Here is a 101,058-nt window from a genome sequence, read left to right as displayed (position 1 = left end):
CCACCACCACCCACCCAACCATGCCAGGCGACCTTGGTGTGAAGAGATGGAAGGAGGTGAAAAGTACATCTGAGTCCTGGAATTGTAGGTGGATGCGGAAAATTCGCCCTAGAAAATGTGAATGGCTATGTGCTAGGCACCGCTGTAGATGCTAGAGAAGAGCCGAAAAGGATGTGGTTCCCTCCTTAGGGCTCACTGTCCAGTGGGAGAATGTATAAATAGTAATTACAACCTAATGTTCTATAATAGAGATGCCCAGGAAGTCATCCACCAGATGGTACCCCCCTTTAGGCAGGGAAGATGGCTTTTTACAGAGGAGGAAACAAGGCTCAGAGGGACAAGCTGAACAGGTGGGACATTGAGCTACAGAGAGGTTAAGTGATTTGCCCAACATTACACAGCTATGCAATGAGGGGCAGTTCTAAAGCTCAATAAGTCTGTCCCTGCAGTGGCCTCATCCATTTATGAAACAGTTATGCTAGGCTGTAGGATAACCAGGCCCTCTCAAACTCTCAATAACTGGATCAAGAGAAAGGGACCAAGGCTAAAAAGAAAAAAGGATCTTTGAATAGTCAAGTTTGTTAAGCACTGAAACAATTCATTAAGAGAATATTATTGACACTTTCTCTCGAGAAAAGTTTTAAAATATAGAAGAAACACAGATTGATTGACCTTGGGAATGGGCTATCCATTCTGAGAAAACAGATGAAAGGAAGTGCCCCTTGGAAGATTCTGCCAGCCTGATGGATGGATTCCCTGCTTGTAATGAAAGCAAAAGAAAGGATCCCCTTGCCCAGAGCACCATGGGAAAGCTAGCAGCTATTCTCATGGGCAAGAGAGTTTAAGAGGAAACCTCTAACAACCAACACCTTGAAACACCCTCAGGAAGTTCCATGAGCCTCTGGAAGAAGTTGACCACTCAGAAGTCACTTTGTAGTGCTTATTTGGCCAGACAGGCGAACCTGGCATCTTGAAAATCAGTTCAGTTCAGTTCAGTTCAGTTGCTCAGTCGTGTCCGACTCTGCAACCCCATGAATCGCAGCACACCAGACCTCCCTGTCCATCACCAACTCCCGGAGTTTACTCAAACTCATGTCCATCGAGTCGGTGATGCCATCCAGCCATCTCATCCTCTGTCGTCCCCTTCTCTTCCTGCCCCCAATCCCTCCCAGCATCAGGGTCTTTTCCAATGAATGAGTCAACTCTTCGTATGAGGTGGCCAAAGTACTGGAGTTTCAGCTTCAGCATCAGTCCTTCCACTGAACACCCAGGACTGATCTCCTTTAGGATGGACTGGTTGGATCTCTTTGCAGTCCAAGGGACTCTCAAGAGTCTTCTCCAACACCACAGTTCAAAAGCATCAATTTCTCGGTGCTCAGCTTTCTTCACAGTCCAACTCTCACATCCATACATGACCACTGGAAAAACCATAGCCTTGACCAGATGGACCTTTATTGGCAAAGTAATATCTCTGCTTTTTAATATGCTGTCTAGGTTGGTCATAACTTTCCTTCCAAGGAGTAAGTGTCTTTTAATTTCATGGCTGCAGTCACCATCTGCAGTGATTTTGGAGCCGAAAAAAACGAAGTCTGACACTGTTTCCACTGTCTCCCCATCTATTTCCCATGAGGTGATGGGACCAGATGCCATGATCTTAGTTTTCTGAATGTTAAGCTTTAAGCCAACTTTTTCACTCTCGTCTTTCACTTTCATCAAGAGGCTTTTTAGTTCTTCTTCACTTTCTGCCATAAGGGTGGTGTCATCTGCATATCTGAGGTTACTGATATTTCTCCTGGCAATCTTGATTCCAGCTTGTGCTTCCTCCAGTCCAGCATTTCTCATGATGTACTCTGCATATAAATTAAATAAGCAGGGTGACAATATACAGCCTTGACATACTCCTTTTCCTATTTGGAACCAGTCTGTTGTTCCATGTCCAGTCCTAACTGTTGCTTCCTGACCTGCATACAGGTTTCTCAAGAGGCATGTCAGGTGGTCTGGTATTCCCATCTCTTTCAGAAAAATCTTATCAAAAAGTGGTAGAAGATGAGTACTAAGGGTTCCATAGTAATTGATAGTGTCTTTTCACAGCTCTTCATTTGATCTTCATCATGACGTTCTGAGTCCGGCTGGCTGGAAAATACTCTCCATGGTACCACTGATGTGCCGAGTCATACGAGCTCTTAGAGCTAAGGAGCGACAGAGCCACTTGAACGCAAATCTCTCTGTACATTCCATGGTTCCATGCTGCCTCTCAAAAAAAAAATAAAAAATAAAAAAGGTCTATAGGCTTTTCATCTATTGGACCACAAACTAGATAACCCAGCCTTGGAGAACTCAGAGGTTCTGGGTTTGGCAGAATTAGCCATGTGATCACACTCCCCAGCACATGTACTCATTAGTCTGTGTGTATGCACACTTGTGTTAGACTCTTTGTGACCCTATCAACTGTAGCCCACCAGGCTTATCTGTCCATGGAATTGTCCAGGCAAGAATACTGGAATGGGTTACCATTTCCTACCCCAGAGGATCTTCCCAACCCAGGGGTTGAACCCATATCTCTTGCGTCTCCTTCACTGGCAGGCAGAGTCTTTACCACTGCACCACCTGGTGCACTCGTTAGCCCCATCCCTAACCAATTTCTTTTTATTGTCCCCCAATACTGGAACTGCTTCCTCTCATCTGTCCCTCCAGGCCCTACCCTCTTCCAGGCTGCTCTCCAGGTAAAAATGTGCCCTTTGAGCCCTCTCTGGAGCACTCCAGGCTAGCTGTTTGCTTTTCCCTTTTTTAGGGCCCTTTTCTCTTCTTAATTTTTTTTAAGCTTATGGGTATGGTGGGAATGAAAGAAAGACACTCACTCAGAAAACTCTGGGGCTTCTCTGGTGGCTCAGATGGTAAAGAATCTGCCTGCAATGCAGAAGACCCGGGTTCTATCCCTGGGTCGGGAAGATCCTCTGGAGAAGGGGATGGCTGCCTACTGCAATATTCTTGCCTGGAGAATTCCAAGGACAGGAGCCTGGCGATCTACAGTCCATGGGGTTGCAAAGTGTCGGACACGACTGAGCGACTAACACTTTTCACTTTCAGCAAACTCCGTAACATCAGAGAGACACAGAGTAATGGATTCATAAAAACAAAAGCTACCGGGTCATCCCAGTTAGTTCTCTTGTTTTATAGATTAAAAAAAAAATAAGTCCAGAAAGGTGAACTTATTTATCTTTGCTAAGCTATGTTAGGGTTGTTCTCTCTGTTTATGTTCCAAATGGTGGAAATGGAATGAATAAATGGAAGAAACTGTAAGCAGTAAAGGTAACCCAAACAAAAGGGTCTTCCCAGGATAGTTTTATTGAATTTTTAACTGCAACTCATAGTAAGAAATAATTTTTGTCATGGCTCAGTATACCCATGCAGACACACATTTTATAAAACAAGAGATGCCCTGCAATGTTTTTAATTATTTTTCCCTTCCATCCTTCCTTCCTCCGTCCCTTTCTTCCTTTTGTCTTTATTTTTGGGATCCACCAAACTGATTTCACAATCCACAGTGGGTTGTGACCTAAAGTTTGAAAAATTCATTTTATTGTGAGATCCCTTTATTTAGAACCCTCAACATGAGATTACCAGAAAGAGCTTTGAGAGCCCAGCCTGGCTTGCACAGGGCACTCTCAGAATCCCATGATGGGTCTAAGGCTTTGGAGAATTCTACATTCAAGGCCACACTGCCAGGGTTGTCAGTGAGGAAGCGTGTATCCACCCAATGTTTGCCTTTGTGGCCTTAACTCAGCTGTTATCCTACCAAGATCCTACATTTTCCAGCTTTGGGGGGGTTCTTTCAGCCTCATGAAGTTTTATGGCATGTCAGGAATCCTGACTTGCCTAGAACAGGATAGTGGTGGAGGTGTTACATTCAAGGCCACACAAAGTGAGTGTCCACAGACTTGGCTTGCCCTAGACAGAGTAGCTCATCACCGTTGATTCAGTCCAAATCCGTCTGGCCCCAGGGCTCCATTCCCAGTAGCCCAGCTCATGTCTCCATCCTTGGGGCTTTTGGCACTTGTCTTTCCCACCTGCCCCCGTATCCTTGAGCCTTAGGCTGCCAGCCTGCTGGCCCACACATGGTGTCTGCTGGCACAGTGAAGTGGAGCCTGGGGGCTGGACGGAGGAAGGTGGAGACTCCCACTCGCATCTCCCAGTGGAGGCAGCTCCAGAGCTCTCCTAGGCTCCCAGGTATTTGCTGGGCTCCCATCCAAACCCCAGCAGACAGCGATGACTCCTCAAGCCCCCATCCCAACTGTGGAGACCAGTGGAATAAACAAGAGGCTCGAGTCCTTTCCCACCTACAAGGGCCTGTGGCTGTCAGTTTTGCAGCAACTACGTTCACTCTAGCAGGAAATGAAGTGACCCTATCCCTTAGCCCTTGGGGAAATTCTTATTTCGCTCCTCCAGGGAGGTGTATTTTGGAGAGCCTGGTGAGGCCAGTGGGTGAAAAGGCTCTACAGTATGGGAGTAGATGTCCCGGGAGCAGGTAAGGATGCCCTTAGCGTCACATCACTGCTGACGAGGTCAGTAGGGAAAGGCTGACTGTTTTCAAAAGAAGCCCCCTCTACCCAGAGGAATGTCTCCACAGAAAGTGATTATGCAATGATCTCCTTTTCTTCATACCAGTGAGCAGAAGCCTCACAAGGCCCATCCTAGGCATGCCTGCTTCTTTTTCCAGAAGAACAGGAAGGACATTCCGTAAGTCACCCAGGAATGCATTAAACAACTCTTCCCTGGGGCCTCGACTCCAGAAAGATGTGGCTGTTGACAGCTCTTTTCCTTTTCCTTTGGCCCCTGGCCTGGGACAAACACCACAGAGCATGGACACCCCTCTTTGTATTCGCCTCATTGCCCTATGTCTTTAAAGATGTTGACGTTAAGACATTGTTAAGACTGGTGTTTCTGATGTTCACCTCCACTTCCACCAGGGATCACTTTACATATCCTACAGCCAAGAAGTGGTCTCTAAACATTTCTGATTGTAAAACCTTCTTGAGAGTCCCTTGGACAGCAAGGAGATCAAACCAGTCAATCCTAAAGGAAATCAAACCTGAATATTCATTGGAAGGACTGATGCTGAAGCTGAAGCTCCATTACTTTAGCCGCCTGATTCAAAGAGCTGACTCACTAGAAAAGACCCTGATGCTGGGAAAGACTGAGGGCGAGAGGAGAAAGGGAGCGGCAGAAGATGAGATGGTTGGATAATATCACTGACTCGGTGGACATGAGTTTGAGCAAACCCTGGGAGATAGTGAAGGACAGGGAGGCCTGGGGTGCTGCAGCTCATGAGGTCAACTGAACAGCAACAATGATTGGCAACAAATATGAATATATGAATATGACTTTAAAAGTTCAATCATTAGCTCATATTTCAAATCAAACTATACAGTTGGGGTGAGATTCATCATCAACATTAATGAATGTAAATTCATGTTGCAAATAATGATCTTGATACTTTTTGTTGACTTTCCTAACACTCCTTTGCACTCAGATACCTCACCCAACATACCTGACATGGGACCATTTGATAAGAGGACCAACTGAGGGTGCAGTGTCAATCTGTATGTTAAACATACTAACAGTTTTTTTTTTTCTTCTTTTTTTGGGCCACACAGCATATGGGATTTTAGTTCCCAGATCAGGGACTGAATCCATGCCCTCTGCAGTGGAACCTGGAGTCTTAACCATTGGACTACCAGGGTAGTCCCACTAATGCTTAGTTTTTAAAAAATAAAAAAAGCAAATGAGAGGCTTCCCTGGTGGCTCAGTGGTAAAGAATCTGCCTGCCAATGCAGGAGACATAAGTTTGATCCCTGATCTGGAAAGATCCCACATGCTGCAGAACAAATAAGTCTGTGCACCCCAACTCTTGAGCCTGTGCTCTGGAGCCCAGCTACGGAAGCCTGAGTGCCCTAGGGCCTGTGCTCCGCAACAAGAGAAGCCACTGCAAAGAGAAGCCCACACACCACAACTAGAGAGTAGCCCCCACGAGCCGTAACTAGAGAAAGCCCTTGCAGGAATGAAGACCCAGCACAGCCAAAAATAAATAAGTAAATAAAGTTGAAAAGAAAAACATGAAAAAGGAAAGCTTTGATATCATCCGCCTGTACCCAGTGGATCATGTAACATACCTTCCCTTGGAGACTTGTGCTCTAGAGGACACAGAGGCTGGATTTAGATCCAGAGAGTTCAGCAAGTTAGGTGACCCATTCAAGTTTACGACTGGTGAATTGCAAAGCAGGGACTAGAGGCCAAGTCTACTTCCTCGAAATCCAGGTCTTGCTCTTTCCACCACCATTTACCTCCTCTTCTCTCTGCTTTGTGGAGAAATGGAAGCACCTTTTGTGTGTGAGAATCTCTTGAAGGTTGGAAACTAAATACTTTGATCTGATTGGCTTATTTAAGCAGAGCCTGAGGCAGGATCCAGGTGGAATTCACTGTGGTGTGTTTGGGACCACAGCTGTTAATATTCTGATGCCACAGGTCTTCAACGAGATTAAACCAGAGAGACAAACAGGACAGGTTCTCCCGGCAGTGGCTACCAGCAGGAAAGGGTGTGGTGGCCACTTGTGGGTAACAAGGAGTAGGAGGGTAGCCCTTAAATTCCTAGCTTGGCCACCACCAACGGCCTTCCTTCAACCCACATTCTCTAGAAGTGTCCCTCAGTTGGGGTTTCTGGGAGGGAGGAGTTGCCTGACCTCTGAGTGCTAGCTGCCAAGCCCAGAAAGAATGTGGTGAAGAGAATCAAACCATCAGGGATTTCTATCTCTTTACCCTTTAAACCTCCTCCTCCCCACTCATCTTCTCTGTCCAGACAAGTCAGTTACTCCTGTCTAGGTCTTTCTTTTCTGCCCTCCCTCTGCTCCCCAGTTCACTTCACATACTTCGCATACCTCTGTAGCATATTCATCACCAGGCTCCTCATCTGTCAAGTGATGGAGAATTTGAGGGCCATCAAGGGTTGATGGTCAATGAATCTATGACTTAGACCTGCCTAGAAAGGAGAATAACATCCCAGTTGCCAACACTCCCCCACATTCTCCCTGCCTTTCCTTCCAGTGAAACCTATGGGTGAGCATAGGTCAAGAGAGAACATTTAGGCAAGCAGTCCAGGTGCCCAGGCATGAAAACACCAGCTGTTGCCTCCTCACAAGGCTGGGATGGAGATGCTAAGCAGGATGCTGGACACAGAAAAATAAATTACAGCAACTGAGTCTTTGTTCTATGTCCTTGAAGTAATCTTAGTACCCCTGTTCCCTGTTCTCTTCTCTTCCCAAGAAACTTATGTTTGATCTTGACAAGAATTAGAAATGAATTCCAAAAGCAAATGTCAAAATCTCCACCGTTACTTCCTAGAATTACTTCAATAATGATTGAAGTAATTCAACCATTTCCTCCATGTTGGAGCTGGAACTCTAGAGAAACACATATTTCTACATCATTTTCACCCCCTCATCTTCTCCCCTACTTCATGAGGCTTAAACTTTGGACTGATACCATATACCCTGTCAGTTGTAACAGTGCAATCTAGCCGATTAGAGAGGCTGATTTGGTGCCTACAGCTGGGTTATTTCCTTGAAATAAACCCTGAATGTGAGGAATAAAGCCCTGAATGTGAGGAGATACAATTCCTGCTTTGTGATTAATAATAGTCTCCCCTCTAATCACTTGTTATCTTACTGCATTAGACTACACGTTAACATTTGATCTGCAGCAATTAAAGATTTATTGCCGTGTTTCTCTCTGCCACCCTTTAAGTAGAGGGCGTTTGGGGACAAGTAGTGTTGGAACCAGAACAATTGACAAAGAATTGTGTGTGTCAAGGTTGCATTACTTTTGTCTCAACCTTAGTCTAAAAAAGATGTTCGTTTCTAACAGTACAACAGATTAGATGCTTTGAATGACCCTTTCAGATGAAATAACAATTTTAATTAAGCAACATTTAATCTTAAATATATCACCAAGCTGGCACAAAATAAAGAAACCTACAGAATTCAAGATGAATTGAAAATAGGAACACAGGTTGTAAAGCAAGGACCGAAACTGGTCTTCATCCTGAGAAAGTGCCTTTAGAACCTTGGGAAACTTGACCTTTCCCTTGGATGGCTTTCACTCTTGCATGGGACAAGAGGTATGGCCAAGGGGTTATCCTGATAAAGTTGGGTTCTCAAAGGTATACCCTAGAAATCTCTGTGTGAGGAGAATGAGAAATAAACCTCCATATAGAAAGGAGCAGCAAGGAATCTGACCTGTGTCATTCTGGATGGTAGGAAAAATAATAAATAACTCCTCAGAATTCATAACCACAGCCAGTGCTCAGCTGGGTCTGCATTCCACCCCCACACCCTCTCCTCCGCCAACCACTCAAACAGAAAATTTAAAGTGATCTCAAGTTGGTACTACTCAGATAACCGGTTGAATCAATTGTGATCCTCTCTCACATCCTAGTAAGCAAAGGGAGAGGGCAGTGGCACCCCACTGCAGTACTCTTGCCTGGAAAATCCCGTGGACGGAGGAGCCTGATAGGCTGCAGTCCATGGGGTCGCTAGGAGTCAGACACGACTGAGCAACTTCACTTGCGCTTTTCACTTTCACGCATTGGAGAAGGAAATGGCAACTCACTCCAGTGTTCTTGCCTGGAGAATCCCAGGGACAGGGGAGCCTGGTGGGCTGCCGTCTATGGGGTCTCATAGAGTCGGACACGACTGAAATGACTTAGCAGCAGCAACAGTAAGCAAAGACTTACCACAGGTGAAATCTCAGGTAAAATTACAGCTTATAGTCCAAGTCACAAAACACATATGGAAATAAAGCACATTGAGTGAGGAATCAGCTGAAATAGACCCACAAAGGCATTACATATTTAAAGTTTTAGACACGGGATATAAGGTTTTTGCTTGTTCTAAAAAGAAAAAAGAGAAACTCAAAAAAGTACAGGAAATAAGTTATTTATTAATTATAAATAACTAATTACACTTGGGAAATAATTAAAAAGAATTTCTGTAAGTAAAAAGTAAAGGTGTTGAATCTTAAAACTCGGTGGATAGATTTAGTAGCTGATTTAGATATGGCTGAGGAAAAAATTAGTAAGCTGGAAGCTAGAGCTGAAAAAATGATCTACAATGTAATCCAGAAAGACAAGACAAGGACAGTATGAGATTAAAAGATATAAATGAGAGAAAAATTGAATTGTGCCAAACTGAAGCTCTGGAATGATACAGTTAGATAGGAAAGAGGTAATATTCAAAGAGACAATAGCTGAGATGTTTCTAGAACTGTAGAGAACTTCTGGAAACCCAATGAATTCCAAGAAGATAAATAAGAAGAAACTCACATCTAGGAACATTGTTGTTGTTGTTCAGTTACTCAGTTGTATCTGACTGTTTACGACCCCAAGGACTGCAGCAGGCCAGGCTTCTCTGTCCTTCACTATTTCCCAGAGTTTGCTCAAACTCACGTCCATTGAGTTGATGATGTCATCCAACCATCTCATCCTCTGTCGTCCCCTTCTCCTCCTGCCCTCAATCTTTCCCAGCATCAGGGTCTTTACTAATGAGTCGGCTCTTCACATCAGGTGGCCAATGTATTGGAGAGGAAACTAAACACCAAAAAAAAGAGAAAAGATTGTGAACATTGGCAAGGAGAATGATTACCTACAAAGGAATGGTGATTAGACTTAAGGCTGACTTTTCAACAGCAAAAAATGGAGGCCAGAAGATAGGGATATAGCAGTATCTTCAAGGTGCTGAGGGGCTTCTCTGATAGCTCAGTTGGTAAAGAATTTGCCTGCAATGCAGGAGACCCCGGTTCAACTCCTGGGTCAGGAGAAGGGATAGGTTACCCACTGTAGTATTCTTGGGCTTCCCTTGTGGCTCAGCTGGTAAAGAATCCACCTGCAATGTGGGAGACCTGGGTTCAATCCCTGGGTTAGGAAGATCCCCTGGAGAAGGGAAAGGCTACCCACTCGAGTATTCTGATCTGGAGAACTCCATGGACTGTACAGCCCATGGACTCACAAAAAGTCAGACATGACTGAGCAACTTTCATTTTTCAAGGTGCTGAAAGACAATTACTGTCGACCTAGAAAAGTCCTAAAGAAACACCTAAAGTGTTTTTGTATTGTTCAATACAAAACAATGCAAGATTTTTGTATTGTTCAAGAGGGAGACACAGAAATTGATTCATTGTACACTTTATTAAGGTAAGAATGGATATGAAAAATAGCTAGGCTAACAATTAAAAAACAGATATGAGGAGATAGTTTCAAGGAGCAGATGAACAGATGAAGTCAAGAAAAAATAGGAAGAAATGAATACAAAAATCAAGACAAAGCGCTTAATAAGATGGTAGCAATAAATCAAAATGTCAATAACCCCCAGATTGTAATTAAATAAATGTTCCAGTGAAAAACAAAGTTAGATCAGATTTTTAAAATTCCAGATGTAAGCTGTTAAGAGTCAATTAATCAAGAAGATAAAATAATACTAAATTTGTGTATGTTAATAACATAGCCTCAAAAATATAGGAAAAAAAGATGATGAGAAAATGATAAATACACTATCATAATGGGATATTTTAACATATCTCTGTCAGGAACTGATAGACTATGGAAACAAAAAATCAGTGAGGATGGAGAAGATGGTTAACAAGCTTGCTCTAATATTCCTTGAAGGAACATTGCACACACAATTAGAGAATAAATATTCTTTTCAAATACTACATGGAATGTTTATGGAAACTGGACATATGGTATGCCATAAAGCTAGCCACAACACCTTTAAAGGATGTTTTAAAATTTCAAACAGATTGTATTCTTGGACCATAATTCAATTAAAATACAAATAATATCAAATAGGATAGTTTAGATTATAGTGTGGGCTTCCCTGGTGGCTCAGATGGTAAAGAATCTGCCTGCAATACAAGAGACCTGGATTCCATCCCTGGGCTGGGAAGATCCCCTGGGAAAGGGAATGGCAACCCACTGCAGTATTCTTGCTTGGAGAATTCCATGGACAGAGGAGCCTGGTGGGCTACAGTCCATGGGGTCGCAGAGAGTCAGACACGACTGAGTGACTAACACCATCAATTTCACTTGTCAACAATATCAAAACTAGCGTAGCTTGACACCATGATGCATGTATTTTGCTCAAGGTGTTGAGAGCCCTCAAGGCTGCTGCCCACCATGTATGGCTCTGTGTTCCAGACTGCTCTCACCTGGTGACACCTATGTCTCAACATGTATTTCCCCAATCCCTGCAGAAAAAAGTATGAGCATGGGAAATCGCATATTGCTTTCTTAAACTCTTCTACTCACATTTCATTGACTAAAGCAAGTCCCTTATCTGTGACAAACTCCAGGGAGTCTATGAAGGATAATCTTCTCATAGGTCCAGGAAAGGACAAAAACTGGAAATACTGATGATTAGAGTTTTAAAAAGATACTTCTGAAGAAAAAATTATAATGGATCTTCTCATAAGTTCAGGAAGGGAAGACAATTGGAAATATTGACTAGAATTTTAAAAATTAGAAGTTTAAAAGTTTATTCTGAAGAATAAATTATGATGTAAAAGAGAAAATACTAAGAATTTCATATTAACAATACTATATATTCAAACTTATGGAAATAGTTAACATAGTATGTTTGTGTATGGATGCATGTGTGTGCTCATGCGCAATCATATTCGGCTCTGTGATCCCATGCATTGTAGTCCACCAGGCGCCTCTGTCCATGGAATTTTCCAGGTAAGAATACTGGAGTGGGTTGCCATTTCCTACTCCAGGGAATCTTCCTGACCCAGGGATTGAACCTCCATCTCTTGTGTCTCCTGAATTGGCAGGCAGATTCTTTACCATTGAGCCACATGGGAAGCCCCAGCTAAAATAGTACTTCAAGGAAAATATATAATTTACTTAGGATTTACTATGTGGCAGGCATTGGTTTATGAGTTCTGCATATTTTACTCACTTAATTTTCATAACAACCCTTGAGGCAAGTGTAAATGAGGAAACAAAAGCACAGAAAAGTGAACTGAAGCTACACAGTTAGCAAGTGGCAGAGCCAGGATTTGGACTTAGCCAGCATGGCTTCCAAGTCCACATGTTATATTTGAAAATGTTTACATTAGAAAAATTTCGAAGCTGAGAATTAATGTGCTAAGAATTTTGTTTAGGAAGTTAGAGAGGACCAAATGCAAAATGGCCCCAGAAGAGCCTAAGAAAGAAAAAGATTGTTAGAGCTTAAAGTAAGTTGAAAAAGATTTAGGGAACATCAACAAAGTTAAACGTTGGTTCTTTGAAACAACTCATAATATAGACAAACCCATCACAAGATTAATAAGACAAAAAGAAAGAAGATGAAAAGAAATGATATTAGCAATTGAAAGGGGACTTTAACTAGAGATGCTGTTGAAATTAAATAGTTGAGAAAATATTATAACAACTTTATGCCAATACAGTTGAAATTTCAAGGAACTGGATAAATTCCTAGAAAACTACAATTTGCTAAAACTGACTAAAGAAGAAATGGAAACCTGAATAGCTTATAAGACTTAGAGAAAAAGAATTGAATTGTCAGTTAAAATTGTTTCCTTAGAGAAAACACCAGACCACACAACTTAATTATAGGTGGCTGTTGTAGCCTGGGTTCCTCAAGAAAGCAAAGTCAAAGTCAAGGGTTTGGGCATAGATGGCTTATTTCGGAAAGTGAAGTGTTTTATTTTGGAAGTGGAGAACCAGGAAAAATGAAACAGGGAAGAAGGAACAGCCAATACAAGGGAGTCACTACTATGGGCTAAGTCTCAATCTTGCTGGATGGAATGTACTTTAGAAGTGTTTGCCCGAGGGATGAAAGAGGAAAGCCACCAATTTCCATCCTCCATTGGTCAAGAGTTGCCCCATGTGGATATTAACTTTCTTGAACTTCCAGATTTGTTAACCCTCAGGCGTTAAGGGTTTTTCCAGGCTCCCCTCACATCCATAGTGGAGAAGCCCCAGGACAAAAAGTGTGAGGTTGGTGGGGCAGCTGATGTAAGATGTTGTCAGGTTACACCTGTGTCAAGCTGTTTGTCTCTGCCATAGCTGGAATGCCAAAGGGGTGTGTTGTGGGCACAAGAGGTGATACATATAGGAAGTTCTGGCAAGCATTCATAAAAGGACAATCCTCAGACTTCCCTGGTGGTCCAGTGGTTAAGACTGTGCTTCCAGGGCAGGGGGCACAGGTTCAATCTCTGGTCAGAGAGCTAAGATCCCTCATGTTGCAAGGTTTGGGCAAACAAAGAAAAGACACTTCTTAACTCATTTTAAGAGACTAGAATAACTTTGATTTGAGAACAAGATAAGAACAGTATAAGGAAAATTACAAGCTGATCTCACCCATAAACACAGACATAAAAATCTTAGACAAAATATTAGCAAACCAAAATCCAGCAATATGTGAACTACTAACCTATTAAAAAGGGGAAAGAGCCACATGCATGTGTGTGTGCTGAGTTGCTTCAGTGGTATCTGATTCTTTGTGACCCTGTGAACTGTGGCCCTCCAGGCTCTTCTGTCCTATGGAGTCTCCAGGCAGGAACACTGGAGTGGGCTGCTGTGCCCTCCTCCAGGGGATCTTCCCAACCCAGGGATTGAATCTATGTCTCTTTATGACTTTTTCATTGTCAGGCAGGTTCTTTACCACTAGTACCACCTAGAAAGCCCAAAAGAGCTGCACAACTATCTAAATAGATACCCATCCCCACAAAGTGTTCAATAAGATATAATATTCATTCTTGATTTTTTTCAAAAAAATTTGCAAACTAGGTATAGTTTGGAACTTCCTAAACCTGAGAAAACATACATAAAACAGCATACTTAACAATGACACTTTGAAATATTTCTATTAAGATCTAAAACAAGATGAAAATGCCCATTATTGTTAGACTGAACGACAAGGAAACATACATTCTTCTTGAGATCACATGAAACGTTCACCAACCTATACCATAGCCAGGCCTTAAAACATATCTTAAGACATTAAAAAGAATATAAATAATGCAAGGAATACCTTCAGACCTCAATGGAATTAAACCAGAAAACAGCAGAAACATAGTTGTAAAATTCCCTATTCAACATTATGATGGAAGTCCTAGACAGTTGATATAAGTCAAGAAATAGAAATGAAAGCTATGAAGATTAGAAAGGCAGAAATTAACTGTCTGATCCGATGGGAAAATTAAAAGAATGAAAAGAAGCAACTTACAATAATAGCAAAAATATAAAGTTTCTAGGACTAAATCTAACAAAAGGTGTTCGAGTTCTTCAAGGAGAAAAATATAAAATTCTATGGAAATATATTAGAGAAGATCAAATAAATGGATAAATACACCATGTTCTTGGCTAGGGTGACTCAATTCAATAAAGATGTCAATTATTTACAAATTGAATTATGAATTCAAAGCAATTCCAATAAAAACCCCAACAGAGTTTTTCTTGGAACTGGGTAAGCTAGTTCTAAAATTTATTTGAAAAATCAAGTGCCAAATGCAGACAAAATAGTCCTGATAAAAAAAAACACAAGGTGGGATACTCACTCTACACAACATTATCATAATATAAAACTCTAATAATTAATATTATGGATATCAGAGCAGAGAAAGATAGATAGATCAGTGACTCAGAAATTAAACATACATATACAGAGGCCTATTTGTAACAGAATGAGTATTGCATATTAGTGAGGAAAAGACAGACTGTTGAATAAGCTGGAACAAATGATTATCCATTTAGAAAAAGATTAAATTGGATCGCTACCTCAAACAGTACACTCAAACCCATTACAAGTTGATTTAAGCCTTAAATGGAAAAGCAAACCTAGACAACTCTTAGTAGATGATATAGACGACTACTAATAGGACTTTGACATTAAAAATGGATTTATTTTATACTTTGGGTAATAATCTAATACTACATCATTTATTTTGTTGCTAAAATTATTCCAGTTTTAGCATGGGGAGCTCTGAAGGCTGCTCTGTCCCTCAGGAAAACTACCATCATTGTGGGGGTTTTGAGGACTTCCTTACTTTCTGGCACTATAAGATGTTCCAGGCTCATCTGGTATATTTCCTGCCTCATCCTAGAATCAGCTATTTCTCTAAAAATTCATGGTTCTTCAGACTTTTGGACTATGTGGGATAAAGCGAGGGAGGGATGATTTGAGAGAATAGCATTGAAACATGTATATTACCATATGTAAAATAGATCACTGGTGTAGGTCTGATGCATGAAGCACGGCACTCAAAGCCCATGCTCTGGGACAACCCAGAGGGATGGGGTGAGGAGGGAGGTAGGAGGAGGACTCAGGATGGGGGGACACATGTGCACCCATGGCTGATTCATGTCGATGTATGGCAAAAACCACCATGATATTGTAAAGTAATTAGCCTCCAATCAAAATAAATAAATTAATTAAAAAAATTCCTGGTTCTTTTAATTAATTAATTTATTTTGAGAGTTATGTTTTATTCTGTGGAAATTTTTAAGGCTTCAAGCCCAAGAGATAGCATCTCAAGTAACCCTGAGAGAACTGCACCAAGGAAGTGAGGGGAGGAACCAGGTAATGTAGGTTTTGCAACAAAGGGCATGTAGTGTGAACATCAAAAGACTACTGCTAATTGAAGGAAGCCAGATATCTCAAGTTAAGGAATTTAGTGTTTTTCTTATATGGAAAGATGCAAAGAATCTGGGCTCGCTGAAATCATTCCTTTCATCATATACATCTCAGCTATGTGGGGCCAGTATCTTGTGTTTTTCACATCCTGAGCTTCCTTGAGGCTCACCGTAGGGAGTGCCTGAATCTGAGGCTGCCAGATGACAGGTATTCTTCTCCTTCCTAAGTGCCCCTAGGGCTCAGAAACTCACATTGGGTTGCAATGGTTGATGACTGTGATATTTTTGTTAACTGATATGGCAGGAAAGATTCCATTTCTCAGTCCCTCCCCATGGTATGAAATTCAACCAATATTTGGGAGATGTTTTATGAAAAATTTTTGTCCCATGGTGCTGGGAGGCTCCTCCCAGATTGGGCAAAAGTTCTTGTTAATATGCCACTCAAGGTGTTAATTTTCAGATTAGGCCCATTAGTAGATAATTAAAGATTCTCTGGATCCTCTATCTTCTAAAATATTATGATCCAGAAGATATTTTCCTTGTTGTTTCTTCCCATACATAGAATCACACTATTACAATTATTTTCACATATAAAACTATATATCTGATCAATCGTTCTAAGTCACCTGGTCATCATTGCATTCATTGGGGGCCTGGCTACACACTGTAAGAAACAACAATCTTATAAAATAGACAAGATATAAATAATGTAGCTAGTAACATGGACAAAGTCATAGTGTAGCAGATAGACAAGGCATAAACACCTGATTCTTTTTATTAGAGAATGGTATTAGAAATTAAAATCTTGGCACTAGGTCTGCTCATAGTTACTGGGGTACTGTAGACCCTCTCTGCAGATATAATTAGGAAAATGTGTATGTGTACTATACATGTGTATACATATTGATACATCTATAATTATTTCTATTATCTCTATTAAGTAAAACATGAGTTCATATTAATAGCTCCAACTCTCATCCAGAATTCCATGGTTTATTCCAGCCTTGTCCCCTTGCTTATCTGTAACCTTCTCTCCAATAGTGGGAAACTAGGCTTCTACTATTCATGTTCCATAAATAAATATCCATGATAAATAAACAAATATCAATTAGTGATTGAATAAGTAAATAGAAGAAGATAAACAACTTCCATACAGAAGAATTCTAAATACTTTAGATACTCCCCCCAAAGAAAATGAAACATAACTTCCTACTTATTAAATGTGGTATGTACATTATGACTTTCTTCTAAAGAACACAGAATGGAAAGGGATGCCAAATATAACTTTACAGTGGAGAAACCTAACAAACACGACCTCAGTGAGGGGATCAAAGTCATCAGTGGGAGATAATAGTACATACTTTTCATACAATATGATGAAATGGCACTTTATCCCTGTGGTCTTCTTCCTGAAAATCCATAATTCTGTCTAACCATTCTTTTCTATGTGAAAAGAAATCAAACCCAAATTGAAGGGCATTCTGCAAATAGTTGATCAGTCCTCAAAATGGTGAAGGCCCTCAAAAACAAGGAAAGTTTGAGAAACTGTCATAGTCTAGAGGAGTCTAAGGAGACATGATGACTAAATGTGATGTAGTATCCTAAATGGAATCCCAGACAGAACAATTAAGAAAATCTGAGTAAGATATGGACTTCACTTCTTTCCATTTTATTTGCTTATTTTTGGCTGTGCTGGGTCTTCATTGCTGCATGTGGGCTTTCTCGCGTGGCGAGCAGGGGCGACTCTCTAGCTGCAGAGCACGGGCTTCTCATTGCTATGGCTTCCCTTGTTGCCGAGCATGGACTCCAAGGCATGAAGGCTTCAGTAGTTTTAGCTCACAGGCTTAGTTGCCCTGTGACATGTGGAATCTTCCTAGATCAGGAATGGAACCCATATCCCCTGCATTGGCAGGCAGATTCTTAACCACTAGACCATCAGGGGAGTTCAAATAAAGACTTTGGATAACGATGGTGTATCAATATTGGTTTATTAGTTGTGACAAATGCACTGCAGTAATAAAGGTGTTAACAATAGAGAAAACTGGGTGTGAGGTATGTGAGAACTGTCTATAGACTCTTGCAACTTTTCTCTAAGTCTAAGACTGTTCTAAAATTAAAAGTTCATTGGATGTTTAAAAGAAGGATTCCTTAACCAAAAAAGGAAAGGAGCAAATGAAAAGAAAAAGACTCTCTACTCAATATTCTGCAATGACCCATATGGGAAAAGAATCTTAAAAAAGAGTGTATATATGTATATGTATAACTGATTCACTGTCATACAGCAGAAACTAACACAACATTGTAAATCAACTACACTCCAATAAAATTTTTTTAATAAATAAAAGAAAAAGACTAACAAATCTGACTGTATTAGAGTGGAGAACTTCAGTTTATGAAAAGACCCCACCAAAGAACAGAAAGACAAGCCAAAGAGTGGAACAAGATATTTGCAACATTGATAACCAACAAGGGGTCAGCATCAAGGATACGTAAAGAACAACTTTGAGTCCATAAGAAAAATACAAATTTTCCATAAAATGAAGAGCAGAAGACATGAATAGGCATTTCACGGTAGAAGAAACACAGATAAACTTATGGTGGGGGGGGGGTGCGAGCAAGGTGTCCAACTTCATCATTAATCTGGGAAAGACAAATTTGTGATACTGGTTATATGTGGAACCTAAAAAAATGGTACAAATGAACTTATTTACAAAACAGATAGAGTCACAGATGTAGAAAACAAATTTATGGCTACCAAGGGAGAAAGGGCGTGGGGATAAACTGGGAGATCGGGATTGATATATATACACTACTATTATATATAAAATAGATAACTAATAAGGACCTACTGTATAGTGGGCTTCCCTGGTGGAACAGCAGTAAAGAATCTGCTTGCACTGTGGGAGACCGAGGTTCTATCCCTGTGCCAGGAAGACCCCCTAGAGGAGGAAATGGCAACCCACTCCAGTATTCTTGCTTGGGAAATCCCATGGACAGAGGAGCCAGGCGGGCTACAATCCATGGGGTTGCAAAGAGTTGGACACGACTTAGCAACTGAACAGCAGCAACAATAGCTAGGGGTACTTACACAGGTGACAAAACTATAAAGACAAGGAAATGATTAACACAAAGTTTAGGATAATAGTAAAATACATGAGGAGAAACATATGGGAGCTTCCGATGTGCAGATATTCTTCTCTTTCCAAATCTAGATACATGAGTATTCATTGTAATATTAACATTAGTACTTAACTATGTGTGTAATAGTATGTTCTTTTGTGTATTATATGTGTGTCCATTAGTCAGTAATAACTATCTCAAGGAAAGATATGCTGATGACAAAACCACGATGACATATTTATTTTATTTATTATTTCTTTTTATGTAGCATGTGTGTACATATTTTTGATGATATGAGTGAGCTGGAAGCAATTAGTAGGTAGAATCCGTTCCTCACTTCTCCTCTCTAAGGTTGACTCCATTATCCAGTCCATCCCATTTCTCACTTTAAATATGTGTTTAGAAGTCTTCCTTTTCTTTCCAGTCATTGCAGGTAATCGTCACCGTGGTCTTCTTCCGGAGTGCCTTCTGACTGAGGGCATTATCATTCCTGGGCACATGCTTCCTCCTGACGTGGCACAGTCAGATCTGCTGGACTCCATTCCCACTGGGACTGGATCTGTTAACGCCTGGATCTCAGTCCAAGTTCCCTGGCCCCCTGCTCTACTTACCCAAGCGGTCCTTTTAACCAAGGCTGACGATCACCACCTTTCATGAGAATGTCTTGTCGTCATCTTTGGGGAAATCTTGCCCACTCATAGCATCCCAGTCTTCCCCTTACTGTTCTGCTGTTTATGTTCTGCCCATTTCAAAGCAAGAAAAATATTCTGCTTAGGAATCTGCACCCAGACCTAGGATAAAAAGGTTCTTTTTCCCACCTTACCTTCAAATTCAACAAGATCATGATCAATGTTTGCCTCCATGTTCTGTCAGTATAGAGCAGTGATTAAGTATTGTGGTTCTGGACTCAGGCTGATCTAAGTTTAAATCTTAGTCCTGCAATTTAACAACTGCATGACCTTAAGCTAGTTATTTAACTACTCAGATCACCATCTTCTTTATGTATATAATAGGAATTTTTTTTATTCCAGGTACTTTTGTTGCAAGCGTCTTTGCTATAGACATCTTTGCCATTAGCATTTTGGACGCAAACATTTTCACAGCATAACTAATAGGCCGTAACCCAAGTAAAAGATAAAATAACCTGCTGGCAGTTTGGTTTTAAATCTGTGGCATTGGCACAGTACCCTCATTTTTACATTATATAAATCTTAGCATTCATAATGGTCTGTACAGTGAGGAGAAGATCTGGCAGTCTTAAAGTAGTGGATGATAACAACTGTGGATGTATATGGATTTGGTGGAAAATACAGTGATAAGACTCACTGAACGTGTGAATTAAGAGAAGTTGCACATTATACTAGAAAATGATAACATATCACTGTGCAAATCCTTCAGTGATTTGAAGTTGCAGAGCTGAATCCACATTTCCCATAGACCTTTGGAACGTCTATCAACAGACATTGTAACAACATGCCAAGAACAACCAACAGTAGAGAGGCTCTCACAAGGCAATATAAAGCTCAGTTACAGATACACATTCTACGATTTGGAAATGGATCTCTCTTTCAATGAAGGAAGAAATTTTATGGAAAAAGAAAAAGTGCAATGCTGAATGAGGAAACAAATCAGCAAGCCCCCAACATGCATAAAATAAAATACTGTAAACAAATGACCTGGAAGTCATGTGCTATGCACACCATGACTATGCACACATTTTAAATGTATTCAAATATTTTGTATTTCACAACAGTTTTTGTGATTTTGTTATTTAATTTTTCATGTTTTATTCCATTCAGTTCAGTTCAGTCGCTCAGTCATGTCCAACTCTTTGAGACCCCATGCCAGGCTTCCCTGTCCATCAACAACTCCCGGAGCTTACTCAGACTCATGCCCATTGACTCAGACTCATGTTTTATTATGTTCTTTTTAATGTCTCTCTTATTTTTTTTTTTTATGGCAAAACTGCTTTACAGTCAATTAGTTATGCAGTGAAAATGTTTGTGGTGAAAATCCTTGTGGCAAACATACTTACTGGGAAAATACCAGACATGATATTTCTTCCTACTTCACCGAGGTGTCACAAGCATTGAATTAAATAAAGCACTCACTAGGTTGTCTGAAGTGTAGTGAGCACTCAATAAATGTCAGACATTATTCCCTTGTTTTTTGTCTTAGTATTATTGACTTGTTTTGGAAGCTGAGTTCTTCCTTGGGGTGAAATTATTTCTTATTAACTTTCTTAGTGTGGTGGCATGTAGTCGCTCAGTTGTGTCTGACTCTTTGTGACCACATGACTATAGCCCACCAGGCTCCTCTGTCCATGGGATTTCCCAGACAAGAATATTGGAGTGGGTTGCCATTTCCTTCTCCAGGGGATCTTCTCAACCCAGGGATCGAACCCGTGTCTCTTGCTTTGGCATGTGGGTTCTTTACCCCTGAGCCACCAGGGAAGTCCTAACTCTGAAATAGTCCTTTCTTGAACTTACTTAGCCCCCTGCTGTCACTTTCCCTGCTGTGGCATCGAAATAGGATTCCAGGAAATTAACCTAAAATCTCACCAGGCAGATGGGAAGCCTGTCCACTCCTTCTAGGCTCTTGCGCAACCAGAACATTCTATACAATTTCTCAGTAATTCCTTATACTACCACATTCTTCTGCTGTCTTGAGTCTTTTCCTGATTTCAGTTCCTTTTACTGGGCTCATGACCATTCACTCATTCGTTCTTCAATGAGGCTTTTATCTTTAACTCTGTGATAATAGCTGAAAACTCTCCATCCCTCTTCTTATTCACACAGAAGAATCTTAATTGGTTTGCCCCTCCCTTCTCTCTGTCATTCATACTCATTTCAAAACTTCTTAGGCTGTAATAAAAAAATCCAAAGTTCAAGAAGCATCAATATTAAAATATTTAAAACTTACAAAAAGCAATATATTACATAAATAACATTTTATAAGCCTTTAAAATAACTTCTGACAACCAGGGCATGTTTTATTGTTCAAAACAAAAATCAAAAGAAAAGAAAAAAGAAAATACTCTGCTAGTTGAAGTCTGCAACTCTACTTTAGAGCTTTATTTTGTCAGAATAAACCCCTGTTAGAATGCGATTCCTCCAGGAAGATGCATTCTGAGAGGGATTGTACCTTTAGATCAGGGATTTACAAACTATGATCCACAGCAGACTAGTTACATGGGATGCTAACAGATTTCTTTAAACATTTATTTATTTGGTTGCACTGGACCTTAGCTGCAGCATGTGGGATCTTTAGTTGTGACATGCAAACCCTTAGTTGTATATGGGATCTAGTTCCCTGACCAGGGATCAGACCCAAGCCCCTCCCTGCATTAGGAACATGGAGTCTTAGCCACTGGACCACCAGGGAAGTTCCAACAGATATTTTTATACCAGTTACAAAAATGTTCTGTGATCAAAAACGGTTAGGAAATGCTGGGTGAATAGCTCACTGTAGATGGCAAGAGGGTGAATGTTCTGGACCCTTCTTGCCTCTCAGATCTCACCTGGTACCACTTGTCTTCTCTCTGGTCTAGGGTACTTGGCTTCATCTTTCAGAGCCAAACATGCAAAAGCTCACCCTAGCCTCAGCACCTCTGAATTTGCTAGTCCCTCTGCCAGGGATGCAGAGAAGGCAATGGCACCCCACTCCAGTACTCTTGCCTGGAAAATCCCATGGATGGAGGAGCCTGGTAAGCTGAAGTCCATGGGGTCACTAGAAGTTAGACACGACTGAGTGACTTCACTTTCACTTTTCACTTTCATGCATTGGAGAAGGAAATGGCAACTCACTCCAGTGTTCTTGCCTGGAGAATCCCAGGGATGGGGGAGCCTGCTGGGCTGCCATCTATGGGGTCGCACAGAGTCGGACACGGCTGAAGCGACTTAGCAGCAGCAGCTGCCAGGGATGCTCTTCCCAGATCCTCACATAGCTGGCTTCTTCTGATTACTCATTCAAGTCTTGGTTCAAATGTCACAGCTGACCACACCCTTTAACACTCTGTAATAATCTGTAATAACACTTTTTCTACTTATGTATCTGTTCCACCAAAATTAAAATGAAAAACCATCTATCTTATTCATGGCCATGGCTCTGGTGGCTAGAAAAACATGTGGGACACTGTAGAAACTCAATAAATACTGAATGAGTGAATGAATCAACATTAAACAGGTTTCTTCCACATAAGACTTCTCAGGGCCTTTCCTGCATGAATCTGTACTAGAACTCTCAAAGCAGGAAAGGTAGTATTCAGGCTTTTCCAAACCTAAATGCTCCCTGGAGCACGGAGTGGAAACTTTTTTTATTGCTTATACTTTTGTAAATACTGCTTCAGGTTGTATAAATGAGTTTATACTTAATGAATTTTTGGTTGTCTGAAGGCTGGTTTAGAGGGTTGGAGAGTCAAGATGACACATTAAGCTATAAGTAGGAAAAAGATGTATAGAAAATGGGAGTGGGGATGGAAAAGATCTCAGAAGTGGTAGATGCAAACCTTTCCTCAAAGTTGAATCCCAGTGTTTAGATCATTAGATCTTAGGATATGTCTTTAAATTAAGAACTTGCTCAGCCCAATTGTACCCAGGGTTGGCCGTACTTGCTTCTGCTGCAGCTTTACTTATAAACAGAAAGGTTACCATCCTGAAAAAAAAGAAAGTTACACACACGCAAACGCACATCTTCAATAAATGCTCCAAATTACATCCTAACAGGTAAATTAGAATGTAACTAGCAAGGCTGTTATTTTGAAACTAGCAAGCATCCTCATCCCTCCACTATTAGGACATTCCTTATCTAAATGTCTCAGTCATTGCCTTCTGCTGCATCCGCGGAGGGCCGAAGTCAAGGCAGATGGGAAAGTAGCAGGGAGATGGTTTTGTCCACTTTCTATCTTCTGGAGAAAAAAATATTGAAATATCCTTGAAAATGTCTTTCTGAACCTCTTAACTGCTTTCATCTGGGTAGCAGACAGATGAACTGGGAGATGAGGACGGCACAGTGGTGGGAAGGAGGAGAGGAAGCTGTTATCCTGGGGATTAAAATAACACCTCATCTTCATCTTGGAATGAACTGTAAACAGGTTCAATAATTTGCTTGAAAAGTGGTTTTGTTAACAGCTTCTAAATTGACTTAATAGTTCAGAGAAGAGAAAGTGGTCTTTACGGCAATCAGGTCCCAATTAAACTGTGTGCTAGCAACAGAATATCATTGTATCATTACTGAGCTTAAAATACAAGTACCATGAAATGTTTTCTCTGGAAGGAGTTTTAAAAAACCGTTAACATTAACAACTTTGGAGAGAGATTCTTCTTTGAACTTAGGGTCTGGAACTTAGGGTGGGTAAAAGAAGTGTAGAGGAGATTTTTACTTTTTGTCTAATCTTTCTGTTCAGCTTGGGTACTTACTATATGTATATGTTACATTTATTAGTTTTCTCTTTAAGGTCAATGTATCAAAAGAATGCATTTCCTTGATTGAGTAGCCTCTTTCCCTTTTGGTACCTGAGGCCAGGGTAGGAAGAGGAGGAAACAAAACATGTGAAAAGAATCAGAAAAGGCCAACTGAGAACTCACAAAGGAAGAGCTGGGACCCTTCACCACTTTGTCCTCTGTGGTCTGTCTTCTTGATCCTGGCTTTTCGAGAGAGGGTATAACCACTGGGCTTACACAGTGTAGGACAGATTGCTTTCTTTCTTTTTTTTAAAAAAAATTATTTATTTATTTATTTGGCTGCACCAAGTTTTAGTTGTGGCATGTGAGAGCTTTAATTGAGGAATGTAGGATGTAGTTCCCTGACCAGGGATTAAAACCAGCCTCCTTGCCTTGGGAGCACAGAGTCTTAGCCACTGGACCACCAGGGAAATCCCAGGACAAATTTCTTGAATTGGTTCTTTTGATGAACATACTATGCACTTTGCTAGGAAACAAAGATACGAAACATTAGTTCTTGCCCCCTTCGTGTAGCAAATGAGTGCTGAGTCTGAAACTTACCCAAATCAAGTTTGAGGAAGAAGGAGAAACAGAAGGAGAAACAGGAATGGGGGAGGAGGAGGGGAAATTTAAAAAAAAAAAGTGAAGTGGTCCTGTTATCCTCAATATCTTTCTAGAGATATAACTCTTCAGATTCAGGTCTTCCCAAGTGGCGAGAGTGGTAAAGAACCTGCCTGCCAATGCAGAAGATGTAAGAGTCAGGGGTTCGATCCCTGGGTTGGGAAGATTCCCCTGGAGGAGGCCATGGAAACCCACTCCAGTATTCTTGCCTGCAGAATCCCATGGACAGAGGAGCCTGGCGGGCTACAGTCCAGTGTTGCAAAGAGCCAGACATGACCGAAGTCACTTAGCACAACACAGCACACCCCTTCAGATGAGGTGAGCTTTCAGATGCTTGTCATTTTGTCCTTATAGTCTCTACCTCTTCCTTCCTTTCTTCCTATCTCCCCCCTTCTTTCCCTGCTCCCCTCCTTTCAGTAAATGTTTACTGAGCACCCCCTAAGTGGGAGACATTGGTGCAACAGAAGATGCAAAGATGAGTAAGACATGGTTCCTATTCTCAAATTGCTCATTAACACAATGAGGTAAGAGGTAGAATCAAGAGCCAGTGACGTGGTAGGAGAGCAGTTAATTCTGAGTAAATTGACCAGGAAGGCTCTACAGTGGTGGTAGCATTTGAACTAAGGATAGAAGGTGTGAGAAGAACTTTCAGATGGATGATGTTACTCCTATAATAATATGGCAAAAGGGAAATTGCCGATATAGGCCTAATCTAATCACGCGAGCCCTTTAAAAGTAAAGGATTTTATCTAGCTGGTGTCAGGTACCGAGAGAAATCTGAAGCAGGAGGGCCCAACATGCCATTGCTGCTTTGCAGAAGGAAGGACAGGAGAAGAGATGAGGGTGGATTAAAGGAGCTGAAAGAGACCCCGGGCTGACAGCCAGCCAGGACACCAGGACCTCAGCCCTGCAGCCCCGAGCTAATATATTCCACCAAAAGCCTGAATGAGCCTGAAGGTTGATTCTTCCCAAGAAGAGCACTTTGACTTTGGCCTTGTGAGAACCTAAGTAGAGACCTCAGTGGAGCCCGCCTGGACTTCTGACCTATAAAACCGTGAGATCATAAACAGGTGTTGTTTTAAGCCATTACCTATGTGATACTCATAACAAAGCAATCAAGAGCTTAACAAGAAGCATTTTCTACTCAGAGGGGAAAACCTGAGTGCTCAGGGACTTCAGGGGAGAACAAGTAGCTGGGAAACATGAGGTCCACATGTGCATAGGCACTAGCCCAGACGTCTACCAAGCTGAGTTTGAGCCAGATCAGGAAAGTCATCGAGTGTCATGCATGTTGAGGAGTTTGGGCCTTATCTTGAGCACCACATTCTACCTCCCTTCTCCCTCCTAGAAGTGAAGTGAAGTGTTAGCCGCTCAGTCATGTCCGACTCTTTGCAACCCCATGGACTGTGGCCCACCAGGCTCCTCTGTCCATGGGATTCTCCAGGTAAGAATACTGGCGTGGGTTACCATTCCCTTCTCCAGGGGATTTTCCCAACCCAGGGACTGAACCCAGGTCTCCTGCATTGTAGGCAGATTTATTCCCTCCTAGAAGCTCTGTCATCTCCTGTCCAACGTGGAAATACTTCTCTTACTTGACTAATGTCTGAGATGTCCGTACAGTTTTTTATGCATCTGTCTTTCTTTTCTTCCCTGTTTAATATCCACCTGCATCGTTCCTGCTCTCTACTCTGGCACTGTTTCTCTTCAAGTGGGGTGATCTCCCAGGAGTCCTGCCTGGGGATGACCAGAAGAGGACATAGCTGTAGGGTCAGAACCTTGACAGTGTCCACCAACATCCACCACCAGGCCCCTGTGAAGGGACTGGCTGGCGGGGACCGGAAGTAGAATCGACTCCTCCAAATGGAAGGAATAGAGTGGATCCGAGCCCGGGTATCTCATATAAGAAGTAACGGAAGAAGTGTTGGCAGCAGAGCTCTGAAACTGATCCAAGGATCCTATCAGAGAAGTGCTGTCAGTTTAGGAAATGGACAAGGTGAGATGTGTCAGGGCCCCAGCAGGAAAAGCAGTTTTCCCCAGAGGGCTCAAATGAAGAGACTTTGAAGAAATGTTTTTGACATATGTGTGGGCAAGGTTAAGGGAATAAAATCAGAGTGTAGGAATGACTCTACATTACCACCTCAAGAAAGAAATCGTTACCACCTCAACCTCAATGATCTAAGGAATAAGGAATGTGATAGTAACCAGGGCCTGGTGAGAGCTGGAGCCGTGGAGAACAGGCCACCTGGATGAGACTCGTAGTCACGGAGGCAAGCAACTATTGCCAAAGAATGAGTTTTGAAGCAAGGAGGAGCAGAGTGAAATACCTGATCTCTCTTTCCTCCCTCATCCCCTAAAGTGCCTCCCCTAGCTGGACTCATCAGAAGACAGTCAGGAAGGGAGCCCAGGAAGATGTGGTTCAGACATGTCATCTTCCTGCAGCCCAGAACAGGGCAGAGAAAGGTGGATAGTGGATCTGGGGGAAAGTTGGGAAAGAAGAACAGAAAACAACATGTTAGGGAAGTAAGTGGCTCATGGGTCTTGCCATGATGTTGACTTTGCCATGACCAAGATCATCTATGGGCTCAACCATGATGGCCCTTAACCCTGGGACCCTCTTTATGGCTCTCCTGTTGCTGGTGGGATCCAGAAGAGGAGGGATCTGAAAGGAGAAAAGATCCCATGAGCGCCAAGCCCACGTGTTGGCCCCCCAGTTCAGGGATGCTCTATGAGTGCAGTCACCTCCCGTAAGAGGAGAGGGTTTGGGGGGAGTGAACACAGGGGTATCATATGCTCAATGTGGGAGCTTCTAGCCCAGGGACATTAGGGGCTTCCCAGAGATTGCAGCCTGAACTATTTGGGGTCTACATATTCAGCGTGGTGGGAAACCATGCTTAGAGTTGTGGGCTGGTCTGACCACTTGTGCCAGGGCTGTACGGTTGTGTTTTGGAGGGAGGGGGCAGCACAGAGATGGCCCAGGGGAAGGATGTGGTTGAGTCCTTCTTTAAGAGCACAGCTTGTTATCTTTTGGGTCAAGAAAATTATAGGGGATTGATAAATTTACTAGAACAGCAAGAATCACACTGGGTTTTTTTTTTTTTTTTCAGCTTTAAATAAGGACATTCTTTTCCCAAAATATCTTCCTTGGGCTGAGAATGATCCTAGGAAAGTTTCTGACCATCCAGAGACTTTAAAATTAATTCTGGTGAAGAGCCACAGTCAGTACTATTAGTTCAGATGAAGCCCTTAAGTGACCCAAATCCCACTACACTCACTCCAGGCTGCCTGGTCCAGTTTGGACAACACCCTGCTCCCTCTCAACATTTGGCTCAGAAAGGCTAAGTATTATCTCTCACTTCTAGTCTGATCCCATGGCTGAGCCAGCCCCAGACAAGCTTCAGGGCAAACTTCTCCAGCCCTGAGGAACTTTAAGGACCAGGTCAGCGATTGCAAACAAGGATAAGGCAGGCTGCCGCACCACGTGAAGGTCCAGGGAGGGTGGGAGGCTCCAGAGAGGACGCTCTCCCCTGGCTGAGTCCAGTCTCCCCACCGTCCAGATGATTCTGTGTGGCCTGGGCCCCTAGCTCTGGGTCTGGACACCGGGCCCTCTCCCTCAACCTCAAGCAGCTGGTCACGACAGTTCTTCCCAGGAACACGGCCTGTTTATTCTACCTCTTGGCCCAAGTTCCCTCTTGAGCCCAGAGAAAGCCCCCACAGCGGAGGTCTGGACCCAAACTTGCACAATCAGGCCCTCTTCCCTGGGTCCCCAGGCCAACGTGGGGGTGGGAGGCCTGGGTCAGCGTGGCCAGAGGGGAGGGTGGAAGCTGAGCCCAAGACCACGCAGCCCTGTGCTATCAGACGCCTGCCTGAGACCACAGGCGAGACGCCTTTGGAGGCGTCACAGCCCCTGCTGTCCAGGCCCTCTATGGCTCTCCAGGGACTCCTGGAGCCCATGAGCTTGGCATGAAGCCCTCAGCCAGACTTTGGACCCATTAAGTGCAGGCTGGAAAGATGGGTGAGGGGACCAGAGCTGGACGGAGCTGGCAGCCACCACCAGGTCCTCCCTGGTTTGATATTCAAAGATGAACTAAGGGTCAGATGTGACTGACCCTTATAAATGAAGCAGGAACAACCCATTGTAAGCAAGCAGCCCAAAGTTGGGGGTCTCTGGGTACCATCGGTACCGCCATCCTCACCCTGATTGCTGACTCCAGGACCCAAGGCCCCCCGGGGCAGAGCACCAGGCGTGCTCTCCTGGTTAACAAGCCAGCTTTCTGTATCCTAAACTTGCTTTGTTAGGTTCCGGTCCCCACCACACACACACACACACACACACACACCAGCCCAATTACACACCCCACCCACCATGTTGGTAATCAGTAATCTGGCCAATTACTCTAACTGCCGTTCGCCGGGGAGGAAGGGACCCACCCACACACCCGCCGCTGAGAAACTTTCTTCCAGAGCTGTTTTCCTCTGAGTGGGGCCGACACCTGGGTGCTCTCCGGGAACTGAGTGTCCCCTCTGCTCCTGATGACTCCCCCCACCACCCGCTCCACAGGAAATAGGACTCACGGCGGCAAGTTGAGGCGGGGGCAGGCAGGGAGCACTTTCAAGATGCTACAGAGGAACAGGCTCAAGGGGTGATGTCTGCACAGAGTCCATTAGAGTCCATACCCTGTGCTATGGACCACTGCCCTCACCCCTGTGTTCTTGGCCCAGGATGCCATCCTCATCTAGATCTGTCCGTCCAAGTCAGTCTCAACCAGCTGGTGCCAGATGGCTTGCTGATACCTGGGTGTGTTTGGGGACAACCCAAGCGAGAAGATGTCCCCATTGCTGGGGTGATGACAGGGCCAGTGAACTTGCTGGGGATCAGCACACAGTGAAGCTTTGATCTCAGCTTAATCAGCAGAATATGTTGTACAATGTGTCCACTCACATGGCTGCTCCCTTCTGTCCCACCCTTGAGCCCTGAAAACTCAGATGTTTGGCCATAGGACATTGCTTAGGATTTGTTATGATGTATCATCTTGGGTAATTGATTTGTGTATTTGTGTGAACATATATTTTTAATTGGGTTGCTTGGTCCCTAACCTGGGTTATAGTTTCTGAGAAACCTTTTGTTACCAAGGAAACATGGCTCCTTCCATTGTTTCCTCCCAGCAGGAAGGCTTGCAAGCAATGGAACTCAACTCCTGCCCCCACCCCCTGGTAGGATCTCTGATGAGCTGGTCTTCAGATCCTGCCACTTCAATGAAGGCTGGATGGTAGCCATGACCCTGATGATACTTACAAAGTCCCCCTCGATACTCACACCTTCAGGGTCTGCCACCTCTGTCTCCCTGGGTCCCTGCAAGTCACCTGGCCCCTGGTCAGCCCCAAGAGAGCCCCGCTTCTGGGCAGAAGGGAGCATAGGCTGTGAAAGACTAGGTGCTCTTCTGCTCACAATTCTCTTGGGGCCTCCTTCGACGTGCCCACGTGGGTCCTACAGACTCCCGCTGTGCTGCATGCACCTCAGGGCCCCTTGCCTCCTACGTTGCAGGGCTTTCCCCAGACCACAGACACTCATATAGCCTCCACAGTTTCCAGCCTCTAAACCACTGGGATGGGACTTTCAGAAACAACATCTCCACACACCTTCCTCCCCCCAACTCCAGCTCAGCTTGAGGTCTGACCTCAGCTTGGGTAGGGGGGACCCTGGACACTCCAAGCCCAACCCTGCTGTGGGAGCCACAACTGAGTGAATACGAGCGCTTCTTATGCCTCCCCCTCCACCAACAGCATTTGGTCACTGGGTCAGTGTCCCTACCTGCGCTTCCCCCTCCCCAAACAAAAATATCTGCTTTGCTGACTTCAAGGAAAAACAGAGACATTACTAACAGTGATACTCATTAGAGCAAAATCTCCCTCACCAGTCTCTGCTGGAACCAGAAGAGGAATCTGTGGGCAGATGTGCGTGTGCTCATGTGCACGCCCCTGTGCGTGCAAGGAAGGAGGTTTGCGAAGGGACCTATGAGATAGGAGAAACCACAGTGATGCATGCAGGGGAGGCCAGAGGAAGATCCAGATGGACAGAGCCTGGGAGAGCAATGCGCCTGGCTCAGACTTGTAGGTGCCTGTGGTTCACTGTGCACAGAACTGAGTCAGCCCATTCACACCGCCCTCACATGTGCTGAAGGAAATGGACCACCCGGAGAATGCCCTCCTGTGGACTGTGATAACCAAGCAGTAGGAGAAAGGGGTACAAAGGACAGGTCCAGGGCTCATAGATGCAGGCGGCCGTGAAGGTGACTGCACTTTAAATGGATGATAAAGGTAAAATAAGTACAGGATAAGGTAACTCCCGGGCCATGCTCAGGAGAATCGTGAGAGAATAATTCACATTCATCTTTCTGGGGATAACCATGTCATCCTCAGTTCCTCTGGACACCTCCTGTTTAAAGTCCAGGGATACAACAAAGTAAATGTGTATAATGCTAATTGATATACATACATCTCTAAAGGATAGAGAATCTCTCAGACTGGATTTTTAAAAGTCAGTCTATATTTTGTTCATAATTAATAGTAACACAAAAATATTGAAAGCAAAACATTAAAAAAATTAAGTTGGCATAGCAATATTAATGGCAGCAATAATGTTATTAATTAACAGTTATTTTCAAATAGACTTTTTGTTGTTGCTCAGTCGCCAAGTCATGTCCGACTCTTTCAGACCCCAGGGACTGCAATACATGTCTCCCCTACCCCTCACCATCTCCTGGAGTTTGCCGAAGTTCATGTCCACTGAATCAGTGATGCCATCCAACCATCTCATCCTCTGACTTTAAAGAGAAAAACAAACAAAAAAATGCAAACACTGTAGAGATAAAGAGAAATAACTGAATCTGAATCCCTTTAGCAACATAGTCTTGAAATCCATGATGCAAAATTGACAGAATTACAAGGAGAAATTAATAAAACTACCATTAGAATGGGAGATTTCCATTTACCTGTTACAGAAACTCAAAACTTAAAAAGTCAAAAATTGAATAAGAACATAAATCATAAATCGTTACAATAGAACTTATTATTAAGTCTTGATCAGAAGGTCATATATAAAATCTTGAACCCCAAACTGGAGAATACACATTCTTTTTAAGAACACATGACAAAATATTCACACAAGGAGACCATAAACCAAATCTCCAAAAAAGACCAACTATTTTTTTTTCATGTTCTCTGACCACAATGAAGTAAAACAAAACTTCTAACAAAAAGGTCCTAATATATCACACAGGGAACTATATTCAATATCCTGTGATAAACTGTAATGGAAAAGGATATTGAAAAAGAAGAGAGGTATATAATTGAATCAGTTTGCTGAACAGCAGAGATTGGCACAATATTGTAAATCAACTGTATCTCAATAAAAAAAAGAAATAAAACAAAACTTCAATTTCAAAAAGATAAACAAAATCTTTATTTGGCAACCTTCAAATGCTCTCTGAAATAATGTATAGGCCGAAGAAAAATAATTATGGTTATGAAAATAATATCTAACAATTAAAACAATACACATGAAAATGGATGCAGTGAAATCTCTCTGTTGGAAAATATATAATTTAAAATATACTGATAATAACATAAGACTGAATGTTAGTGAGATGCATATTCAATTTTAAAAATCAAGAGAACAGAGAAAGTAGAAGCATAAAAATAAAAGCAAAAATTAATAGTCTAGAGACTAACAATAATGGGAAAATTCCAAAGCTGGTTTCTAAGAAGATTACCGAACCTGACAAACTTTAAGGAAAGTAAAATAGCAAGATTCATTTAGGAAGGAAAAGTGGGGAAAAGGTGGCAGAAACACCCTTCATGGCAACTAGAGACAGTGTAGATACAACAAAAGCCTGAAGGAACAGCACGTCTTCAGGGGATCCAGCTCTCCCTCCCCTTTCCAGCTGGCTACAGGGCTCATGTCTTATTTATCTTTGTATCTTCAAAGGCTGGCAACCTGGTACAAAATAGATATTCAGTGGGTTTGTTATATATAACCAAGTCCTCTTCCTGAGTAGGCAGTCTGTGGCCCCAATATTGGAGCAAACAGTCCATGGACAGTTACCAACAACTGTGCAATGTCCCTATTTGTTCTTACTGTTACATAAAGCACCACAGTTTAGAAACTCCATAGTTAAAAATAACAATAATCAGAGTAAATTAAAGTTATCCTTATAATAATATTCATCTTCCTTACTTGGATGAGATTGGTCTGAATAACAGTGAGAAGGGGCAAGGATGCTACGGTGGTATTCATCACCCAGAACACCTGGAGGAGATCGTGTCCCATACGTGACCACTAGGCTCTCCCATACGTAACAACAAGGCTGTTAAGTGGGGAAGTGGGTTGGAAACCCATAGCTCATCATGACATCTGTGTCCAAGCTTCTATGTGGCCAAGAAAGCTGGACTGGCCAGGTGTTCATATCAGTCTCTGAAATCAAAGGAATTGGTCTCAGCTTTCACAAACACCATGCGGGCCGGGAGCAAGAACACTGCCAGGTTAGAATGTTTGTGGCTGAAAATGGAGCACTGCAAGGCTGACATATGCAGGACACCAAAGTTTAGGATCTCAGAAGTTGTAGAGAGGCCTCCTAAGCCCTTCCAAAAATGCCCTTTCCAGGCACTGAGGCCTGAACCGTTCCCTCATGGTGCTAAGGGGATCTTGGCTTTGTCCCCTAAGGAGTGTATGTGTGTGTGCTCAGTCACCAAGTTGTGTACGAATTTTTTGCGACCCCATGGACTTGTAGCCCACCAGGCTCCTCTGTCCATGGGATTTTCCAGGCAAGAATACTGGAGTACATTGCCCTTCCCTTCTCCAGGGGATCTTCTTGAGCCAGGGATCAAACTCCTTGTCTCCTGCATTGGCAGGCGGGTTCTTTATCATGGAGCCACCAGGAAGCCCCCCTAAGGAGAGGTCACCCTAAGGTTATCAGCCATTGCTAACCCTGAATTCAAGAATCAGAGTCTTTCCTGACAGGAAGATTACTAGGGGCGGGTTGGGTGGAGTGAGCTGAAGGCAGGAAGACAGGAGGGCACTGGCTGCCTGAGGCAAAGACAGGGAGTTCAAACTGCCTAGTGCCGAGTTCTGCCCGGGCCAGCCCTGGCGTAGGAGCTAAGGGAGAGTTCGCCAGGGGGATGGGGGTGGAGGAGGAGGAATGTGTTCCGGAAGCCCCAGCACAGCTGGAAGCCATGTGGCCTCTCTGGATTCTGGGCCAGGAGAAAAGTGGACCAGCAATCATGGGGTGGAGGGAGAAACACAGAGCATCTGGCTTTGCAAATTACAGCTTCCAGGGAAAGAGCTTCACGTGAGCGCGCTGTGGAACTGATACGAAGATGTAGGAATGCTCCCTACTATCACCCCATCAGTCCACCCACCATGTCAGCTCCACTCCAAAGTCTTTGAAGGTAAAGCCAGGCAACCCCGAAACAATAATAATCATTTGTAAGACACTTTACCATGTAGAGCAATCGCTCAGATATGTTATCTCCCATGAGCCTCACAACATCCTCTGGGAGAATGTATTTAAGACTGCTTTTATTTTGCAAAAGAGGAAACTGAGGCTCAGCAAAGATAAGAAACTAGGGACAGAGCTGGGACTTCTCACTCCAGACCCTGGAGGTTTAATGCCTTTGCTTCTCAAAGTGTGGTCCATGGACCAGCAGCATCAGCCCACTCTGGAAGCTTGTTAGAAATAAGAAATTTCAAACCCAGACTTGGTGAGTCAGAATCAGCATTTGAACAAGATCCTTAAGTGATTCACATTTTAACATTCACATTAAAATTTGAGGCATACTATGTTCACCAATGGGCTTCCTAGGTAGCATTAGCAGTAAAGAACAGCCTTGCCAATGCAGGAGATATGAGACGTGGGTTCAATCCCTGGGTGGGGAAGAGCCCCCAGAGTAGGAAATGGCAACCCATTCCAGTATTCTTGCTGGAGAATCCTGTGGACAGAGCAGCCTGGTGGGCTGCAGTCCATGGGGTTGGACAAGATTAAAGTGACTTAGCACACTTGTCCACCTTATCTGACCATTCTCGTAAACACCTGATGACCTACTTGAGTACTGAGGCTCCCACTCTGAGGGAGTTTCAGTATTTTAGAGCTGGAAGGACTTCTCTAAAGCACCTACACCTACTTCATCGTGGTACAGATGACGCTGACACATTCTGAAAGCAAGTCTCTAACAAAATAAGATAAAAATGCAAAAAATCTCTTTTGACTCAAAAGGCTTCCATTAAACCTGCCATCTTCCTATTTCTTTCTTTCTTTCTTTTTTTAATATTAATGTGGCTGCACCGGGTCTCAGTTGGAGCATGCAGTATGTCAGTATCCTGACGAGGGATTGAATCCAGACCCCCTGCATTGGGATTGCAGAATCTTAGCCACTGGACTACCAGGGAAGCCCCCTATTTCTTTACTTTAAATTCGTTTCCTATTTGGTGTTTATTACTCGGGGTTCTGTTATAAAAGCAGGTTTTCTTTGCCAATTTATGTGCAATTTAGGCTAATAGTAAACATCATCACAGTAACAATAACAGAAGCAATCATGGCCTTTTCTTTGTTTGGCATGTCCCATTTTTCCAGTGTTTTCTACCTATGGTTCAGTCACATGCTAGGCAGCTGTAGAAAACCAGCCTGCTATGAAAGTTCAGTTCTGGATAGTCTGGGACAATCACTGAGTTGGTTACAAATATAAATTAGATGTAATAACATGTGGAGAGATACACTTAATAATAATGTGTGGAGAGATATCTATATATCTACAAGGATGCAGGCCATGCTAAAAGAGTGTCTGTCAAGCACAAGTTCAGGGCTTTGGCAATTTTCTGGTTAATTTGCTAAGTCAGGAAGGCCAAACCAGATCCTTCAGGCCAGTGGCAGATTTTTGAACCTAAATATTCTGGTTTGGCTGTCTTCATTATAAAGTTAACCTGTTACTTGCCAAATCACTGCTTGATTCATGCTCTACTAAGGGGAAAGAAATTCTTACGTGAGTGTGAGCACACATGTTTTAACGTGTGATTTACATGGAACTTGGCTTGGGTCATTTGTTCTTTGAGATATCAATTCAAACATTCATCCCACAGGAGGTGGGAAATCCAAGGTCCCTCCCAGTACGTCTAGGAGTGGATATTGGCCTTAGGTCCCCCCACCCTGACCTCAGCCACTTTGCTCACTTCTGGCTCCAAGTTTGTGCTTCTGTGGGATTTTCTCTCTCATGTCTTGCCTCCTGTGGACATTTCCACTTTGTACTTGCATGGATTCGAGTATCAAATTCACTCCATTTTGCTTGATTTCTCCAAAACATCACTCACCAAGGTCAGTGGATGTAGCTAACTTGCCCTGTGAATGGAAAAGGAATAGAAGGCTGTTCTTTGCCACACAACAGAATAGCTCCTAATGCTGATTACTAGAATCTGTATCCTTAAAAAGTCTTCCAGTATTCTCTTTCCCTACATTCCTGCCAAGGGGAATTGTCTTCTACTTGGTGCTCCTACCATGCTGTGGCTCCTTCTTTATCCATCTGGCCTCTAAGCTAAACAGCCCTCACCCACAAACAAGCCTATCTCTCCCCAGTGTTCAATATGCTACAAAGGTCCGTATGGTCAAAGCTATGGTTTTTCTAGTAGTCATGTATGGATGTGAGAGTTGGACCATAAAGAAGGCTGAGCATTGAAGAAGTGATGCTTTTGAACTGTGATGTAGAAGTCTCTTGAGAGTCCCTTGGACTGCAAGAAGATCAAACCAGTCAATCCTAAAGGAAGTCAACCCTGAATATTCTTTGGAAGGACTGATGCTGAAGTTGAAGTGCCAATACTTTGGCCACTTGATGCGAAGAGCCAACTCACTGGAAAAGACCCTGATGCTGGGAAAGATTGAAGGCAAGAGGAGATGGGGGCGACAGAGGATGAGATGGTTGGATGGCATCGCTGGCTCAATGGACATGAGTTTGAGCAAACTGGGGGAGACAGTGAAGGACAGGGAAGCCTGGTGTGCTGCAAAGAGTCAGACACGGCTGAGTGACTGAACAACAACAATAAGCCATCTCATGCAAGGACTGCCTTCTAAGACTCAAACGGCACATCCTTAGTTGTGAGATTTGTTCAACAAAGGGCCAGAGGATGAATTCTGTGGATGTCAGCAACAGTGGGCTCCTTCCTGACACGCTCACCAACACCTTCCGTTACAGGATAGATAGATGGATGGCATCCAGGTGCTAGGGCATGTGTGTCAATGTATGTGCAAGCATGGCTGAGAGAATATATATGTGCAAGTGTGCATACATGTGACTATGTGTGTATTTGCACAGGTGGAGAGCAGCCCTATGAATTAGGTCAAATGTGACTAGGGAAATATGTAAAGCATGTGTCTAGACTCATTCCTTAGGTGTTGGAACCGATGCTGGGAAATCCCACATGTCAGTCCCATGAAGACTCAAGGAAGGGATTCCCCATACCCAAGCTACATCTCCTTGAAAATTATCAATTAATTGGGAAGCAATAGACAGACACAGGGCTTCCCTGGTAGCTCAGCTGGTAAAGAATCTGCCTGCAATGCGAGAGATCTTGGGTTCGATCCTTGGGTCAGGAAGATTCCCTGGAGGAGGGCATGGCAACCCACTCCAGTATTCTTGTATGGAGAATCCCCATGGACAGGGAAGCCTGGTGGGCTACAGTCCACAGGGTCACAAAGAGTCAGACATGACTGAGCAACTAAAGACAACACACACAGGGAGACACAAAGAAATAGATAGAGCCGTGCGGAGTTGGAAAGCCAGAAAAAGAGTTAGCTGAAACAAGGTCATCTTGGTTCTCAGAGACCTGGGCTCCATATACCACAAATGCCACTGGAAGAGACAAAGCTGGGAAGACGCTGCTAGTTCTTAGGCAGAGAAGACCCTGGGGAGGGTGAGCTGCACAGACCTCTGATGCCACAGGAGCCAAGTGGGGGACAGGCCTGGCCCTTCTGGAGGGAGGAGGAGGGCAAGGATACCTTCTTGGAGCCCAACCTGACTGGGGCTGAGACCTGGGGTTTCCAAGCAAAGCAATATGCTGCTGTTGCTGCTAAGTCGCTTCAGTCGTGTCCGACTCTGTGCGACCCCATAGACGGCAGCCCACCAGGCTCCCCCATCCCTGGGATTCTCCAGGCAAGAACACTGGAGTGGGTTGCCATTGCCTTCTCCAATGCGTGAAAGTGAAGTTGCTCAGTCGTGTCCGACTCTTCGCGACCCCATGGACTGCAGCCTACCAGGCTCCTCCGTTCACGGGATTTTCCAGGCAAGAGTAATGTGAGCCCACCTATAGCCCCAGACTAGGAAGGATCTGAGACTCTTGGGATGGGCGGGGGTCAGGGTAGGGCTAGCATTTCACCAGCCCCTTCTCCTATACTGCTCATATTCCCCAGACCTTGGAATCCTCTGAGGGACGGAGGACAAAATGTTTAATGTCACTGGGAGAGGCTGGTGAGGCCAGGACACCCCTGGACACGTGCTGGTGGCCGGTTCCATCCTGAGTCCAGGCAGATCCCCTAGGCTTGGGTGTAAAGAAACTGCTGGAAGTTTGTGCTCCACCACCTGTGGCAGGCAGCATTGTCCCAGGGAGTCCCCCCTTCACTCGTCTCCTCCAGCCCCACAGACTAACCTGGCTTTGCCAGCTGAGACCTAGAGGGCTAGTGTGAACGGGACAGTGTGGAAAGCCTCTCTGAGGAGGTGACACTCAGGCCAACGGACAGGATGAGAATGGGGTGGGCTGTTGGAGGGGGAGGGGCAGGCAGGGGGAGTGGAAGTTCTAGGCCCTGAGGCAGAAAAAGAACTTCAACCTTTAGGAACTGAAAGAGCCAAGTGCCTGGTCAGTAAGGAGGGCAGAAGATGAAGCTGGGGACATGGGGGAAGTCCAGAATTACTCAGGACCTGCGTTATAGTCTACAGTAACACACACACACACACTCTGAAAGGTTTGTGGGGAAAGGCTACTATGGTCTGAATGATGATTCTTAATGCTCATGGGGACTGAAATGGAGGAGTCCCAAGTTGGAAGCAGGGGACTAGTCATGAGGGTAGAGTCCAAGTAAGGAGAAGAGGGTAATTTAGAAGAAACTGCGGTGGTCATGGCAATTAAGAGAAATGGTGGAGTGCTCGCTTCGGCAGCACATATACTAAAATTGGAACGATACAAAGAAGATTAGCATGGCCCCTGCGCAAGGATGACACGCAGATTCGTGAAGCGTTCCATATTTAAAAAAAAAAAAAAGAGAAATGGTGGGATTAGCAGTACACTTTGGAGGCAGGGTTTGCTGGACCTGATGATAATATGGATGTGGAAGGTGAGGAGGAATCAAGGACCACAGTCCTTAGCAATGAGGAAGGCGGAGGTGACATAGGCAAGCCTGGGGGTGTACGTAGCAGGTGAGAATCCCGAGTTCTTGTCAAGACAGGTTAAGCTCAAAATGACCAGGCACCTCAGGCAGGAATGTCACGTGGGACCTGCCTCTGGAAATCGGGCCTCCAATGGGAGGACAGGGCCAGTCAGACATGTGGACTTGCCACCTTGTGGGTGGTAGGTACAGCCATGGAAACCTACAGAGAGGAGCCCCAGACCAAGTCCAAGGGCACTGACTTTAGAGTCACTTTGAAGCCACCACCGGGGCAGGAAGAAAACCAGGAGAGCACCGTGTGGGGAAGCCGGGAGAGGGAAGGGTTTCAGGGTGGGGTCAGCTGAGTTAAAGCAGCTGAGACAGAGGAAGCCTGTGAGGTGAGAGTCTGGTGAATTTATTATGAATGGTGGCAGGCAGAAGTCAGGCTGGAGGGTGTGGCGAAGAGGGGATGGCTGAGGAGGAAGCAGATGCAACTGTCATGTCCCGCCAACTTACGGCTCTGGGGAGGCGGTGTGGATCTGGCAGAGGGATTTTTAAAAGACCTGTTCTGCATTCTGGGTGGAAGCCAGAGAATGAAGGTGTGAATGAGACGGGGGTTAGCCTTCCTCAGGCACCCCTGCCTCTTCCAGTAAAGTTGAGGAAACCTCTACCCCCGAACGGGGCTTCCCTCATAGCTCAGTTGGTAAAGAATCTGCCTGTAATGCAGGAGACCCCAGTTCGAGGCCTGGGTTGGGAAGATCCCCTGGAGAAGGAAATGGCAACCCACTCCAGTCCAGAGGAGCCTGGCAGGCCCCAGTCAATGGGGTTGCAAGAGTCAGACACAACTTAGCGACTATCACCATCTACCCTCGAACCTGGACCTATGCCTCTCGGGCCCCCTCTTGGGCTGCATGGAGAGGAAGTGCCAGGACCCGGGTGAAGGAAGCTGGGAGGGGAGGGCCTGCCTTGCTCTGGAAATAGAAAACCAATGCTGGTAACTGAGTAACTCCTGGAGATGGGGCAAAGGCCCTGGCAGAGCCTGAAGGAGCAAAAATAATCTGTGCTGCTTGGGCGGTGAGGCAGATCGGATGTGGGGGACGGAGAGGCCCGGCCTGTGGTCCCTCAGCCCCCAGCACCCCTCCCTGGCCTGCAGGGGCGGGCTCAGCTCTTCAGTCTTGCTCTGGCCCAGCCAGAAGCAATGGGTCCTGGCAGGCAGGGCCTCCTCAGTTAATGGCCATGCACCAGGCCAGCGAGCTCGGTTCCCTCTGCCTCACAGCACTGCCTGTTCCAGACCCCAGATGAGAACATCACACAGACAGACAAGCAGGCCCAGCCCTGCTGAACCCCAGGCAGGCAGCCGTGGCCTGGGCAGCCCCTCCCACCCTAATTCAGGAGGCTGGCCTCGACCACCCCAGGCCTCCCTCAGGTCTCCTTGCCCAAGATCCAAAAGGTTATGCACTCACTGCCCCCAACACACCCTCGCACACACAGCAGATGACAGGGTCCTCAGAGAGAAGGTTGATCTAACAGCATCTATGACTTGCTGGGTGCAGCACCTGCTGAATAAGGATCTGGTCCTTCTCCCTCTTGTCCTCCCTCACCTTCGGGACAAGGACGCCTCCATCTCTCTGCTTCACCTCCTGCTTACTTCTTCACCTCCTGCTTTACCTCCAGGCTTACTTCTAAGATCGCAGGAAGCAAGAGACACAACTCATCGAGCAGATGGTGCCGGAAGATGGGGTGAGGCCCCCAGGCCTGCCGCTCCTCCCCCATAGCACACCGTCCCCGGGAAAGCAGGGCTTTGAGGAGAGGAAGGTGCCAGGCTCCAGAGCACAAGGGTTGGGCCCCTCTCTCCCAGGGAAGGAAAGGAAGGTGAGAATCACTGACCTGAGACGTTTCCATGAACTCTGGCCATGCCAGAAGAGGGGGAGAGGCCTGCACAAGCGGGCAAGTCACAGGGGAAGGCAGTAACTCTCGTAGTGGTTCCCTTACCATAAATTTCTAATTGGATTTGGATCCCGTGGTAGAAACAGACACACAGGTCCCACCTGAGGAATGAGCAGGGCTGGGAGCCATGTGCCACCAGGACTTTAGAGGAATTAGGGGTGCTGGTAGCAAGGGACTCAGGCCCTGGTCCCCCGGGGGATTGGTCTCAGCGAGGGGAGACGGTTTACCCAAGAAGGACCCCAAGGCCAGGCCCATCCCCGCTCCTGCCTCCCAGCACAGGAGTGCCCTCTGTTTACAGACAAACTGTGAGTGTAGGTGAAAGAGAGAAGGGGTCATGGCTGATCCTCAGAAGCAGCAGGCTCTGTACCCCCCGCTGCTGATTCAGCCACCGCCCCCTCCCCCCCACCTCCCTCCCAAGCTGATGGGAACAAAGAGGCTGCAAGTTTCCAGTTGTAAAAGTCGGGGAGGAGCGATCAAGAACAAAGATCAAGGCTTCGGATTTTCCATGACACCCGTGCAGGGGCGGGGGCACCGAGCCTGGCTGAACTGTCTGGCTCAGTTCCCATCACCGTGCCCTCTGGGAAGCAGGAAGCTGCCACCTGGGCCCAGGGCAGCGCCAGGCTCACCACCAGCATGGCGCCCTCTGCTGGGGCCGTCTGGGTAGGCGGCACTCTCACTCCCCGCAGGGTGGGGCAGAGCCTCCTGACTCCCGGGTCCTCAACCCCGTCCTCCCAGCTCTGTAAGATCAGACAGCCTGAGAGTCAGGAGCTCACCGCACCGAGCGGCGCCCCCAAACCTGCGCCCCTGTGCAGAGGTCAAGTGACAGAGCATAGGAGGTGTGGACTTTGGGTGGGTGGGGGTGAAGGGAATTCATTTGCAGGAGGCCAAAGGGCAGCTGGGCTTCCCTGGTAGCTCAGCTGGTAAACAATCCGCCCGCAATGCGGGAGACCTGGGTTCAATCCCTGGGTTGGGAAAATGCCCTGGAGGAGGGCATGGCAACGCACTCCAGAATTCTTGTCTGGAGGAGCCCGTGGACAGAGGGGCCTGGCAGGCTACAGTCCATGGGGTTGCGGAGAGTCGGACACGGCTGAACGGCTAAGCGCACAAAGTGTAGTTGGACTGGGCCGCCTCCCATGGGGGGCCCGTCTCCGTGGCCCCCGCCTCCACCTACACCCAACTCTCTCAGCTTCCAGGCAATCCGGGACTGGGAGAGGTCCACCCAGTTAAACACATGATGGTATGTCATGGAGCCCTCTTCAACTTTTTAAAAATGTCAAATAAACCCATGTATCCAGACAGAGAGGATGACCACAGTACAGTAAGTGGGAAAAAAATAAGTAGATTCTGAAACCATTTTACTAAAAATAATTACACTTCAAACCACTGCACTTGGATATCCGTATCTAAATAACTATAGTGACTCAGACGGTAAAGCGTCTGCCTGCAAGGAGGGAGACCCAGGTTCCATCCCTGGGTCGGGAAGATCCCCTGGAGAAGGAAATGGCAACCCACTCTAGTACTCTTGCCTGGAAAATCCCATGGATGGAGGAGCCTGGCGGGCTACAGTCCATGGGGTCGCAAAGAGTGGGACACGACTGAGTGACTTCACTTTCACTTTGAATGTGCTTAGAACGAAGTATAGAAAGATAAATGTCCAAATTTATGCCCAGGGTCATTTGGATTAGAATTAAAGGAAAGAATTTCATATTTGAATTTTTATACTAAGCATGTGCGTGCCTGCTTAGTTGCTCAGACGTGTCTGACACTTTCTGACCCTATGGACTGTAGCCTGACAGCCTCCTCTGTCCTTGGGATTCTCCAGGCAAGAATACTGGAGTGGGTTGCCATGCTCTCCTCCCGGGGATCTTCCCAACCCAGGGATCAAACCCAGGTCTCCTGCATTGCAGGCAGATACTTAACCCACCCGAGCCACCGGGGAAGCCCCCAAGCATATATAATTTTATAATTTAAAAAAAAGATGAGGGTGGGGGAGGTGGTTATGGCAGTCTAAGTGTGTAGAATTGGGCACATGCATAGACATGCCAGGTGTGTGCACGTGCTCACACGCACACACACACTCCTGTGCGCATGCTCACACCAAGCGCATCTGGCCCACCAAGGAGGACACACCTGGTAAATCTGGCAAAAACCTGGGTGCACACCAGGCTCAGGCACATCCCCACAGATCTGGACTCCCCTGGCTTGTGTCTGGCAGGGCCTGAAGCTCTCTCTAGGCACCGATCCCATCCTCTTGATTCCCCAGCCTCCATTTACTTCACCTCCCCTCCCCTCCCAACTCCCCCCAGGCCTCCATCATTTCCTGCCAGGTATTCACACAGCAGGACCCTGCCCAGTCAGGGGAGTCAACAAATCCAGGAGAGGAGCGCGTGGCCTGGCCATGAAGATGGCCTCCCCCTCTTCTGGGGCACTAGGACACCCATCTCCAAAACCGGGGTTGTCCCAGGGTTTCCTTTGGATCCCAGTTTGATTAAGAAACCACCTGGGCCTCAGCCAGTCCAAATGTGATCCCGATTCTGCTGCTTACATGTTGGGTGATCTCGGACTAAGGTTATTAAAACCTTCTGAGCCTCAGTTTCCTCATCTGTAAAATGGGAATAATAAGGTTATTGTGAAACTCAAAGATGATAATATCTATGAGACGAAATGCTTCGGAAGACAAACAAGGAAATGATGATTAGGTGTCAGGATCTGGCTCCCTCCAGGGCAGAGGATAAGGCTGTGATCAGGAAAGGACACAAGGACCTCTGAGGTGCTGGCAGTGTTCTAATTCTGGGCTATGGAAACAAGGATGTTTAATTTATAATTATTTATTAAACTGTTCATATATGTATATATTTAACAGATGTATGCTATGTTTCATAATAAGAAAAAATGTTTTGAAAAGTTTCATGTTCAGTATAAATGTAAAATAATATGAGCAAGTGTAAGTTCCCATTCTCATTCATACTCTCGGGGTCAGGGTTAGCTGTATGGCAAGGGTGACCTAACAAGTAGAGATTTCATTTATAAACCTAGACCAGTGTTGTTTTCTTTGCTGGTGGAGGCCTGGGAGGGCAGAGGTGTCTAAGAGGTGTGGGTTGCTGTAGGTCCACTCAAAACCAGCCTGCCCTTCCCCACAGCTCCTCCCCACCACAGAGGGCTGAGAGCTATGTGCACAGCGGCCCACCCAACTTCCTGGCTGGCATTATCCTCGCCCCTGCAAAGTTCCCTGAACCCCAGATAGCCTCCTTTCTGCACCCAGCTGCTACTCCGCATTCCTCAGCAGCATGGCCCCTTCCTTGGTCCCCAGGCCCACCACTTCCTGCTTCACTGGGGTCCTTCCTCATGCCTGGAAGGTCTGCCCCCCCTACTTCCCAGCCTTTCCTGGCCCTGCTCTTAGCTCTCCTAGACAGTGAGGCACTCTCTGCCACCCCACAGCACCCCAGGGCTCCAAGGCCCAGCCTGCACAACAGCGTGCCCCCTGTGCTGGCTCTGACTCCAGTGGAGGGCTCCCTCGGGAGAACTGGGCACGGAGGCAGGGCCCCCGCTGCCCTTCCAGGCCAGAGACACCATGCTGGGCCACAGCACCCCAATGGCCCTCAGGCCTGAGCCCACCCTGCCATCAGAGGCCACAGGAATTTCTGTGGGGCCTGGCCAGGGCTTCTGCCCGGTGACCGTCAGCTCCCTACCCCCCTCCGTCTGACTTGCTCCCCGTCTCTTCCTGACTCGGCTTCTGTTCGACTCTGTGATTTAGTTTGTCTCCCCTCCCTGATTTTCTGTGGGCCTCTGTCTCCTCCATCCTGCCCAGCCAGCACAGGGGCAGCAGGAACCTTCCATCTGCTTTGCAGGGGGGGCAGCCCCTGGGCTTCTGATCCTTGCCCCCAACCTCAGCCATTGCCAGCTCCTCTCGGAGGTCTCCCCACCTCACCACCACCCCCACCCCCCGAGGTGAAAAGAGCCCGACGACGGCCTCAGTGGCAGAGCTGAGCTGAAAGGGAAGAGGAAGCTGATGAAACGGGTGCAGGCAGATGGAACTTCTGCTGTTAGGAGAATGAAGATCAACGGGGTGGGGGGCTGTCTGAGGTCTTGTGTAATAAGAGCTAAGAAGGAAGTTGAGTTCTGCAGAAAAACAGAGCTGTGAGTGACGTAAGGGTGGGTTTCTGGGATAAATTCTGAGACTACGTTCTTCTCGGGGTCTAATCTCAAGGCTGCCTGCTGCAGAACTAGCTCTTCCCCCTCTGTTCCTTTCTTGCACCATCAGAACCTGTGCAGGGAGTAAAGTGAAAGCAGAAACAAGAGGTGCTTGCAAAGGGTAGAGAGAGCCTTTCTCGTCAGCCTGTAAAGCCACCAGGGTGTCCCCTCCCCACCCCCAATCACCTGAAGCTCCCCAGTCCTTGGCACAGCCCAGAGACCACGCTGGAGGCAGTGGCCACTCCAAGCCATGTAGACAATCTTCCTTTCATGACCTTATTTATTATTCTTTTCCCACCTCTCCACCCCTTCCCCACCAGCTGCTTAAAATATTTTTCAAACAGAAAAATCCAACCACAGCTGGAAACCAACCCTAAAGTTAGTCCAGAACGTGGGAGCTGCCAGGGAAAATTGCTGGAGCTCAGGCGGGGCTGTGGGAGGCAGGGCCTCAGCCACGGAGGCAGCCCGGCTCTCTGGGGGCCCCAGAGGGACAGGAGACCAAGCAAGAGGGCCCTCGGGTCCCATCACCATTCCACACAAGGTCAGTGAGGACCCACAGTGGCCAGGCCCTGGGCTGAGGCCCTGAGGAGACACACATCAGCTTAAGTAAAGAGACTTCTCCTCAAGGAGTGACAGGCTTCAGGAGGTAAGGCACAAGCCCTCCAGTGACAACAAGAGCATACACTTAGAGAGTGTTTCCTACGTTCGAGGTCCAGGTCTAAGTACTTTTACATATGTGGCTCAAAGCCCTGTCAGGGCTTCCCTGGTGGTCCAGTGGCTGAGAATCCACCTGCCAACGCAGGGGACATGGGTTCGATCCCTGGTCTCGGAAGATTCCACATGCCACAAGGCAACAAAGCCCGTGCCCCAGCTACTGAGCCTGAGAGCAGCAACTACCTAACCCTGCATGCCCTAGGGCCCAAGAGCCACAATTCCTGGGCCCGAGTGCTGCAACTACTGAAGGCCTGCTCCATAGCAAGAGAAGCCACCACAAGGAGAAGCCCGCTCACTGCAACTGGAGAAAACCCAAGTGTAGGTACCAAGATCCAACACAGCCAAATATTTAAGTAAAATTTTAAAATCCTATCTGCCCTGCCCAGAAAGTACTGTTGTTCTCCCCAATGTGTAGAGGAGAAAAACTGAGGCACACAGAAGTTAGGCACACAGAAGTTTCACCCCACCATACAACTACAAATGCTAGAGTCAGAATCTTGGCCCAGGGAGTCCAGAATCCATGCTCTCAGTGCTGTCCTCTGACATCTCTGTACGTGCAAAGGCAAGACAAGAGCCCCATGAGACAGTATAAACAAGTTAACATGCAAATTCAGAGATGGTCCCCGGCAGAGGGTCAGAATCAAGGAGGGCTTCGTGGAGGAAGTAGCATGAGCACTACTTCTGGAAGGAGAGTGGGAACTTTGAGTCTATGCTCAGTGGCGGGGGCAGAAGGTATAGAGCAGAGAAAGCTGTGGCAGGAGCAGACAAAAACAGGACCCAAGGGACCCAACTCCCGCCATATGACCCCCACCACTCAAGAGGCCACCCCCACCCCTGCCCAGTGCCCAGAGAGAAAGAATGCATAGCTGAACCCAGGCCCGGCCACAGCGACCATGGTCCAGATTCACCCTCCATCTCTCCAGCATCCCAGGCTGCTTTCTCACCTCCCTCTGACACCTCCCATCCAATCCTCTCACTCTTCCTGTTTGTACTGGTCCCCTTGCACACCTGTTCACAGGGGTGGGTGAGAGGCAAAAACTACAGCACTCTAAAAATTCTCTAGAATACAAATGTTTGGTGGCATTTAATTTAGACCAAAGTCACCAAGCTATCTTGGTTGGAATGAATGTCCCAGGAGGGCGGCCATGCAGCCACATGGCCTCAAGACCCCAAGAGATAGGGTGGCAGGTCACTGGGCTGGACCCTTCTTCTCTCTGCCTTGCCTCCACTTGTCTCTGTGGCCTCTTCCAGTCACGGGATCTGAGTCTCAGTTTTCTCTCTGGATCTGTTTGGTGTGTTCCATTTCAGGTCTGAAGTCCTTGTGAGCACAGAGTACTCATCTCTCTTCTCTATCCCTAAGGATTGCCATGGAAAGATCAGCTGGTTGGATGCTCAAGGCTAATTCAAAGCTGGTGGCAGTGGCCAGTCTACTGTGGGCCTTCCATGCGAGCTTCTAAGAGCTTGTTGATACTGAATCACCATCACGGTAATATCTGATAATGCTGCTGCTGCTAAGTTGCTTCAGCCGTGTCCGACTCTGTGAGACCCCATAGACGGCAGCCCACCAGGCTCCACCGTCTCTGGGATTCTCCAGGCAAGAACACTGGAGTGGGTTGCCATTTCCTTCTCCAATGCATGAAAGTGAAAAGTGAAAGTGAAGTTGCTCAGTCGTGTCCTCGAGACCCCATGGACTGCAGCCTATCAGGCTCCTCCATCCATGGGATTTTCCAGGCAAGACTACTGGAGTGGGTTGCTATTGCCTTCTCCAAATATCTGATAATAGCTGCCGTTTATTGTATGTTTATTGCCTGATGGACAGTATTCTAGAAATTTCTCACGGATTAGCTCATTTCATCATTTTAACAATGCTACATGTTGTTGGATGGCATCACTGACTCAGCGGACATGAGTCTGAGCAAACTCCAGAGGTGGTGAAGGACAGGGAAGCCTGGCGTGCTGCAGTTAGACACGACTTGGTAACTGAACAACAATATATGAGGAAACTGAGGCCCAGAAAGGGTTAAAGGTGGTGCCCAAGGTCACACTCCGGGCTTCCAAGGTGGGGGGGGGGGGAGGGGGCACCCAGAGCGCAATGACTGTGTTTTGTTCCCCATTGTCTCTCTGCCCCAAGTCCCTGCAAGGTTGGCCTTTACTAGCATAGGAGCTGTGTGAAGACAAAGCTGTGAATTCTAAACAATTGCCTCCTGTCCAGGAATCTGTGAAAACTACCTGCCCCAGGTCGATGACCTGAAGGACTCTGAGTTCTTTCTCAGCTCTGGGCCAGCTCGACTCCTGTTGCAAGTACCTACCTGTCCCAAGGTGGGCCTCGCCTGGGTGCATGGAGATGCCAGGACAGGTAGCTGGCTCCTTCTGGTCCCACCAGGCAGGACAGGCCAGGTCAGTGCCAGGTCTGCTGCTGTGGTACCTGGGCTTTGGGTGGGCTCCTTTCCTCGGATCCTGGCTCCTCCCGAATCCTTCTATGGAAGCAAACAACCCCAAACCTGGCTGGTGTTAAAGACTGAGCCTCAAGAACTGAGGACCAGGCTCCTGGGCCTCTTGCGCCCCCTGGTGGAAGGAACAAAGTAGTGCCCATGCCTGCAACTGCCTTGTGAATGCAACCTTCCCTTTTCTCTCCTCCCTCCATCCTCTCTCCTCTTCTCACCTTCATTCATTCACCCTTGACTGTACATCCACTGGGGGCGGAGCACCTCCATGAGATGGGGATGCAGACCGTGTCTTGTGCCTGTGACACTGTCCTTGTCTTGAGGTGCTCACCTTTTTTACTTACTTAACTCGTTCCCTCATTCTACAAATATCTGTGGAGCTTCCACTCTCCACCAGGCTCTTCTCTAGGCTCCAGAGACACCATCTCTGCCCACACAGAATTTACAGTCTAACAAGACATTCAGCCTAGTTAACAGAGGATTGTAATGGAGAAAGTGCAGGCGCTAGAGAAGAGACAGATAGATGTAAAGACGGCAGTGCTGACACCAAGCAGAGTGTGTGTGGGGGTGGCAGGAGAAGATTTCAGGGTGACATCTGGGCTGGGCTTGGGTGGTTGTGTAGGATCTCTCTGGGAGTAGAAAACAGGGTGTGGATTGGGTGGGGCAGGGAGGAAAGAATATCCTACACAAAGAGGACAGAACTAGCGGGCACAAGAAGTCCCAGCATGTTTAGGGAGCTACAAATAGTCTGCTGTGGTCAGAGCGTGCGGTTAGAGGGAAGAGGACAGCAGGACAGTGGAAGGGCCTTGCAAGCTGTGGAAGGAGTTTGGGTTGCTTCCTGCAGCCTGTGAGGAGCCACCGAAGGTTTTAAGAGACAAGATGATACCACCATGTTTGCATTTTATTTATTGTAATTAACTGATTAGGCTGTGCCGGGTCTTAGTTGCGGCAATGTAGGATCTTTGATCTTAGTGGCACCATGTGGGACCTTTAGTTGCAGCATGCAAATTCTTAGTTGCTCCATGTGGAATCTAGTTCCCTGACTAGGGATTAAACTCATACCCCTTGCATGGGAGTACAGAGTCTTTCTTAGTCACTGGACCACAGAGAAGTCCCTGCATTTTATTTAGAAAAGGACCACTAGACCAATGGAATGTGGAGGAAGGGCTATAAGAGCAAGCAACAGGGGCTTGAGTAGCCCTTGTACTCCAGCTGGGTGACATGGGTTCACTTCTCCAAGCTGCAGACTCCTCATCCATCAAAGGCGGTAATGATGCCCCATCTGCAGAGTTGTTGAGGGGACCAGATGAGACTGTGCAGGTAGTGCCTTCCCCAGTGCCTGGCACATAATAGACACTCAGTAAATGATCATTTTTTTTTTTTTGAAGTCAGAAAGCCTACTAGGCAGGCTATTAAAATTGCTTAGGCAACAGATGTGGAGGCCGGGATCCAACCACGGACTACAGAGGGATGAGGAGTGAGAGATGGAGCCCTTCCTGCCATGTCGGTAAACAAGGATGCCACAGTCATCAGCAATCGCAGCCCTCCAATGTGACTGGTGAGCCCTGAGTGCACTCAGGAAGGAGGAGAATACCTGTGATCCAGCAGCCATCAGGACTGCAGACACTCCCTACGGTGAGCCCCAAAGGAGCTCAGGATGTGAAAAAACAGAGGAAACTGGCCCAGGATAGCTGGGATGCATATGAAACGAATTTCAGTGAGTCCAGACTCTTGCATCTTCCCATACGTAGAAAAGCACTAATTTCCTTAACTTGGGATATCTGATTTTCTTCAATTGACAATAATCTTTTGAAGTCCAAACTACCTGTCCTTAGCAAAGTTTCTATATGATATGTCTCCTCCCCTTGCCTCCTTGGAGCAGTTCTCTCAGGATTACTTGGGATGCTGTCTTCTGGGTCTGAAGTCCTAAAAATTCCCACTGAATAAAGCATAACTCTCCACTTTTAGGTTGTGACTATTTTTTAAGTCGACAGGAGGGAAGACACCCAGAGCTACTTCAGACAGTTGGCTTTCAGGATGGGGTTGGTGTGGATTTTGTTTGTCTGAGAACCTCTTGGAGTTCATCTCTGCCTCCTGCCCTCAGGCTGTCTCTGGGGCTCTCTTATTCCTATCACCTTCTCAGGAGGGGGGCGTTGCTTAGGGGTGTCACCCAGAGGTGAGGGAGGGCTATGCAGTTTACATTACGTGTGGATAGCACACACGTCAATGTGACTTAGAGTGTGTTCATCTCAGGTCATCATCCGGGGAGGGACTTTGGCAGTTATAAGGATCAAGGCCCCCACAGCCATTACATAGACCCTGGGGACAGTTGTTAATAGGCTTCAGGGGTAGGCATTTGTCTCCTCCATCTGCAAGTCCCCCTACAAGAGAATCTAGTTTGGGGTTCCTTTTTTTTTTTTCAAAAATTTTATTGGGGCGGCGTGCGGGTTCCCAGAGCTCTCAGTGCGGGCTGGGGCGCCACCGAGCCCCGAGCCCACCTCCGGCCGGGCCCCCCGTACGTGGCTTTGTCTGCTCGGCGCTCGCCGCGGCCCGGGCTCCCTCCTCGGCTCCGAAACCAACTAATCCCCGGGCCTGGCCCCCGCCGAGCCGCGCCGGCTCCGCCCCCCGCTGGGGTTCCTTTTAAGATGTCAGTTTGTGTTTTGGTTTTCCCTGTATTTCTGTCCCCTGTTCCAGTTAGATATCAGCCCTCTGGGGCTCTTTGATTTCTGTGGGGTAGAAGCTTTCTTAAAAGACTGCTTTAAGACTATTCCTTAATCTGTCTGTCATCAATGGCTCAGCTATTGAGCTGACAGAGATAATACTAGGTGTCCCAGAGGTGCTGTTGAAGAGAGAAAGGAAAATGAGGGAAGGACAGGGAGAGTGGGGAAAGTGACAGGGACAGGATGAAGGGACAAAATAAGTAATTAGTCAATCCCACTGCCTGCCTGCGTGTGCGCTCAGTCATGTCTGACTCTGCGACCCCATGGACTGTGTAGCTCACCAGGCTCCTTTATCCGTGGGATTTCCCAGTCAAGAATATTGGCGTGGGTTGCCGTTTCCTTCTCCAGGGGATATTCCCGACTCAGGGATCAAACCCGCACTTCCTGCATCTCCCGCACTGGCAGGAGGATTTTTTACCACTGTGCCACCTGGGAAGTCCATTAATCCCATTAGGGAATTGTAAGTAAAAAAATATGGGAGACCCTGATAAGTTAATGATTACTCAAAAAAGCAGGTTTGCTTAACCACAAAATCAAGCAGGCTTGCTTAGCAACAAAACCATACAACAGAAGCATGGGACATGCCCCCAAACAATAAAACAAAGGTGGCATGAGACCCACATCCTGCCCAGTGAGCGCAATAAGTTAATGATCCCTAGGACAGGTTCTGTGCACACAAAAAGCAATCATTTATGGAAAGGTGACTTTTCAAAATTAGAAAACCCTCATCGTACTGAAAACTGAAAATATTTTTCCAAAGTGCTATATGACAGTCCTGGCCTGACCACACAGGGACAAGTAAACCTCCCTGCCTGACCTGGGGGAGGAACTGATGATAGAAACGTGACGTCTACTCAAGAAAGAGAAAGAAGGCCCTTTCCCCCCCCCACACACTTTTCCTTTGATTATAAAAATGTAGCCCAGTGAGTTCTTGGAGCACAGCATTTCTCGCCCGCCTGCTTGGAAGCCTCACAAACATCCTATTCTAATAAATCACTTCTTACCTACCACATTGCTCTCGCTGAATTCTTCTCTGCACCGAGGCGTAAAGGACGATGGTACCAGAGCTCTTAGAGCCCCCGAAGCGACATCAATAGGTTTTGAAAGGACTGCCTGCAGGCAAGCCCACTGGCGAGGGGTCCGCCCCGGGTCTGCCCTGTGCACTGGGCATGCTGAACCCTGGGCATCGGCTGTGCCAGCCAGAGCAGTGATTTCAGACCCTGAGAAAGCACTAGCAGCCCCCACATCAGAGGCCTGTGGAGTGCTGGATGAGGAGGACCTCAACCTGGTGGGCTGAGGGTGAGAGGCCCTTCCTGCCCCTGCTTCAGACTCTAAGAAGCAAGTCTGTGGGGCTCTTGAGGCATCTTGGGGAAGAGAAGAAGCCTTGATGACCAAGGAGATTAAATTCCCCACCAGTTTGGGACTCTGAGTTAGATTTAGGTTGGTCCCCCCCAACACACACATTTTTTTTTTTTAAATAGTGATCTTGGAGAAACAGCAGCGGTGAACAGTAGCTTGAAGTGAGATCTTAGTTCCCTGCCCAGGAATTGAACCTGGGCAGCCTGGATGAAAACCAGGAATCCTAGCCACTGGTATAGCAGGGGCTAGAGACTAGAAGCAAAATTCCCCTGGCTCTTGACTCCACTGAAAAGTGCATTCCTCAAGGAGGGAAAAACTGTAAAAATAGATAAAAAGTGTATTCTTAGAGACACAGCACAACAAATGGGAGAATACACAGAGAAACAGCTTGTTTAGTTAAGACAGAAGCAACACAGAGATACACACCCAGAGAGAGAGGTTGGGTGTCCCCGATATGAGAAGGAGCACAGTAAAGAGGTGGTTAAGTCATTTATATGGGGAGTCTGCTTATCTTTGGCCAATTACCTGGTTTCTTTTTCCTGACCTGACCTAGGATCCTCCCCAATATGCATGCACAATTTTTTTCCAAGATGGATTTCAGCCCAGAGGCCTTTAAGAGGGACCTTGGCATCACTTGTCCTGAGATGATACCCCTCCTTCTCGACCACCAAGGAGTCTCTCCACACAAGTGCAGTGTCTCCCCTGCCCCAAGGATGAGAAATATGTGACCTCTTGATCTTCTACTCAGGTAGGGCTTAGCCCCCCTCCATCCCTGCCATAGCTGTTATCTTCAAGTGTCCTCAGGAGACAAAGCCTGGCTATTCAATCTGTTTTTGTTGCTTATTTCTAAGTGCAAACAGGAGGCTGATTGTAAATGTCTAGCCCTGAGCCCACCTGCTCCTTCCTCAGGAAATGTAAACAGGAGACTCGTTGTAAATGCTTACCCTGAGCCCATTTATCTCCTGCCTCAATAGGATATCTTTTGTCCACCTGGGTTTCTGGAGGAAGGCTCATACCTCCCATGCAGACAGCACTCAGAACACTATTGGCTGTCCCAGAGTGCACCCCTGAGCCAGATGAGTGTGGGCCCCATAGTCAGCCTCCTCTGTGCCCTTGGGGACGGAGCTAAGACCCTGGCCTCGCTGACCTTCAGTGGTATATAGTAGATTATCAGTTCCTTAAACACACAAGCCCCTGCATCCCCACTATCTTCCCATCAAGGGGACCTCTCTAGGCAGAGCTCCCTGCCTCCGGCTGCTGTGGGCTCAGCACACACGGAAGCCCCCCACCCAGATCCCTTTTGCATATAAGCACCCTCTGGGTCACTGCTCTTCCTAGAACAGGCCTGTAAACCTACTTCCTGTGACCAGTCTTCATAAGATAAAGCACAGTAAAGTAAAAAGAGGTGGGGCTTGAGAGCAGAACACTCTTGATCCAGTTCTGACCTTACCACTATGGCTAGGGCAGTCAGCCTCCCGAATTCAGCCTAAAATGGAAATAACAGCTGCTTCCCATCTAAGGAAGTGCCAGGTAAGTGGCAAAATGCTCCACTGCTAGAACAGGTTCTTAAAGACAAGGGCCCAAATTCTCCCCCTTCTCCCTCTAGACCTTCCTAGCGTTCCCGAAAGGAATTTGTGTGGTGGGTCCCACTGCTCATCGCTCAAGAGCCAATAAACAGGCCAGGTTGGTGGAAAGGAAAGTTTGCTTTATTTCAGATGGGGGCAACTGGGGGTTGGTCAAGGGGAAGTTTGCAGACGTCTGTCCAAAGGCTGACTACCCCCCTGCCACTGTCCCCAATAAGCAGGGGGTGAGAGCTTTTAAAGATAGGGTGGGGTGGGGTCTATGTGTAGAAACAGCACAGTCATCTCTAACAGTCCTCTTTAAATTGGTCATCAGTGGTCTGACCAGCATCATCTTGATCATTTTAGGTACAGTTAATCTTCAGCTCCAGGGTCAGTTTGTTCCCATTTCTTTGCGGTCAGTTCTTAGAATTAAGGTAGCTCATGTCCTGGGTACGGTCTGGTCATAACGTAGTTATCTTCTCCACCTGGGGTTTTGGTATACATAAGACAGCCCACAGGATATGGCTCAGAATACTATCTATAGCCCTTCAGAAAGAACTAAAGGTCCTTGACTATGCTTAAGGGCTACATTATTAATATTTAGGTTCCTTTGACTGTTTTCCTTTGTTTCAGCATTTCTCACTTCTCTGATTAAACTTATTTTTTGACTAAAGTTTTTCACAGGCAATAGGCAGGCAGAGGATATGGGGGGCAGGGCAAAGACCATACTTTCCTGCTCCATTTCGCTAGAACTGGACCTGGAATCTTAGAGGGTGGGGCCTATTATTCCTCTTTGTCTGAACAACACATGCGCCAGTGCTCTGCGCACTGAAATCTCTGAGCTAGAATAAACACAGAATCCTTAAGTTAAAAGGGTTGTGTGCCCCTTAAATCTGCCCGTGGCCACAGGGTCTACAGCAGCCTCTCTACACTCTAGTGAGTCCCCAAATCTCTTTGGAAAGTATACAGAACAAGGTAATGGCATATTTGGTCCCGGTCTGTATTTTTAACATCAAGCAAGTTTTCTCTGGACTTTCCTGGTGGTTCAGTGGTAAAGAACCCACCTGCAATGCAGGAGACGCGTGTTCCATCCCTGGGTCAGGAAGATCCCCTGGAGAAGGAAATGGCAACCCACTCCAGTATTCTTGTCTGGGAAATCCCATGGACAGAGAAGCCTGGTGGGCTACAGTCTATGGGGTCACAGAGTCCAACAGGAGTTAGTGACTAAACAACAACAGTAAGTTGTCTCCACTGTGTGAATTGACAAAGGGCACAGGATGAAGACCATGAAGGACTCCGCCAACTGTAAGTGCTCACTTTCCTCGTGTGCAGGGCCTTTCAGGACCGCAGCCCCTCGATGCATGACTCCCCTCAGCCTGTGGGGCCAGGAGTACGTTAGGAATATGGAGAAACCAAGGGGCTGGGAGGGCAGGGAGCTCTGGTTGGTCCCACTCCGCTCCCCCCTGCCCCCACCACCAAGAGCCCTGGTGAGCTCACGTCTGCAGTAACCTCACTGCTCATAACCAGATGCTCAGATAACCTTGGATGCCAGGCACAGGTGAGAAGTGATGGGTGGCTCCTCAGGAATGTGCTGCCCAATTAAAACAGCCACCCGGATGGCCGTGGCGGATGCTGAAACTACTCCCCCAGGCAGTGCAGGCCAGGCTCCAGGTGAGGTCATTCCGCAGGCATTTATTGAGGGCCTACCACACACCAGGCTTGGGCTTCGAGCTGGGTGCTGGGGAGACAAGGAGGAATAGGAGGGTACAGTCTGTCCCAGACAACAGGCTGTCAGAAAGCCTCAGGGGTTCTGCTGGTTAAACCCCCAGACCCCCTTTATATTCCCCAGCAACCTGAGCACCGGTTTTCCTCACATGGGCTCAAGCCCTTAGCCTGGCTCCCTTCCTTTACGAAGCATCCACAGCCCTCAGTCTTCCCCTGGCCTTCTCTTCTGCTGCCTTCCTCACCCTCCCTGCTCCTGGGACAGCCTGGATTCCCTCTGCAGTGTCCATCCCTAGTGCGGACATTAGGCTCACTGCCCCTTGCCCTTGGCAGGCTTCCAGCAGAAGCCACGAAGTGAGGCTCCATGTGACCGAAGGATGGGCTCATTCCCCAGATGCCCCAGGTGAATTCCTTGTGAAAAGAGGATCTTCAGATGGGAACACCAAACTTGGAATATGGGCCTCGGACAGGCAAGGGGCCTCCCTCTCTCTAAAGGCCCGTGCCCTGAAGGCAGATGTTAGAAGATAATAGAAACCTGAGGATGGCCTACATGGTGTTTGGGTAAAGCAGTCAGACTGCCTTGTGAAAATCCAGGCTTTCCCTTCAACTAGCTCCATGTCTGTATCTTTTAAGACTGCACCTCACTATGGGAAAGACACGTGCGTGCACACGTGCACACACACCACAATTTGTAGAGGTGGGGGTGGTTATTTTTCTCATGTAATGAAAAGTCAGAAGGAAGGTAGTCCAGAGCCTGACTGTGGTTCCAAATGTCATCAGCCACCTGAGCTCTTTTAATCCCTCTACGCAGCCTTCCTTAGCACACACTTCTTGCCTCATGGGCAGAAGACGGCTGCCCCATCTCCAACATCAAGTCCAAACTCCAAACAGGAAGAATAAGGTCAAAGCACCAGTTGAATCTTCATCCCTTATAAGGAGCTTTCCTGGAAGTCCCACACATCTCATTGACTCAAACTGTGTCATATGGCAAGTAAGGTGGGGAAATGTATTTTTCACTGAATATACTGCTGCCTCCAACGAAATCAGAATTGTGTAAACAAGGAATGTAAATTGGTATAAAGGTTGGATGGAGAGAAGTGAAGAACAATTTCATGAAGGAGAAGGTGTGGGCCAGAAATGGAAAAAGAGGAGCAGTGGCTCCTTGTTGTTCCTGACAAATAATCTTTGCTTGACCAAACTTTAGTCAGGTTCCTGAACCTTTTCCCAGATCCATCTGTGCACTTATTATAAAATCCAGTTTTGGCATGAACCCTGATAAATCAAGGCTTCCCTCGTAGCTCAGTCGGTAAAGAATCTGCCTGAAATGCAGAAGACACGGGTTCAATTCCTGGGTCAGGAAGACCCTCTGGAGAAGGAAATGGCAACCCACTCCAGTATTCTTGCCTGGAGAATCCCATGGACAGAGGAGCCTGGCGGGCTACAGTTCATGGGGTTGCAAGAGTCAGACATGACTTGGCAACTCAACCAACACCACCTGATAAATCACCTTAGCAGGAATCCCAGGCCCTCAAAATCTGATCACCTTCCATATCTGATTGGATTCCTTGTCCTCCTCCAACCCCCAGGTGAAGTCTAATCACCATGGCCTGTCTGTAGCAAGAATCCTGTTAGGTCTGTTTAGCCAGGATTCCCCTAACCCATGATGCCGTCTCTTAGTAATTTTCCATCCACTGACCCTCACCTGCTCCTTGGCTCTAAGTTCCCACTTGCCCTGCTGTGTTCAGACTTGAGCCCAGTCTCTCTGCCCCATGGCAAGACCCCATCGGTAGCAGCCGTCCCACACCCATCACTGTATCCCCCCTTGAGTAAAGTCTGCCTTACTGTCTTCAGTGTATCACTCCGTTTTTTTCTATAACATTTGTTACTCTAAATGTTCTGTGGGCTGACTGTGGCCAGTAATTGGCAGGTGGCTAGAGGGCAGCAGGGACATCAGCCTTCCTCACAAGAGAAGGAGCAGAGAGGGATGGAGGTGGCACGGAGCGCACAGGTCGCTATTTTCACTCCCCATTGCAGGGCACGCCCCCAGTTCAGAATCTCTCCTCTCCCCAGCATCATCTTTATAATTTCATGTGGTTAATTTCATCTGCTTCGGAGAAGGAAATGGCAGCCCACTCCAGTATTCTTGCCTGGAGAATCCTGTGGCCAGAGGAGCCTGGTGGGCTGCTGTCCATGGGGTCGCACAGTCAGACACGACTGAAGCGACTTAGCAGCGGCAGCAGCAGCAATGTCTGCTTCTGCGGCAGGTGAAGCTCCACCAGGCAGTCTCTACAGAGAAACTCGCCCTTTAAAAAGTGTCCTCTAACCCCTCACGTGCATGGTGTGTGTGTGTGTCTGTCTGTCTCTAGGGCTGGGGACACCCTGAAGCAGGTTGAGGGCAGGTTCTGTGATGCATCTTTCTACCCTCAGCGTCTTCACAACTTCTGTGCTCAAAGATTAGCTGAGAATGGTTTTGGCTGCCAGCGCTTTCCGCCTCCCTCTTCATCTGGAGCCTTCACTCGACCCTTCACTGGAACCTTTCCCAGTGTTTCTGGGGGACCGCGGAGCATCTCCACTGGCCCACCAGCTTCAAGCCCCGAGAGGCGCCGCTCGCCACCCCGCCCCGCTCTCCTCTCTCTGCTGCCCTCTATCGGCGCCGCCGGCTGGGCTTCGAAGAGCGCACGCGCGCGCTCACGCCGGCGTCCCCGAGCCGGCTCGCGCGCCGAGTGCATGCGCGCCGGGTGCGTGCAGCTCTAAACACTCGGGAGGCAGGTAAACCCGCGGCATCCGGCGGGAGGCAGGAGGGTCCGGCCCGGAGAGGAGCTGCCAGTAGTTCGTGTCCTGCAGGTCTGGGGTCTTCGGCGTTCGCTCCCGCCTGGGCGACTCTGGTGGGCTCGGAGCGCGCTTTTTGACAAGGGGCGTGAACTGGGCCCGCCTCCTGGAGCTGGGGGCGGAAGAGTGGGGACTCTCTGAGGCCTGTTATTAATTTGGGGCTTGTTGTTTGTCCGGGAAGGTTTTTTTCTAGGAAGACACAGAGTTTGCAAGTAGCAGACAGAAGGGGTGAGCCTGGACCTCGTGGGAGCTGGGGTGCCCCGATTCCTGGGGCGATGAGGAGCTGGGCAGATTGGCGAACGTGGCCCCTGTTCCCCCAGGCTATGTGTTGAGAGTCGGTGGTGGGTTAGGGAGCCCTAGTAGAAAATGAGGGGCTTGGTAGAAATTATTCAGGTGTTTGGGATCACACTCGGGAGGGGAAATTGGTCATTTTTGTGTTACACTTTTCGCATAGAGATGCACAGCCAGTAACACGCACTCACTTGCCTCTTTGCATCCTAGGACATGACACAAGGCGCACATCCTGGCCATGGGGTCCCCTCATTCTATCTATGCTCACCGGCCTTTCAGCAAGCGAAGGAAAGCAGATGACACTGAGGATTCTCTGGCCGAACGGGAGCAGCAGGAGGCCATTGCTCAGTTCCCCTATGTGGAGTTCACCGGGCGAGATAGCATTACCTGTCTCACGTGTCAGGGGACAGGCTACATTCCAGGTGAGAGTCTTTGGTGATCATGGTAAAAGATGATTCCACAAGGAGAATGCCAGGATACCCACAAGACTTCTCCTCTCTCCCAGACTGAACTTTTTTCCTTGCAGCAGTTCCACGGTCACAGACCATGCCCTGAGTAGGAGTCAGCTCAGCTGGATTCATAAACTTGGGCAGGTTCCACAGCTTCTCTGGGTTTCCCGATATTTGAAAGGCTTACTTTTCTTCACTTTCACTCCTCTGTTTGTTGCTTCCTTGGTTTGGAACACGTGGTTTGCTCTACATTCTGCAGTTTGACAAGTACATTTCTCCATTGCTGGCACTCAGGGCCTGGCATGGCTTTGTGGGGGAGGAGGAGCAGACACCATCTTGGAAGCTTCTATTCAAGGAAGCAGATAGTGAATCATTAACAACCTAAGGTCTGAAAAAAAAAAAAAATCAAGTTGGGGGAGAAAAACATGCCCAGGACTGGAGCCTGGATTGGGTATAGAATTATCCATCACTAAGTTGGCTCTCAAAAAGTCTTAGCAGTGTAGATGGAGGGTCACAGAGGTTTAAAGTTGGTAAAAATCTTAGAAATCATTCAATCCAAAGCCTTCATATTATAGATGAGGACACAATGGCCTAGAGAGGTAATGACTTAGCAGTTCATAACCGTGTCTCAGCTCAAGGCCATGCAGTAAAGCCAGAACGAGATCCGAGATTTCTTCTTCTTCTTAATATTTATTTATTTGGTTGCTCTGGGTTTGTTGCGGCATGCAGCATCTTGAATTGCGGCATGTGGAATCTCGTTCCCTGACCAGGGATAGAACCCAGGCCCCCTGCATTGGGAGCACCCAGTCTCAGTCACTGAACCATCAGGGAAGTCCTGAGATCCTAGATTTCTCAGCTTCCATGTCAGCGCTCTGGCAGCGCTGATAGATGTTTTGTAATTTGTAGTACTCTCTGCAGATTTGTTTGTTTCTTGTTCATGAGACCCAATATGTGAAACGAGTATCTTAGAAACAAATAATCCCGGACGAGTATATGTTGTGACAGGCTACTGTGTATGTGAAGGAAAGTACTGTCACATGTGGGATTTATTTTATAAAAATTGTCAATTGTTTCTTTTCTAGAGCAAGTTAATGAGTTGGTGGCTTTGATCCCTCACAGCGATCAGCGGTTGCGTCCTCAGAGAACGTGAGTCATCTGAGTCTCGCCTGTTAATGCCTACAGCAGTCCCTAGTCCTTTTTTCTGTGCATGAATGCCAGTTCACTTTTGGAAAATGTTATCTATTCTTGTAAAACTCCCCACTTCCTTTAATACTTTTTGCTCAAGCAAGATGTCTCTGTCTTCATCGCAACCTGGGGAAGGAAACTTGAAGCTAGAAACATTCTGAGGGCCGAGGCTCAAGTGAAGGAGCTGAATTGGAAGGAATTGGAGAAGAGGGTGTCCTGGCAGAGGAAGAGATGTTTGTGTCCACACAGTTCCTCTCATCAGCTTCTTTTCCCAGATTGCAGACCGCATTCAGAGGGCTTTGAAAGCCTTCTCCCGCTCTACCCCTTCTTGCCTGGTTTGCGATTCCTGGCCCTGTGCAATTTCTTGTCCCTCCCCTCCTCATTCCTGGTTTTGCGTTTTATCTCGACTCGTTGGCCCTTGATATCTGACTTCCAGGGTTGGTTGTGTACTTTGTCATTTGCAGTAAGCAGTATGTCCTCCTGTCTGTCCTGCTCTGCCTCCTGGCGTCCGGTTTGGTGGTTTTCTTCCTGTTTCCACATTCAGTCCTCGTGGATGATGATGGCATCAAAGTGGTAAAAGTCACATTTAATGAGCAGAGGTCCCTTGTCATCCTCGCCATCACGGTAAGATTAGGGCTGCCCTTCCTGGGTTTTGCACCTGCAAGTCTTGTACCCAGGACACTTAACGTGTTTCCTCACTGGCACTGACGCAGGCCACCCTGAAAATTAGAAACTCCAACTTCTACTCCGTGGCGGTGACCAGCCTGTCCAGCGAGGTTCAGTACATGAACACTGTGGTTGGATCGTACATGACAACTAACATCTCCCACATTCCACCTCGGAGCGAGCACCTGGTATGCCTGCTTTTAGGAGCCTGGCCCTGCTGGGCTGTGGAATGCTGTTGCCTCGTTCCTTTCCTCTCCCTCTCCTCATTTCTACTGGTAGGAACTAGTTGATGAGGAAGATCTGACAAGCTCTATAATTATGAAAAATTAGGGAAAAAATCAGCTAAGAATTAAGTGTTACAGAAACAAGAATTTGTAGGAGAAAACAATTCACCAACAATCAAGAAGAGGCCTTATGATAATCTGGGGCCCACTGACCTCTCAAAAGGGAAGAGGTGGGATGTTTTGTTAGAGGCGTATGATCTTAGGATTAGTGACAATCTGGGGGAAATATTTTATATGTGATAGAAGAATGCTCTCAGGTTCTTGGGTTGCTAGTAATAGAATTGTTCTGTGTCAAGCTTGCCTGGCCACGGACTGACTCTGGTGTCTTGTTTTCAGGTGAATTTTACTGCAAAGGCCGAGATGGGAGGACCATATTCCTATGTGTAGTAAGGACAGTGTTCTCTATATGTGTGTGTTTTATGGGATGAAAGGGGTTCCGAGTTGAGCTCAATTGAGGGGAGCTGGTCCTGCCTAAATTTTCAGCCTTTTAGCCTCTAAGTTCGCTATCTTGAGATTTTTTTTGGAGGGTGTGGTATTTGATATGTGACTCAAGTGCTCAGATTTCTGAAAAGAGAACATTAGGCCACTAGAAACATTTCCAAACTCCAGCATTTGTGATGGGCATTAAAAAAAAAAAAAAAAAAACAAACCAAGAAGATAGTGATGGGGGAGGATGGAAGAACACTGTGGAGACCCAGAACCAGTAAGCCAGGACAGTGCTTAGGCCAGGAGGGCTGGTGTCGGGCAGGGGAAGCACCCAGATGGGGCTGACTGCTCCTCCGTTTGACAGGGTAACTCAGCATTCCTGCTGATTCTCCTTTTTTTTCCCCTCAAATTAAAACACTTAAACTGACCATTTCTTTGTTTGTTGTTTGACAGCTTCTTCTGCACGTTACCCTATATCGGAGTGCACAACATAGTGGTCTTCATTCGGTATGTTGCTCATTTCTTTGTGCCCAGGGCCTGGACTGTCAGGCCACGTGAGCGGGCCAGCTTTGCTTGAGAGCCTATGGGACCCACAGGCAAAGAGATTATGCTGGGAGCACCGTAGGCTCAGTCACGGCAGAGCCCTGCTGTCCTCTGGATGCAGTGTCCAAGTGTCACCAGACTCACAGGAAGCAGTTAGATAAAGAATTTTCTCCATAAAATGGGGTCAAGTTGTGTGATCGCTGTAGAATCCTCATGGGACAAGTAAAGGCTTTCTCAAGGCGTAAGCCCAGGGCATCCAGCCAGACTTACTCTCTAACCGCACAAATTACCACATGTCATGGACCTGTAGGGTTATTTTTAGAACCGTAACAATTAAATTTGCAAGTGACAAGGGCCTGCTGCAGACATTTGAAATATGAGGATTTAGAGTAGGGTTTTTTAGCCTTGGCACTGTTGACATTTTGGGCCAGACAGTTCTTTGTTGTGAGGGGCTGTTCCGTGTATTATAGGGGTGTTTTACAGCATCCCTGGCCCTTACCTGCTAGAGGCTTACCTCCTCCCCCGCTCAGCTGTAACAACCCCAAATGTCTAGACACTGCCAGAAGTTCCCTGTGGGGTAAAAATGTCCCCAGCTGAGAACCACTTATTTAGAAGGTCATCTCAGGGCAAAGAGTCTCTGGGGATATGAAAAGATCCTCTGACTTCCTGGTTGTGTAACCATGAAGACATGCATCTGAGACCTGTGTGTTATCGCCTGAGCTTGCAAGAATTTATTTAGGCAATCTCTCTTACTTAATTTATCTCAGAAACAGAATTAATTCTTCTCAGTTTTATTTTCCCTAGAACTTCGGTGAAGATTTCCTACATTGGCCACATGACCCAGAGCTCCTTGGAGACACATCACTATGTGGATTGTGGAGTAAATTCCACAACTGTTTAGAAACTGCTCTCGGTTCTTCCATGGCAGCACCTGTCAGAAGAGACACAGCTTCTCTTCCCAGGACCTGAACCCTGTACCTGCTCCAAGTGGTAGAACCAGAGGAGAAATTGGTTCTCTCAATCCCCAGCCACTTGGGAGGAAAAGTCCTCCCTGTAGCACCATTGACCTTTCTCAGAACCAGCAGGATCACTGCCTCGCACCTAGCCGATGCCAAGCAAATTAGTAGGCACTCAGAGAAGGTTTGAGGAGTTTGATTGAGATCTTTTCAGCTGTTTGGGGTGGGGGGTGGCGTTATAAATTGAAACCATACCACGGTTCTAGGTTATCAGACGATACAATGATACGGAACTAGGACTGTCAGTGCAGCTGCAGAAGGGGCCTCTGCACAGAAACAGCAGCAGGGAGGGAGCATTTGAATACATTGAAGAAGAAAGCACAGAACATTCAACATGTGAAAGTTTTTCATCTGTTTCCAAATGCCTAGGAACTTTATTTAAAAAAAACAAACAAACACTTTTTTTTTTTCTGTAGAAAGTTAAAATTGTTTTTACTAAGAGTCTATGTGGGCTGTAATTTACCCTTCATCCATTGGCTGGAACATGGATTGGGGAGTTTGGTAAAAAAAAAAAAAATAAACCCTGCTTTTGATTGATCTGTGTGTCCTCTGATTTTCTGGATGTCTCAGGTAGGCACCTCTGGGGGACCATAGAACAGTGGCCTGCTCAGAGGGTCAGCACAGGATAGGAAGGGAAGAGAAGCCCTGTCGCTGTGAGCGCCTGTCAGGGAAAGCAGCCCCCTGCCAGGGAAGCCTGGCTCCTGTCCATCTGCCTCTGGTGGTGACAGGCTGTCCTAGCGCTGTTCTAGTGCCCCCTGGAGGCTGGAAGAGGTAGCGCAGTGGTGCCTGAGAAGTGAGAAGCTGCTTCTCTGAGGAGGAATAGTAGCAGCAGTGTTAGTCACTCTGTCGTGTCTGACTCTTTGCGACCCCGTGGACCATAGCCCCCCAGGATCCTCTGTCCATGGGATTCTCCAGGCAAGAATACTGGAGTGCGTTGCCATTTTCTTCTCCAGTGGATCTTCCCAACCCAGGGATTGAACCTGGGTCTCCTGCACTGCAGGCAGATTCTTTACCGTCTGAGGAGGAGTAACTTGCTGATTAAGAGGGCCTGGTGTGAAGTTGCAAGTTTCTTGAACTCCACTCTCTTGGCCACTGCAGAGCAGGCTCCAGCCCCCGGGTGGCAGGGCATCTGGGGGAAGCTTGAGTAGTTTCGGTTTCAGAGCTCCGCTAAGATAGGCTCCAGCTCCTTCTCGTGCTCTGGTGCTTCGGGAAATACCTAATAGCAGTAGGTGGTGGCTGAGGGTCTGTTTTTTTTACCCCCATTTCCATAGCTTGATTTTCAGCATTAGTGATTTTTGCACTCTGAGTCTTCAGACTGAGGCTAAATTTCCTGGCTGTTTGGCTGATTCTGACCATGATTGTGTAACCCAAAAGCTGAGTTTCCCTGTTAGCCTGAATCCTTTAACGGTCTGTATGTACATGATGGTGATGACTGTTCTCTGTGTAAATGATGAAACATGACTTATATGGAGGCACATGTGCACCAGTTTTGAGAACATGCCCTAAATACTAGACAATGTTCATATTGCTTCATTTTTTCTTTTCCCATTTTCCAAACAGCCTCCAGCATATTTTTCATGTGATTCTCAAAAAGCTACTCCTGTTAGTACTTCAGTTTTGAGTTAACTTTTTGTGACCGTGTGCCTCAGTAGCATTTCTTGCATCACAACATTGTCTTTAAATACAGCTATAATATTCAAATGAGCACAGTTACATTTTTAAACATAAAAGAATAAGTGATCTAATGACACTATAAACTCTCATATCTGTTTATATCCTCAGTATCCCATCCTGCACTGTGGGATGCTCTGAGTAGTTGTGTCATGCTCTCTGTTAATACTTGAACAAATGCATATAGAATTTTCTCTCAGCAACGCCAAAATAGAGGAAGTGGTTGGCTCAGGTGTCATTGCCATCACCTTTGTATTTATACTGGATTGAGATTCGGAAGGAATGCATTTCTTCTTAAAATTTTTTTAAAGTATAGTTGATTTACTATTTGTGTTAATTTCTGCTGTGCAGCAAAGTGATTCAGTTATATATGTATATATTCTTTTTCATATTCTTTCCCTTTATGGTTTACTATTTGTGTTAATTTCTGCTGTGCAGCAAAGTGATTCAGTTATATATGTATATATTCTTTTTCATATTCTTTCCCTTTATGGTTTATCACAGGATATTGACTTTAGTTCCCTATGCTATGCCATAGAACCTTATTGTTTATCCAACCTATATAAAATTGTTTGCACCTTAATTCCAAACTCCCAACTGTTCCTTCCCCCTCCTTCCCTTCCCCTTGTCAGACACAAGTCTCTTCTCTATGTCTGTGAGTCTTTTTTCCTGTTTCATAAGTGTGTTCATTTGTGTTGTACTTTAGACTCCACATATAAGTGATATATGGTATTTGTCTTTCTGACTTACTTCATTTAATTTCTGGGTCCATCTGTGTTGCTGCAAATGGCATTATTTTGTTCTTTTTTTATGGCTGAGTGATATTACCATATATTCCATGTGAGATATATATATATACACACACACATACACATAGCACACCTTTATCCGTTGATCTGTTGATGGACATTTAGGTTGTTTCCATGTCTTGGCTACTGTAAATAGTGCTGCTATGAACTTAGGGGTGCATGTATCTTTTGGAGTTACAGTTTTGTCTGGCCATTGCCCAGGAGTGGGATTGCTGGATCATACGGCTACTCTATTTCCAGATTTTTTGAAGAACTTGCATAATGTCTTCCATAGTGGCTGTACCAATTTACATTCCCACCAACAGTGTAGGAGGGTTCCCTTTTCTCCATACCCTCTTCCACATTTATTATTTGTAGACTTGTTAATGATGGCCATTCTGACCAGTGTGAGGTGGTACCTCTTTGTAGTTTTATTTCTCTAATAATGATGTTGAGTATCTTTTCATGTGTCTATTGGCCACATGTATGTCTTCTTTGGAGAAATGTCTATTTAGGTCTTCTGCCTATTTTTCCAGTTGGGCTGTTTTTTGTTGTTGTTATTTATTTGTATGAGCTGTTTGTGTATTTTGGAACTTAAGCCCTTGTCAGTTTCATCATTTGCAAGTATTTTCTCTCAGTCCATAAGTTGTCTTTTTGTTTTGTTTATGGTTTCCTTTGCTGTGCAAAAGCTTATAGGTTTGATGAGGTCCCAAACCACAAGAACACTATTCACAATTATATGCCAACAATACCAGGTCCCTTAGAAGCTACAGTATACTTCCACTACCTGTTCTGCAACACTAGTTACCCCAAAGTAGGATCCCTGAGACCTCTAGGTCAACTTTCCTGCTAGGGTTTCTAGCCCCAGATGTGAAACAAATTATTGAAAGAATCAGTCTGTTTGTAAAAGTTCTACATGAATCTAGGGGTCCTAAATATTTCTCTGGGCAAAAATAATCCTTATTCTTTGCCTTTTAAAGTAAGACTCTTCACCACCTCAAGTTTCATTCTGTTTCTTCTCTTCTTTAGAAGAGGAAACTATTTTAGAAGTTTGTGATGTACCCAGGATCTTGAGTAAGTCTTCAGTGGAGTCAGACTCCTGGGTTCCACGCAGTGCCAGAAACTAAAGCCCTTTGAGGCTGGACACTTTCATAGCAATGAGGAAGCTCCACAAAGGGACAATAACCTGACTGAGGACTACAGCTAGTCAACCAGGTCTGTCCACCCAGTCCTGCTGGGGTCAAAATGTTATCTGAGAGGTTACTGTGCCTGGAGAGACCTGCCTTTCCTGGGGGCATCAGGGATCATGGGAATCAGCGGCAAGCTTCTGGCCCAGTTTAAGACAAGGGGGCAGTAATACTGCGTTGCAGCACTGCCACCCGGGGTGGTTTTGATCTGACCGCAGATGCAGGGCTTTCTGTCCTGCTGCTTCTTTTCCCTTGAGCTCCACCTTCTGGTCCATTCATCGTTACCTATACAGCAGTTGCTATTATTTCTAGGTTTTAACTGGGTGTCGGGGAAATGGGTGGGCTGCAAAGGATCAGCTTAATATCCTGGTGCACAGGGGACTCCTCTTACCAGGGTCTGAGCTGATGGTTGGGATCTACTGAGCGATTGTAGAGTGAGTGGCTCTGACTCCACCATGGCCAGTGAAGTGAGTCAAGGGGCAGGATGGGCTTTGAGTGTGGCTGACACATTGGAACCAAACTCAACTATCACCTCCACCTGTGGTCTGAGGAAGTTTTCATAAGCACCCCTGTACTGCTCCACACTGCCCCCATTAGCTCTTTTGGTATTTAGCAGTGTTGTTTAAATTATGAGAGAGCTCTTTTAATTATGTTTGCATAGTACTCTTTTGGTTTGTCATCCACCAGCCCCCTCTAGTGGAAAAGATGTCCACTTCCTCATGTTTTGCCCCACATACACAAGTCTTTGAAAAGCAAGAAGTGGAAGGCTGTCCATTCATAAGCCCACAGTTGAGAAGACATCCGTGGAAGCTTCAAGTGCCAGCCCAGGAAGTGAGGAATAGAGGCCAGGAAAAAGGAATAAGGGGTGAGTGTTTAGCCCTAATACTTCTCCTTGAACTAAAGTCTTAGGGAAAGACATAGATAAGTAGGTCAGCAAGATTGTCTGATTATGTGCACTTACCATGGGCCTCTGTGGATTCACTCCCCTCCCCACATCATGCACCACCCCCTCCCATGGAGCATCTCTGATCTCTCCCCAGTAGCAGGATGCAGCCCGACCCCCCCCACCCCACAATCCCCATCCGAGCTCAGAGCGCATCTCTCCTCTTGCACTAATCCACCCTGGAAGTGTGCCCGGGTTTACACTCAAGAACAAGCCCCCCCACCTCCGCCTTGCGCCTCCCTTCCCAAACCTTGGGTCTCTGTTTCTCGTCCACCGCTGGGCTCCACTCAGTGCCAAGGGTTACAAAAAAAAGGCAAGTTTGTGTGTGGTGGCTAAACCAGGCAGTGTGGCTTCAGTCAAGAGAAGGCCTGAGAATAGCCGTTTTGTCCTGCCCACAGAATCCAGGACTCGTGGAAAATAAATAAAGCATGAAGCACAAGCCAGTATGTACTTTCCAATAATTTTTTTGTTTTTAATATCAATTGACGTCTTAAAAAATACAGAGGTGTTTGACACAGAATAGCACCATTGTGTAGGACACACACAGTTCCCGCGCCCGGCACCTGCAGGGGGGCCTCTTGCCTGGGCTGGGGGGCAGTCACTCAGGGGGCATTTGACTCACACCAGTTAGTTTCCTGTCTCTGCCTTGACCCAAAGGTCTTACAGGAAGACAATAAATAAATAGAACACCGAGATTTTATTTTGCAGTCTGCCCAGTTCAGGTCTCTTAGAGAGGGGAGCAAAGTCCAGACTGTGAGCGGGTGGGATGAATGGGCGTCAGGTCAGATCAGCCATTCAGTGCAGAGTCCTAGAGTGACTGGGATTGGAAAGTACTTGGGTCCTTTGGGTTTGCAATGGATTGTGTTGGTTCTGGGTTCGGGTTTTTACAAGAAGCAGACAGGCCCTATGTCCACACCGAATTCCTGCTCGGGCCCTCCTATGTCCATGGGTGCAATGTCAATGATGGGGAGACGTGAGGTCTTCTGTGACCGGTACTCGATCATAGTCTGGCCCCACTTACCGGTGTGTTTCTAGGGGAGAACAAGAGGAGAGTCAGTGGATGCCTTGTGATCAGGAAAACCAAGCATCACAGAACACCAAGTGCAGAACACCCTGGGGGGCTCTAGTTCTCTTATGGATTGACCTCCACCTCGATTCCAGACTCTAGTTCTCAGCAGCAGAGCCTCCCCTGGCCCCCGCCCTTCTCCTCCCCATCCCCTACAGTGAGCACCCCCCCTGCAAGGGCAGAGGCCCCCACACACTGCATGACTGTTCCTACCAGTCACCACACACTGACCGAGGGAGGGGAGGAGTCAGAACCGACACGCTCATCTCTGCCAGCTGTTGCTGGTGTGTCGTCCCTACACAGCTCCTTACATGCATGCCCCTTTAGGACCACGACGCCCGCTGTGGACCAGCCCTCAGCCTGCTCCAGCCTGAGCCCTGGGCCCCGGGAAGCTCTCTCTCTCTTTGGTGGCCCAGCCCGCCTGACTCACCGTGCAGTCATCCTTCAGAACGGTGTATGTGAACCTGCTGTTGCCCTCAGCCCGGATCTCCACGTCGTTGGAGCCCTGGATGAGCAGAGCCTTCTTGAGGTTGCCAGCAGCTTCGTCCAGGTAGGCAATGCTGTTCTTGCAGTGGTAGGTGATGTTCTGGGAGCCCTCGGTGGACAGCAGGCGGAGGAAGGTCATCTGGACGTTGGCGGTGTTGGGAGCCAGGTTGTCATCTCCATAGCTGAACTGTGAGGATGGAAGGCAGCAGCATGAGGCCCGGGGATGGGGGCTGCCAGCTGACCGGGGTGAGGAGGAGCTGAAGGGGGCTAGGGGAGGGGTCACTGGGAAGACATTTTTGCTTCCAGAAAGTGGAGCAGGCCTCCGAGGACCTCTTCTTCCACCTCTTAAATGGGGAAAAAAAAATCCTATCTCCTCCTTCCTTCCTCTTAAGCCCCCTCTCTCACCCAGAACTGGTGGGAATGTGAACAAGGTGCTGAAAACTCCCCAGAAGAAAGCAGAGGGAGGTTTTGAGGCCCCCTCCACAGCCTAGAGCAAGAGGCGGACTCACATGGAAGCCACCGTTGATGGTTTCTCCAAACCAGATGTGTTTCTTGTCCTTGCTCTTGCTGCTCCACCAGTTCTTCTTGGGAACACTGGCTGGGTTGGGGTAGACGCAGGTCTCGCCAGTCTCCATGTTGCAGAAAACCTTCATGGCATCCAGGGTGCAGCCCTGGTTGGGGTCGATCCAGTAGTCTCCTGCAGTGGGGAGGCAACACCCCATCGGGGCTCAGATAGGCACAGACACACGCTCCTGAGAAAGCCAGGCCTGCCTGGAGTGACAGATAGGCCTATGGGGACACCCAGGGGGAGAGGAGCAGGGTGTGAGGGCCACATGCAGCCAAAGGGAGGGGAGGAGGAGGGAATGGGCCAGGGGAACATCCAGGGCTAAATGGGTGCACGCAGAAGGGCAGGCTCAGGGCCAGCCTGGATGGAACTTGACCCTGACATCACTTCCGCCGTGTGGCCATGGCAGGACAGGGCCAAGGCTGCAGTTTCTCTGCTGTGAGATGTGGGTGCAGGGGGACACCCATGCTAGACCCTTCCAGGTCTGACTCTGCTCCTGTGTTCTGAGCGGGGCTGGGCCCAGGGGGCTGACCGCCTGCTCTCTGTGGTGGGGGTCCTCACCGCTCTTCCACTCAGGGTGGCAGAGTTTCAGGTCTCGGCAGGTGCGAGCTGGGTTCTTGCGGGAGCCCTCGGGGCTGCGGAGGCTCTCGATCTGGTTGTTGAGGGACTTGAGTGTGGCGTCCACCTCGGCATCATGCTGTCTCAGGTTGCCGGCTGCCTCATCGGCCCGCATGTACTGCAGGGGGTCGGGGCCCTTCTCTCTCTGGCCGAGGCCAGCAAAGGCAGACATGTCAATGCCAGGACCGGGGGGGCCAGGAGGGCCAGGGGGTCCAGGGTTTCCAGGAGGACCCTGCAGCAGGGAACAGAGAAATCAGCCAGGAATGACAGGGACGCCACCCTTCCTGTGTCCATCCCCACCTTCTAGAATGTACCATCAATAGAATTTCTTTTCCCATCCCATGAGGTTGAGGATGTGTGTGTACATGCAATGGGACAGGATCAAGAAAACCACAGAATGTGCCTTATTCTTTCATTAGCCCCTCTCTTCTGCTTCCCGTGGACCCTCTGAACCTCCAGGGGGCTCCCAGGATAAAGGGTGCTGTCACATTAGCTGCAGGCAGACACCCCGAAAGAAGCCCTTAGTGTCAGATAGCTCCAGCCGCCCAGTGCTGCGAAGGCCCCACACAGCAGGTCGGGGTCTGCACACTCACAGCAGGGCCAGTCTCGCCAGAACGTCCACGGGGTCCAGGAGGTCCAATGGGGCCAGGGATTCCATTAGCACCATCTTTGCCAGAGGGACCGACGGGGCCAGGAGGACCCTGCAGGCCAGGAGAGAGGCAGGCAGTGAGGAAAGAGCATCAACAAAGGGAAGGTGGGGAGGACCTGGGGTTGGGGAGGGGGCCCTCCTAGCACTAGCCACTCTGTTCCCGATTTTCCTCACTTCTCAGTCACGGAACCCCATGCTGGCCTGTGTGTGGCTGAGAACCAGCAGGGTGGCCTGACAGCTTTCCTACCCTCCTACAATCCTCTCTGTAAACCCTTGTTCCCAGGGGGGGCTATTTGACAGCCGAGAGCCACTCATATATTCATCCTGGGGTCTCGGGTTCTTCTCTGGCCGCATTCTCACCAAGCTGGTCCCGCCTCCGCTGCCCGGTGAGGGCCCCTGAGGCCAAGGCTTCCCCAGAAGCAGCCACACTCCCCTCCTCCTCAGACACCTGCCCAGCACCCTGGCCCCACCCCGAGGGAGGGCTCACTCCCTCTCACTCACTCTGGGGCCAGAAGGACCTGCAGGACCGGAAGCACCCTGGTCTCCAGAAGGACCCTGTGCGGAAGGAAGAGGCCAAGGTCAGAGGTCAGCACAGACGGGCCCCAGGCTGGGAGGCCTTCTTGAATGGGTATATACTTTGGGAGCTGGCTGGGACATGTATCTGCTCCCCCACCCCCAGCCCCATGCCCCTTCCATGGGCTCCTCCCTCCGACCCGGAGGAGGTCCAGGCCCGGACATTTCTTAGGATCATCCCAAGTCACTTCAGCAGCCTGGGAAACTTAAGTGGTCCCTGCAGAGTGGGAGGCCCTGGGGAGCCAAGCACAGACAATAGCACTCACAGGGGGGCCGGGCAGACCCTGCAGACCGGTGAAGCCACGGTGTCCCTTCAGTCCCCTCTCGCCAGCCTCTCCAGTTTCTCCCTTGTCACCTCGGGGGCCTTGAGGGCCCTGGAAACGAGACACACAGACACAGGTTGGGTCAGCTCAGCCCAGAGCAAGAGCCCTCTGCCGGCTTCACCTGCGCCAAGGAGCCCCAGGTCCCTGCGCGCCCCCCCCCCCGCCCCCTGCCACCGAGCCTCCCCGTCAGGACCCAGCACCGGGCACTCAGGTACTCACTGGCATTCCCCGGGCTCCAGCAGGTCCTGCGGGTCCCATGGGACCTTGTGCGCCCTGTGGGGAGAGTGGGGGCAACGTCAGAGAGCAGCCAAGGCAAGGATGGCCCACTTCCACGTCTGCCCATGGCCTGGGCACCGAGGCAGCTGCTCCACAGCCCAGACCCAGGGTTGTCCCTGGGGCCTGGGGCAGGGCAGGGGAGGGTGGGAGGTGGAGAGGAGCTCCCTGCCCACCCAGCCACCCTCCTGCACCATGGCCTTTTACTGACTCAAGATACTCACAGCTTCTCCTCGGTCTCCCTGCTTGCCAACTGGGCCGGCGGGGCCAGGAGAGCCAGGGGGCCCGGGAGCTCCAGGGGCACCTGCAGCGCCAGTCTCTCCACGGTCACCCTGTCAGGAGAGAGGTCCCAGGCTCAGAGAGGAATTTCCAGAGGAGGCAAGGAGGGACGTGGCTCTGTCCCCGACCCTGCCAGGCTGAAGAAGTGTCCTTCCCACCCCACCGCACGAGACACTCACCTTGACTCCAGCCGCGCCATCTCTGCCTGGGGGGCCGTCAGCACCGGGGCTTCCCTGTGTAAAGGGGAGCAGACGCCATCAGAGCTGCCCACCATCCCCGTCCTCCCTCAGGAGCCCAGGTTTATTCCCCCCACCGTCCAGCCAAAGCTTTCCCACCTAGCTTCCTCCTGCCGCCCTCCCGTGCACCCAGCTCTTAGTCTCCCTGGCCTTCTCTCTCTCGTCACAACCTTCCCATCACATCTGGGCACTTGGGCTTGGCCCACCCTGTCACCCCCCTCCTCCAGGGCTCCCCCGTCCCCACAGTGGGACCCACTGCTCACCTCACGTCCAGGCTCACCAGCAGGACCGGTCAGGCCAGGAGGACCCACAGGGCCAGGGGGACCTCGGTCTCCAGATGCTCCAGGGGCTCCCTGCTTGCCAGGCTCACCCTGGGGGCAGCGACAAGGAGGCTGAGTGTGTGCTCCGAGGCCCCTCTCAGCCCTTCCGGGGAAAAGGCTGACCGGGGGTCAGTTCCAAGGGTGCAGAGCAGGTGGCTGGGCCACCAAGAACACCCAGTGTAGACCCTCCACCTGAGCCAGGCGGGGCCGGCTCACCTGGAGGAAGAGTCGTCCCCACTTACCGAGGGGCCGGGGAGACCAGGGAATCCTCGCTCACCACGCTGTCCAGGCAGACCAACGATGCCCCTCTGACCAGCCAGACCCTGAGGACCTGGAGGACCGTCGGGACCCTGAGGGAGAAGAGGAAGGAGGTGAGAACTTGAGAGGTGGCACGCAGCTGCCTCCCATCTGTGCTGCGGCCAGCTGCCCACTGCGGGGGTCAGGGTCAGTGCTCCTCCTGCCCTGCAGAGCACTTTCTGCAGCAACCCCCTCCCGGCAGCCCCACAGCCCTGCTCCCCCCAACTCCAGGCTCTGGGAGCCCAGGCACTTTGCACCCCTTCCCCAGGGACCTTGGCCCTGGGGTGGGACTTACAGAAGGACCATCCTCTCCAGGCTCTCCCTTCTCGCCAGGGGGTCCAGCAGGACCTTGGAGGCCAGGGTCACCAGCTCGGCCAGGGGGACCGCTGTCTCCTCGAGCACCTTTAGGACCATCTTTTCCAGAAGGACCAGGAGGACCGGGGGGTCCAGGGTTGCCCTAGGAGAAGCAAATCACAGGAAGTGAGAATTCCTCTCACCCTTCCCCATCCCTCCAGGCTGCCATGACCCTCTGGGGGCTTCCTCCACAGTAAGGGCAGCTTGACCCCCTTGGTCCACCTCTTCCATCTTCACTCCACGTGAGCTCTGGACAGCCAGCCTGGCTTCTCTAGCCACTGCACACTCTCCCTGTTCTGACTCTCCTGCTTCCTTCCCTGTGGCCTCACTCCCACCACCAGTCCTCAGGGAATTGCTCCAACCTCGATCCCCTCAGCCAGGAGCCTCTGCGCCCACCCCCCGCACTAGACAGTGTTGGTGAGCCCGGTGAGTTATCATCTCTCCTCCCCCTACTGTGAGCTCCCCGAGGGCGAGATGCAGACTTTCTCATAAAGCACAGTGTGTTCAAGAAACGTGTGTCCACAGTGAAGTGGAGGCAGAAGCCCATGGCCAGCAAAAGGGCACCGCCCCTGCTCCCAGCTCTCCACGCGGAGAACAGGTCCCCACAGTCAGTTAACTGCTCCTCCCAGGTGTGGGCCTGGGCACAAGATGTGCATGGGGTTGGGCCAGACTCTGTGACCCCTGCCTGTGCCTCCTGCTAGGGGTAAGGTAGAAACCAGCCAAGGTGGCACTCACATTGGAACCTGGGGGTCCGACGCGGCCAGCTGCTCCGGGGAATCCAGTGGCTCCCTATGTGAGGAGAGGGGAGACTCAACACCTTGGACCCTCAGGAGGCCCCAGAATCAAAGGTTGGGGGGGTTGGTCTCACAGGCTGGAGTGGAAAGGGGCATGGGGGTGCAGAGCAGCCAGGGGAGTTAGAGAGGCAGAAAGGGCCACCAGAGTGTGGCCACTGCCTCTCGCTGCCTCTGCAGGGGAGGATTGGATTGGGGCATTTAGATTCTAGGGGGATCCTCTCTTCCACCTGGCTGTGGAATGGGTGGGGGCAAAAGTGCGTAAGAAGGAAGGAGGTGGGGCGTAGCCTCTGGGGCCGGTCCTTCCCCCTGTGAGGCCAGGATGGGTGTGAGAGAAGCTGCCACCCACTCCCCAGTGCCCTCCAACCGGCCCAGCGACAGTGGGGATGGGGGCCTCACTCACCGGGGGGCCTTGAGCACCTCGGGCTCCTTTAGGACCAGTCACACCAGTAGGACCCTGAGGAGGAAGAAGGGAGACAGTGAGGCCCAGTCGTCCCGACCACAGACTCCTGAGAGCCAGGACCACAAAGATGCAGCTTTGTCAACATGAACATCCCAGCCTGGAGAAGCTATCACAGGCGGGCCTGCTACCCCGACCAGTAGAAGACTCATGTTCCAGGAGACCTTGGGAGGAGAAGCCCATTAGGCATTCTCAGAGCCCAACCAGGGTCTCCCAGGAGACTGGCTGCTCCGGCCTGAGCTGTATGTACTCAGGGAGACACAAGCGGTACCTGCGTTCCCTCTTCCAGCCCCCACCAGGCACCCACACCCGTGACAACAAAAGCCAGGGTAGCATAGCTCCTTGAACTTTCATCCCTGAGTACAAACTCCTCCTTTATGCAGCCTCTGCCCTCCGCCGCGGCTGCAGCAGCCAGGCCTCCCAGCCGCCCTTGGCCTGCCCAGGCCCCTCCTCCTGCACCCCGCTTCCCTGTCCTGGGGGTCAGCTCCCAGGGGAGCTCAGTTTTACCCACCTGAGGCCCAGGAGCTCCAGAGGGGCCCTGAGGACCGGGGGCACCAGCATCACCTTTCTGGCCAGCTTCTCCTTGTTCACCTTTGGCACCAGGCTGGCCATCAGCACCCTGGCTCGGGAAGGAGGAAGCCAGTGAGTGGGGGCAACAACTCCTCCCAAAGGGCCAGAGACTTTGTGTGAGTGTATGTCCACCCTGGGTCTGAGCGCCTGCTCTGAGGTTGGGACTGTCACATCGGCGTGGAGGGAAAGGAGCCCTTCCCCTCCTCTTTAAGCCCTGTCCCTCCCTCCCCCATGGGCTGGGGAATGACCAGAGTAGAAGGTGTGGCAGGGAAGGTGGACGGAGACACTCACAGGGGGACCGGCGAATCCAGCGGGTCCAGGGGGGCCGGTCTCTCCACGTTCGCCCTGTGAGGAAAGAGGCCCGGAGCGCAGAGGCTTAGCTGCCTGCCTGCTCGGTTCCCTCCTGGGAGCCCAGAGCCCGCCCTGGCCCAGCCTACTGCGCAGTAACCCCCAGAGTAAAGGGGTCAGGGAGCTCCATCCTAAACAAACCGACCCAGGTCAGAAGGCCTCCTGTGGCCAGAGGGTCTGGGGACCTGAAGGCCCTCCACCATGATCACATCATGGGAGTGGGGTGCGTGCCTTCTCTTTTTCCTTTCTCATCTCTCCTCCCATCCCCATCCCCAGACCCAAACTGCAGGGAGGGAGCCACACCCCTGCAGGGCCAGTCTCCAGGCAGATACTCACCGGGGCACCTCGAGCACCAGCAGTTCCTGCAGGACCAGGGGGTCCAACTTCTCCCTAAGGTTGGGGAGGGGGTACAAAAGCCAGAGATGAGGGGTGTGGGTTCAGAGGGGGCCCTTCCAGAGCAAAGTGCACCCAGGAAGCAGCCCTGACGGCGGGTGGGGGCTCCGGTCTCCCCAGTTGACCCGCAGCCACACCTGCAGCCTCCTCAGAGTGTTGAGAAAGACACCTGTGCCCCACCCCTCTGCTTCCCTCAATGGCGTGCACCGCCAGGACTCTGCTGCTTAGAAGGCCCCCACCCTCACTCCTTACAGCAGTTGGAGAGGAGGGTGACAGCTGTTGATTGAGGGGAGGAGAGAGAGCAGTCTTTGGCAGGAGGTGAGAAGGAGATCTGATGGGGGCAGAGTGAAGAAAGGGGTCCATGACTCACCTTCTCACCATTGGCACCGGCTGGGCCAGGGGGGCCGATGGGGCCAGTCAGACCCTGGGAAGAGAAGGCCGAGTGAGGGCCCGGGAGAGGCAGCCAGGGACGCGGTGCCGAGCAGGGAGCCTGGGGTTTTGCCCACACCCAGGGGCCCTTGGTGTATCCTTCCATGGCCCCCAGAACGCCCTCTCACCCCAGGGTCCCAGTGTTGACAGGGAAGGCCCTGCGGATGCCCAGCCCACATAACTGAGACAGGACCAGGGACCATGGTCACACACGGCCCCTCTGTCCCCTGAGTGCATGGGATCCCTGCATCCGTCCCCATCCCAACCCCAGGGAGCCTGCCACCAGCATCCACTTACTCGTCCACCGTCCTTCCCGGGGGCGCCCTCGGGGCCTTTCTCACCAACATCACCCTGTGGAATAGAGAAAACGGGCCACCTCAGGGAGGCACTCCAAGACCCCCTTTGCCAGCTCAATGTCCTCCCTGAATGGGGCTCCAGGTGGGGGTCAGAGCCTGGTCAAGAGGGGTTTGCTGTGGTCTCAGGGTGGGTGACGAGCAGTAAGAGAAGTGAGATGGAGGGATGTGTCAGAGGATCATGTCACTAAAGGTCAGAGAGCCGTGGAGGGGCCGCCAAGTTCCTCAAGAGGGTGACTGGGTGCCGTGGGGAGTGGGAGGGAATGTGGGGGAGGCCTGCTCAGCCCGGTACTCACCCTGTCTCCCTTGGGTCCGGCGATACCAGCTGCTCCCCTCTCGCCGGGCATGCCTTGCAGACCTGGAGGGCCCTGAGCCCCAGGGGGGCCGGCTGGGCCAGCTGCGCCCTGTGGGGGAGAGGACTCTGTGGTGGGCAGCTCCTCCTCCGGGCACTCCAAGCCCCCTTTCCTCCCCTTCTTCCTCTGCCCAGACCCCTTTGGGTCTCACCCTCCATCCCTCCCTCCTTCCATCTTCAACCCCCAAGCCCCCTCCCCTTCCACCCGGAGGACCACACCGGCCTCACTTACTTTGGGACCATCGGTGCCGGGAGTGCCGGGGAGGCCGCGGGGTCCCTGGAGGCCCTGGGAACCGGGGGAGCCACGTTCTCCTGGGAAACCTCGTTCACCCTGGAGTGGAGACATCACGGACCAGTCAGGCGGAGGCCGGAAGAGAACGGAGAGCCAGGGAGACGCAGGGAGGTAGGAGCGGAGCTGGACTGGTGGGCGGGAGGGGGGCAGTGGCGGGCCAGGACCCGGGGCTGCGGTTCTGCTGGGACAGGCAGGCAGAACCGCTCAGAGAGGCCACTTGGGAATGGCCAACAGGACACTCACCCTGGGACCCACGAGGCCGGGAGCTCCAGCTTCACCAGGAACACCCTGAAGATCAAAGAAGAATGTGAGAGAGCAAGGATTTTCTGTCCCGGAGCCTTGGCCGAGTGCCCCTCCTGCTAGCTGCTGAGCTCAGACTGTGGAGAGCTGGACTGCGGGTCCCAGACCCTCCCTGCCTCACTGGGCTCCTTGTTCCCCCTCCCGCCCTTGCCTCCTGGGCATCAGAATAGACCTTCCCACCTAAACAGGCTGCAGATTCACAGAGCCCCATACTCACCTGGTCACCTGGTTTTCCACCTTCACCTGGGGGGCCGGGAGGGCCAGGAAGTCCCTAGAAGCCAAGGTGACTTAGTTAGGGAAGGAGTGAGGTTGCTGCCCCACCCTCTGGGGAGGCCAGCACAGGGCAAAAGCTGGGGTGCAGGGAAGACCCATCCCCTGGCCCCCATCGAGGGGGTGCTGCTGCTGCCCCAGAGCCCTGGACAGAGAATAAACAGGAAGCCAGTCCAGCCGCCTACCTGGAACCCAGATGGCCCAGGAGCACCCTGCTCGCCTCGTTCACCGGCTGGTCCCTGCAGAGGAAGACAACGGTGAGCTGAGCCAGCTTCTGGAGAGCCTGGGCTCCACATCCAGGGCTAGAGGGGCCAGGGGGCCACCCACAGCAGGCAACACCACCCTCACTGCCCACCGTTCTCCCATCAGTGAGTGATCCGCACCCCGGGCCACCAGGGCGGGGTCCACACTGCCTCTGCTCAGGCTGGGTCAGGGGTCCTGGATCAGCCCAGATCCACATCTGTCAGCTCCATCACCCCCCCAAGCCCCTGCCCACGGGCTACCTAGAGAGGCTGGGTGGGTACTTACAGCGGGTCCAGGGGGGCCTGCAGCACCTGTCTCACCGTCTTTGCCAGGAAGACCCTAGTGGGGCGAGAGAGGGGCGATATCATGATACACTTCTCCAGTTCTGCAGACCCCAGGACCGGGCAGGTGCACTATGTGGCCCAGAGTTTCCAGCCAACCCTCCACCTGAACTCCATTTCCCCGCCCTCCCTTCCCATCCCCCTCCTTTCCCTCAGTCCTCAGCATAGGAGCTGTCTCAGCCTCCTGGGCTGCTGTCAGCCACCAAAGTCTCCTGGGGTGGACTCCCACAGGGCCCAGAGCAGCACAGGCTCAGCCATGGGCATCATGCTGCCAACCAGGGGTCCCAGGAGCATGCCACAGGGATGCTCCCTCCCCACAGGTGTCCAACAGACACCCAGGGGTGGGCAGTGGGGAGATACTTACTCTCAGGCCAGGAGCACCGGGCAGTCCTTTCTCACCAGCTTTGCCAGGCTCACCCTAGAAGAAAGAGGGCAGGGCCATGAGGTGGAGGGCTTTGGTGGGAGTAGGGGTATGGCTGGCTGGGGAGACTGGGGCGTGGGGCCACTGCCTGATGGACAGCAAAGGCTAAAGTCGAGGATCAGCACCTCTTATGCTCAGAGGTGTGAGCTGATAGCGCTGCCCCGGGGATCAGTGTCATAGCTGAGATGTTCTGAGGGCTCTAAAGAGCCCTGGGATTCCCCTGATCACAGGCACTCCTTGGGTGGGGCGTGGAGGTCCGAGCCACCCAGAGCACCATGGATCTCGCTCATCACAGCCCTTGGGTTAACTGTTTGGGACCCAGCCCTTTCCCCAGGGGCAGGGGGATAGCGGCACCACGTGGCAGGAAATGGAAGGGCAGGTGATTACTTACATTGGCACCTTTGGGGCCAGGGAAACCCATGACACCAGGCTGCCCACGAGCTCCCTGAGGACCTGGGGGTCCAGGGCGACCATCTTCACCAGGGGCTCCCTGAAAGAGAGGACACCATTCTCAGCACATGGACATGAGACCACATTTGTCCATCTACTGAGCGCAGGCTTAGGGCAGGTCACTGGCCAGGCAAACAGCATGTAGGATTGACCAAGGTCGCAACCGGCAGCCCACATCACACACAGGCCTCATCAGTGACAAGGCATTGCTTAGCTTAGAAGTTTTGTTCATGAAAGTGCACATCAAGCTTTGTCTTCCCCAAAGGAAGGCCCAGATGCACAAGGGGTGGCATTTTTAGAACTTGCAGTCACTGCATAGGCCGCATATGGCCACAGGACCTACCATCCCATCCATTCCCCTCCCCAGTTCTCAAAATTCACAGGCTGCCCCCACCCGGCTCCTGACTCTTTTCCCACCTGCCTCCCCAAGAGTACCCCCCAACCTCTCCCAATGACCCCAGAGGATGGACTTACGGAAGGACCAACTTTGCCTTGAGGACCAGCATCACCAGGGCGACCAGTGAGACCCTTTGTTTAGGAGAGAGAAGAGGATGGGTGTCAGCACAGGGTTGGAGGGACCAGGTAGGGTAGGGCGTGAGGAGTCTTCTCAGAGTTGGAAGCTGAAAACAGAAGCATCTCTGCTACCTACCCGGGCTCCAGGAAGGCCAGGCTCTCCAGGACGGCCAGGGTCACCGTTGGCTCCTTTGGGACCAGCAAGGCCACTGGGTCCTCGCTCTCCAGGGGCTCCCTACACAAGAGGAGGCAGAGGGTCAGCAGAAAGCCATTTGACTAGTGATATGTGGACCCCCAGTCCCTGTTCCCCCACTCACCTTGGGACCTGCCAGACCATCCTGACCTGGGAAGCCACGGTTGCCAGGAGCGCCCTAGGAAGAAGTGGAGGGGAGAGGCAATGAGTTAGAGAGGCCCTTGACCCGACTGTGGCTGCAGAGAGCCTCGTCAGGATCCAGGTGTCCATCCCACCAACTCTCCAACCACAGTCTCTGCAGAGGAGATGCTATGTGCTTGCATGCCTACTAAATCACTTCAGTTGTGTCTGACTCTGCGACCCTATGGACTACAGCCTGTCAGGCTTCTCTGTCCATGGTGATTCTCCAGGCAAGAATACTGGAGTGGGTTGCCATGCCCTCCTCCAGGGGATCTTCCTGACCCAGGGATTGAACCCATGTCTCTTACATCTTCTGCTTTGGCAGGCGGGTTCTGTACCACTCATGCCACCTGGGAAGCTCCAGGTGCAAGATTCTGAGAGATTAACTTCTTGGGTCTGCCCCCACCTTTTGGAAAGGAACTCCCACTGCTTCATGTCACCCAGGGGTGAGGGACACCAATAAGGAGTGTGGAGGTGGGTGGAGAAAAGGAATATCAGGTCCATAGACTTGGCAAAGACCCAGAGCCACAGAAACTCAATTTGCATCTCCAGGGCACACCCCAACGAGCGTGGGGAAGGACTCCCGGCCCACTTACTCTTTCTCCAGGGGGACCGGCGGGCCCAGCACCACCAGGCTCTCCACGGGCACCTCTTTTCCCTTCTTCACCAGCAGGACCAGGGGCTCCTTGGGGACCAGCAGGGCCCTGAGAACCAGCATAGCAGAGAAACAGGATGAGTCTTTGCCTGGCCCTGGGGCAACCACAGGCCTGGCACGAGGGGGAGGTGGCTATGGCTGCTATTTCAGGGCTGGGGGTCCTGCGGAAGTGAGGTCACAAAGGATCAGCGGGGTGAGGAGAAGTGGCCCAGTGGGAAGTCAAGCTGGTCAGGCCAAAGATGGCAGCTGAGACTGCATCAGCTTCTCCGTCACATCTCATCTCTGGGGCACCCTCAGAGGACCCAGGGTAGGGGACACGCCTCCTGTGGAGGTGGGCAGTGGGCCAGGGGTGGCTGCCAGGTACTCACCGGTTCTCCCTTGGGGCCTTGTTCGCCTTTGAAGCCAGCAATACCAGGCTCACCCTTAACAAAGGAGAAAAGTAGGTTCTCACACTCGGTTCTCCCCACGGCCCTAAAAATCCTCCACCACCCCCACCCTTGAAGGCAGCCCGCTAGAGGACACTGCGAGCGCGGGAAGTAGGGGCGGCGGGTTTGACTTTGGGGCTGTGGGTGGGACTCGGAGTTCTCCGGATCTTACCGTTTGACCTTTCGGGCCCAGAGGACCAGTTGCACCTTGAGGGCCGGGTGGACCACGGGGTCCAGGGAAGCCGGGAGCACCAGCAATGCCAGGGGCACCCTGTCATCATGAGCAGAGAGAAGGGCATTAGGAGGGGGGCGGGAGGAGGGACTGACCCCGCCTGGAGGAGCTGAGTCCGAGGGCAGCACTCACAGCAGATCCTTTGGCTCCAGGGATTCCATCAGTTCCAGGGTTGCCCTGAAAAAGGAGACAGTGTCATTAAAAGATAAGCAGTGAAGAATACATTCCCACCCCTCATTGCGCTCCCAAGGCCCCTGGTCCATTCCAGGCTTGGCCCTGCCAGACACTTCAAGGGAGGATGGGTGTGATGGAGGGAGACGTGTCTCTAGAGGCTGGTGGCGGGTGGCAGGCATTGAGCCGGAAGGAAGGTTTGATGATTGAGGCGCCAGTTGCCTCAGCAGAGTCAAATGTGCCAAGGCCTCAGACCCCAGACGCTTCAGGCAAAAGAGGAGCGACACTTACAGCGGCGCCAGCTGGCCCAGGGGACCCAGGAGTACCCGGTTCACCGCGAGGACCTTGAGCGCCTTCGGGACCTCGAGCACCGGTGGGGCCAGCTTCACCCTGGAAAGAGACAGGGAAGGAAGGATGCAGTGAGGACAGGTCAGAAGGATACAGACCCCGTGGGCAACAGTTCAGGACAATCTGTACAAACATAACAAAAAGTTCTGCACGGGAGCACCTAGGTTCCCAAGCAGGCTGCCTGGCTGAGCCCGCTGAACTGACGACTTTCTACCTGCCCCACTCTACTCTCCATCTCCCCCCTACTTGGTGACCACCACGAGCAGGCACACAGGTTCATGTTACAAGCTGGGCTTCGTGCTAATTCCATCAGCACCCATCAGAAAAGCCTGAGCTGGGCAGCCTGCCAGTCCAGCACTGTGGGATGATGGACAGATGGCTGAGATGGGTAGGTACCTTTACCTCCCCTTCCCCACCTATTTTCTCTTTTATTGAGGCTCTTGAACATCTCAGCTCGGGGCACCACTGGGCTTGTATCTGGCTAATGTGAACCAGGCTCTGAGTCAAGCCTGTTTGAAGGAAGCCAGCAAGCCAGGGCAAAAAGCAAGCTGGGGGACCAGTGCCCCGACACTACTTTTCCCAAAATGGCCTCTGCTTTTACTTTCATTTTTTCCTGAAAGTTACAGCTGGCCGTGAGCTGGGCTCTCTGGATGGTGGAGTCCCTGGGGAGGACTGCTGACCTGGAGGGGAGGGCACAGCCTCCTCAGGTTTCTTCTCAGAACGTTCTTGCTTTACTTTTGTAATTATTATTTTCTAAAGGTCAGGCCCCCTCACCTTCCGCTGTCCCTCTTCACAATGGGTCTCCTTCACCCAGCTCCTGGGGCCTCAGACACTGTCTGGTTGCCATGGAAACCCCCAGAAGGGGAAAAGCAACCTGATGCCAGTGACCACATGGAGGCTCCTTATTCATCTCCTGGCGGCACCAGGAGAGAATTCCCAGGGACGCACGCGTGTTGGAATCCCTCCTGGGCCACAGGGGCCTTTCCCTGAACTGGCTGGCCTCCCACTGGCCTCTATTAATCCTTGGAAGAACTCTATTAACACGGTTTGGGAGAGACAGGCCCCGCCCCGCAAGATGAAGCAGGGGTGAGAGGGAAGGATGGCACCATCTCTGCGCCCACTTCCCTCCAGCCTTCTTCCAGGTCTAAGTCGGCTGAGCTTTGCCTTTTTCATTCGGTTTCCTGATCTTCGGTCCCCTCCCAGGTCTCAGGGGACCCCCCATCTTTTTCTGCCTTGTCCCACTCTGAAGCTGTAACTGTGTGTCCAGCTTTTTATCATTCCATCTTACTTTCCCTTCCAGCTGGTGACTCTGCAAAATGCCTGGCTCTTTGCTTGCTTCCATGGAGAGCAGCAGTGGGGTGAGGGGTGGGGTGAGGGGCGGGGGACACTCCTCCAAAGGGAAGGGGGGTCATCCAGCGAGGGGCAGTCAGCAAGGGTTATGGGGAAAGGGGGGGTCCTGACTCGACAAGCAGGACACGCACCTTGGCACCAGGAGCACCGGGGAAGCCAGGACCGCCAGCAGGACCCACGGGACCCTGGAGGAAGCAAGCAGATGTAGAGATGACGGCCCAGTCTGGGCAGACTACCTCCAGCCTCCAAAGCAAGCCACCCCCTCACCTCCCACGCCTTCCCACCTTTGTACTGATACTGCTCCACATCCACTGTGGCCTAAAGTCCCTGGATGAAAATTGTCCCCACTCCAGTGTCCCCAAGCCTGGCTTGGGGAAACCGCATTTCTGACGCGGTATATAGTTTCTGACTATATACATGCTGAGAAGCAAGTAGTTCTTTCACCTCCCTCTCTACCCCTCCCCAGAAAAAACTACCAAAAGTGTAGCTGAGAAAAATGAACCATTGCTTCAAAGCTTGTTACCAACATACTCCCTCAGTAATGAAAGGTTGTTCCCGTTTTTCCAGGAGAATCTAGAACGTGGCCTGGGTACTGAGTAAACACTGCCACTTCACTGGGCGGCTGACGGGGACTCAGGTGAACCTGCCGGGGGTGAAGTGAACTTACCGGAGGCCCTGCAGGGCCCGGTTGACCGTCGTTGCCTCGAGCACCCTGTGAGCGAGAAGGAAGCAGCCCTTATGAGAGACACCACAAGTCCCGTCCCTCTCACGGTGCCCCAGGGCCGAGCAGGAGGCTGGCAGGTGTGCGCTGCGGGAGGAAGCAGCCCCAGGACGCTGCATCGTGGCTTTGAGAACTGGGCCTGCAGTGGGCTTGCTCTCAGCCTCACAGAGCTTGGGTAATTTTCCAGCTACTCCATCATTTCTTAGACTTCCATTGAGACCCCAAGTATCCCCAAATTCAAGGCCATGTTATCATTTAAAGACTCAGGGAAAATGAAATAGCCAAGCATCGTTTCTGACTCAGTTCCTCCTGCCTGTCACAGTGGAAAGCCCTTTCAGGACTCGGATAATCTCCTTGGTCAACTCTTGGATCTGTGTGTCCCCATCCCCGACCCACAGAACAACCTGCTTCTATGGAAGACAGAGAAGTGCAGAGCATCTGCTACCAGCCCAGGAAGAAGCCTGGCGATGGGGACAGGGCACCGGGCATAGCCCGAGGACCGAATTTGTCCTGAGACAAATTCACAGACAGCAAGGCTGCCGGCTCTTCCTCTATAGGCCATGCACTTTGAGGGTGAGCACCTCCAGGGTCTCTCTCTCAAGGCCCCTCCGGGTCCTGGGAATCATTAGGCTGGGCAGAGCTGGGCCAGGCACCTGGTCCTTGGAAGACCTCAGCTGAGCCCCGCCTGCCTGCCTCTGCCTCTCCCGGGAAGCTGAAGAAGGATGCTTTAGGGGGAGCTCCTGTTTTAAATAAGATTCAAGTCTTTCTCCTGGCTGTGGTCCGTCTCTCATGACCGAGACTCTCCCGGTTGGCATTAACCAGGGAAACAGGAGAGCACTTAACAGAAAAAAATGTCACAGGGAACATAAAGCCTCAGCACTGGCCATAGCCCCTTCTGGGCTGGCTGCTTCGCCAAGCACCCTCCCTGCAGGGGTCAGCCAGAGGAGAGGCCTGGGAGCAAGGGGAGTGTGGTGCTGCCCAAGAGGCCAGAGTTGGACGGGCATCCAGGGCTCCCCCTGCAGGAAAGCTGGGGAGTGGGCACCATCTGGCCCAAGGTGGGGGGCACATGACCACAGCCCAGCCCAGCCCCTGGCCAGGCCTGGACACCAGGCCTGCACTGGGAACTGTGTGACGTTGTCAATCTTCCATGCCAAGTCCTGTGCACACCCTGCCAGTCTAACTACCGTAGGGACAGGAGTCAGCAAGGAGAAGCAAGAAGCAGGGCCAACTGCAGGAGGAAGAACAGGGGTGCAGGTCATCTGTGCCCCTCATGGAGTGTGGCCCCCATGACTCCAAGCCTGGCCAAAAAGGCACAAGCCAGGTCTGGACAGTCTGTAGCAATCACAGTGCTTCTTGGCAGGCCTGGGGCTCTCTAATCCCCTCACACAAAGTGACCCGGGGACAAGCCACTTCAACAGCTCTGGCTGACAAATGGGGGTCGAGACTGGGCGCTATTTCACTGATCTGCTTCTGAGGGAAATTTCTGCCAAAACAGATACATTATCTGGACAGCAGCACAACTGAGGGAAGCTGATTTACTTTGGCCGCTCCTGCAAGGACCCGTGAGGAGGGGCCTCAGAGCTTGGGTGGCTGGGGTGTGAAATCAACAGAGAGCATAATCTTTCTTAAACACAGCTTTCATCGCATCACTCGCCTGACCAGGCGCCCACAAGGGCTCTCTATTGCTAAGGGATCAGAGCTAAACACCTGCACCCTCCACTGCTACAAATCCCCACGCTCTTAACTCCCCCATTAACGAGAGGCCACCGGAGTCTGAGGCTGCAAAGCACAGCTTGTCTTGGGCTAGTTAACCATTCAGTGCCTCAGTTTCTTCTCCTCTAAAAGGGGGAAGACAGCAGAATCCACCCGGCAGGATTCGAGGGAAGCTTGGATGAAACAAAGCATCTGGGTATTAAACGGAGGACATGCCCGTGAAGTGGTGGCCACTGGTATATCACAGTATCACCAACAGTATAGTAATGTAAAGTATGTGAGTTGACCCCAGACTGTTACACTTTTCTAGGGCAGCATCTAAGCGACCAGAAAGAACTAAAAGGAACACAGTACTATAGCCAACTAAAGTCTGTCCATAAATTCAAACAGGATTGATTGGGGAGTGGGTGAGACTGTCGAGGGATTACCTGAATAATCTAGACTGGTTAAAGAGACTCCTGCCCTTACCCGCCAGCTCTTCCGTGGCCTCCCCCACCCAGTCCTCTGACTGTGCAGACCCAGCCTGGGGATTTGTGACAGGCACACTCAGAGTGAATCCTCACGGGAGGATGATATTATCTACACCTCATGGGGTTGCTTTGAGGGTCAGGCGAAATAACCCTGAATGCGAGCGCCTCGTGAAGAGCTGGGCAAATGGTGGCTCTGGGTCTTGTCAATTACTCACTGCAGCGCCGGCAGGGCCAGTCCGTCCTCTCTCACCAGGCAAGCCGCGGGGACCCTGGAACACACAGCAGGAGCCACAACCATGAGTTGGTTCAAGGACTGCTCGCACCGTCACTTAACCCGCGGGCCCTTCGCAGACACTGGAGGGGAGGAGCTGGTAGCACCCAAGAGGCAAAGGCGTGGACACCCCTGGCCCTGCCTTCCTCATTCAGGACCCATCTATTACACCAAAGGTTTCTCTGCCATGACAGAACACACAGGTGCTCCCATTGTTACCTATTAGGAGCCTCGTGATAGGCACTTCTTGCTCCTTGCAATAGATGAACTCCCCCAAATGTTGAAAATAAACAGACTTTGTAAAAATTGAAGCACACCTTAAGTCTGTTAACAGGGTTATTTCAAAGAAATGCTGGTGAGCCCTTGCACAAACCATCCACTTTGACACACTTTACTTTTTGCTCATAATCAAATCAGTCTACAAAACTGAACATCTACTTCGCCCAAAGGGGCCAGTGGCATCTCCAGTGGCGCCATCTGCTGGGCCTTAAAAGGTGTCTCAAGAGTGTCTGGAGGCTCTCTGGGGGTGGTGCTCATACTCACCATTGGGCCTGGAGAACCGTTCTCACCTGGGGAACCACTCTCACCCTGGAAAAAAGATGCAGAGGGTCAGTAAGCAGGGCACCCACTGCCAGCCCACAAGACAATTCCCATGGAGGAAGCCGAACGCTCTGGTCATCTCAGCTAGCACTGACACCTCCAAGCTTTAGTACTGTTAGGGACAATTCCTGGATCTCTCCGGACCTGCTGTTCGTTTGTTTGGATGTAGCAGTGGGTGTTCCTAACCCAAGCTGTTCACGTCCTAACTCCGCTGAGCTCGGCAGCATCTCCTCGTCGTCCGTCCCCCACGCCCACGTGCTTCTTGGTCCTTACCTTCACACCCGGAGCACCAGCTTCTCCCTTAGCACCGTCTAGACCTGGGTAACCCTACGGGACAAGAGAAGACTTTCAATCACACTTCTGGGGAAGCCAAAGAGAACAATTCATTTCCCCCCCAAGACTTTTTTCTCCCTTGGTCAATCTTTTCCTTTCAGGACTCTCCCCCCATGATACTTACTCTGTGACCTTTGACACCAGGAAGGCCTGGGGTTCCTGGGAAGCCGCGAGCACCCTGCAATCCAAAGAAGAGATGTTCAGAGCACTGAGCAGAACCAGGTAAAGGCTGCCTTGGGCTGATGGGAGAGGCCTTGGAGCCAAGTCCCTGGGGGGCCAGGAAGCAGAAGCCCGGCACCAGGAACATCTTTCGGTCACTCCCAGAATCCCTCTCTCTGTGCCTCACCCCAGCTTAGGCAGCTTGGGTGTAAACATCTGCCAGCCACCCCCCAGACACCCCTAGCCTGTGCTAGGATCAGAGACACGGTCATCAGCATGAAAGCGTGACATATGTGGGGACCACTGGAACTTTAGGATCGAGCTATCGGAGCTGGATGAGCTAGCTGGGTGGGAGGCCACTGCGTTTGTTGCAAGGACGGAGACGCTGGGAACGAGACTAGAGACGGGGAAAGGTGGGCTTTACCTGAGGGCCAGGAGGGCCTCTCTCGCCAGATTTTCCAGGCTTTCCAGCTTCACCCTGAAGGGAGAGAGATGAATCTCAGCATCCTCAGAAGACACATTAGCATCACTGGTGCACTCCAGCATGTCATCACTGCTCCCAGCCTGCCATGCCTCTGCCCACCTGCTTCCTCATCTCCCCCCACCCCTGCAGGGCCCCAACTTCCCTGAATGCCTTCCCTGCCTGGACCCTGGGCAAGCTGCTCCACCCCCCACAGCCTCCAGCCTCCCCTGGTGGGCTCACTGTCTCCTCTCATAGGCGCTGCTGACCGGCCTGTGTTCCCTAACCTCGGAGACGTTCACTGCCTAATGGGATTCTCAGGAGCAGCTTCAGCGCCAGCTCTCCTCTCTCCCCTTCGTTTACATCCCTTGCAGACATCCTGACTCAGCCTGAGCCTTCCCCAACTCATTTACAATTAAGATAATCTTGGGCTGTTGAGTGTTTCTCTTTTGTTTTTCCTTCTCTGCATCTTTCCCCTTGTGTTTTCCCTCTCCCTTCTCTCCCTTCTCAATTTCCCTTCCTGGAGCTAATGATGTTTTAATTATTTCCCTTCCCAGTGGGTCCAAAGCTGTCCCCAAAGGCACTTGCAAGCTAAGTTGCTGGTGGAAATGCAGACGGTGCAGTGTCCAAGTCTCCAACTGACTAGTCCCGCCCCCTGGGCCAAGTCGAGGGTGCATCCGCCCATCACCACCCAGCACCCCCTCTCTCCAGGCCCCTTCAAGTGAGGCAGCCACTTGATTGACTCAGGTGTACTCACATCATCACCAGGTTTCCCAGGGGGGCCAGGAGGACCACGGGGACCCATGGGACCCTACAAACAAAATAAGCAAGCTTAAGAGATGGTTGGAGGGGGGAAGACACCTAATCAGCGGGCAAAACTTGGGGATTATAGCTTTTGGAAGCTAGTTCATCTAAAAGGAAAAAAAAGATGGAGGAGCCCAGTTTGTCCTGAGAGAGCGCAGAGGCACAGAGCAGATCATAGCAGGAGGCAGTGGACAGTACAGGCCAGCAGGGGTGACCCAGAAAAAGGGCTGACATGACAGAATCCTGGGCGGTTCCTGCCACATCTGGCTCCCTGAAGAGCTCCCCAAGAGCTAAGAGGGGACATCTGAGTTTCCTTTGAGCCCTCCGCTATAGAGGGCACTGGCAGAGCCCAGAAGGTGACAGGACTAGGGTGTGAATGGTGCATCACCGGAAGGTCCCCCCAGCAGGGCAGGGCCAGCGCCAGTACTCACAGAAACACCGGGTTCGCCAGGTTCACCAGGGTTGCCTTGAAATCCTTGAGGTCCCTAAAAAGTAAAGTGAGGACAGCAGGTTGGCCCCCCCAGAACTGACATCAGAGAGCTTGAAAGCATCTGTGTCTCCACTTTCCAAAAGGAAAAACCTAATACTTACGGGGGCACCAGCAGGGCCTGGGGGTCCCCGAGGTCCCATGGGGCCCTGCATTGGAACAGAAAATGAGAAGCTTTACTGGAAAGGCTTCACCCTCGGCCTCCACAGTGCCGCCGCCTCCCAGCCACCAGCCCAGACAAAGGACAAGGAGTTACTCTGTGAGCAGGGGGCCTGCAGGGGCTGCTCCCTCTCATTTCCCTCTCCCCTTGCAACATTCTATTTTTATTTATAGGTACCATTTGGACAGAGAAGCTGGCCTTGCTTTCCCCTGGACAGCAGCCATGTTTACTAAAGTCTGAGTTTCATTTAGCATGTGCCAAGTGGGAGCTGCAGGGCTGAGATTTCCTGCTGGAAGTCTTGTGGATGCGGGAGAACAGTGGCTGCTGTCTGCATTCTTCAGTTCTCATTCCAAGAGCAATAGCAACTGGCCTTCTGAGAGATCAGCCTATATGCCTCTCTCCATCCTCATTCTTCTTAGTCACTCCAGCGCATCATTAAAACTGGCATCCATCGCCATTAAAAACCAAACGCCCTGGGCTAGCTAAATGGGAGGTTATGTAACTGATGGGGAAGGGCCGCTCTAAGTAATTATCTGTAAAGTGAGGTTGTCAGAGTCCCTGGCTCTGCTGGGGGCCACCTCCTGCCATTTTGGCTGCGAAGAACGGGTGCCTTTTCTTACCATTGGTCCCTGCATGACTCCCATCTGGGCGCCACCAGCCTTCTCATCAAATCCACCAGCCATCTGCGCAGCAAAGTTCTGCAAATAAACCCAACAACATTAAAAGCTTGAGAGGCTCTATGTTTTCCCTACATGGCTAGGTAAGCTATATCTTGATAGAAAAAAACTCCAATTGTTGGAGACTAACCTAGCATTGATCAGAAATACTAAGGATTCCTGAAAAATAGTTTTGGAAATGGCTTATTAGATGACAGTTGGCATAACCATTACCCTGGGAGATGAAGTGTTACTTGGAAGAATATCCACTACTTGCATTTCATTTTGTAAGTTTTCTTTAATTCTAAAATATCAAATATATTATTTCATAGAAATTGAAAAATATAACTAAAAATATCACTTTTAAAAGTTCTTTTTTTTCTTTTCTAAGACCTTAATGCCCAGCAAAACACTAAAATCAATAGTCTTAAAATATTTTAGCAGAGGATATAGTAGGCATCTATGAGTCATTCAAGTTTAAAAATTTAAATCATAGCAAACATCAAAATGGCAAACCTGCAAAAACTGGGCAATAATATAATTTGTTGATTGGTCTGATTCCAAAAACAACTTTAGCCACACACCTTTACTCAGTGGGGCTCTTTCATGAGAATAAATAGTTGCTTGGAATGTACTTGGCAAAGATGAAGCTTCAATGTCTTCCAAGGACAGTGGTCACTCTTCTTCCAGGGAACCGCAAGTGCCCAGTCATCCTCTCCTCCAACCCCTACACCCACTCCCAAGGACCAGCCACACAGTAGAGATGCCAGGAAGCCAGGTAACTGAAGACTTTCTTTACAGAAACCCAGAGAGTGAACAAAGTCAGTCCTTAGCGCCACAGTCTCATGCCCACTATGTGATTCCACTAAATTACAGGCCTGGGGGAGAAGTCCATGTTCAAGACAGGCTGTGGACACACTTCTGGCAGCCCTGGGAGCCAGCCAGGTGAAGTGTGACTAGCAATTTAGAAGCCACATTTCTGGAGGGACGCCTGAAGGAAGGGGACATAAGGATACTTACTCCACCAAGGCCAGGGGGGCCAGGGGGGCCAGGAGGACCAGGGGGGCCAGGGTTTCCAGGGGTCCCAGGCTCTCCATCTCTGCCACGAGGTCCAGGAGCACCCTTGGCAGAAAGAAAGAGGCCCCAATGTGAAGCAGTGTTTATACAAGACCCATCTGTGTACGGGCTGCCCTTGAGGCATTTGGGGGGTGGTCCTTAGAGAACCTGGGGAGTCCACAAGGGTCAGACAGCATTGTTTCTCTACTCACTTTTTCACCTTTGTCACCACGATCACCTCTGGGTCCTTGTTCACCTGCAGGTCCCTGAAAATGAAGAAAATATTGAGATGACAGCAAGACCAGGAGAGCCTGTTGATCAATAACTCAAGGAAAGCATGGAAAACGGGGTTTCTCTCTTTCTTACCTGAGGTCCAGGAGGTCCCTTGGGTCCTACGATCTGTGAAAGAGACACCCACAAAATGGCAAGTTAGAAGAGACCTCAAGGAGATGACCCAGTTAGAAAAGTTGATGCAACATGGGAGTAGAAAGTGTACTTACATCCTTGATGTCTCCGGGTTCTCCTTTCTGTCCCTGAAACATGAAACATTGTCAGGATTGAGTCAAGCAAGCTCACCAAGCCTCCAGTACAAAACAGTAGCCCCTGCATCAAGGTGCCCAGTGAAACAGATCTTTTGTTGATGCCTAAAAACCACATGCTAAGGAGCACAGCATTGCTTTTAATGAAGAAAATATAAAGTAAAAAAAAAAAAAATCAAACAACAACAACAACAATCCTCACCTTTGGTCCTGGTTGCCCTGCAAATGGAAGAAATAGAGAAGGAAAATGTAAGAGTCATGAGATGGATAAAGTACAACTTCTTATCATTTAAACTTTCGTGAAGGGATCATAGAAAGGGACACAACCAGGGAAGGAGGTAGCTTCCTGTTACTCCATTGAAGCCCTCTGTTGGGGTGTTAAGTTTCACTGGGGTCTGGAGTTGCTGAGGTCCCAAGAAGAACAGAGATGACCCAGAATTTGTTATTGAAAGGCAATCAGCATGCAGGGACCAAAAAGAATACAAAGAATTCAAGGTCTATCAGCCACCAGGAGAGAAAGCACCCAAAATGGAGAAACTGAGTTCAATTTCTTCTCTTCCCCAGAGGGTTAGAAGATCCTCCCGTAGCCCAAGCACCCCGCAACACATCCCCCACCCCAGAAGAAGAGTTAGGTAGTTAGAAAGGTCTTACATTCAAGCTGGGTCTCCATGAAGCAAGCACAAAAAAAAAACCACAAAAAAACAGCAGAGCACAGAAGTTACAGAGGGCATTGGAGTCAGTGCCCCCCGAATCAATAACCCCTCCCCCACTTGTAGCAGCGAAATAGTAAAGGCGATCAACGCTTCACTCACACAGGCCCCCTCAGAAATGATCTGGGGAACTGGGCTATCAAAGCGGCTTCCCCAAGCAGCTTTCCATGGTGGGTGAAGTGTTAAGGAAAGGCAACTGCTCGCTTCCTTTTCAACTGTCTTCTCTGCTTGATCAGGAAGAAAATGGTGAGGGCCACCCAAAAGGCCTAGATGTGTGTCCCTATCCCCCTTCAGGGGGATAGGGCATGGGTTCCAGAGCTGGGGAGGGGTCACCTGCACACCTATACATTCACCAGCCCCGGCTCCAGAGTGTGGGCACCTGGGGCTCTGTCCTGGGCCCAGCTCCGCTCTTCACCACTAGAACTCCCAGACCCCAGCTCTTCCTTCTGCTAGGAACTTGCTTCTTGATTGGCAGTCAACACCAACAGAGGCAAAACCAAAAGGAAACTGCCACCAATGCTCCATATTTTTCAAAAGGGGGCCTGCCCTTTCTGTTGCCCCGTGGGCCTGCAGAGCTTGCTCCACATTGAAGACCACATGTTTGGAGGCCTTCTACAGAGCGGCCAAGGTGTGGGCAGTAGAGGAGGAATGAATCTGTGTTTTGGCCAGAAGGAGCACTGGATCTCCACTGTGGCTCGTGGACTTTGCGGAGGTGCTTACAGCGAGGACGCTTGTGTGGCGTCCCCTCTGTCCTCCAGGTCTTAGGAGCATATTTTTTGGAGGTGTCTGGTGAGGAAGGACCCCTCTGGTGTGTCAGGCTCACTGTCATCCTGCAAGCGAGAAGTCGCCTTTCCCTTCAGCCTCAGCTGCTGGGGTCCCATGGATAACCAGTTCCTCTGCTTCACAGAGGTGACCAGCATCCATGGCAGGGCATTTGCTGCCCCTGCGAGTAATTTATTTATGTGGAACAGGAAATAAATAAATTACGACCACTGGCAGTGGGGAGGTCAGCTGAGCAGATGGGGCAGCACTCTCCGAAGGGGGTCTCGGGGCTGAGGCAGTCTTTCATGTCTTCACAGATTATGTCGTCGCAGAGGACAGTCCCAGTGTCACAGACACAGATCCGGCAGGGCTCGGGCTTCCACACATCCTTATCATTATACCTCTGCCCGTCCTGCACACAGCTGCCAGCCTTCTCTGCACCGAGGGTGGGGCGGGGGGAAGCAGAGAGCCAAGGGAAGGAGGGGGTGAGGAGCCAGAAGAGAAAAAGAGAGAGGTTGCAGGTCAACTTGACATCATTCAAATGCTGAAGCGTGTGGACTCCGGCCACCCAACATAGAGAACTTGTTATTTTTTCTAAGACATCATTCATTCTTCCATGTAGTCAACAAATATTATTGTCCACTTTGCACTCTGCTCTCTATTCACCAATGAAAATCCTGACCCAGTAGGGAAGGTGGTGGGGAGGGCACCGAGGATGAAGTATTGTCTTCATGCATCTCATATTGGGGAGACATGATGATGTGGGGGTCATGGGCAAGTTAGAGTAGGAGCAGGAGAAGGATGAGCCTCTGAACTGGGGGACTCAGGGCTGTAAAGACAGAGGGGAGGGGGAAAATGCAGAGACGCCCACACCCCACCCCACCCTCAACACAGGGACAGAGGCCTTCTTTCTTCTGCCTGCCTCTAGGAATTATGGGATCTGCTGAATACAACTGACAGCTAAAATTCAGAAGGCGTGGAGAAAATTCTACCCACAAAAATTAGACTCTATCAGCAGCCAGGCTCCAGAAGTGGATATATGGGGGTGGAGGTATGTGAAAGGAGGAGCTATTAGAGGTAGGACCTTGTCCCATTCTTTAAGTAATATTAGTCTTAGGACCAACTTGGGGAGGGGGTTTGGGCCAGTCAAACAATACACCTGGATGGAACCCACAAGGGCTGATAAAATGCCCCGGGAGGCAAGCAGGGCTAAAGACCCCTCTGCGGGTGCTGACCTCCAGCTGGAGCCCCCTCTGCTTCCATCTGAAGACAACGGCTCAACGTGACGAGGGGGATATGGAAGGAGGCTTTGAATGCCTGGTCCCGGCCAAGAGTAGCCAGTCCAGGCCCGGCCCCCTCCAAGAATGCAGACCAAGAAGGGCACGGAGTAGTCCCCCTCCATAAGAGCCCTGCCGTCTGGAATTCACCCTGCAAACGAAGCCTGTGCTGACAAGAGCGCTCCGAAGAGCGCCAAGCGTGGCAGAGCCCGCACCACGTGCTAGGGAGCGCCCAGCGCTGTTTTTCTCATCAAAATCGTCAAAGCACTGGCAGCAAGGGATGAATAATAGGAAAGGGCCACAAACCAGGTGGGCGGAGAGAGAAACGGGCCTGCCCCCTGCTCTTTAAGGAGACTCTGAAAGATAAACCCTTTTTTTTTCCACTAGAAAAAAAAAAATCCACTCAGCTTTTAGGCAAGATAATCATTCGGGGGTGGGGGGGCCGGAGGGAATCCTAGCTGAAGTATCAAAATTGCTGGGCCACACCCACTGCTAAAATAGGTGGAGCTGCAGAAAGCGAGGGGTGGGGTCTGGACTAAAGAAGAACCCACTCTCAGCCAGGAGGGCCATAGGGGGAAAAGAGTAAAAAGCTGGACGAGGGGGTTCACCCAGAAGGCAGATCAGATTTCCCTCGGAAGGGCGGTCCCGGGATGCGCGGGCGCAGGGGCGGGGCCGGCAGCGCTGGGTGTGAAAACCCTACGGTGACTCTTTGTGGCTGCGGCTCTGGACGCAGCTCGCCCACGGACACTGGGAGGGTGAAAAGTGCGATTAAATGACTGCCCCAGAAAGAAGCCAGCTCCGTAACCAGATCCCTTAGGTGTGGACGGAGGAGCCCAGCACCTCCATAATCGCTGTTCGAAACGGCGGCCGATAGCATCCCGGCGCGCCTGATCAGGTTCCCCTCATTACCGCAGGGCCGTATAAGCGACTCTTTGTAGCAGGCCAATTAAAAAGTTACCTCTTTTGGGGAACTGTTTTGCTTCGCGGCCGCTCCGCGCAGGGCTGGAGCCTGAGAGGTGGCGGCGGGCGGGCACAGGGGGGCATTGTGGGAGAGGGGGTCGGGGAGTCCGGGGGAACCCACCGGACCTTGCCTCTCATGAATGGGGCTTTTCTCGAGCGCACACAGAGCCCGATTCACAGGTCTCCGCAAGGAATCAGTTTAAATAAATATGGGCAGCGTTTCAGCCCCATCTGGAAGCCATCGCTGCCAATCTCCTAACGCAAACAAGCCTCACAAAGACGGATTGAGGTCTCTCCCCCGAGCCGAGGGGCACTTTTCAGAGACAAGGGCTGTGAAATGCAGATGTGGGTCAAAAACGCAGCAGCCAATAAGCTTCTCAAACTTGTGGAAAGATGGGGAGGAGGGGCGTGCCCGAGCCCTAGGTTACTGACATTCCTGACGTCCACGCAGACTGCGTCCTTCCCCACGTCACGTCTTTGGGTCCGCTGACCCAGGGGAGTGGGTTACCCGGCCAGGATGCGCTAGGGCGCAAAGCCAGCGGCTCCAATGCTCTGCCCCTGAGGAGGCGGGGAGGGGGGGGGGGGGGCGGCGCGGAGCGAGACTGGAAGATCTGGGCCCAAAGAGCTGTGGAATTCATTCCCTCCTCCTAGGAAAGTGGCGGCGCTGAGAACGCTCTGCCACTTAAGTGAGCGCCTCTAATACCAGATGGAGAGTTTGGGGATTTTGAGAGTCACCTAGCTAATTCCATTGCGCACTATGGCAGAGATCAGTCAAGAAGACAGCTTTGTGAGTGTGTACGTGCAAATTTAGGACAAATATATAGTCAGTCCGAGCTGAGGCCACTTAGAGTCACCGTATTCCAACAAGTGCCCTGAGCGCGCCTCCAGTTTAGTGCACCTTCCGACCCCCTGGCCAAAATCTCCGGCCTGAGGCTCCTTTCAGCTGCGCCGCGGGCTCCAGTTCTGCCCCTGTCGACCACCCTAACGAACGGAAAGTCCTTCTGGGCCCGCAGCGTTCTAAACTGTCTCCAGAGATAGCCTGGTGGCAGGCGAGACTGCAGAGAATCGTCGGCAGACGGACTTTGATTTCCATACCTTCCCCCCAAATTTCCCCTGCGATTGATTTACAATCTGTAACATACAAAGACAGGGCTGGAATCCCAGCCGTCGGAAACGTGCCCAAACACGTGGAAAAAAAAAAAAAAATCTTCTCTACTTAATACACTTTCCAGGTTTCATTTGTCCTAAATATAATCCCAGACAGTGACTTTACCAAAGGAGATGATGGAAAGGTGCGGTTCGAACTGCCTTTGGACCAGATTGTAAAACTGCCATCTCTAACTTTATACGGTTGAAATTGTTATAGCAATCGACCAAACGTGTCCCACTCCTCTGCTACACACACACACACACACACACACACACACACACACACACTCGCTCACTCACTCCTGGCAGAGCCTCGGCTAGTTCCAGAAACTTTTATAAAAGTAACTCATTGTAGTACCTGGGCTTTGGCGGGGGGTGGGGGTGGGGTGTGCGGAGGGGGCGGATGGGGGGGGGAAGACGGCGGGGAGGGGGCGCTATTTTCCCAGACGTTTCAAAAGCAAGGTCTGGTTGGAATGTTCTCGCCTTTCAGATGGCCTCTCCTGCGGGAAGTTTCTGTATCTTTTAGAGGCAAGGGGAAAGTCGAGATGCCAAGAGGGCTGCACCTTGCTCTTGGGCCAGCCATGAGGGGCACAAAACCCACGAGGGGCGCTGAGATCTCAGGGTGTCTCTCCGAAGCCCTTCATCGTGGCCTCAGGTTTCAGCCTACTAGTTTCAGAGCATCTCCTTTGTCTAACTAACTTCCCTTTGAACCCCAGACACCGACCCCTGGACACGACTGGGAATTCAACCCCTTGGCGCTTGCTCGCTTCTTCGCTCGTGCTCTTTCTCTCCTACTTTTCCTAAGATTTATGGGCCACAACCTGTTTTGCTGAACCCCGAGTGCGTGGGTGAGGCAAGCAGTGTGCGTGTGCGCTTTAATTATCAAAGCTGGTGAAAGAGAGCGCGCTTGAATCTAAGTGCAAACTTCCGACCCGACGCTTTGCTTCTTTAATATTCCTGCGCAACGCAAGGACCGGCGAATGCTTCCAACCACCACCCGCAGGGAGGACGCTCGGATAGAGCCCCTGACTTGCAGAATTCCACTCGATGAGCTTCTGCGCATCCTGCACCCGTCTCCGCGCGCCTTGACCCCGGAGCCGCTCTAACCCAGACCTGCGGGCTCCAGAGCTCGAGAGGGCCACGAAAGAGGATGCTGAGGGTCGACACAGAAGGGTGGCAGGCAGGGGCTGTGGACGACTTACGGACATCCTGGCCGTGACACCGAAGGACAGCGGCGACGAGCAGCGTCAGCAGCACCAGCGTCTGGGGAGCCCCGAGGCGGATCATGGCTCACCGCGGGGCCTGGCGGAGCCGGGCCCGGGCGGAGCGCAGCGAGGCGGCAGGAGCTCGGCGTGGGTCCGGGTCTCTACCGCGCCCTCATGCAGGAGGCCTTCGGAGCAGGAGGAGGGGGCAGGAGACCCGGCAGCCCAGCAGCGCTCTGCGTCTTCTCCCCGCCGCGGCGCCCGTTATATGCGCCCGGCCCTCTCGAGGCTGGCCAACTCGCCCAAACCGCGGGCCGCCCCCGGCCCCCCGCGGGGTTGTAACCTGAGACCCCGCCCCGGAGCCCGCCTGGGCCCAGCCAGAGCCCGCACCTGCCCGGACCGGACCCCCCCCCCCTCCCCGCTAGCCCTGCTTCCAGCCCCCCACCCTAAGTGTGCAGAGTGGCCTGATCGGGCGGGGCGCAGAGACGGCCCCTGTCTACCGCCCCCCACCCATCCCGGGCTGCGGCGCTGCCCTCTCCGACCACAGGCGGGAAGGGGGGCCTCCGGCCCCTCCCCTCGGAGTTCTGCCCGGATTGGAGGGGTGGGGGTGTTTGCAGAGGCGCAGGCCGCGAGCCCTAGACCGTGGACGGAAAAGACTCGGGAGGGAGGAGGGGCAGCGGTAGAAAGAAGCAGAGGGGGAGGGAGAGAGGGGCATCGCCTTGGGTCCTTGGGTGGCGGGCGAGGGGAAGGGCGCAAGCGGAGCCCGCGAAGTATCAGGAGTCCGATATCTTGGAGACTGACAAGCAGGGCCAAGCTTGGGGGGTGGGGTCGTCCCCATCTATTTTCTAGCCCCTTCTTGGAGCACCTGGCCCCTGGACCCCCACCTGGAGGTTCAGAACGACAGCCCCCCCCCCCCCACCCCGCCCCAACTCCTCCCCCATCCAACTATGCGGTGAATGAGCTTCCTCTGGAAGCTCAGCAGACGTTGACCCGAGCCGAGCGCCGGGAATGCGGCCGGTGTTACAGCACAGACGGAGACCTGTGTGAAGGTGTGGGGGACGGGCGCAGACCCTGGGGAGGGGGAGCGAGGAGACACAGAGGACGGGTGGGGGGCGTCAGGAGAGACTACACCCTGCGCGCTGCTGAGGTGGGGGGGCTGTCCAGTTCCAGGCTCAGCCTGGATGTCTGCTCTCCCTGGCCGGGGTCCGGTAGTCCCTGGGGGGAGTGGGCGCTGCCGGCCGGGGCTGAGCAGCTCTGGCCAGGGACGGTCGGCCACTGCTGCAGCCCTGGCCCGGGAAGAAGGACGCCGCTCCAGCTGGACCGAGTTCTGTGAGCCGGGGGAGAAGCCAGAAGTTCCTAGTTGGCCCCCTGGCTCTCACTTCCCACCTCATCTCACCTTGGCCTAAATGCTGCCTTCTCCCCTGGGCTCAGCTGTGCTGTCTTTTGGCTCCAGGTGTCTCCATTAATACCGGGGAGGAAAAGTTCCCTAACAGACCTCCTTCCTCTTGAGTAAACGGTTTTCTATTCCTGAGGATTGTAAGGTCCCCCCCAAGGAACTTTAGGCAGAAATGCGAACTTTCACAAAACTCAGAATGTGGAGCTTGACTTAATCAGTACTCCCCTCCCCAGCGATGGGGTTTCTGCAGCACTTTCTTCCTTGAAGCTGAAGCCACTTAGAAGCTGCTTTTCCCACCCAGGCCTCAGTCTTCACAGGAGGCTCTGGGCTTCTCCTCCCTCTCTCTCCACCCCCTCATGTTCTGATGCTTCTCAGAATAAAGCCCTGAATTCCAAGTGTGCAGAATTTAACTTTCGTGCAAGTGTGCTGGCTGGAAAGTGAAGGGGCTTACATTGTTTAAAGAAATACATCCATACTTTGTCTGGATGGAGGTGGGTGAAGGTTTAAAGCACTGGTTCCAACTTCTCTACCTGCTGTAAGCCTTCCTTGGCTATTTCCCCATCTTCCTGTTCAAGTCCTTGTGTTAATCTCTGAGCCTTTCCCCAGCCCCAGCCTCTGGCCAGAGAAAGCCAGTCTTACCCCCCTGAAATGTCCCATGCCCTCCCTGGAGCCATGGCTTTTATCTTCTCCATCTGGAAGGTAGAAAGACCAAATTTCACACATTTCTCAAGACCCCCTATGTTTAAACCCATCTGAGGGTCTTTTCTGATAACTCTAGAATTCAATGGCTCCCTGCCTTTCTGAATCCATCTGGCATGTATAGCCTGTATCCACATCCTATATTTTAAGCTACATAT

The 101,058-nt window shown here is 49.9% G+C and overlaps 2 protein-coding genes and 1 non-coding gene across 6 annotated transcripts; 2 read left to right on the top strand and 1 right to left on the bottom strand.

Moving 5' to 3' along the window:
• Positions 1 to 39,038: 39,038 nt before the first annotated feature.
• LOC122686579 lies at positions 39,039 to 39,145 on the top strand. Its single transcript, XR_006338836.1, has one exon. It is a non-coding gene; the product is annotated as a U6 spliceosomal RNA (small nuclear RNA).
• A 19,477-nt stretch (positions 39,146 to 58,622) lies between these two features.
• On the top strand, positions 58,623 to 64,145 carry TMEM106C (transmembrane protein 106C). Of its 3 annotated transcripts, none has more exons than XM_043885894.1 (8): positions 58,623 to 58,763; positions 59,250 to 59,461; positions 60,571 to 60,634; positions 61,138 to 61,297; positions 61,387 to 61,527; positions 61,960 to 62,009; positions 62,503 to 62,556; positions 63,397 to 64,145. In XM_043885894.1, exons 2-8 carry the CDS (start codon positions 59,278 to 59,280, stop codon positions 63,491 to 63,493), a joined length of 750 nt encoding a protein of 249 aa, XP_043741829.1. In that variant the 5' UTR covers positions 58,623 to 58,763; positions 59,250 to 59,277; the 3' UTR covers positions 63,494 to 64,145. The 3 variants fall into 3 exon arrangements, with proteins under 3 accessions (XP_043741829.1, XP_043741836.1, XP_043741844.1); XM_043885901.1 differs by having other exon boundaries at positions 58,639 to 58,804; XM_043885909.1 differs by lacking the exon at positions 58,623 to 58,763 and adding an exon at positions 58,823 to 58,976.
• A 4,500-nt stretch (positions 64,146 to 68,645) lies between these two features.
• COL2A1 (collagen type II alpha 1 chain) lies at positions 68,646 to 99,041 on the bottom strand. Of its 2 annotated transcripts, XM_043885866.1 has the most exons (54): positions 98,806 to 99,041; positions 94,446 to 94,652; positions 92,948 to 92,964; positions 92,707 to 92,739; positions 92,573 to 92,605; positions 92,419 to 92,472; positions 92,171 to 92,272; positions 91,115 to 91,192; positions 90,439 to 90,483; positions 90,279 to 90,332; positions 89,801 to 89,854; positions 89,008 to 89,061; positions 88,549 to 88,602; positions 88,365 to 88,418; positions 88,035 to 88,079; positions 87,436 to 87,489; positions 84,984 to 85,028; positions 84,448 to 84,501; positions 82,910 to 83,008; positions 82,580 to 82,624; positions 82,388 to 82,486; positions 82,159 to 82,212; positions 81,732 to 81,839; positions 81,080 to 81,133; positions 80,899 to 80,997; positions 80,724 to 80,777; positions 80,191 to 80,289; positions 79,743 to 79,796; positions 79,323 to 79,376; positions 78,980 to 79,033; positions 78,742 to 78,795; positions 78,468 to 78,512; positions 78,165 to 78,263; positions 77,877 to 77,984; positions 77,525 to 77,578; positions 77,169 to 77,222; positions 76,742 to 76,795; positions 76,349 to 76,402; positions 75,999 to 76,106; positions 75,431 to 75,484; positions 74,972 to 75,025; positions 74,178 to 74,339; positions 73,828 to 73,935; positions 73,529 to 73,636; positions 73,209 to 73,262; positions 72,975 to 73,082; positions 72,697 to 72,750; positions 72,421 to 72,528; positions 72,083 to 72,136; positions 71,526 to 71,633; positions 70,876 to 71,164; positions 70,259 to 70,446; positions 69,694 to 69,936; positions 68,646 to 69,228 (listed from the first exon to the last, which is right to left on the bottom strand). In XM_043885866.1, the coding sequence occupies exons 1-54, from the start codon at positions 98,888 to 98,890 to the stop codon at positions 69,082 to 69,084; spliced, it is 4,464 nt and encodes a 1,487-aa protein (XP_043741801.1). In that variant the 5' UTR covers positions 98,891 to 99,041; the 3' UTR covers positions 68,646 to 69,081. The 2 variants fall into 2 exon arrangements, with proteins under 2 accessions (XP_043741801.1, XP_043741810.1); XM_043885875.1 differs by lacking the exon at positions 94,446 to 94,652.
• Between the last annotated feature and the right edge of the window lie 2,017 nt (positions 99,042 to 101,058).

Source organism: Cervus elaphus, chromosome 3 (assembly GCF_910594005.1).
Source record: "Cervus elaphus chromosome 3, mCerEla1.1, whole genome shotgun sequence".
NCBI lineage: Eukaryota > Metazoa > Chordata > Mammalia > Artiodactyla > Cervidae > Cervus > Cervus elaphus.
Note: the sequence above shows the minus strand (reverse complement) of the source record. Positions and strands in the feature narration are given on the sequence as shown.

Excerpts from the sequence above, each read along its gene's own strand:
- COL2A1 (XM_043885866.1), bottom strand. The coding sequence starts at position 98,890 with ATGATCCGCCTCGGGGCTCCCCAGACGCTGGTGCTGCTGACGCTGCTC. Across the intron at positions 82,487-82,579 it reads CTGGAGCCAAAGGATCTGCT|GGTGCCCCTGGCATTGCTGG; the intron begins GTGAGTGCTGCC and ends TCATGATGACAG. Across the intron at positions 71,165-71,525 it reads CTGGCGAGACTGGCCCTGCT|GGTCCTCCTGGAAACCCTGG; the intron begins GTGAGTGTGCAG and ends TCCCTGCTGCAG.
- TMEM106C (XM_043885894.1), top strand. The coding sequence starts at position 59,278 with ATGGGGTCCCCTCATTCTATCTATGCTCACCGGCCTTTCAGCAAGCGA. Across the intron at positions 61,298-61,386 it reads TTGTCATCCTCGCCATCACG|GCCACCCTGAAAATTAGAAA; the intron begins GTAAGATTAGGG and ends GCACTGACGCAG. Across the intron at positions 62,010-62,502 it reads GGACCATATTCCTATGTGTA|CTTCTTCTGCACGTTACCCT; the intron begins GTAAGGACAGTG and ends GTTGTTTGACAG.